The sequence below is a fragment of the Gossypium hirsutum genome, chromosome D07 (assembly GCF_007990345.1).
Source record: "Gossypium hirsutum isolate 1008001.06 chromosome D07, Gossypium_hirsutum_v2.1, whole genome shotgun sequence".
In the NCBI taxonomy this organism is placed as follows: Eukaryota; Viridiplantae; Streptophyta; class Magnoliopsida; order Malvales; family Malvaceae; genus Gossypium; species Gossypium hirsutum.
In genome coordinates this window covers 57,327,971-57,469,732 of record NC_053443.1, presented here as the reverse complement: position 1 = coordinate 57,469,732, position 141,762 = coordinate 57,327,971, and the positions used below count along the sequence as shown (strand labels likewise).

Genomic DNA, 141,762 nt, shown 5'->3' with positions numbered 1-141,762 from the left:
ATTAATCGTACTTTTTGGTCCATTTCTATTAAATATTTTTATGCGTTGGATTGAATAATGAGGTAGTAGTTTAAAAATTCGTATAGTAACAAACCTAACTCTCAAAATTTACGTATTTACTTATTTTTTTTTTAAAATTAACCTTCAATAATACAAATTTATCTCAATTTGATTTTAATATTTGAAAAAAATAAAGAAATATAAAATACATAAATATTTTTAAAGAACTATAATAAATTTAAATATATATATATAAATAAATAAATAAAAAGAAGATATTAAATATGATAGAAATATTGATGAATTTGCAATTTCAGGTAAGATATTAATTGTTGACATCTAATACATTTCGATTATTAATGATGCGTGTCGCTTTAGCATTATTACTGTCCAGCTTTGTCTCTTCGTTCGGCTGATTCAGGTAAACATGTGCCTGAGGGCATTTTTAACATTCCACCATTTCTTGTTTAGTACTATGAATTGATAAATGCGGACTCATATCCACATCCTACAATTCTGATTTCTGCAATAGGGTCTACAATTACACAAATATCCAACATGCATCTAACCCGATTCTCACTTGCCAGCGATGGAATCACAAATATACGTGATATGTTACGTGTACCTTACACTTATTTATAAAGTTTAGTTTTTAATAATTGAAATGAACTGGATTAATTTAATCTTTAATTTAATATATAAAGACCACATTTCTAGAGGCAAATATAGAAAGGGTTGAGGGGACGTCTTCTTAAATTTTGAAAATATTCATTTGTGTTTCAAATTTTTAAAATTTTTATTTTAATACTATAATTAATGTCTAAAAAGAAAAAATTTCTAAAGTTTTTTTAACTTGATCTCTTTTATATAGTTTATAAATTTTATATTAAAGTTAGCAACATTTTTAGTTTAATACAAAGTGTTATATTTGGTACGTTAATATAAAGTATAATCTAAATATTAATTTGGTAAGAAAATAACATTAACTAATTGCAATATCTAAATGAAAAGCAATATTTAGATATTAATTTGATAAAAAAATAAACTTTTTTGAAATGTTAATTTGATGGATGATCAAAATTAGCTTGAATTTGAAAACATATTGTTCAAAGTAATGTAAATATTTTGTGTTTCGCCCCTGCTATTCTCTTAGAGGGTGAGGGTCAGTTTCCCATTACTATTACGATTGAGAAGTTATTTTTGACAAACTTGGTTTGAAAAGAAGCGTCTTTTGTTGTGAACAAATATAATTTGATAATTTAAAATGTTTGGCATTAGTGTTGAAAATTGGGATGGAAAATTAAAATGCTCATTTCAAAAATGAGGTTGAAAATTAAAAAAAAATTAGATAATATTTAAATAATTTAATATAATTATATGTAAAATATACTTTTTAAAATGTTTTTTTAATAATTAATAAAATATTTTTAAATTTAATTATACATGAAATATTTTCAATTTTTAGATACATTTTAAATTATTTAATATTTCAGTAATTTAATATAATGATACTTATAATTAATATTTAAATTATTTAATATAATGATACAAAAAATAAAAATTAATCTAAAATTTAAAATACATTTTAAAAAATTAATACAAATAAAAGTATTTTGATAATTTGCATTCCAAAATGCAAAAATCAAAAGCTAAAGCACTTAAATCCCAACTTTTGCGTTAAGGTGGGAAAGTACTTTTTCACCACGCTTTTAACTTGTTTAAACAAGTTGTGGAGCAACATTCTAAGTGGCACTCGATAGAAGGCCCAACTTTGGAAACCAATTTGTTGCCTTGTGAAGATTAGATTGGATTAGATTGAATAATTACAACCCTTGGATTATGGAGAATCGTTCGGGATTAAATTAGAATTTACCTTGAAGACTAAATCTCCCTCACCACATTTTATTGGACTTTATTAGTATATTACTTTTGTTATTTTGTAGTTGCTGATTTTAAGGGGTTTTATTTTAACAAATCTTTAGTATATTAGCATGTCTCAAAACCTCTATATATTATGAGACTTGTATAGGTATTGCAAGAGAGCATTTTACTTGTTTGTTAAAGAACTTATTATGTGAGTACAATTGAAGTATAAACCAATCATGTTTACAATTTAAATTCTCAGGGAGAGAATCTATATGTGAGTGTTCTAGTCTTTAGGTATAAAGGCGAGGTCTCTATACTTGGGGAGTCATAAAGTGTTAGTCGCATGCTGTATTATGGATTAAAGATAGTTGAATTACTTATTAAGCTAGGTTCCACAAACGTAGGAAAATTGAACTGCGTAAACAAACCCTTGTGCTCTTTGTTATTTTGTTTACACAGTTTTTGTAGTGCCAACTGTAGTGGCCACTGCCATCAGACACTTCCACTTGTCTTAGGCAGTTCAAGCAATTAACAACTTTAAATCCCAACATAACCCCAAAAGCCAAGTGTTTGACATTACTTTTGGGGGGTTGAAAAACACTTTTCCAACCCAAACGCAATGCCAAATGAACCCTAAAAGTACCATTCAGGCCTTTGTACTAGTGTCACGGGATTAGATCTTTCGTCTCGTGATCGTGGGGCCTTAGGCGATCTATTCGTCAAACTTGCCTAAGTCAGCCTTAACACCAAAAGTCAGGATCCTTTTAGAATTCCTCCAAAGCACCAATTTGTATAACGGAAGCAATTTATGCCAAAGAAGCCACAAAAGAACAACAGAAAGCCACATAAAAGAACGCACGAGAGGTGTTTGAGTAAATGCTCTCAAAATTCTGTTACTCTTAAAAATTCAAATTACAATGGATGATTTACAAGTGAGGGGGAGGCTCTCTATTTATAATTGAGCTCCCCCAAAACCGGCAGTCTAGATTAAGTTGCATCGATGGACGGGATTAGCCTATCCCTTAAGTCATAAGATTTACAAGATACACCATATCAAATTAAATCTACAAGATATGATTCACATATTTACTAAAAATAGCCTATGTTGCTATATCTTTATTATCGGGCCAACTAGACTTCAATCTGATAGACTTCTCCAATAGTTTTTTGAATCGGACCAGTTCTTGTGGGCTAAATGATCCCTATCTAATTGATAGACCTCCATGGGGTGCATCTCGTGTCATGGTCATGGGTTTTGTACTTTGGCCTGTGACATTCTCCTCAACTCATTCTCGCAACGCCCTTGTTGCACTTTCAGGATGGCATTAATTAGATTCACCTTGGAACTCTTTCGTCCATTGGCTTCTTCCCGACTCATCTTACGACTGGGTTGTTCCTTTAGCTATTAGAATTTAACTTTTGCACTTTAAGCAATTTGGTCCTTTTCATCAAATTAAACATGTAATCGGTAAAATTTCTTATCTAAATTTTCATACGATATTTCGATCATAATGCAAACTATAAAATAATATTAAAATAATTTTTCTTTCGGCCTCAGATTTATAGTCCCAAAATCATTGTCCCGATTTCACTAAAAACGGGCTGTTACAACATTAGATCAATGAGCAAATTGGATGTGGCTGATGGAGGAATCATATACTAATATGTAACATGCCACTTATACCTCAGGCTAATGTGACAATATTTTAAAAAATCTTTAAAGAATATTTTTATAATTATTGAAAAACCATATCTAGGATGAATTTAAACAAATGATTGTAACAACGAAGTAGTTTAACATCACGAAGCTAGCAAAGTTGAGAAAAAAGATGCACATTCTTTGATTTATTGATGAAAAGACATTTCAATGGTGGCCTTGATTGTAGTCACTAGTGTTTGCTTGGTGTGCCTTATACATGGATTCACCTACTATATGCAAACTTTATCTTGGATGCCTCCAACGGTATTTCCCATTCTTCAAACCTGGATATGATTTATTTATTTTCCTTTTCTCCTTCTAGTAGATAAGCGTATAAGCTTCTCGTCTTGCAATTTTTTTTTGTATGAGTAATAAAAATTTTGAGATGCTTATTTTATGTTTTAAGTAAAATGTTTCAAATTTTATGTGATAAAAAAAACTATTTATGAATCATATAAAAGTAACAAATTTATCAAATATTTCAAAATAAAATTGTTATACCTTCGTATTTAACAAGAGAAACCCAATAACTTAGAATGTCCAATCCCACAAACTCTAATCCAAACAAACCCATGAATAACTCGCTTTACGCTTAAGATACTTACCATAGCATCGCCCAAATGCTATTCCCCTAAGACCTATATAATCCAAGGAAGATATATTGGGAAGAACCCTTACACACACCCATCAATCTATCACATCTAGTAGATCATTTTGGGTCAAGTCCAACAATACTCTAAGTTGACATTTTCCACCTTACAATGGCTCCTAGGACCGATAAAAGGGGAAACCTACGATTAACCTCTCATTCCCTTATAAATACCCCTAGGATAACGGGTAGGGTGAAGGAGAACATAACCTCACTCTACAAAAACTTCATCCCCTTAAAACCCATAAGTAACAACTCTCTACTCCCTTCATGGTGTGAACCACATTCACAAACCGTCGTCATCTCTATGTTATAACAGTTGGCTGCAGTTGATCAAGACAAGAAAGCCAGTTCCACCACTCCAGTTCAAACCAAACCCAACTTGAGGAACCAAGCTAAAATATTATAGTAAAAACCTACCATCCATCATATCTGTTGGAACAATTTCAAAATATTTATAATATTCTAATAATTATAATTGAAAAGTTATAAGTAATCAAACATTATAACACTTGGTTATTAATATAGAGTTGCCACTAGTCAAAAGTGATAAGTTAAGTCTCTTATTATAAAAGTTATGTTACTTGATTATTAACAAAGAATTATGATTATTGATGGTCACTAAACTAACTATAAATACGACAAAGGCAAGCACACCTATCAAACATTAGTATAGCTATGGTGAGTAAGGAATATCGTATCCATGAGGACTAAAAGTACTAGTAATTATCGTCTTCTTATTATCTAGTCGACAAATTAGGGTGATGTGTTTTAATCTAAAATTACTAAACTAATTTATCTAATAACGCAACAGAGAATGAAATAAGAAAATAATCGAAGATAACTATTGAGATAGACAATACCCAGGAAAGAATCCACTTAAACTTCACTTATTATTATGAATCTGAATTAAATGATTTATTCACTAATGTCTTGATCCGTAGAAATCCTTAAATTATGTTAATATTTATTTCGAGAGTAAGAACAACTAACTCTAGGTTGATTAATTGAAACCCCTTTCTAATTAAAACCCCTATTGTCGCATTAACTCGATCTATGGATTCTCCTATTAGATTTGACTCTAATCCAGTAGATTTATGATGTCCTATTTCTAGGATTGCATCCAACTCCACTCAATTATGCTAAATCTACTCTTAAATAGGGACTTTTGCTCCACTAAAATAAGCACATTAAACATGAATTAATAATCTAAAAATATTAAAACAAGAAATAAACATAATAATTGAGAACAAGAATTAAATATTTATCATGTAAATCAAAAATTAAATAATAAGATTCATCATAGGTTTAATCCTTCCTAAGTATCTAGGAAATTTAGTTCATAATCCTGAACAGAAATATCCTAAAGTTAGGATAACCACAAGACATAAAGAAACTCAATAAAACTTCAAAGAAATTAAACGGAGATCTTCGATCTTAAGGGAAATTCGTTTCTGAGTTGATTCCGATGGCGTTCTTTGAGTGTTTTCTTTAATCTCTCTGATTGCCCCTTAAGGTCTTCTTCTAATTGGTATTTATAGACTTTAGAATTCTCAGAAAGCCTAAAAATTGAGTTTTTTTCGCGTATTTAGGAAGTAGGGTACGAAATCGACATGGGCTGGTATATGGGCTTGTGTCTAGCCCGTGTCGATCTTGAAAACAGCTCTTTTTTGTCTGATTTTGGCTTGTTTTTCATTCCTTTCGCTCTCAAATGCTCTCCTAAGTATAGAAACATGAATTTAAAGGATTAGGAGCATCAAATTCACTAATTTGCATAATTAATCATCCAAAAATGCATTAAAAATAGGATTAAAATATGTTACTATTGAGTATGACTCCTATTTCAGTCAAATTTAAGAATTAATCTTTCAGTTAAACTCTGTTTATTTGTTTCAATCAAACTCTTAGTCTAGATTATTTTATTATTATTTGACTTATGCATTTAGCCTATAAATAGGTTCTTTTACAATCTTAGAAAATACACCCATTAGAGATTATAACTCATAACACATTTAGAGAATTTTGTTTTTACGTTTTGAGGGTTCTTTATTTTGGGGTTTTCAAGGTTTAGTTTTTATCTTCATCTTTTGTACTCTTCGTTCTTTTTCCATTATAGTAAAATTATCTTTGTCCGTTGTTTTTTATTCTCTTTGGAGGGATTTTGCCACGTTAAATTTGTGTGTTCAATTTCTTAGTTTATTTCACTATTTTTTTTACTTATTACTTAATCGGGTTGATCCCAACAAGTGATATCAGTGCTAGTTCAATTTTCATAGATTAGCCCGTTTAGAGATGGCAGCAACAATGTTTAAAATTGAGAAGTTCGATGGTGAGACAATTTTCAATCTGTGGCAGATTCTGATGATGACAATTCTAGTTCAAATTGACTTGAAAAAGGTTGTTACCGGGAAAAAGCCTGAGAATCTAAATCAAACAGAATGGGGAGAGCTTGTTGAAAAGGCATTGTCTACAATCTAGTTGTACCTCGCGAATATGGTATTGCAGGAGGTATTGATGGAGAAGACCTCATCTGCCTTGTGGAAAAAGGTTAGAAACTCTTTATGCGACTAAGTCTCTGGCTAACCATTTAGTGTTGAAACAACGTCTATTTACGTTTCACATGAACGAAGGTGAGCTTCTTAGAGATCACATCGATCAGTTCATTACTCTTTTAAATGATTTAAAGAATGTTGAGGTTCATATTGACGAAAGAGATTAGGCTAAGCTATTATTGTGCTCTTTACCCCTTCATACAAGTCTTTCAGGAAGACTCTGATTTATGGTAGAGATAAACTCTCGTTCGAAGATGTGAAGGGTCATTTGTTGAGTAGAGACAAACTCGGCAATGAGTTTTGTTTGGATAGCAAGGCAGATAGGCAAGCTTTCGTTTTTGTAGCATAAAAGAAACGAGACAAAATGTGTCGCTATTGTAAAAATTTAGGTCACGTCAAAGCATATTGTTATAAATTACGAAATAAAAGAGCTGCTGAAAGTACGAGGAAGATCTAGCTGGTACTAATTCAGTCAATAAAAGCGGTGATGATTTCTTGTTAGTGTCAACGAGCGATAACTCTAAGCTCATGCCCGAGTGGATCCTAGATTCGAGATGATTTTTCCACATGTGTCCCAATAGAGAATAGTTCTCCACATACAGTTCGGTTGAAGGTGGAGTTGTGCGCATGGGAAACGATTCATCTAGTAAGGTAATTGGTATTGGTTCTATTAAAATTAATATACACGATGAGATGATTAGGACACTCTCAGATGTCAGGTATGTACCTGATTTACGAAAGAATTTTATCTTCTTGAGTATTTTAGACTTGAAAGGATGCAGAATCAACATCGAGTTGAGCGACATTAAAGTATCTCGTGGAGCTCTCATTTTTTTAAAAGGTAAAAGAACCCGCAATTTTTATATTCTAGAACGTTCTACAGTGATCGATGAAATCGGACGTCTCTCGTCCGTTACGGAGTCGAAGTCAACTCGTTTGGAGCGGAGGCAACTTGGTCATAGAAAGGAAAAAGGTATGACCGTTTTGTTGAAGAGAGGTTCTCTTTTGGATGCAGGTTTTGAAAAGTTAGGGCACTGTGTTCGTGAAAGTCAGATTCGGGTTAGTTTTAATTTGGCAGTGTACAAGTCGAAGGCTAGAAGTCTTTCAGTTTCTAAACACAGATTCGACTCAATTAATTCCCTGCATAGTTTAAGATAGGCCCGTGGAGGGCTTTGGTAAAGATGGCATTGTGGAAATATGAGTCAAGGTGGAGATTTGTTGAGTATGACTCCTATTTCAGTCAAATTTGAGAAATAATCTTTCAGTTAAACTCTGTTTATATGTTTCAATCAAACTCTGATTAGTCTAGATTATTTTATTATTATTTGACCTATAAATTTAGCCTATAAATAAGATCTTTTAAACATTAGAAAATACACCCATTAGAGATTAGAACTCATAACAGATATAGAGAATTTTGTGTTTACGTTTTGAGGGTTCTTTGTTTTCGGGTTTTCGGGGTTTAGTTTTTATCTCCATCTTTTGTACTCTTCGTTCTTTTGCAATTATAGTAAAATTATCTTTTCCCGTAGTTTTTTATTCTTTTTGGAGGAGTTTTTTCACGTTAAATTTGTGTGGTCAATTTCCCAATTTATTCCACTATTTTCTTTTAACTTGTTGCTTAATCGGGTCGATCCCAACAGTTAGTTTTATAGTTTATCAATTATTCAAGTAGATACTATTGAATTATTATGTTTATTGTTAAAAGATGTGACTATTCATTTGGATAATTATGCCTCGACATGATGACTTCTACAAATAGGAGGTGAATTTCATTTGCAAGACATACCAATATGTACCAAAAAGTCAGAAATAAAAGTTTATCTATTCTCCTCGATCTTCCAATTTTTTAAAGTTTGTTCTATAAAGAATTGATGCAGAAGTCCTTTATAGAATTTGATACTCTTGTTATGCTTCACTCAATGCTAGTGGGCTATTTCCGTCAGTGTAAAATGTAGATAGTCATTTAGATAGTTATGCTTTATTGTATTCTCAAGGTTATTTGTTTGTACATCTTTTGCAAACAAAAATATAAGTTGTGGATAGAACCTTAAAGAAAGTGACATGGTTACATGCTTTAAAGCCTTCATTAATTTCTTATAAGCTTATTTTATCTCCATACACCAGTAATTTAAAGTTTTATTCTTACAATTTACAAGAAATTACAAGAAACTAAAGAAGACGTGTCGATTTACCACACATTCATATGACACTGTAAATATAGTATTATGAGAATGGCTATCAACAATGAGACAATATTAAAGACAGTGATCTAACTATTGATTTAGAAACCAAAACTGCAGCAAGAAGTGTGTTAAATTTGTGATTCACTATTATTGCATGAATTGAATTTTGTGAGTATGTTTTATTGAAGTTAGTTATATTATGCAAAATATAAGAAAGAATATGGATAGCCTGCATGGATGAAATGCATGCAAATGCACAATTGGGAAATGTTTTATTAATGGTTCAAAGTATTATGATCATTTGAAAGTCTTTCTAAATCGAAAAACAGTTACTTTAAAAAAACATTGGGTTGAAATGATTACAATCTGAAAAGTGATTTTTTTCACTATTAAAATAGTGAAATATCTTTATAATTTTATAAGATTATTTTATCATTTTGAGGAGTCAAAATGTATTTTTATCATTATTAATTTAAAATTTTATAAATTATAAAGAATCTAAATAAAAAAATTTTATTTTAAATAGTCCGGTGTTAGAAATACTAGCTCATATATATATATATTCCATTTCCAAAGTAGCATGAATCTTGAATTCAATTGGTGCTTGTATTTGAGACATGTCCCTTTTGTGCCTCTGCACTTTTATTAAGTATATATTTAAATATTTTAAATATACTATGAATTTGCTTAAATATATAATTAAGCAAAAACTGCAATTTCAAAGAAAAATGATATTAAAGTGGATGAGGTGGAGAAATCAAGTGGCACTAAAAGGTACATGGAATAGGATGAGAGGAAATGATCTAGTCCATTAAATGTTGTAGATTATTGTATAATGCAAGTGGCTGATAAAAATAATGGTGAGGTTTGTCTTTTGGGGTGATATTAATTTTGAAACACACTACTGCGTATAAACAAATTGCAGCTAAGGTGTTGCTTTCAAGATGGGACAATACATATGTAATACATATAAAATCAAGTTTTCCTTGGTTGGAAAACCAAACATCTCCACATATTTCTCTGCTTTTGCAGGTTTTGCAGTTAGTCAAAATATGGGGTTAAGTTCTTACCTATGGAATGCACTCCCTTTTATGGCAACGATTACAGTGGAATGCACAGATGTGGGTATATCAGTGATAAGTAAAGCAGCTTTGAGTAAAGGAATGAGCAACGTTGTTTCAGTTACTTATTTCAATGCTTTGGGTACTTTGATCCTTCTTCCATACTACATTTTTTTCAGGTATTGAATCTGCAGTTTAATATACTTTGATGTTTTTTTAAAGAGATTTTTTATGATTTTTGTGGTTTTTTTTCCCTGCAGAGATAAGCAAGCTCCTTTGACTTTCTCACTGCTTTGGAGATTCTTCCTCTTAGGCTTGATAGGGTTTAATTTCATATAACTATAATTATTTTTTAATTTCTTCAGGAATTTTGTTTCCTATTTTTGAGAAATAAATTTGTGACAGCTGACATATTTGTTCATTAATTTTCAGAAGCTCAGGACAGATTATATTTCTTACTGGAGTCAAATTCAGCTCCCCTACTCTCTCATCAGCTTTAGTAAACCTTATCCCCATTTTCACTTTCCTGCTTGCGGTCATATTTAGGTACTACGAACAATGTTCTAAGTTCATTTCTTCATTAAAATTCCAATATTTAGTAACTACATTACTCTGACTTGAATGTGAGACCAAACCCAGATTATTTTTCCCCCAAGATTTTCATATATACGAAGTTTTTACAGATCACATCCTCGTATCCATGTTGTACAGAATATGGGTATTTCAAGAAAAAAATGTATATGTGCTATGGTTTGACTTTATTAAGAATTTTATTTCATTTTTATGCTTGATAAGTGTTCGATGATGGTTTGGGATTTATTTATATAGGATGGAAAAGTTAGAAATGAGAAAATCAAGCAGTCAAGCTAAATTGTTGGGTGCCATTGTAGCTGTAACAGGAGCATTCGTAGTGACTCTCTATAAAGGTCCTCCAGTTTTAATGTCTTCATCTCCTTCAGATTTTCTTCATCACCCTTTTGATTCAAAGCAATTTAAGTGGATTATTGGAGGCCTTTCAGAGCAATCTAAGTGGATTATTGGAGGCTTTCTTCTTTTATTGGTTTGCCTTTCATCTGCAACATGGAATGTTCTTCAGGTAAGTTTTTCTATGTATTTTGAGGATAATACTCGCATAGTCATGTTGGAATATGAGTTAGATACTCGCGATGTATGCTTCGACTTGAAACTGAGTGTTTGATACAAGTATGTGTCCGAAAGTTATAGAAAAAACGTTCATTTTTTCTTGTATTTGGAGATAGTTATGTCTGTAAATGAAGAATCTGGATAACATATATTAACAAGGTTGTTTGTAACATGCTTGTGAATTGTGATCATGTATGTACATATATAATCAAGGTTGAGAAATTGACATGATTTTCATGTTTTTTCAGGCAGCCACTGTTAAGGAATATACAGATAAAATGACGATTGTCTTCTTCTTTACGTTCTTTATAGCTATCCAATCTTTGGTTTTCTCTGTAATTTTGGAAAGAAATCCAACTGCATGGAGATTGAAGTCTACTGAAGAAGTAGCTGCCATTTTATGCTCGGTAAAGCACAGACCATTAAAACCATCAATCATGTTTTTGCTGTTATTGACCCTTAAATGATGTTTATAAGTTTGCTAAATGATAAAACAGATTAGAAATATGACACGGACCCTCAGGAGAAATATTTAGAAAGATTGAATATTGTTTAGCGGCCGACTCCTTTGGGAGAAGTTTTAAAGTGTTGTCCTCCAGAAAGTTGATCAGGCCCCCAACAATGGTGGATATGGTTCACAGGTTGTGCTGGGGTTGTCTCCTGCCACTGCCTGGATTCACATAAGGGGAGTGTCTTGAGGAATCAGACTGCTTGTGGGCGCACGGCCACCCACTAAGGGGACGTAAGTGTTTCGCCCTTGGTTGTCCCCTTGGTGGGGTTTGAATCCCTAACCTATGGTATATAGTTCACCACTTAAAGAGATATGGTACTGCTTGAGTGTGCCCACGTATGGCCTGATTCCTCGAGGGACTTCCCTCTGTGAAACCGGTTGCTCATGGCAGGCTGGCTCTCGGAAAAAGTGGGAGACAAAACCCGCACACTACCCGGTGACAATACTGACCATTGTTGGAGATTTAATTATAATCGTATCAAATACATATCTTCTCCAACACTAACGTTCAAATTCAAGTAACATAGTTTCACAAAAGTTATTTAGAACCAACACTTTGTTTTGCAGGCAGTATTTGGAAGTTTGTACAGAATTTCAATTCATACATGGTGCTTAGAAAAGAAGGGACCTGTGTATGTTTCCATGTTCAAGCCCTTAGGGATTGCTGTTGCAGTCGCCCTCACTGTCATATTTCTTGGCGAGTCTCTTTTTCTTGGCAGGTATCTCATACTCTGCTTCAACTCCATCTATCTTAATTGAATTCGGGGGTGATATGTTGAAAAATGAGTTGTTTGAATGCAGTGTGATTGGATCAATTATCATTTTAGTGGGATTCTACACAGTGATATGGGGACAATCCAATGAAAAGAAGACGTTGAAAACTGAAGTTTGTGGCTTGGAATCATCCCACCAAAAGACCCCTCTTATTCACAATAGCTGAACTAATATCAGCAAAACAAATAATGCCTACATTTCACTCCTCTTCTCCCTTTTATGTTATGTAGGCAATAGTGTTGTTTCCAAGTCGGGGTCGGTGTCGCATGTAACTGTTTTATTTTTTAAGTTTTTGAAAGTTAGTATTTGTATATTCGTACCTAAATATATACGATATTATTGTAAATAAATGTCAATTAATATGTATTTTGAATTTGGATTAAGATAGAAATTATATTGTGATCAAGCCATTGAGGTAAATCTTCAAGAACATGTCCCTATAAGAAAAGCAACACAAACACATGAGTAATCTGTTTTTGTTTTAAATTAAAATTTCATATAAATTAATGAAAATTAATCTGTTTTTCTTAGGCTAAAAGATTAGTTTAAATGCAATTAGATTACTTACATACTTAGAACCACTAATCCCACACAGAAGTTAGTTTTAATTTTTTTTTTGGTATAATGACTTATTTGGTCCTCTAATTTTGTAAAAAAAAATGTCATTTTAGTTATTTATTTAAATTTTCGTCCTTTTTAACTCTTAAATTTATATTATTTGTCAAATTAACCCGAAATAAATGAAAAGGTTAACGTCTGTTAACGTGGCAAATGTGTGGATGCCACGTCAACAAAATTGAAAGATGTTAACTTTTTCATTTATTTTGAAATGATTTGACAAACAACACAAATTTAAAGAATAAAAGAGAGGAATTAAATGAAAGATTAAATTGATTTTTTTTTCTATGGCAAGCCTAATTTTTAAGTATTGTAAATTTTATTAAAGTACAATTAGATTATCGAAAGCACTTAGAACTCTTAAGCCTTCACGAAGTTTAATTACGCTGTTCTAATATATTATCTATAAGCTTAAAAAGGGTCCAAGTGAAAGCTTAGGGTAAAACCAGTATTAGATTACATCTTTGTTCTTAGATTTTTTATATGGAGTTTGTTGAATCAAACAGACAGAATATGGATGAATGGGTTGATTTAAAAACCGATGATTCATTCAGCAAAGCTACTTTTGAACAACACTTGAACCAATTCAAGTCAATTGTAAGGCAACATGGTGCTGAGTTTGAAGCCAAATTACAAGAATTGGAGTTGATTCCGAATCCAGATATTCGAAAGTTACTGAGTAAGAGTACGCTTCTGTTGAAGGTGATCGAAAACGAGTTTAAACAGGTCGAGATCGGAGATGATAGCGAACAAGTTTCGATCACAAGTTGGAAGATGGTGATGATGGCGAACAAGAACTACTAATTATTTTCCTAGATCAATCAAGTCTTTCAGATATAAGCGAGATGTGGCCTTATGATGAACAAGCAATGGTGCAGCCTCATTCCGAACAACTTCCACTGTTTCTTTTCCTAGATCCGACAGGTCCTTCAATGTGGTCGTACGCAGCCTCATTCCTAACCAGGTTCCTCGACTTTATCATCGATGCAGCATCGTTCTGAGCAGCCTTGCAGTGCCACCTTAATCCTAATAGCAACCCTCTCGGAGGAGTCTTAATATATGATCATATCATCTTAAGTTAACTTTTAGTTGCTCTGTTTATCCAATTTAGAAAGATTTTGGACTCTTTTAGTAATTGTTTATTATGGTATGGATTTTAGTTTTAGTTTTTCATTTTCTGAAACTTCACAAGTATGTGTTAGTTAAACATTTTCTAGTAATTGTTTATTATGGTATGCATTTTTTAGTAATTGTTTATTATGATATGTATTTATAACCGATATATATATATGTGGTTTAAGTTGGAGATTGTTGGAAAATATTGACATCACATATATAATAAGAGTAATTATATCTTATTATTTACTATCATAAGAGGTTAAAATAATTTTGGACTCTTTTAGTACTTGTTTATTATGGTATGGATTTTAGTTTTAATTTTTCATTTTATAAGTATGTGTTAGTTAAACATTTTCTACTAGGAAATTAATTGAATATTTGAAGGAATAACTAAAACTAAAATTAAAAATTAAAAAAAAAAATCTTTTGGATCTGATAGTAAAGTTTTGAACTCATAAGGTTATATAATGATATGTAATTATAAGGTAACTGGTATATATATATGTGGTCCAAGTTAGAAATTGTTGGAAAATATTGACATCACACGTATAATAAGAGTAATTATATCTTATTATTTACTATCATAAGAGGTTAGCCTAAATTTAAAATAATCTAATTTGATTAAGGTTTATTTGGTTTTAGTTATTAAATAAAATATGAGTCAAATATGTGTAATACTCTAGTACCTAATTTCTATTTGATGATGGGTTGATTAGAAGTTAGGGTTAATATATTAGAGTTATGGTCCCCAAATTACACATAACATAACTTTTTTAATATTTCATCTTTAGAAAAGAGAGTGTCACCTTCTTTAGATTACTTATGTGCTAATTTGGCCAATCAAAATCATAAGATTCGAAGATTTCAAGAAATCAATGAATTCAAGTACGCTTTCACATCTAATTTTGTTCTTGATTTATTCTTGATGATTTTACACGACAAATCTTGATTTATTAAACTTTATTTCAAATTTATTTTTAGGGTTTGTTACATTTAAATCCTAAAACGAGGAGTAGAGAGTAAAAAAAACATTGTTAGTTACAAGAGCTCCAGTCCTGTTAGTTGTTATTATTGCAAGTCTTGTAGCAAGAACTGATAATGCTACCAACTTTTCCAGCATCTGCAGCATCAAAACAAATGAAACCCCATTAAAAATGTTATATGGAGCAAACAATGGAATATTTCTTAGATAAAGATTTTATTGTGTTTATATGAACTAATATATATACCAGTGGGGTTGTAAGCTTTGATTATGGAGTTTGCACATCCAGTGGTATAATCGAAGGCAACAAGCGGGGAATGTTCCCATCCTATCATGCAGAGAGCCATGCAAGCTGCAAAGCGTGAAGTACTGGTTTCATTAAGTTCACACTCTACAATACATGAGTATAACCCTCCTTTTACACCACCATCAATATTTGATTCTTCAACCGCTCGCACTTGAGTTGCTAGCAAAGCCATCACCATCAACACCATGAAGCTTATCGCCACTATTTTCTCTGCAGCCATGACTAGAAAGCACATTACTGTTTCTTGTTTATTTTTGCGTGTGATGTTTCCTTATGTTTTCTTGTGTGAAGTGAAGGGTTGAATAAAATCTGTAATTATAGGGTTGAGCTGATAAAGCACTTGGTTTTTTTTATAGGAAAAGAGTGCTTTGAAAGGCAGGATAATCTAAATAAAGCAGTATTAAAAAAGACTATGTACTAGTATAACCTAAAAAAAGCAACGTTCGACATAATTTTCTTTTACATATTTTGTCTTAATAAAGCACTAAAATATCATTTATTTCTTAAAATGAATATAAAATATAGAAAGAAAAAGACCCTAATGCATTAATATTGGTATCTATCATTTTGATTCAAATTTAAAAATAAAAGATAATTTAATTCTTTATTAGGAAAATACAATAATGAGCAAAAATGAAGAGGAATATAATATTGTGTCCAATGTATCGATGGTGATAAATGCAATTACATTCAATGACAAAGTTCAAAATCTACAAGGACTAAAATTTTGATTTGGTACTTGTTTCAAGTTATGTTGTATTTGTTGCTTGAATAAGAGTGGGGATGAGAAAATATAACAATGTAGGAGAAAAAGAAAATCAACATAACATGTTTGTCAATGCAATAATATAGATTCATGGAATGATTTTATTCATCGGTTAACTCAATAGAAATCTTGATTTAAACTCAATCTATTATTATAATCATTCTCCCAAAACCTCACAATACAATCAATTAAATTCCAAAAAAAGGGCCTAAGAAAAATGTGCCGATAGTGAAATACTTATAAGAGAACACTCCAAAAGAATATAAAATATAAATACCATTATAATCTAAAAAAATTCAAATTAAACAATACTATCAACAAAATAAAATTACCAACATTAATTCGTATTATATATATATATATTCCAATCTTCCTATAATTTATTAGGAAGAATATGATTGCTTTATAAGGATATAAATTTTAATTCATATGCTCCTTTCGATATGTCTATTATATGAGTAGTTGAAGGTACTATTAGCTCTATATAAAAGAAATATATATTATTTCTTAAACAATTTAATAAATAAGAATAGTATTATATTATTTTCCGTAAATATGAAAATAGCTATTGTTTATTGTTTAGTGACTAAAATAATTAAGAAATAAATTGATAAAAAATTAATGAGTAAACATGTAAGCACGCAATCTAAAACAAAATGGCCAAAAAAATATAAATGCACTCAAATAACAAGGAACAAAATTAAGCTAAAACTTTTATTTTGATGTTGTTAACTATAAAAATAGGCAAAAGCATTTTTATGTTTTTAGATGAATAACTTGTGTAAAATTGTATTTACAATTTTTTCATGTTCTACCATTTTCTTAATATAAAAAATAGTAAATTTTCATTTTCCCTAAAATTGGGCCAAGTAGTTTCGAGGGTAATTTAGGGGCTTTAGCTCAAAACATGTTCAGAAGTTTGAAGCATGGTAAACCGAAAATGTCTTCATCTATGGCTTTTTGATAGTTAAACCAATTTTTGAATTAATGTAAAAAAGATCTTCAATTTTGAAAAAAGGATTGTTTTGTAAAAGGGGTTAACTTAAGAGTGGTTTTAAATTAAATGCACCAAGTTTTAAATCAACCTAATTCTTCCCCCTTTTCACCCTATTTCGAAGATTAAAAAAAGAAGAGCACTCCTCACCTATTTGTGCTGCCCATTGAAATCCCCATATACTTTTCACTTATTTTGATTTTCCAAGCTCTAATTCTTTTGATTTCTATCAAATTCCAAATACCAAATCCCTCCCAAATTCAAAGAGAAACACCAAAGACACTATTAATTTTGTTATCGTTCAAACTTGTGGGATTTCCTGATTTTCAACCAAACTTATGGGTTAATTTTGGTAAAGATTCAAAACCGGTGAAGCCTAAGACGATCAAGGCAAAAAGAAAGGAAAAACTAGTTTAGGCTTTCAGCAACTAGACGAAATTGCAAACAATGAATGTTTGGAATCGCTGATAATAGACGCGATTCATAGTGTTAATTGGGATATTAGGAGTAGCCTAAACCCCTACTCTAAGTTCCAAGTATAAGCATTCTTATACCCCTCGTTTAATTTGCAAAATATGCAATTGTGTGTTGTGGATTGAGAATTAATATGGGATAATGTGACATGTGATATATGTTTGTGATTGTAACGCCCCAAAATTTAAATAACTGACTTGTTAAATTCTGTCATATTTACATATCTGCTTCAGTGGTTAACGGCTTTGGTGGTGTGTAAGAGGTCATGGGTTTAAATTTTTCTTTTGGGAAAATTCAATTATTTTTGTTCCTATTCCTATATTGGTCTTTGTAACATAAATTTTATTTTCGTTAAATCTATAGAATGAGCTTGCTGGTTCAATGGTAATGCGTTAGCTTACCCTCAGGTCTTGTGTTCAAATTCATGTGTAAGCGAAAATCTGATATATTATCAGAATATAGAGCTAGTTTAAAAATTGGTTTTTATTTAAAAATTATATATTATTTTTATTTTATTTACTTTTCCCAAATCCCCCAAATCCCACTTTTTCATATTTTTCCCCAATTCATTATTTTATGTTTCTTCCAGTAAAAGAATTGCAAAATCTAATCCTCAATTTTTCTCCCTTTCTTTAATCTTTGTCCTCTAATCATTCAGTTTTGGATTGCTGCTTATTTGATTCTATTTTAGTTCTTCTTCCAGCTTGGTTGGCTTCAATCTTGGTAGGTAAGTATTCTTTTTTCTTTCTTTATTTTCTTGTTGAGGGTGTTCATTTGGTTTAGGGGTTTTGGAGTTGCAAAGTTGTGTTGTTAAATTTGTGTTGTATGTTAGCTAATTAATCCGATGGGTTTTAAGGGAAGATCGAGAGCAGTTGGGTGTTCCTCCAGTGACCTAAGTTTCGTGTAGTTGTTGTTCCTTTAACAGTAAGCATACGAATGTGTTTTTGGTAGTGATGAATGAGTTTGTTATGTTCGATTCTTGATTAATTTTGTGTCTCATTACTAGAATTGATCATGTTAAATATTGTATTTAGGTTCTGGGAGTCTCGTGTTTGCATTCACATCAAAATCGAACTAGGTGTGTAACAAAAAACCCAAAAATCAGCGAACAACGAAAGTTGAAAATTAGTACTGTCGACGCCAAATGGTCGTGTGCTAGGCCGTGTGGGCCACATGGACGTGTGTGAGACCGTGTGTTAGGCTGTGTGGGCCACATGGGCTGGCCATGTAGGCCGTGTGGGCCTAAAATTCTGAATTTTTCCTAGAGCCGTAAACATCATTTGGATCGATCGTAGGCCTTCCGTAGGGTTGGTATGTTATAGAATAAGCTGTAAAACACGAAATTCTAACCATCTGTTAGCATAAACTTAAATAAAAATACACATATTTGAAATGATATAAGATAGGTAAAATCTATAATATGTTGTGTACAAATTGAAAAATGTTATGTATGACCTGTTATCTGATAAGCATGACTTGAGTTGGATATTGAGCATGTATGACATATACATATCTGGCATTTGATATTTCTGTATGTACATTTGGGATGCGATTTGTGTATATGGAAGAAGTGTGGGCAGTGTAATAACTAGCCGTATTTGGTAGCTTAGCCACACATATATCTGTAAACGGTGATAAATTGTTTAATGATCTAGCAGCTAAACTGCAAATATTCTGAAAAGTATCATACCGGCATTAAGTGGTGTGCAAGGTTGGATGGGTATTTAATACCCTATATAGTGTATAGCAGATGGGGTAGGATTGTAAATTTGCATTTGATTATGTTTCTGTATGTGATATATGTTTTGTATCTGTTATGTTAAGAGTTATGTCTGAATTTAATTTGTGATATTGATTTAATAAGTTACACACTGAGTTTTGAAAACTCACTCTTTGTTTGTCTGTCACTTTCAGATAACCCTTAGACTTAGGCGGATCGGTGTGACAGGAGTTCGATTATAATATTTTGGTACATTTAATTTATTTAAATTTGGAATTAAGGTGTTTTGTAAATTTTGGGTTGTTTGGACACTTGAGACTATTTTGGTTTTGGACTTTAATATCGTTTTTCCGCTCAAAATTGATTAACAATTTTTATTGACGACGCTCAGTTTTCCTGCAATGCAATGGATTTTTAAACAACAAAAAGTGTTTCCAAAATTCGTCGTGCCAAATATTTCCACTGCGAACTTATACATTTTGGAAAATGTAAACAAACAATAGTTTCACAAATCAAATAAGAAAGAGATGCTTTCAAACAACCAGATTTTTATGTAATAAAAGCTAACAATGATGTCCTTACAAAAACATCAAATTATGGGTTTTCAATTGATTTACAGTGACATCTCCAGATTTTTCCATAACATCTAGGCCGAGTTTAGGGTGTTACAGTGATGACTATTGTGAATGTGTTAATTGTGGGTGTGTTATACAAGCCAATTGGCAGTGATAATGTTGTGCTTATAATGTGAATGTGCAGTGAAAGAGTGTAGAAAATGGTAAGTAAAAATGTGTGAATAATTGCGGATATTTTGGCCTTATAATCTTTGGGATCGTTAGATATAGTTGGCATGCTATAGAATTTGTGAGTACTCACCCCTTTGTGTTGTGTTTTTGGGGCGTTAAGGCCCGAGAATAATTTTAGAGAGATAAGGAAATGTGAGCTCAGCTCCATTCATCGGGATATGTTGGTGTGTTTGAGAGTGTTAGTTAAATGCTACGCTTTTGGGATATGTTCGACTCATCGAGTCAATGGTGTGTTCGAGATCCAAGTATCCAATGTGTGGTGATAGAACCCACTTTTATGTTTCATAACCTCAAGTGCCAATTCATCATTAAATGAAATATTATGATATGTGATGTATGCATAAACATGTGTTTAATAAGCTAGATGAGTTGGTAAATATTGCATGAATATTTTAGTATGTCATCATAGTAAATTGTGTATGTAATTGTGCTTTGGTCATTTCCATTTAACGTGTGAATTCATTTTTGTTTTTGTGGTTGTTTCAATCATTCACTGAGCTTGTTTAAGCTCATCTACTCTTTTTAAACATTTACAAATAGTTAGCGTTGTAGTGTGAGCAATGCAAAAATACCAAGGAAATGATCCAAGTTAGACATAATAATTGAGTAGGTGACTTTATAGTTATTATTTTGGACTGTGGGAATAAGGCAGTGTGGTAGATTTGTTGGTTGATTATTGCTATGATGGTTTACATGATTGCTTGATTTTATTACTCATAGAATTTATGAATGTTTGATATTAGTTCATTGGTTTGCTTAGCTTAAATTATTGATGACGCATTGAACTGCAAATATGGATGTGTTGTTGATGAATATTGAGGTTTTATAAACTTGTTGAAGTGGTATATGTCTGATTGAATTAAATGCCCTGTTTTGGTGTTGTTTTTATTGTTTTGTGCAGAGGTATCGATAATCGGGTATTTAATCTCGATACCTCCATATTATTTCATATGTGCAGGAAGTTAGTAGCTCATTTTGGTATTGATACCAATTCTTGAGTACCGATACTCGGGGTAAAAATATAGATACTTTTTGAATTGTATCGGTAAATTGCTAGGTTTTAAATTTTGCTAAGAAACAGAATACCAAGAAGGTACCGATTTCTAAATGGTATCAATACCCATTATGAGAAATATCGATACCAGCAAGTGAGTATCGTTACCTACGTGATTTATTTGGAAATTTTCATCAAGTGTTCTTTAAAAATGTTTCTAACTCGTTATAAGGTCGTTTAATCTATGTTTAGTAATTTTAACGTCATCTAGGATATTTTAGACTTAAACCTCCTGTAATTGTTTGATTATGATGATGTTCATATGCCAATAAGACACAGAGTAATGTGCGATGATGTGACGTTGGTGTTGCGTCCTGTTACTCGGGCTCGACGACCGAGTCGGGTATAAGGAATTACATTTTCTCGGATAACCTTAAACTTTTTTTTATTCAATTACTCAACAATTTTATTGTTCAAATTATTTAGCTTTAACTGAGTTAAGAAAATTGATTAAGAGAAAATTAAGAGATACAATTAATCCCAAAATATATGCCACTAGATATGAAACAAATATACTAAGAGCTTAAAATAAAAATATTTTTTATTCAAATTGATTGCTAGTTACAAAAGCAAAATAGTAATACTTAATATGCTTTTTTAACAATTTAAATCCTAAAATGGGTCGAGAGTAAATAAGATTATTAAATACAAGATCTCCGGGCCTACTAATTGTTATTCTTGCAAGTCTCGTAGCAAGAATCGACGATGTTATCTATCTTCCTTGCGTCTGCAATATAAAAACAATTGAAAATCCATTAAAATGTTATATTGGGAGATTTTATTGTATTTATACAAAATAATATATATATATACCAGTGGGGTTGTAGGTTTTGATTATGGAGTTTGCACAGCCAGTGGTACAATCGAAGATGGCAGGTGGGGGATTAAGTTTGCATGCTATTATGCAAAGAGCAGTGCAAATTATAATACGTGGAGGATTGATTTGAGGAAGGCATTTAAGTGCACACTCTTTAGCACAGGAACCTATCCCTTCGTCTTCACTACGCTCAACATCTAAATTTTCAATAGCTCGCACTTCATTTACTAGCATAGTCATCATCATCGACACCATCAAGCTTATCGCCATCATTTTCTTTGCACCCATGACTACAACACACAATATTGTCTCTGATTTATTTTTATGTGTGTTTTTTTGGTTATATATATTTTATTGTGCAAAGTGAAGGGTAGAATAAAATCCATATTTATAGGGTTGAGTTGATCAAGGGCTTTGTTCTTTATAGGAAAAGAGCGCTTTTGAAGGCAAGTTAATCTGGGAATATTATGATTTCTCTTGCATTTGTGTATACTATCTTTTAGAATCAATTTGATGGTGAAATTTTTTATCCCATTTCTTTTGCGAACAACAATATTGATTCACCAATAATCAACAAATTAAATTACTTACTTCTTACAGACATCAATCTTTCATGTCCTTTTCAAGCGGTCGTAGCTTAGTCATGTCATATTAATTTTAAGACAAATATAAATTATAGATAGTTGTATAACCCAAATGAAGTAGTATTCAACATAGTTTCTTTTTACATATTTTTTTTCTTAATAAAGCATTAAAATATAATTTATTTCTTAAATTGAATATAAAATATAAATACCAATATATCCTAAAAAAACTTTCAAATTAAACAATACTATCAACAAAATAAAATTACAGCTTTCGTACCAACATTAATTCATATTATTGATGGTCACTAAACTAACTATAATTACGACAAAGGCAAGTGCACCTATCGAACAATAGTATAGCTATGGCGAGTAGGGAATATCGTATCCACGAGGACTAAAAGTACTAATAATTATCGTTTTTTTATTATTTAGCCGATAAATTGAAGTGATTGTTTTTAATCTAAATTTACTAATCTAATTTAACTACGAACACAACAGAGAATGAAATGGGAAAAATAATCGAAGATAACCAATGATAAAGAAAATACCCAAGAAAGAATCCACCTAGACTTTACCTATTATTCTGAGTCTAAATTAAACAATTTATTCACTTGTGTCTTGATCCGTAGAAATCCCTAAATTATGTTAATATCTCTTTCGAGAGTAAGAACAACTGACCCTAGGTTGATTAATTGAAATCTCTTTCTAATTAAAACTCTATCGTCGCATTAACTTGATCTATGGATTCCCCTATTAGATTTGACTCTAATCCGATAGATTTGTGTCGTCCTATTTCTAGAATTGCATGCAAATCCACTCAATTATGTTAGATCTACTCTTAAACAGGGACTTTTGCTCCACTGAAATAAGCACATTAAACATGAATTAATATCATAAAAATATTAAAATACGAAATAAGCATACATAAATGAGAACAAGAATCAAGTATTTATCGCGTAAAATAGAAATTAAATAATAAGATTCATTATAGGTTTCATCCTCCCTAGGTATCTAAGGAATTTAGTTCATAATCCTGAATAGAAACATCTCAAAGTTAGGAAAATTTATGACATAAAGAAACTCAATAAAACTTCGAAGGAAATTAAATGGAGATCTTCGATCTTGAAGGAGATCCGCTTCTGAGTTGATTCCGATGGCATTCTTCGAGTGTTCTCTTCAATCTTCTTTGAGTATCCCCTTAGGTCTTCTTTTAATTGGTATTTATAGACTTTAGAATGCTCAGAAAGCCAAAAAAAATTTGGTTTTTCCACGTATTTGGGAAGCAGGGTGCGATATCGACACGGGCTAGCACATGGGCGTGTGGCCAACCCGAGTCGAAATGCCCAGGCCGTGTGGACCTGGAAACAGCTCTATTCGTTTGATTTTGGCTCGTTTTTCGCTCCTTTCGCTCCCAAATGCTCTCCTAAGTATAGAAACATGAATTTAAAGGATTAGAAGCATCAAATTCACCAATTTACATCATTAATCATCCAAAAACGCTTTAAGAATGGAATTAAAATATGTTACTTTTATAGTTTATCAATTATATTGTTATATATATTTCAATTTTTCCTATAATTTATTAGGAAGAATACGATTACACTAATATAGTATTTGAATCCTCGTATTTTTTAGGTTCACTCTTTATTCGAGAAGAAATTCAAAAAAATATTGTATAGACTTTGAATAGAAATGTAACATTAATTAATGGATCCGATTTAGAAAAAAAATGTATTAAGAAAAACTAAAATAATCAATTTATTTAGAATATAATAATTTCTATTAATATTAAGTAATAAATATTGGTAAGGCATTATTTGCTATACATAATGTATTATTAGGAAGAAATCCACATTCTTTTCATTCTAAGTAAAGCATTAATATACGTACCTATCATATTAATTCGAATATATAAATTTAAAAGATAATTTCTTATTGTATTAGGAAAAAAATATAATAATGAACAAAACAAGAAGAATATTATATTTGTGTAAAATATAATGAGCAAAACAAGAAGATTATTATATTTGTGTAAAATATAACCCCATGTCAAAAGTTTCGATGGTGATCAATGCAATTACATTGAATGAAGTAGTTAAAAATGTGTATGGGTTGGAGTGGCCAAATGTAACGCCCCAAATCCAACATAGACGTTATGACCAAATTTGGAGGTGTTATCGCATTTCATTTGAATATCCCAAAATCATTTTGAGACTTGTAAAATAAATTGTATTGGCTTTTGATGATTAAAATTTCAGTTTACTTGGGAAAATACTTATAAAACCCCTTAGACTTGCAGCGGAAGCCCTTAATTAAATATAATTTCGGAAAACGCGATTTGATTTTGAAAATTCAACATTATGCAGATAGAATTAATATAATCTAAAAATATTAAAACAAAAAATAAAATCCATAATTTATAAAAAAAATAGTCTCAAAAGTTCGAAAATAGTGCACCAAATAAAATGGATTCATATAAACAAAGTTAAAAGAAATGCAACAACAATATATATAATCGAGCTCCCGCCGCACCGATCCGTCCTATGTCTATAGATTACCTGAGAGCAGACAAACAGAAAGTGAACTTATGAGCTTAGTGTGTAACTTGTTTCAAACAATAAATCAACCATACATGGTTCATTAGATAATGTAGCAATTACACGCTCAAATACCATTCAAATATATTTTATAAACAGATATAAAGACAGATTCAGATCCTACCCCCATCCGCTACAGACCATCTCTAACCATCCCTACACACCAATTAAGGTATTAAATACCCATCCAGCCCCACACGCCACTAAGTGATCGCAGGTCACTTTTCAGAAAAATTGCAGTCTAGCTGCCAGAACAATATGCGGTAACCCGCCAGAAATAGATATATACGTGGCTAAGCCACCAAATATGTCACATCCCAAAAATTGGGTTAGTGAAACCAAGAGTGGTCATGTCCTGATTTTGAGTTAAGATTTTGAAAATTATGTAAAGGGAATTAATTTAGCTCAGTGGTTAAATGTATTGCTTGTGTGTGTGAGGTTTTGGGTTGGAATCCTTCCCTTGTAATTTTTTAAATTTTGACTCAATCCCTACTTTTGGTCATTTGGCTTAAATTTAATTTTCGTGCAATTAATGATAGAATAAATTTGTTGGTTTAGTGATAAGGTGTTAGCTTACCTTCTAGTCTTGTGTTTGAGTCCCCATGTGTGCATAGTGAAATTATTTTTTTTATTTTAAACTCTAAAGGTAAAATATGATAGGTTAATTAATCATATTTAGCGAGGGTGATGGGTAGTTTTTGAAATTTTTTATTTTTAAAAATTTCCCAAAAATACTCCTAAAATCTCTCCACTCTCTCCCACTCTCCTTAGTTCTACCGTTCCATTGTTTTTCCCCCAAAAACTTACTACTTTCAGTTTTTCCCATTTTTGCTCCTATAAGTTTTTGTTATTTTACTGTTGTTAACAATCATTATTCCATCGTTTTGGCTGCCTTTTTTTCCAATTTGTCTTGGCAAGGATCAGTTTCATCACTTGTTTTTAAACAATCCTGATGATGAGTGGTAAGGAATTTGTGTAAGGATTCGTACTTTGTGGAGTTTTCACGATTGTGGAGTGAATTTGCTATTTTCTTTGTGTAACGTGACTTTGTTTTCTTTGAAACCTTTGGTTTAGGTGATGTTTCTATAACTAATAGTCTTCCGGTGAACTAAGGGTTATTAAGGTTGCTGCTACCGTCTGGGTAAGTAGTTGAATGCCTGAAGGGATGATTTTTGGTTTGTTAAGGCCTAAGGTTAGGGGGTTGTGCCAAATTAGTAGATTGGGTTTAGTGTTTTGTTCCTAAATTATTCATTCTAAATGTCATTTTTAGGTTTTGAATCTTTGCCGGGGTGTTATATTGAAAAACGACCAGGTGTGTATCGAAAAACTCAAAAAACAGCGAACAATGGAAAGCCAAAAACTGTACTGTCGACGCTACATAATTTGGGTCAATTGGGTCATGTGGGCCACACAAGTGTGTGTAAGGTCGTATGGGTCATACGGGCTAGCCAATATTGCTTAATTAAGGCTTGGAAACAAGATATCTGTTAATATGCTTCTGTGTTGATGTGTTTAAGGTATGTGAAATATATTTATATGATCTAATACTGATAGTTATGTTGGTATGTCCTGATTTGCTATATTTGTATATATGTGTATGATTTACGATTATGTTAATTTGTATTTCTGAATAGACTTTATGACCATGTATTTGACATTGTGGTTTTCTAGTTAAGGTGATTTGTAATTCTAATATATCTATTTGCAAAGCATGAAATCACATGCTTATTGGTTTATGTTAAGAATATGAATGCATGTTCGACATGCTTATCATTGTTTCAGTTTATGCATGCCATGTCACATTGCATGGGGTTGGGATATTATGGTACGGAGGAAGTTCTGACAGTTTAATGATTTGCTTTATTTGGTGGTTTATCCATATTTCTGTCTACTAGCTTGTCTGCATTTATGGTGGCTCAACCACACATATGTTGTTCTGGTAGCTTAGTTGCAATATAGTGGCTTGTCTACGTATATCCAATTTGGCAGTTTTAACTACAGTCTCTGGTGGCATGGACCACGACAAGTTCTGAGTAACTCTATTTGGTGTGCAGCAGAATTGGGTAGGATGTTTTCTGAATAAAAACTTGCATAAGCACGCATTCCTAGTTTTGCTCAAATGATCGTTATGTAATTATCTGCGATTCTGTGAATTGTTGGTTGTGTAATTTGAGTTCTTGATTGAGTTTGTTACACACTGAGTTTTATAGCTCACCCTCTTGTTTGATTTTTGACTTTTTAGGTAAACTTCTGACTTAGGACTGGTTGGCGTACGAAAGCTCCAATTATTTTCTCAATTAATTAAAATATGGTGGTTTTCTAAGTTAATAATCTGTTTTGAGCTTTGTTTTTGGTTTTTGTTTTGTTTGCTTGTTTTTTGGAATTTTAACACCATAGCTGTTAAACCACACGGGTTAACAATTTAAAATTCGGTGCTTAAATTTAAAACACTGAAAATCTTTCGCTGCAAAATTAATAACCCCATAGATGTTTTTCTAAAAATAAACAAATAGTTTTTAACATATGTTGTCTTAAAGTTGGAAAAGATTTGCCAAAACTGTTACTTTTAAAACACGATTTTGAAATCAAATTCAGGGTTTGAAATAAGTGATTCCGAACTTAAGTATTTCTAAATGTTTGTGAGGGTCTTTCCAAATTTTATGTTTCGAAACGCACTTAGAGTTTGATTAAAACAAAAATTTTTAAACAAGTTGATGTAATTCCTCAAAATCTAGTCATAGCATTTAGGCCAAGTTTGGGGTGTTACAAGATAAGGCAGATAGATTAAATTGCCAAAACTTCTTTCGTAATCATAATTCCTCCCCAATGCACATGCAAAATTAAATAGATATCAAATGTGTATGGCATACATGCTATACACATCATATTTAGATCATATTGGCATTAACACATCATACTATTCATATAACAAACATCTCATGCGTTCATAAGTCATGTTTAACAGAGACAGAGCATCAGAAATCATGATATATAGACATATTTATACCATACAGACCCTAAGAAAGGACTAAATTTGTTGCGCACGACAAATATGGCCTAAGGGTAAATTTTCAGAAATTGGGCCCATACACTCATGTGGCCCACACAACCTTAGACACGGCCTACACATGCTTGTGTGGCCCACATGCCCCAAACAACCAAGACCATGTGATCTACATGGTCTGGCACAAGGCCTAGCACACTACCTGACACACGACCATGTGATGCCGACAGTGGGCTTTTCGACTTTCTATTGTTCTTTTTTTACAGATTCTAGTCATACACTTGGATAATTTCTTATACAAATTCAACCACGAGATTTCCAGAACTAAAAATAATATTTTAAACAACAAATTTGGAAAAAATTTACTAATTCGTCAAAAATGCTAACATACACATTACCAAACCTGTAACACCCCTTACCCGTATTCCTTACCGGAACAGAGTATGAGGTATTACTAGATTTTTAAAAAAAAATTCGACAGCATTCCTACTTATTTTTGCTTAAACCTCCTGCAAATTTACAACACATTCCAATATACCAACAAATTTCATTTGTATAAACACACATACAGTTTAACTATTAATAAACACTACATTTAAAAGGGAACCATAACATATATTTACATGATGATCCCACATTACATAAGTCGTCTATACATGCCATAAAATTTCAGAACACTAGCAGTAAAATACCCCAAATGTGAAGGATAGTGTAGATGATTGTCTGACTTCGTTCCAATTTCCAAGTTGTTGGAAGTCACTATAATCAAGAGAAAAATAAAATCGAGTAAGCATATAGCTTAGTAAGTAAACACATGATAAATAAGTAATTACTCCCATAACTACACCAAAATATAAACTTATTCATGAATAACTTTATTGTTTAGGCAATTTCCAGCAAGCTGTTTTTCTGCGTCATAGTCGCTAATTTATTTTTATCTGGAGCTACAGGGATCCAAATTGAGTTCCGTAAATTTTCTCTGAAACTAGACTCATATAAAATTTCACCATAAAAATTTCAGAATTTTTGACCCAGCCAATTAGTACAGTTTATTCATTAAACCTTCCCCTGTTTCACTGCCCAACGGTTCTGACCCTTCCTCACTAAAATTCACTTAACTCTCTGTACAAAATTTGAAAAATGGTTTTTCTTGTTTCTAATAAAAATAGACTCAATAAGGATTCCAGGGATATAAATTTCATGCCATAATTATTTTTGTACAATTTTTGGTAATTTTCCAAAGTTAGAACAGGGGATCTCGAAATCAATCCAGCCCTGTTTCAGTAAAATTCAGATATCTCCAAAAATACAACTCTTTTGCTTATTCTATTTCTTTCATATGAGAATAGATACATTCAACTTCAATTTCATATATTATTCAGCTTCCCATTCATTTTCCACCATTTATGGTGATTTTTTTCAAAGTTACCCAATTGCTGTTGTTCAACACAGTTTATAATTAAATCGTTCCTTTTGCGTTTTTGATATTTTCTCCCATCTCATACATGGGTCGATTTAGTATTCAACTCAATATTTACCCCATAAAATTTTCCACCATATGGCAATATTCACCTTCCACACTTTTTCGTTGAACACTCGGAATGTTAACCGTTATCGGTGGATCCCGCACTTAGCACCACCACTGAATCGGGGAATCAGCACTTAGCAACCCCTCGGGGGAATCAGCACATAGCAACCCCCTTTTTCATTTCAAAGATACGGTGAATATCGCACTTAGCATCACCAATGAATCGGGGAATCAGCACTTAGCAACCCCTCGGGGGAATCAGCACATAGCAACCCCCTTTTCATTTCAAAGATAAGGCAGATATCGCACTTAGCACCACCAATGAAATCGGGGAATCAGCACTTAGCAACCCCTCGGGGGAATCAGCACATAGCAACCCCCTTTCACATTTCAAAGATATGGTGGATCACGCACATAGCACCACCAATGAATCGGGGAATCAGCACACAGCAACCCCTTTTATATACAACATACTCCGGCTTATTCCGAGTGTTCAACCCATAAACCATATATTGCAACCCTTTATCACCTTTCCCGATTTAACAACATTTTTAGGATATTGCCAAACATTTATTTTAATTCAAAATAAATCTCAACATATATCAAACAATATCAAAATAATACATTAAGTCACGTGTTTACTTACCTCGGTGCAAAATATCGTAATTTTGCACTTTACTCCACTATCTTTTCTTTTCCCCGTTTGATATACTCTTCACGTCTTTCTTGATTATGGAGCTTGAAAGCTTAAAAACCCTAAATATGGCTTCCCCCTTGCTGATTTCGTTCACCATGAAGAAGATGAGCATATTTTGCCATCTTTTTCCCATTTAATTCTATTTAATAACTAAATGACTAAAATGCCCCCATTTAAAAAAAATCTATTTCACCCATTTCTTATGTCTATTTTTGTCCATCAACTAACTAATGGTCTAATTACCACATAAAGACCTCCAATTTAAAATTTCATAACAATTAGACACCTCTAAGATGTAGAACTCAACTTTTGCACCATTTACAATTTAGTCATTTTGACTAAATTGAGTGCCCAAACGTCGAAATTTTCGAACGAAATTTTTACGAAAATTTTCCGTGAAATTGTAGACCATAAAAATATAATAATAACCATATTTTCCCTTGTCGGATTTGTGGTCCCGAAACCACTATTCCGACTAGGCCCAGAATCGGGCTGTTACAAAACCAAAAATTAACCTTTTGAGTGCTCGATCACTTACCTATATGAAGACAACAGTCCTCCGAAACTACTAACTTAATGGAAATACGTCATGCGAACCACAACCCTTACTTATTATATTTAGCAAATCAATTAGAATGTGGATTATCGTATCATTAAACTCACCCACCTTGCATGCGAAAATGATATTAATCGAATAAAATACAGAAGATACAGACAATAGTACTTACACCGCGAAGCACTACTCTCCCCTGCTCAAGACCACAATACCATAATGTCGATGGCAATACAAAAGCCATAAATCAATTTAACAAAACCAAAGAGAATCAAGGAAAATGCATGATCTCCTAAGAAATTATGATAAAGAAACAAGAAGAGAAAAAATGGAAAAGTAACAGGGAATAGAAACAATGACTGAACGAAATTTCTTGGCAGTTTCTAAGAGTCAAAAATCAAAAGAAACATATGGAAAAAGTAGGAATATGGGACGACAAGCAAGGGAGGTTGTTGAGATAATTTCTTTTCTTTTTTTAACCAAGATAAATATTATTAAATCCAACCAACTCCTAAATATTCTATCCAAGTACTAACAATTTAAACTCATTCAGCAAATCAATACTAGGGTGGCCCACGATAAAAAATAAAAATAAAAAATAAAAGTAAATTTCACTTTAGACATAAAGGGACTCGAACTTGAGACCTCACACACACAAGCACAACTCTTGTAACAGCCCGACTTTGGGCCTAGTTGGAACAGTGGTTTCGGGACCACAAATCCGACGAGGGAAAATATGGTTATTATTATATTTTTATGGTCTACAATTCTACGAAAAAATTTCTTAAAAATTTCGTTTGAAAATTTTGACGTTTGGGCACTCAATTTAGTCAAAGGACTAAATTGTAAAAAGTGCAAAAGTTGAGTTCTATATGTTAGAAGTGTCTAATTGATATGAAATTATAAGTTGGGGGTCCTTATATGGTAAATAAACCATTAGTAATTGATGGAAAAAAATAGACATAAGAACTAGGTGAAATAGATTTTTTTTAAATGGGGGCATTTTAGTCATTTGGTAATAAAAAGAATAAAATAGGAAAAAGATGAAGAAAATCATCATCTTCTCCATAAGTTGCTGCCGAATTTTATGGGACACCATAACTAAGGTTTCTTTTCTTTCTCAAGCTCATAGTAAGTGCATCCTAGCCCCGTTTTTAATGTTCTTCGCATTTTTGGAATCCTCGTAACTCGGTTTAGCATATTCTAGCAATAATTCGTGTTAGGGCTCATATTTGGAAAAATACCCATAGGTGAAATGTGTCTATTTTGCTGTTTTATGGTAGAATATGAAGTTAGAAATTATGTTAAACAATTTTTGTTAAACGATTTTAAGCGAAAACGGGTAAATAGACATAATCGGTAAAAATACTTAATGTTCATAAATGTGTGTTAGAGTGGGAATTGGATGTTGCTATAGAAGATAAAAATGTTCAGCATGTCATAAAACATAAGAATGAGAGATGAAATATAATTTCCGAGCTTAGAGACAAAAATGTAAATATGTAAAAGTTTGGGGGTAAAATTGTAAATTTTCAAAAAGTTGGGTGGATGATTATTTTAATAAATGTGAACATTAAACGAGTTAAATTTGCTATTATAGATCAAGAGAGACGGGAAGATTATCTCAAACGAGGAAAAGAAAAGATAGTGGAATGAATTGCAAAATTACGATATTTTGCACCGAGGTAAGTAAACACGTGACTTAATGTATTATTTTGGTATTATTTGATATATGTTGAGATTTATTTGAATATAAAATAAATGTTTGGCAAGATTCCAAAAATGTTGTTAAATTGGGAAAGGTGGTAAGGGGTTGCAAAACACGGTTTTTGGTTGAACACTCGGAATAGGTCGGAGCATATTGCATATAAAGGGGTTCTGTGTGCTGATTCCCCTATTCATTGGTGGTTGTTAAGTGCTGATTCCACCGTATTTTAAATGTGAAAGGGGGTTGCTAAGTGCTGATTCCCCCGAGGGGTTGCTAAGTGCTGATTCCCCTACCTATTGGTGGTTGCTAAGTGCTGATTCCAACGTATTTTAAATGTGAAAGGGGGTTGCTAAGTGCTGATTCCCCCGAGGGGTTGCTAAGTGCTGATTCTCTGACCCATTTAGTGGTTGCTAAGTGCTGATTCCACCGCATCTGAAATGTGAAGGGGGTTGCTAAGTGCTGATTCCCCCAAGGGGTTGCTGTGTGCTGATTCCCCGATTCATTGGTGGTTGTTTACTGCGGAACCCACCGATAACGGTTAACATTCCTAGTGTTCAACGAGTAAATTGGGAAGGTGAATATTCATATATGTGGTGGACAAGTTTATGGGAGGAATATTGGGTTTGATACTTAATCAACCCATGTATAAGATGGGAGGAAAATCAAAAATACAAAAAGAGACGATTTGAATGCAAAACTGTTTTGAACGGCAGGAGTTGGGCAACTTTGAAAAATCACCATAAATGGTGGAAAATGAGTTAGAGTTTGAATAACAAATGAAATTGAATTTAAATGAGTCTATTTTCATATGAAAGAAATAGAGCAAGCAAAAGAGTTGAATATTTCGAGATATTTGAATTTTACTGAGACAGGGCTGGATTGATTTCGAAATCTCCTGTTCCAACTTTAGAAAATCACAAAAAATTATAAAAAAATAATTATGCCTTGAAATTTATATTTCTGGATTTCTTATTGAGTCTATTTTTAATAGAAACAAACAATAACATTGTTTGAAATTTTTACAAAGAGTTATGTGAATTCTAGTAAAGGGAGGTCAGGACTGTCGGGCAGTGAAATAGGGGAAAATTTAAAAATAAAATGTGCTAATTGGCCTGACCAAAAATTCTAAAAATTTTATGGTGGAAAGGTATATTAATCTAGTTTTGGGTAAATTTTACAGAATTCAATTTGGAGCCCTGTAGCTCCAGATAAAAATAAATTAGTGACCATGATGCAGAAAAATAGTTTGCTGGAAATGGAACAAACAATAGATTTAATTGTGATTAAAAATTGTTTTATGGTGGAATTATGTGAGAAATTTATTTATTCGTCATATGTTTACTTACTAAGCTATATGCTTACTCGTTTTCATTTTCCCCTTGATTATAGTGATATCCATCAACCCGGAACTTGGACGGAGTCAGACAATCATCCACACTATCATCATCGTTTGGGTATTTTGCTACTAGTATTTCGGAAATATGGCATGTATAGACGACTTTATGTAATATGGCGAAACTATGTAAATATATATATTATGGTTCGGTTTAAATTGTGGTGTTAGTAATGGTTAAATTGTGTATGATTATACAACTGATCTTGGTTGGAAATATTGAAATGTGTTTGAAAATTTGCAGGAGGTTTAAGTAAAAATAAGCAGAAATGCAGTCGAAATTTTTTTTAAAAATTTAGTAATGCCTCATACTCTGTTCCGGTAAGGAATACGGGTAAGGGATGTTACATTTTAGTGGTATCAGAGCTACGGTTTAGTCGGTTCTCGGACCAATAAAATATGTGTGAAAGTCAGTCTATACATGCCATAAATATATTGTGATAGTGTGATGATTTCTGACAATTTAAAATTTTGTTTTATATAGTAAATGGATCCTGACCGAGGTATGGCAGATGATGTTGAAAGTAACGCACCGGCTCCCACACAAAGGACCACGCATGAAGAGAGTAGACATGAAACACATGGACAGGATGAGGCTCGGGAAGCCTTCCTTCGGATGATGAGTGATTGGTATACAGAATATGTCCGTGCAAATCCGAATGTTCCACCTACTCCACCCCCTCCTATTCCTCAACCGGTCCCCGTAGCTCCACGAAGTGCTGAAGTGGTGAGATCAAGTAAACCACCCGTGGATAGAATCCGAAAGCATGGAGCTGAAGATTGCAGGGCTAATGTTGATGATGATCTGGAAAAAGCTGAGTTTTGGCTTGAAAATACTATCCGGGTATTTGATGAATTATCTTGTACTCCTGATGAATGTTTGAAATATGCTGTGTCTTTATTGAAGGATTCGGCATACCGTTGGTGGAAAACATTAATATCGGTGATTCCAAAAGAAAGAGTTACTTGGGACTTCTTCCAGGAAGAATTCAGAAAGAAATATGTAAGCAAGCAGTTTATTGATCAAAAACGTAAAGAGTTTCTCGGATTGAAACAGGGCCGAATGTCAGTAGCAGAATATGAACGGGAGTTTGTCCGGCTTAGTAAATATGCCCAGGAATGTGTACCTACAGAGGCTATTATGTGTAAAAGATTTGAAAAGGGGCTAAACGAAGATATCAGATTGCATGTTGGGGTTTTAGAGTTAAAAGAATTTGTCAATGGGCAGGACATGTCAATCCCAACCGAAGAGGTTTAAAGGGATGGATTCACGACCAACTGGTTCAGTTGGGTATTCACGCAAAGACCGAGGGAGGTCATATTCCGGAGCTAAAACTCGAGCTACCTCAGTGGCAAGTGTGGGCAATGTAGGAAATACCAGACTTGAATGTCAACAGTGTGGCAGGCGACATACTGGTGAGTGTTGGGGATTTAAACGAGCTTGTTTCAGGTGTGGTTCTCAAAAGTATTTTGTAAAAGATTGCCCTCAGAAAATAGAGGAAGAAAATTTACAAAGAGCTGGATTGGGTGATATTGTCAGTAGAGGCAGACCATTGAGAAATGTGGGGAGAAAATTTAGTAATGCCTCATACTCTGCCTCTACTGACAATATCACCCGATCCAGCTCTTTGTAAATTTTCTTCCTCTATTCTCTCAGGGCAATCTTTTACAAAATGCTCTTGAGAACCACACCTGAAACAAGCTCGTTTAAATCCCCAACACTCACCAGTATGTCGCCTGCCACACTGTTGACATTCAGGTCTGGTATTTCCTACATTGCCCACACTTGCCACTGAGGTAGCTCGAGTTTTAGCTCCGGAATATGACCTCCCTCGGTCTTTGCGTGAATACCCAACTGAACCAGTTGGTCGTGAATCCATCCCTTTAAACCTCTTCGGTTGGGATTGACATGTCCTGCCCATTGACCTCTTTCTTACATCTCGAGTTTCCATCTCCGCCCTTCTCTTTTCTCTACTCAGCTCTTCAGCCTTGCAGGCCCGATCAACTAATACCATAAATTCTTTTAACTCTAAAACCCCAACATGCAATCTGATATCTTCATTTAGCCCCTCTTCAAATCTTTTACGCATAATAGCCTCTGTAGGTACACATTCCTGGGCATATTTACTAAGCCGGACAAACTCCCGTTCATATTCTGCTACTGATATTCGGCCCTATTTCAATTCGAGAAACTCTTTACGTTTTTTATCAATAAACCGCTGGCTTACATATTTCTTTCTGAATTCTTCCTGGAAGAAGTCCCAAGTAACTCTTTCTTTTGGAACCACCGATATTAATGTTTTCCACCAACGGTATGCCGAATCCTTCAATAAAGACACAGCACATTTCAAACATTCCTCAGGAGTACAAGATAATTCATCAAATACCCGGATAGTATTTTCAAGCCAAAACTCAGCTTTTTCCAGATCATCATCAACATTAGCCCTAAAATCTTCAGCTCCATGCTTTCGGATTCTATCCACGGGTGGTTTACTTGATCTCACCACTTCAGCACTTCGTGGAGCTACGGGGACCGGTTGAGGAATAGGAGGGGGTGGAAGAGGTGGAACATTCGGATTTGCACAGACATATTCTGTATACCAATCACTTATCATCCGAAGGAAGGCTTCCCGAGCCTCATCCTGTCCATGTGTTTCATGTCTACTCTCTTCATGCGCGGTCCTTTGTGTGGGAGCCGGTGCGTTACTTTCAACATCATCTGCTATACCTCGGTCAGGATCCATTTACTATATAAAACAAAATTTTAAATTGTTAGAAATCATCACACTATCACAATATATTTATGGCATGTATAGACTGACTTTCACAAATATTTTATTTGTCCGAGAACCGACTAAACCGTAGCTCTGATACCACTAAAATGTAACACCCCTTACCCGTATTCCTTACCGGAACAGAGTATGAGGCATTACTAAATTTTTTAAAAAAATTTCGACAGCATTTCTGCTTATTTTTACTTAAACCTCCTGCAAATTTTCAAACACATTTCAATATTTCCAACCAAGATCAGTTGTATAATCATACACAATTTAACCATTACTAACACCACAATTTAAACCGAACCATAATATATATATTTACATAGTTTCGTCATATTACATAAAGTCGTCTATACATGCCATATTTCCGGAATACTAGTAGCAAAATACCCAAACAATGATGATAGTGTGGATGATTGTCTGACCCCGTCCAAGTTCCGGGTTGATGGATATCACTATAATCAAGGGGAAAATGAAAACGAGTAAGCATATAGCTTAGTAAGTAAACATATGATGATTAAATAAATTTCTCACATAATTCCACCATAAAACAATTTTTAATCACAATTAAATCTATTGTTTGTTCCATTTCCAGCAAACTGTTTTTCTGCGTCATGGTCACTAATTTATTTTTATCTGGAGCTACAGGGCTCCAAATTGAATTCCATAAAATTTCCCCGAAACTAGATTCATATACCTTTCCACCATAAAATTTTTAGAATTTTTGGTTGGGTAAATTAGTACAGTTTATTCTTTAAATTTTCCCCTATTTCACTGCCCGATAGTCCTGACCTCCCCTTACTAGAATTCACATAACTCTCTTTAAAACTTTCAAACAATGTTCACGTTTGTTTCTATTAAAAATAGACTCAATAAGGAATCCAAAAATATAAATTTCAAGGCATAATTATTTTTTTACAATTTTTGGTGATTTTCCAAATTTGGAACAGGGGATTTCGAAATCAATCCATCCCTGTCTCAGTAAAATTCAAATATCTCAAAATATTCAACTCTTTTGCTTGCTCTATTTCTTTCATATGAAAATAGACTCATTTAACTTCAATTTAATTTGTTATTCAACCTCTAACTCATTTTCCACCATTTATGGTGATTTTTCAAAGTTGCCCAACTGCTGCCATTCAAAACAGTTTTGCATTCAAATTGTCTCTTTTTGTATTTTTGATTTTCCTCCCATCTTATACATGGGTTGATTAAGTATCAAACCCAATATTCCTCCCATAAACTTGTCCACCACATATATGAATATTCACCTTCCCAATTTACTTGTTGAACACTAGGAATGTTAACCGTTATCGGTGGGTTCCGCAATTAACAACCACCAATGAATCGGGGAATCAGCACACAGCAACCCCTTGGGGGAATCAGTACTTAGCAACCCCCTTCACATTTCAGATGCGGTGGAATCAGCACTTAGCAACCACAAAATGGGTCGGGGAATCAGCACTTAGCAACCCCCTTTCACATTTAAAATACGGTGGAATCAGCACTTAGCAACCACCAATAGGTAGGGGAATCAGCACTTAGCAACCCCTTGGGGGAATCAACACTTAGCAACCCCCTTTCACATTTAAAATACATTGGAATCAGCACTTAGCAACCACCAATGAATAGGGGAATCAGCACACAGCAACCCCTTTATATGCAATATGCTCCGGCCTATTCCGAGTGTTCAACCAAAAACCGTGTTTTGCAACCCCTTACCACCTTTCCCAATTTAACAACATTTTTGGAATCTTGCCAAACATTTATTTATATTCAAATAAATCTCAACATATATCAAATAATACCAAAATAATACATTAAGTCACGTGTTTACTTACCTCGGTGCAAAATATCGTAATTTTGCAATTCATTCCACTATCTTTTCTTTTCCTCGTTTGAGATCATCTTCCTGTCTCTCTTGATCTATAATAGCAAATTTAACTCGTGTAATGTTAACATTTATTAAAATAATCCTCCACCCAACTTTTTGAAAATTTACAATTTTGCCCCCAAACTTTTACATATTTACATTTCATCCCTAAGCTTGGAAATTATATTTCATCTCTCATTCTTATGTTTTCTGACATGATGAACATTTTTCTCTTCTATAGCAACATCCAATTCCCACTCTAACACATATTTATGAACATTAAGTATTTTTACCGATTATATCTATTTACCCGTTTTCGCTTAAAATCGCTTAACAAAAATTGTTTAACATAATTTCTAGCTTCATATTCTACCATAAAACAGCAAAATAGACACATTTCACCTATGGGTATTTTTCCAAATATGAGCCCTAACACGAATTATTGCTAGAATAAGCTAAACAGAGTTACGAGGATTCAAAAAATGCGAAGAACATTAAAAACGGGGCTAGGATGCACTTACTATGAGCTTGAGAAAGCAAATAAACCTTAGCTATGGTGTCCCTTAAAATTCAGCAGCAACTTATGGAGAAGATGATGATTTTCTTCATCTTTTTCCTATTTTATTCTTTTTATTACCAAATGACTAAAATGCCCCCATTTAAAAAAATTCTATTTCACTCATTTCTTATGTCTATTTTTGTCCATCAATTACTAATGGTCTATTTACCACATAAGGACCCCCAACTTATAATTTCATTTCAATTAGACACTTCTAACATATAGAACTCAACTTTTGCACTTTTTACAATTTAGTCCTTTTGACTAAATTGAGTGCCCAAACGTCAAAATTTTCGAACGAAATTTTTACGAAATTTTTCCGTAGAATTGTCGACCATAAAAATATAATAATAACCATATTTTCCCTCGTCAGATTTGTGGTCCCGAAACCACTGTTCCGACTAGGCCCAAAGTCGGGCTGTTACAATTCTCCCCCCTTAGGGATTTTCGTCCCTGAAAATCTTACCAGAAAAGAGGTTCGGGTACTGTTTCCTCATAACTTCCTCCGGTTCCCACGTAGCCTCTTCCATTCCATGTTTTTGCCACAACACTTTCACTAAGGTTACACTTTTATTCCTTAACTGTTTGACCTCTCGAGCCAGAATCTTTATCGATTCCTCCTCATAAGTCATATCTGGTCGAACTTCAATCTCTGTAGGAGAAACTATATGTGAAGGATCCGAACGATAACATCGCAACATCGATACATGAAATACATTATGTATCCTTTCCAACTCTGCCGGTAAAGGTAACCGATAAGCTACAGGTTCAATTCTTTCAATAACTTCATACGGTCCAATAAATCGTGGACTCAATTTGCCTTTACGACCAAATCTCAGAATCTTCTTCCATGGAGATACCTTCAAGAACACTTTATCACCTACTTGAAACTCAATTTCTTTCCTCTTTAAATCCGCATACGACTTTTGCCGATCTGAAGCAGCCATTAAGCAGTCACGGATTATTTTCACTTTTTCTTCAGTTTCTTTCACCAAGTCAACTCCATGAATCCGGTTCTCACTGAGCTCAGTCCAATATAAAGGAGTTCTACATTTACGCCCATATAATGCTTCATACGGTGCCATTCATATACTTGACTGATAGCTATTGTTATAAGCAAATTCAATCAATGGTAGATATTTCTCCCAACTGCCTTCCAATTCTAAAATACAACACTGGAGCATGTCTTCAAAAACTTGAATCACTCTTTCTGATTGCCCGTCAGTTTGCGGATGAAACGCAGTACTGAAATTCAATTTCGTACCCAAGGCTTCCTGCAACTTTATCCAAAACCTCGAAGTAAATCTCGGATCTCTATCCGATATAATAGATTTAGGCACCCCGTGTAATCTCACTATTTCAGCAACATATAATTCTGCCAACCTGTCAAGTGAGTAATCAATGCGTATCAAAATAAAATGGGCTGACTTTGTCAATCTATCAACAATTACCCAAATAGCATCTTTCTTCTTTGGAGTTAAAGGCATTCCAGTCACAAAATCCATCGTAATACTGTCCCACTTCCACTCTGGAATCGTTACCGGCTGAAGTAAACCCGATGGTACTTGATGCTCAGCCTTCACTTGTTGACAGATTAAACACTTTGATACAAATTCCGAGATATCCTTTTTCATGCTCGGCCACCAATACAACTTCTTCAAATCATTATACATTTTCACACTACCTGGATGGACTGATAAATCACCACTGTGTGCCACACATAAAATGGTCTGAATTAGCTCATCATTTCCTGGTACACATATTCTGTCCCGAAACATTAGGCAATCATCTGAACCAATTTGAAAATCTGAATCAACGTCTGCTTCACACTGAGCTCTTCTGGCTTGCAATTTATTGTCATTCTTTTGAGCTTCCCGAATCTGCTGAAGAAATTACGGTCTAACTCTCAATTCAGTCAAAATTGAACCATCATCAGATAAAGTTAATCTCGTACTCATAGCTCTTAAAGCAAATAAAGACTTTCTGCTTAATGCATCAACAACCACATTAGCTTTCCCGGGGTGATAATCAATCACTAGCTCATAGTCTTTAATTAACTCGAGCCATCTTCGTTATCGTAAATTCAAATCTTTTCGGCTCATTAAATACTTCAAACTCTTATGATCAGTGAAAATTCGGCACTTTTCACCATACAAATAATGACGCCAAATTTTTAAAGCAAAAACAATGGCAGCCAATTCTAAATCATGAGTCGGATAATTCTTCTCATGTGGTTTTAGTTGTCTTGAAGCATAAGCTATTACTTTGCCCTCTTGCATTAACACACACCCAAGACCATTCAACGATGCATCACTGTAAATTACAAACTCCTTCCTGACTCAGGTTGTACCAACACTGGTGCCTCAGTCAATAAAGCCTTCAATTTCTCGAAACTTTGTTGACATTTATCAGTCCATTCGAACATGACATTCTTCGGTAGTAACTTAGTCATAGGAGAAGCAATCATCGAGAATCCCTTGATAAAGCGTCTGTAATACCCAGCTAAGCCCATAAAGCTTCTGACCTCGGTCACATTCTTTGGTGGCTCCCAATCAACAATTGCTGAAATTTTGCTTGGATCAACCCGAATACCTTCACTTGAAACTATATGTCCCAAGAATCCAACCTCACGAAGCCAAAACTCACTTTTGCTGAATTTAGCATACAATTTCTTTTCTCTCAGAATCTGTAACACAGTTCTCAGATGCTCTGCATGCTCGGATTCATCCCGAGAATAAATTAAAATATCATCTATGAACACCACCACGAACTTGTCTAAGTACAGCTGAAAAATTCGGTTCATCAAGTCCATAAAAATAGCTGGAGCATTATTCAACCCAAAAGGCATTACCAGAAATTCATAGTGTCCATACCTCGTTCTAAAGGCGGTTTTCGGCACATCAGACTCTTTAACTCTCAACTGATAGTAACCAGACCTCAGATCGATCTTGAAGATCACTGTTGCCCCTTTTAATTGATCAAACAAATCATCAATTCTCGGCAAAGGATACTTGTTCTTTATGGTCACCTTATTGAGCTGACGATAGTCAATACAAAGTCTCATAGAGCCGTCCTTCTTTTTCACAAATAACACAGGAGCACCCCAAGGAGAAAAACTCGGTCTCACAAATTCTTTATCTGTCAACTCTTGCAACTGAGCTTTTAATTCTTTCAATTCAGTCGGAGCCATCCGATACGGTGTAATAGAAATCGGTGTAGTACCAGGTAACAAGTCAATAGCAAATTCAACTTCTCTAATCGGGGGTAACCCAGGCAATTCCTCTGAAAATACGTCTGAATATTCACAGACTACCGGCACTAATTCCAGCTTCGACCCGGTTATATCAGTATTCAATACATAAGCAAGATAAGCTTCACATCCCTTTCTCAAGTATTTCTGGGCAGACATATGTGAAATCACCATAGGCAAATTATTCGGCTCCTCTGTTTCAACCCGGAGGATTTCACCTTTTTCACATTTTAATTTAAGGATTTTCTGTCTACAATTTACCTTGGCATCATGCAATATTAACCAATTCATCCCCAAAATAACATCAAACTCCTCAAATGGTAACAGCATCAAATTAGCCGGGAAACAGTGACCTTGAATCATCAAGGGACAATTCTTGCAAACCTTATCGACTAATACACATTTGCCTAAAGGATTTGATACTTTAACTACAAATTCAGTGTTTTCAACAGGCAATTTCTTACTAGATACCAAATTCACGCATACATATGAATGAGTAGAGCCAGGGTCAATCAAAGCAATAACATCAATATCATGAAGAGAAAATGTACCAGTAATCACGTCGGGAGATGACGCATCCTCTCGAGTGCGTATGGCATAAGTCCTGGCAGGCGCTTTAGTTTCTGAGCTTTCAGCTGCATCTTTTACCACACTTTTACCACTGGCTTTGCTCCCCACATTTCTCAGTGGTCTGCCTCTACTGACAATATCACCCGATCCAGCTCTTTGTATATTTTCTTCCTCTATTATCTCAGAGCAATCTTTTACAAAATGCTCTTGAGAACCACACTTGAAACAATCTCGTTTAAATCCCCAACACTCACCAGTATGTCACCTGCCATACTGTTGACATTCAGGTCTGGTATTTCCTACATTGCCCACACTTGCCACTGAGGTAGCTCGAGTTTTAGCTCCGGAATATGACCTCCCTCGGTCTTTGCGTGAATACCCAACTGAACTAGTTGGTCGTGAATCCATCCCTTTAAACCTCTTCGGTTGGGATTGACATGTCCTGCCCATTGACCTCTGTCTTATATCTCGAGTTTCCATCTCCGCCCTTCTCTTTTCTCTACTCAGCTCTTCAGCCTTGCCGGCCCGATCAACTAATACCACAAATTCTTTAACTCTAAAACCCCAACATGCAATCTGATATCTTCATTTAGCCCCTCTTCAAATCTTTTACACATAATAGCCTCTGTAGGTACACATTCCTGGGCATATTTACTAAGCCGGACAAACTCCCGTTCATATTCTGCTACTGATATTCGGCCCTATTTCAATCCGAGAAACTCTTTACGTTTTTTATCAATAAACCGCTGGCTTACATATTTCTTTCTGAATTCTTCCTGGAAGAAGTCCCAAGTAACTCTTTCTTTTGGAACCACCGATATTAATGTTTTCCACCAACGGTATGCCGAATCCTTCAATAAAGACACAGCACATTTCAAACATTCCTCAGGAGTACAAGATAATTCATCAAATACCCGGATAGTATTTTCAAGCCAAAACTCAGCTTTTTCCGGATCATCATCAACATTAGCCCTAAAATCTTCAGCTCCATGCTTTCGGATTCTATCCACGGGTGGTTTACTTGATCTCACCACTTCAGCACTTCGTGGAGCTACGGGGACCGGTTGAGGAATAGGAGGGGGTAGAAGAGGTGGAACATTCGGATTTGCACGGACATATTCTATATACCAATCACTCATCATCCGAAGGAAGGCTTCCCGAGCCTCATCCTGTCCATGTGTTTCATGTCTACTCTCTTCATGCGCGGTCCTTTGTGTGGGAGCCGGTGCGTTACTTTCAACATCATCTGCTATACCTCGGTCAGGATCCATTTACTATATAAAACAAAATTTTAAATTGTCAGAAATCATCACACTATCACAATATATTTATGGCATGTATAGACTGACTTTCACACATATTTTATTGGTCCGAGAACCGACTAAACCGTAGCTCTGATACCACTAAAATGTAACATCCCTTACCCGTATTCCTTACCGGAACAGAGTATGAGGCATTACTAAATTTTTTTAAAAAAATTCGACAGCATTTCTGCTTATTTTTACTTAAACCTCCTGCAAATTTTCAAACACATTTCAATATTTCCAACCAAGATCAGTTGTATAATCATACACAATTTAACCATTACTAACACCACAATTTAAACCGAACCATAATATATATATTTACATATTTTCGCCATATTACATAAAGTCGTCTATACATGCCATATTTTCGGAATACTAGTAGCAAAATACCCAAATGATGATGATAGTGTGGATGATTGTCTGACCCCGTCCAAGTTCCGGGTTGATGGATATCACTATAATCAAGGGGAAAATGAAAACGAGTAAGCATATAGCTTAGTAAGTAAACATATGACGAATAGTACAGTTTATTCTTTAAATTTTCCCCTATTTCACTGCCCGACAGTCCTGACCTCCCCTTACTAGAATTCACATAAATCTCTGTACAAATTTCAAACAATGTTCTTGTTTGTTTCTATTAAAAATAAACTAAATAAGGAATCCAGGAATATAAATTTCAAGGCATAATTATTTTTTTACAATTTTTGGTGATTTTCCAAAGTTGGAACAGGGGATTTCGAAATCAATCCATCCCTGTCTCAGTAAAATTCAAATATCTCGAAATATTCAACTCTTTTGCTTGCTCTATTTCTTTCATATGAAAATAGACTCATTTAACTTCAATTTCATTTATTATTCAACCTCTAACTCATTTTCCACCATTTATGGTGATTTTTCAAAGTTGCCCAACTGCTGCCATTCAAAACAGTTTTGCATTCAAATTGTCTCTTTTTGTATTTTTTATTTTCCTCCCATCTTATACATGGGTTGATTAAGTATCAAACCCAATATTCCTCCCATAAACTTGTCCACCACATATATGAATATTCACCTTCCCAATTTACTCGTTGATCACTCGGAATGTTAACCGTTATCGGTGGGTTCCGCAGTTAACAACCACCAATGAATCGGGGAATCAGCACACTGCAACCCCTTGGGGTAATCAGCACTTAGCAACCCCCTTCACATTTCAGATGCGGTGGAATCAGCACTTAGCAACCACAAAATAGGTCGGGGAATCAGCGCTTAGCAACCACTCGGGGGAATCAGCACTTAGCAACCCCCTTTCACATTTAAAATACGGTAGAATCAGCACTTAGCAACCACCAATAGGTAGGGGAATCAGCACTTAGCAACCCCTCGGGGGAATCAGCACTTAGCAACCCCCTTTCACATTTAAAATACGGTGGAATCAGCACTTAACAACCACCAATGAATAGGGGAATCAGCACACAGCAACCCCTTTATATGCAATATGCTCCGGCCTATTCCGAGTGTTCAACCAAAAACCGTGTTTTGCAACCCCTTACCACCTTTCCCAATTTAACAACATTTTTGGAATCTTGCCAAAAATTTATTTTATATTCAAATAAATCTCAACATATATCAAATAATACCAAAATAATACATTAAGTCACGTGTTTACTTACCTCGGTGCAAAATATCGTAATTTTGCAATTCATTCCACTATCTTTTCTTTTCCTCGTTTGAGATAATCTTCCTGTCTCTCTTGATCTGTAATAGCAAATTTAACTCGTTTAATGTTCACATTTATTAAAATAATCCTCCACCCAACTTTTTGAAAATTTACAATTTTGCCCCCAAACGTTTACATATTTACATTTTCGTCCCTAAGCTCGGAAATTATATTTCATCTCTCATTCTTATGTTTTATGACATGCTGAACATTTTTCTCTTCTATAGCAACATCCAATTTTCACTCTAACACACATTTATGAACATTAAGTATTTTTACCGATTATGTCTATTTACCCGTTTTCGCTTAAAATCGCTTAACAAAAATTGTTTAACATAATTTCTAGCTTCATATTCTACCATAAAACAGCAAAATAGACACATTTCACCTATGGGTATTTTTCCAAATATGAGCCCTAACACGAATTATTGCTAGAATAAGCTAAACCGAGTTACTAGGATTCCAAAAATGCGAAGAACATTAAAAACGGGGCTAGGATGCACTTACTATGAGCTTGAGAAAGCAAAGAAACCTTAGCTATGGTGTCCCTTAAAATTTGGCAGCAACTTATGGAGAAGATGATGATTTTCTTCATCTTTTTCCTATTTTATTCTTTTTATTACCAAATGACTAAAATGCCCCCATTTAAAAAAAATCTATTTCACCCATTTCTTATGTCTATTTTTGTCCATCAATTACTAATGGTCTAACCCACTGAACTAGATTAAATTACTTGACCAACTCAAACAATTCATAAACTTAAAACTTTGGGGTATTACAACTCTCTCCCTAAAAGAAATTTTGACATCGAAATTTACCTGATTCAAACAGATATGGGTATTACTGTCGAATCGAGTCCTCAGGTTCCCAAGTAGCTTCCACTGTACCATGATTCCACCATAGAACCTTAACCAACAGAATGGTTTTTCTCTTCAAGACCTTAACCTCTCAATCCAGAATCTGAATCAGCTCCTCCTCGAAAGTCAAATCCAGTCTTACCTCAATTTCCTCAACAAATACAACATGATTTGGATCAGATCAATACCACCTCAACATAGAGACATAGAACACGTCATGAATACGATCTAACTCCAAAGGTAACTCTAACTGATAGGTGACTGACTCAACTCATTTCAGAATTTGATAAGGCCCAATGAACTTAGGGCTCAACTTACCCTTACGTCCTAACCGAATGACCTTCTTCCACGAAGATACCTTAAAGAAAACCCGATCTCCCACAACAAACTCAATATCTCTCTTTTTCAAATTTGTCTAAGATTTTTATCTATCAGAAGTTGCCTTAAGACGATCCCGAATCAGTCAAAACTTATCATTAATATCATAAACCAAATCAACACCCAAAATTCATCTCTCATCCAACTCAGTCCAACACAAAAGGGTGTGTCATTTACAACCATATAGAGCCTCGAAATGTGCCATCTGAATACTGGATTGAAAGCTGTTATTATATACGAACTTAACCAGTGGCAGAAACTCCTCCTAACTACTATAGAAGTCGATAACACAACTCTGCACTCTCTCAGATTGCCTGTCAGTCTGAGGATGAAATGCAATATTGAAGTCAAACCGAGTACCCAAAGCCTCATACAATTTCTTCCAAAATTGAGACCTAAATCGAGGGTCTTTATTAAAGATAATCGAGATCAGAACCCCATAAAGTCTAACAACCTCGAAAATGTACAATTTAGCTAATTTTTGTAGAAAATAATCAATCCTAACCGGAAGAAAATGAGTAGACTTGGTCAAACAATCCACGATGACCCAAACAAAATCCTTCTTAGTGGGTGTCAAGGGCAACCCACTAACGAAGTCCATAGTCACACGCTCCCATTTCCAAAGATGAATCTTAACGGGTTGAAGCAAACTCGAAGGCAGTTGGTGCTTAGCCTTAACTTGTTGGCACGTCAAACAAGGAGAAACAAAATCAATTACCTCTCATTTCAAACCAAGCCACCAGTATAACTCTTGGAGATCCTAACACATCTTATTTCCACTGAGATGCATAACATAAGAGCTACTATACACTTCCCGTAATATGGATTGCCTCAACTTGAAATCATTAAGAATACAAACCCGACCTCTAAAACCCAGAACACCCTCACTATTCATCACAAAATCAGACATCCTACCCTCCTCAATCTGTTGAAACCGAAGAATCAGATAATCATCCACTATCTGCTTATCCCGAATCTGATCAATCCAAGTTGGTTTGACTTGCAATTCGACTAAGAGACTACCTTCATCAAATAGACTTAGGCATGCAAATATCTACCTCAAATCAGACATCGATCAACAAATAAGAGCATCGACCACAACATTGGCCTTACCAGGATGATACTCAATGGTGCAGTCATAGTATTTAAGCAACTCAATCCATCTACGTTGCCTACTATCGAACTCTTTCTGAGTAAAAAGATACTTGAGGCTATTGTGATTAGTGTGGATGATACACCTCTCACCATACAGATAACGCCTCTAGATTTTTAAAGCAAAGACTACCGTAGCCAACTCAAGATCGTGTGTATGATAGTTGCATTCATGTGACTTAAGTTGTCGGGATACGTAAGCCACTACCTTACCTCTCTGCATCAAAACACAACCCAACCCGATGTGAGAAGCATCACTGTACACAACAAACTTTTTACCCAATTTAGGCTGTATCAAAATAGGCGCCTGAGTCAAAACAGATTTAAGCTTTTCAAATCTCGATTGTTGCTCATCAGTCCACACAAATGACACATTCTTACGTAACAATTTGGTCAAGAGAATTGCGATAAGCGAGAACCCCTTAACAAATCTCTGATAAACCGAGAAAACTTCATATTTCAAAAACATTCCTAGGTTGTTTCCACTCAAGAACAGGCTAAATATTTTTAGAGTCTATAATGATACCCTCAATAGAAGTCACATGTCCTAGAAAAAAGACCTCCATTAACCAAAACTCACACTTACTCAACTTAACGTAGAGCTTTTTCTCCTAGAGTATTTGCAGAACCACTCTAAGATGCTCATCATGATCCACCTTAGATTTAGACTATACCAGAACATCATTGCTGAAAACCATGACCAACTGATCCAAATACGACTGGAAAACCTGATTCATGAGATCCACGCACAACTGGAGCATTCATCAAACCAAATGGCACGTCAAGGAACTCGTAGTGCCCATAACGAGTCCTGAAGGCGGTCTTATACACATCAACCTCTTTAACCTTTAACTGATGATACCCAGAACAAATATTAATCTTCAAGAATACAGATGCCCCACGAAACTGATCGAAGAAGTCTTCAATCCTCGGAAGTGGGTACTTATTCTTTACCGTCAATTTATTCAACTGGCGGTAATCCATACACATCCTCATAGTTCCATTTTTTTCACGAAAAGAACTAGTGCTCCCCACGAAAACACACTCGAATGTCAGAGTTACTCTCTTTATAGCACAATCTAAACTGACTTGATACTCTACAAGCCAGTCCATACCCAGTATCAGATTAAACTCTCTGAATAGTAACTCTATCAGATTAGCCGAAAACACAACACCTTATATCTCCAGTGAACACCTCCTATAAATTTCATTAACTCGCACTGACTGACCCAGTAGACTAATTACAAAAATCTCACTAGAAGTACTCTCAACAGGAATTCCTAGATTAATAGAAATAATACTAACTATGTATGAGTGACATGAACCAATGTTAATAATGCAAAATGCCAAACATAAAAAATATAAAACGTATTGACTATCACATCAGCGACGTCTTTATCCTCGCAAAGCCTTATTGCATAAACCAAAGTAAATTATTTTGCCTCAGTCTGATTAATACATCTGCCTAGTGTTTTCTATCATCTACCCATACCATTATCACCTCTGGCCTGACCACAGCCTCTAGGTGACTACTGAACCACCCTTTGAAGCTGAACCAAACCAAAAGTTGAAGCTTGTATTTAATCGACCTGAAGCAGACAATCCCTAATGCAGTGCTCCATAGACCCGCATCCCAGACAAGCTCTCAACCTCCTCCAACACTTGCCAGAATAGAGCCTACCACAGTCCCCAAAAAATTGAATCCTTGCAAAAGTATTCGGTGCCTTAATCAACAGAGGCTCGTCAACCTCGGCCTGTTTCTTAAGCCGCTAAATAGAGCTAGAAGAACATGTGTCCCTCTTAGACTTATTCTGGCCTCTTTCCTTATACCTCTTTTTGTACTTTAGGCGCTTAATCTCTTCCGTAATCTTTGCCTTTTCTACCAGATTTTCGAAGACTCGCTCCTGCTGTGGAGCTACCAAAACCTTTATGTCATATCTCAATCTGTTCTCATAATAGACACTCTTCTCATAATCATTCTCAATCATGCTTCGAGCATACCTGCTCAATCTCAAGAATTCAGCCTTATAGTCGACCATAGATCTATCCCCCTAAGTTATCTCAATAAACTCGAGCCTATGATCTTTAATATATCTCGCCCCCACATATTTATTCTAGAAGGCGTTGCGAAAAAAGGTCCAAGTCACATGTTCTAGTTGGGTGTCTTACTCAACAATTTGCCACTATTGATATGCTTCATCGCGAAGTAAAGAAACTGTACCCTTTAATTTCTGCTCGGGGGTGTAGTCTAGATCATTCATGATCCTCTCAATGGCCTCCAACCAGTATTTGGCCACATTCAAGGTGACCCCAGCGACGCCCCTAAATAATTCGACCCCATTTGACTGGATTCGCTCAGTTATTGACCCACGGCTACGAGATCCAGTATGGGCCCTAACTACCCTCTCTAACATTTTTAACATAGCTTGGGACAATGCGTCGTCCCCAACAGTCTGAGCCCGAGACTCAGTCTCAATAGTAGGCGTCCCTACAGTCTCGCTCGTATTTAAAATAAGCATATTGCCCATCGAAGATAGCTCAGCTCAAGCCCCTCTTCGGCGCCCACTGCACCCACGGGTACCTCGTCTATTATTTTCATACGTACTCATTATGCTTATATTATCTACAATTTCAAAATTTTTTGAATCAGTTGAAGTTTGTTATTAGAAGTCTTATGTCTAAAATTTTGCCAAAACTTTTGCAGAGTTATTATAGTATTTAGCTAAAGTAGAGTAATTATATCATTACAGTGTCTTTCTAAACTACAGAGTATAGCTAAACAAGAAATACTTACAGGATCGACGATGGAGACTCAGAATTTTCATACACTCGTTTCTCAGAATTAATCAGAAATACAATTTGTTCAAAACACTTTCATAAAAATTTGAACCCAAAAATCACAGTCCAAGTTTTGAACCTAGGATCTGATACCACCAAATGTAACACCCCAAACTCGGCGTAGATGTTATGAACAGATCTGGAGATGTTATCACATTTCATTTGAAAAACTCGAAACCATTTTGAGACTTGTAAAATAAATAGTGCTGGCTTTTGATGATTAAAATTCCAGTTTATTTGGGAAAATACTTCCTCTTAATTATTTCATTAAGTTTAGAGGATAAATACTAATAAAACCCCTTAGACTTGCAGTGAAAGTCCTTAATTAAATAAAATTTTGGAAAACACGATTTGGTTTTGAAAATTCAACATTATGTAGATAGAATTAATATAATCTAAAAACGTTAAAACAGTTTAAAACGGAAAATAAAATCTAGAATTAAAAAAAACAGTCTCAAAAGTCTGAAAATAGTCCACCGAATAAAACAGATTAATATGAACAAAGTTAAAAGAAAGGCAACAACAATGTATATAACCGAGCTTTCGTCACACCAATTCGTCCTATGTCTTTAGATTACCTAATAGCAGACAAATAGAATGTGAGCTTACAAGCTCAGTGTGTAACTTAATTCAAACAATAAATCAGCCATACATGGTTCATCAAATAATGTAGCAATTACACACTCAGATACCATTCAGATATATTTCATAAACAGATATAGAGACAAATGCAAAACAGATACAGATCAGATCCTACCCCTATCCGCTACACACCATCTCCGACCATCCCTACACACCAACTAGAGTTCTAAATACCCATCAAACCCCACACATCGCTAAGTGATCGTATGTCACTTTTCAAAAAATTTGCAGCCTAGCTGCCAGGACAATACGTGGTAACCCGCCAGAAACAAATATATGTGACTGAGCCACCAGATAATGCAGATAGATTAAATTGCCAAAACTTTCTTCGTAATCATAATCCCACCCCAATGCACATGCATAATTAAAAGAATATCAAATATGTGTATGACATACATGATATACACATCAGATTCAGATAATATTAGCATTAACACATCATACTATTCATATAACATACATCTCATGCATTCATAAGTCACATTTTACAGAGACAGCGCATTATAAATCATGATTTATAGACATATTTATAACATACGGACCTTATGGAAAGGCTAAATTTGTTGCGCATGACAAATAATGTCCTAGGGTAAAATTTCAAAAATTGGGCCGACACACTTGTGTGGCCCACACGGCCCAAACAACCAAGACCGTGTGGTCCACACAGCCATATGACACCGACAGTAGGATTTTTTATAACACCCCAAAATAGAGCCTAAGAGTTTTAGAGGTATTTTAGGGATTTTAACCTTAGAGTGTTTGGAATTTTACGACATGATTTATCAGTAATGTTTTTTACTATGGTTTTTAGAAAATTAAATCAATTTCTGAAAATGAGTTTTAAATACCTTTAGTTTTGAAAATATAATTGGTTTGTAAAAAAGTCAAAACTTAGATTTTTTTAAGAGGTAATTAGACCAGATTTTAAAATCCAACCTAAAAATCCCACTTATAGCTCTATTTTCACGTCAGTCTTGTCCATCTTTATGCTTTAGCCATCCCTTGCTCCCAAAGCTTATCTGTTCCAGTTTTTGTTCTTCAAACCCTAATTCAATTGATTTCTATCATTCTCAAAGCATTAAATCTTCATAAACCTTCAAGAAAACAACTTAAAATTCCATAGATTTCATCATCTTCTTTGCATGTGGGTTTTTCGAGTTTTCGACAAAAGTCTGCTTTTTTTTTCCAACTAAGGTAACCATTCATCTTTCTATTAGTTTTTAATGTTATCTAGTATTTTATAAAAATACTTTATTAAGCATCAAAACATGCATTTAAAGGATTAGGAGCATAAAATTCACAATTAACAATGAATAATCACCCAAAAATGCATTAAGAATGAGATTAAAACATGTTACTTTTAGCACTTATCACACTTAGGTTCAAATATTATGTGTATTTTTTTTAGATTTTACATAAAACATAAATGCTAAGCTTGGTAGGAGTCTTTGTGACAGCCCAAAATTGACCCTAGTTGGGAAGTGGTTTCGGGACCGCTAAACCGAGTCACAATAATAATTAGATGTTATATCCTATGTTTATTTCATGTGAAAGTGCATGTGTGAAAATTTCATGCTTTGATTTTGCCAATTGTGAGTGAAATTTTGAAATGTGACTCATGTGAAAATTTTTGCAAATGCTATAGGCTAATTTGTAGTGGCCAAATAACTTATAGTATGAAATAGGTGGATTTGCATGTCAAATTTCCCACCTTAAAACAAGGTGGCCGGCCATGATGGGCATGATGAGCAATTGTGCAATTTTTTTTATGGAAATTATGGCATAAGTATGGCACAAATAAAATATGTTAATTTGTGTCATAAAATGTTGGGATAAAACAAATAAAATAAGGGGCATGGGCATAAAATAATGAAAAGGAGTATGGTGAATACAAAAAAAAATGTGTGTGTAGTTGTTTGTCCCCCCCCATTGCCGTGAGCTAAAGAAAAGAAAGGAGAGAATTTTGTTCATCCTTTTCTCATCTTCATACTTGCCGAAACTAGAAAGAAAAACAAAGAAAAAAATTTCTCATCCTTTGGTTCATCCTTGGCCAATAATTTTAAGGAGGAAGGAAGAAGAAAGGTGAAGAGGTTCGGCCATGCATGTAGCTAGGCTAAGGTATGTTTGATGATGTTCCATGAGATGCATGCATGTTTTAGTTGTTAGCTTGAGTTCTACCTAGCCCATGGTCTAAATCTTGCTATGTGATGGAAATGACACTTGACCATGGATGCATCATTCTTGGTTGATGTTTGATGTGGTGGTGATGAGACATGAGGATGAGTTAAGATTCGACCTAGGTAGAGGTTGTGTTAATGCCATTGCATGCTAAATATGAAGCTTGTTAATGATGCATGTGATGATGACTTAATGATTCTTGAACCTCCTTTTTAGCATTTTTGAATGAACACATATGTGCATTGGTTGCTAAATGGAGAAGAATCGGCTAGCAAGTTGTGTGCTAAGGCCGAATGTAACTTTTACATGTTAATGAGCAATGCATGTGTTAAATCGATGGGAAGGGAGAGGATGCTTTACTAGTGTGTATATGTGTGTATTAAGTGTTGAAATCGACCCCAAAAATAGACATGCATATTCGGCCAAGGGGGAAAAATTAGCTAATATGTTGTGTTGATGCATGATTTCACATGTATGTGACTTTAATGTCTAATGTATAAATATGGGCTAAGTGCTTCGTGTTCATCTTTTTGATGCCTAAATGATGAAATCAATTTATTTGTTTAATTAAGCTCAAGAGCAAAGGGGAAATAAATTCGATAAAGGGAAGGAAAAAGTGGTCGAATAGTTAGCGGGATCGTTCGACAACACCCGAGGTAAGTTCTTGAGTAAGAGAGCTTAAATTATGATGTGATTAAATCATGTTTTAAGCAAATTAAAATCATGCTCTATGTGTGGCTATTGAGCCGAATGTGCAAGGATGGTATGTGCCTTGTGTTTGAGTTTTGCTAATGAAAAAGAAATACGAATGTGCCATGAATTATTGTTAGATGTGCATGATTAATTGAATGCTGTCCGGGCTAAGTCCCGAAGGCTTTGTGCTAAGTGACTATATCCGGACTAAGATCCGAAGGCATTTGTGCGCGTTATTAATTCCGGGTTAAGTCCCGAAGGCCTTTGTGCGAGATACTAATTCCGGGTTAAGTCCCGAAGGCATTCGTGCGAGTTTTAAAATCCGGGTTAAGTCCCGAAGGCATTGTATGAGTTACTATAACCGGGCTATGTCCCGAAGGCACTTGAACGAGGAGCTATATCCGGTTAAATTCCGAAGGTACGTGATTTGGAAATGAATGAGCTTGCTGTAAAATTCCAGCTAATACTCGAAAAACATCCCAATATTGGGATATGTTACGTATGTGTTGAATTTAATCGAGCCCTTACAAATAAATATTCGCTCAGTTGATGAACGAGCTACCAGCCTTCGGCTAAGTTGGTCTTTTGTGTATGTACATAAGGGTTAACGTTGTGAAGTAAGTTTGATATCGGAAAATTGTGTATTATGAAATATTCCGTTTAGCTAAATGTGTGCTATTCTTTCGTTATGCTGGAATTCCTTGCTCAAAACTTACTAAGCATAAATTGCTTACTTCGTTCCATTGCTCCTCTGTTTTATAGATTTTTGGTTCTCCAGCTATCGGACTCGGGATCTTGAAGTCGAAGTCGCCCACACTATCAAAGGCTCTTTTGGGTACTCTTTTGGTTGAATTTTGATATGGCATGTATAGGACGACCCATTGTTGTTTTTCGAGTACTTTATGTGATGTATAAGTTTTGGATAGCCATGCGAAAATGGCTTATATGTGTTTGAGTATAATGTTATAATCATTTGGTGTGGATATGCTTGACAAGGATTGGCCACGGGGATGGTTAATCACTTTCATAAATTGTGCTATTTATGCAAAAAAGGCTAGTTGAATCATGGAAACCATGAAATAGGTAAAGCCCACCTTAAAGGCAGATGCTGACAGCAGCAGTGACGTAGATTTGGAAAATCACTAAAAATAGTAGGAATGGAATTAAATAGTGAATAAATTATGTAAACAAACCTTGAAGAATCTACTTTCATAGGAAAGTAACGAAACAATCATATGGACAGTATGTTAAGAGATATTCAGGTTCTCGTGAGACAGGGCCAGAACGGGTTCTGGATTCCTTGTTCCAACTTTGGAAATTGATTATAAATTAACCAGAGATAATTAGGAGTCATACCATATATGTATAGATTCCTCTCTGAGTCTAGTTTCTATAGAAATAAACGGCATCAGTATTGGAGCCCTGTACAAGGAGATATCCAAGTCGTAATGCACAAAGGTCAGGGTAGTCGATTCCTGTAACATGGGAGACTTTAACTAATAAACTGTACTAATTGGCCTGACCAAAAATTCTAGAAAAAAATATGTAGATGGGAATATGAGTCTAGTTTCAGGGAAAAATCACGAAACAGATTTTCGAGTTGTGAAGCTCAAGATATGATTTTTAAAGCGACTAGTACACAGATTGGGCAGTGTCTGAAAAGATTTTAAAGTTTGTTAACACCTCGTGTTCGACTCCGGTGTCGGACTCGGGTTCGGGGTGTTACAGTATTATTTATTCATTGTGTTTTAATATATGAGTTAGTAATAAACTAATTTCAATTGGAAATTTTTAGCCACTCACATGACTCGTTTTAGGAAAAAAAGAAGGAAAATTTATTTTCTTATTTTGAAAATGTCTTATTTTTTACAAGGGTTTTTCCTTATTTTTCTAGTTTCAAGTTCAAATTTGTATTAATTAATATTTATTCTATATTTAACTATTGTAATACGTAAGTAATAAATAAACCTTTTACTCATGTGAGTACACTAGTAACCGAATGAGGTATTATGGGTAAAAGTATCATGGAGGTCTCTATACTAAGAGTCAGATTGCATTTTTTCCCTCTCCTTAAAAAAGGACAAATTGGTCCATGTGCATTAGTTCAAAGAGCATATTGGTCCTTTCTATTAAAATTTCATCCATTTGAACTATTAAAAATTGTAGCTAATGAGATAACCATACAATGATCGTAGCATGATACGTGTACATGTTGATGTACAGAGACCAATTTTTAATAACAAAAATTAATTAAATTTTTAATTAAATATCTAATTTACTCTATGATTTAATATATAATGACTAATTTACCCATTTTAATAGAAAGAGTAAGTGAATTGTTTTTTCAATATTTTCTAAACCGAGAGCCCGTGGGTATGCCTCTCTTAGAAATGTTCAAAGGTTAAAAAAAAGGGGGGCGGGGGACGCGTTCCATTGACTTCATCATATGCCAATGAAAGTCAACCACCTTGTCTCTTTATTGAGCTAAAAAATCAATGGAGAAACCCTTCATTTACTTTCAGTCTTTCTCTTCCATGGTCGAAACATGGGAAAGCTAAGCCATGATTTACACATCCAGCACTTTAGTCATCCCCATCTGCTAGAGCTAACAAATATTCAAGCCCTTAACCTCAACCCATGTTCAGCCTGCAAGCTCCAATCCTCTGGATGGATGTACACTTGCAGACCCTGCAACTTCACCCTCCACACTTCATGCAGTCAACTGCCTCATTTGATCACTCATCCAGCCCATCCCGGCCACTCCCTCAGCCTCCTTCCGGCACCAGCTTACCCTGTTGGGTATTTCAACTGTGATGCTTGTGGTCAACGGGGCCATGGATTCAACTACCATTGTAACCAGTGTGACTTTGATATCCACTCCGTATGTGCTTCTAAGCCATTGTCTATCCACTGCCATTCCCATCCTTGCCAGCTTCAACTCTTCTTTTACCCTCCTTATCAAACCAAAGGTTTCTCTTGTGATGTCTGCCACCAGATCGGGTCGAATCATTGGCTTTATCGGTGTAGTATTTGTGAATTTGATGTTCATATGAGTTGTGTTAACACTGCTGCAAGTATATATAAAGGCACAACCAGACAAGGAAATGTTCAGTTTCAAGCATGGGATTCGTTTGCAGGGTCAGCTCAAAGCAATTTGCAGTACAGAAATGGAGGTGCACCAATGAACTGTCAATACCAAAACAATGGAGCAGCGGCGGGGAATGGTTTGATGGGAGTTGCGGTTCAAGGGTTTGTAGAAGGAGCAGCTCAACAAGTCGGTCAGAATTTGGTGCAGAGTTTGATGGGTGGTGGTGGTGATTCCAACAATGGTGGTGATAATAACTCTTCTTCTTCTTCTTCTTCTGCATCAATGGTTGATGTTGGGTCTTCTCTTTTGAGTGGCGTGTTTGGGAATTCTTGATCATGGTCTGAAACTTGGATGACCATCGAGAATTCACAAGACAGGAAGAAAATAATAACATTCAGAAGTTTCTTTTCTGTTATTTTCTTTTTAATGCATAATATTCCTTTAAGGCCATGTATTGAAGGGTTGAAAATCTTTTGTTTGATGTGAAAGACAAGTTTCTTTTTTCTGCAACTGCCGATGGTTTTGCGACTTGCTTGCCATGGCCATCAACTCAACTTCAACTTATTTATTTTTATATAAATAAAGAATAATTATGACAGATAAAATACAATAACATAATCTAATTTTTTAACAAAAAGTTGAATGAGTTTTGTTTAAAACTTGATTTTTTTATATTAAATATATGCTTGGTTGTTAATTACTGAAATTATCAATCAACTCATCATTTTAGTTGAATTTGCTTTATGAGATGATGGCACCTACACCCACCTCCATATACCTACAATTTGCTTAAATTTTGAATAGTTAAGCCCATTTCGTTAAATTTTGCTAATAGTTTTATACATCTTATCAATGTTATCCAATTGTACTTTTTAAATTTTTAAAATTTCAATATTACCGTTTTAATTGTCCTTTTCTGTAATACATATATTACATATGTAATAATATATGTCACATCAAATTTTAAAATAGTAAAACTTAATAAATTCAATGGCAATTATTTTGTCATGATTGAAATTAAAATATAGGGACTAAAAATAATCAAATTTTAAGTATAAAAATTAAATACATAACTTATGTATAATACAGAATAACAATTTTTTTTAATGAAACACAATTTTTATAATTAGAAAAAAAAAACTGGATAAGTTCAAAGGGCAAATAACCAAAAAAGGCCGTTTTTTTTTCAAAATTTACCGAAATGGGCCGGTTTTTTAATTATTTACCGGAATGGGCCATTTTCCGCGAAATCGCGTCCACGTCAGCGAGATGTCAGGGTATGCGCAGGAAATCGCGTCCACGTCAGCGCGATTTGCTGACATGGAAGGAAATCGCTCCCTCTAGGACGCGATTTGCTGACGTGGCATGAACAGTGTGTTTTTAGCTTGGAAAACTTTGAAAGGCCATAACTTTTGGCTCGGTTGTCCGATTGAGACGAATTTTTTTTATTTCGAATAAATTTTCGAGACCTACGCGCTGGCAAACCGAAAAAGGTGGTTTGCCGAAGTTTTCATCAAAAAATATCCTTTTTTGCCCCTAAATTTTGATTTTTTCGGTTTAAAATTGAATTTTGAAACATTCAAATCGTTATTTTCCTCATTTATTTGAAGTAAACACCGGATATTTTTTTACAGAATTGTCTTATATCATCCTGTTATAGGTATAAGTCAGCTCATTCCACTTTTGAGAAGTTCCCTAAAATTTTCCATTTTATTCAATTTAGTCCCTAAAACCTAAATAGTCATATTTTCAAATCTAAGCTTCGTTTTTCAATTCAAATTCAATTTCATCCTTCCATAACATTCAAATATTCTTAAATACAAAAATTTCGTGCTAATTTTGAAATAATTACACTTTAGTCCCTATACTCGTAACTAACAAATTATACTTTACAAATTAGTCCCTATTCATCTCTAAGAAGTTTTCCAGCACGTATATCTCGAAAATTTATTCAAAATCAAAAAAAAATTCGTCTCAATCGGACAACCGAGCCAAAAGTTATGGCCTTTCAAAGTTTTCTAAGCTAAAAACACACTGTTCATGCCACGTCAGCAAATCGCGTCCTAGAGGGAGCGATTTCCTTCCATGTCAGCAAATCGCGCTGACGTGGAAGCGATTTCGCGGAAAATGGCCCATTCCGGTAAATAATTAAAAAACCGGCCCATTTCGGTAAATTTTGAAAAAAACGGTCTTTTTTGGTTATTTGCCCAAGTTCAAAAGTCTTCCTCTATATCTATTGCTATAAATAAGGAAAAAAAAAAGTCTTCCTTTAACTACGGTAGTAGTTGCTGGGTGAATTATTATTGTAGTTCGTTTCTTTTGCCACGGTTTAATAATTTAATTATTTTTTTAGAAAATTTAAAATATATTAAAATTTTTATCATATGCATATCCACGAATTTAAAACATATGAGTATATTTATAAATAACATACAATAAATGATAAGGGTCTCTCTTACCTTAATCAGTAGTCGAGAATTCAATTCTCATTCACCCATCAATATGTAAAATTTCGCACATCATCAAATTTTAAAGACATAAAATTATTATTATACACCGATCAATATGCAACCTACTCTCAAACTCTAGTTTTTTTTTAAACATAAGTAATTAAAATAAAGAAAATCAAATAACATGAAAATTTAAAAATTTTCATAATTTTTATTACTGAAGATTCATTTCAATATAATATTTTATAGAAAACAATTTAAAATGAAAAAAGAAAAGAAAAAAATCCACTGTCTAGAAACTAAACAATTTTTAAAAAAAAAATTGGCTGCACAAAAATAATATACATATTAACTTCTGGAAAAAAAAATGATTAAAAATTATAAAAGAAGAAAAAATGTTTATTTATAATTTAAAAAATTAATCGCGTAATTCAATTAAAGCTATATTAAGTTGGAGAAGATAGTAACTATAGATGAATATATGATAATACTTTGTTATCTTTAAATTTTAATGACGTGACATTATTTTATTGTGCCTAAAAAATATGCCTTTCAAGATAATCTTAATATAAGTTATTCCCATTTTAAAAATATATATTCTTAATTATTTATTTTATACATAAATAATATTTAACTTAATGTTCGTAATGATCATTTTTTCTTTTAGTTCTAATTCACCTCATTGTCATGTTGCAATTGAATGCAAACACATCTTTCATCACTAATTTTAATCTCACAATTACAATATCTAATCTCATTGCCACAATAATTAATTTCACTACCATTACTATTTTTAATATCATCGAAGTTAATTTTATCGTCTATCCAAACCAAGACCAAGGCCTCCTTTGGATGGGCGGTGATTTTAGTACAGTGGAATCTTTTACCTCACAGCAACAGTAACTAATCTCACCACCACCACTGTTTTTAACCTTACCTAGAGTAAACACATCGTCCATCCAAACTTAAGGTTAGTTTAGCAATACTTTTAGTAAAAGAAAATAAAATAAAAAATTTGGTTTAAGCTTTAAGTGTTTAACATTGCTGTCAAAAAGTTCTTTTGAGAAATAAAATGCCCATATTAGGCATGTTATTATCAAGTAACAAATATGAATTTAAATAATGTTCAAATTAGTTAATATTATTATATTTTAATAAGAATATAAAAAATTTTATTATAACTTGGTAATATTTTAATATATGAAATATAAATTTTAAATATTTTTAAGTAGTAAATATTAATTATTTATAAAATTTAATTAGAATATATAAAATATATTTTAAATATTTAAATATAACCATTAAATATTTATAATTAAATATTAACACATTTGTATTATTTTAAAAAAAATACTTTTTATTTTTAATTAATTATTTTAACACATTTATAATTAAATATCAAGAAAATAAAAAGAAGGCAAAGTACTATGTTATTGGAGGGTTGAAAAAATAATTAAGCACCAAAAATTTTTTTAGAAGAGGAAAAGCTAAAAATTTTAGTTTCTCATTTTCAGAAGTGTTTTTCAAAAGTGTTTCTGAATAGCTAAAAATTTCGGCCACAATTTTTCTTTTCAAAGTAATTTTGAAGCTAAAAGTATTTTTTTGACAATAATAAAAAAAACTCTAAAAATTAACAAATTATAATTTTTTACAACATTTTTCAACAATACTTTTTCCTAAAAATATTTTTTTGAAAACCACTTTTCAACTAAACAATAATAAAGACAACAATTCTATTACTATCTCCCGCGATAACGCCCAAACCCACCATTCCAGCTTGAGCATCGATTGAGGCGTCCACATTAAGCTTTATAATGAACAAAAGATGAGGAATATTTTGGTGGTTAAAAAATTAGTTATTAATATATATATATACAAAAGATACGAATAGTTTACTTTATATAGAGAGTTTTCTAAGCAAATTTATTTTTTATTTTAATTAAAAATAATAGATTAAAAGTTACTTTGGTGATTAAAAAATTTGTGGTAATTAAAAAAAAAAAGAAGTAGAGGCTAGAGTAGAATGAGGAGGAAGAGAGGTGGAGGAGAGAGTTGTACATCTCTATTGACCCCAAAATCAGGGATTCAAAAAAGTATTTAAGGTGGCACTCATAAACCACGTGTCATCTCTTGATTGGTAGGCTTTCGTTTAGGTTAGGTGATGGTTAGGTCTAATACGTGACCCGATTTGATAAGGTTGTAGGGTATGTTAATGAGGAGGGACAATAATCTTGCTGAGGTGGTCGAGCTGGCATAACTTGAGCCCTAGCGAGGTATGGTGCTAGATGAAACGGTCCTCCTAACAAGTTGGTCTCTTTGGCAAGGCAGCAAGTGAAGTATGTGTAACAATTGTCCCCTAGTAAAAAAGACGGTTATAAAATGACTTCCCATGAAATCAATGAACTTAGTAAGGTGGTCACTATTTTGATGTAGTATGGGATGTCATAATGTTGAGGAAATTTTTGAATTTTGAATTTTGAATTTGTAACTATTGTTTCAATGACGTGGTGTGATTCATGGAGACTTGTGTTAAACGTTACCTAAGCTATGCCTGTTATAAGCATCATGGCACATTATTGGTCATTTGTCATAAAGAGGTTGGTTGTTGTTGCAAGATTGGGGGAAATATGCATTGAGCGTGCATGACATGCCTATTGGTGATTTAGTGGGAGAAACTCGTGTATCCTCCATAAATAGAGATTTTATCTATTGGAGCATGTTTAAGACCAATCATGATATGATTGTAATAACACACTTATTTACTTTGTTTTTATTAATAAATGTATGTCTATTATTATATTCAACTTTTATTTCTATGTATTAAATAAATTGATTAATTATAGAGTCTCTAGAATAAAATGACTATTCTTAAATTGTTCTTAGTTGAGTATTATTGTGGGCCGGCCGAGATAACAATAATACATTGGGACTGTGTGGTTGATTAACGACAAGATGTTGTCATGGGTATAAGGCATCGAGCCAACGTATAAGTCCATATTAGTATAACAATGTCTGAACTGATTCATCATAAAAATACTTCTTGGATTATTAGATTTGAGGTTAACATAATTCCCAACCTCGGGAATTTTAAATTCCGTTGCACCTATTGTTCTCCGGCGACTCAATAGTGGTATAGGCTCCTTAATGAACAAGATAAGAGCTCACTATCTTTCTTCTACAAAACAAAAACAAGCCTCATGTTAAATACACGTTTGAAGGCTTGCAAAATTATAATTAATTTGAATCTCTAATTTCAAAAAAAAAAACCTTCAAATGTGCCTTCAATAATGAATAATTATAATGATATACCAAATGCTTGTTGAATTGCATTTGACCTTTCTAACTGAATATAGGGATGTTGGGTTGTTGGTTGTTTTAGAGACACTGTTAACTTGTTTTTATATACTGCTTTCATATACAAAATCAAAATGCCAATTTGGTTTCAAAAATAAAAGGCTGCAGTGCAGAGGATTGAATGGTTAATGTGTTAGAGACTAGAAAAAAAGGCTGGCCCTTGTCCAATTCGTACCAAAAGTTTGGTCCAAACATGTACACTGACTAGAGTAATGCCTTTTCCCAATGGAGAGAAAAAGGCCCAACAAAAAGCATAATCAAAATCAAAACCCCCTCATCGTCTTCCGAATTCGGATAGCACAAAAAAATGGCAACTTTCTCGCCATTTTCACTTCCTTTACATTTAATCCCCAATACCCATTTCAACACTCACAAAAGCCTCTCCTTTTGTCCAAAGTCTACCCATTTACAGACCAAAGTTTGCACCTTTTCTTCCAAAAACTTAGCCTTATTCTTCAAAAAGAGAAAAACCGTTTGTGGGACTTGGAAACTGAATTCTGCTGAAGAAGAAGCAGCAGCTCTTCCTGTCTCTCCTACATCCACTCTCAGAATGTACTTCCAGGTATGGGTTTTTTACTTTTCAACACTGTTTATGGTAGCTTCATGTTTTTTTGGTCTCGTAAAAGGAAAACTGAATGTAAACTATTTAATCCCCTCTTTTGATGTACTGGAATTTTGTTGGTTGAGTGATATAAGTTTTATGTTCTAAGTTCTATTTGTTACTTAAAATTATGTTGAAGTTCAATTTTGTTACTGGTTTCTGAACAAGTAATGAAGAATGGTTGTTATATTTGTTAAATGTTGCTTTTGAACTTAAGTAATAACATAGCTTCTTTAGTACTTGTTCTTTAATATTTATCTATGGATGAATATATTTGTCATTGAATTCTGGAAAATGTATAGTTTTTCATAGACCTTAAAGAACCTTTACTAGGACTGCATCTTTCTATTACTTATTGTGTGGAATCTGATTTCTTGAAATTAAGAAAAAATTGGTTTCATTTTACTAGTTTTGCTTGAAACTTTATCTACGGTTACATGAATATTTGTCTGCAAATTTATTCCCTTTGAACTGTTGATTCATAGGTCACTGAACATTTCACATAATTGCTTTGTATTATCCCTGACCAAAAACAAAACAGGAAGAGCTAATTATACATCTGTTTAGCTGCACAACTATATTTCAGTCGATATTCTTAATGTTAGGTTCTTTGATATTGTTTGAGTAAGTTATTATCGAATCTGACAGGATGATTTTCCGAATCCTTTATAGAGTTTGGGCAATTCGGGTGGAACCTTTTCAAGGCCATTTGTGGTTAATTCAAGTTCTTCAACCGCTTCTTTAAATACCCATCAAGGAATCTGGGAAGACCCAGATGATGGAAGTGGAAGTGAACATGATGATGATGAAGAAGAAGTGGAAGAGAATGATGGGTCTGATTTTCAACAAGGAAATCCTGTTGGAGTTGTTGATAACCATACAGTGAATCAGTATGAGGAAGATCTTGTCAAAGGTTTGTGTTTTTGATTGGAGAGGAACTTACTTCTGTAAATACTTATGTTTCCTGTTAGATTTTAGATGGGAATTTAGATTGTTTTCATAATTAATTTGATATTACGAGCTACTGGTTAGTAACTTATTAGATTAGATGATAGTTTTCAGGTAATGTGTTTTCTAGCTACACATGAGGGAAAGTATGCATTATCGGTATTAGGGTATGATCCTCTAAGGACCCTTTAAATGCATGGAAATTGAACATACCGTACTCATCTCCAATACTTACACCCAAGTCCGAGTTACACAGGCATTATATTGTCCTTGTGTAAGATGAATAAGAGGGTTCTTGTCTGGTAAAATCATAAGGGAAACTTTTTCTTTCTATCCTCCGTGTTGGATAGGGAAATGTATAGTGCTTTCGTCTTTCACGAATCTGAAAACAACTGCAAAATGGTATATTTCTTATGATCAATTTGAATTTTTCCCTTTGTATGTGAAGGTATAATATTTGTTTTAATTAATAATCTGCATATAAAACCAGTTGGTGTCTAGTTGGTTGATGTCTTATGTTGCAACTTGACTCTTAGGTCTTCAAACTAATATAATTGACCATAAGCCGATTTCTGCATTATTTTCCAGTAAAGTGTGGAGTTATACCTTTAATTCATTTGCACTAGTTGTCTTCTTCATTGCATTTGTCAGATATCCTTGTTATATAACTATTTTTTATGTACTTTTCATACATATTATCTTTAGCAAAGTGAACTACATAAGGATCTTCAATAATTTGCAGAGGTTGAGCAGCTTTTGGGACCCGAAGAAAAAGCAATTCTGCAGCAGAATGCCTCTCCTAACTTGAGAAAGATCTCTACTGTAATTTCTATTACTTTCCATCTTGTTCCGTTATGTAATAATTTTAATTTCATATATTTGTTTCTTATGGGCTGATTATTTAGCTTTTTTTGACCCGGATATCCAGGACAAATGGAAGCCACTTCAAACTCTTGCGCTATCATTGCAGATACATTCTATGGATAAGCTACTTGAAGATGGGCTAAACATCGATGAGGTGGATAAGGTAAATCTTATTCATATCTAAATTTTTGGTTTGCCAGTTTGGAGAATACAAAATCTAATTTTGATATGATCAGACAGGATGGTCACACTGCTCTTCATAAGGCAATTATTGGTAAAAGGGAGGCTGTAATCAGTCATCTCTTACGAAAAGGTGCAAATCCACATGTCAAAGATAAGGTGAGGTGACATTTTCCTATCATAAACTTGTTACTGCTTGTTCCATTCTTACACATAATTAACTTGAATTCATCTGTTTATCCTGATATCAGGATGGTGCTACCCCACTTCATTACGCCGTTCACGTTGGTGCTTTGCAAACTGTCAAATTATTGCTGAAGTACGATGTAGATGTCAATGTTGCTGATCAAGTGAGTTGCTCTTAAACTTTCTTGACCCGTATTTTATCTTGCTTGTAGCTTTGCTTCTTAGTTCTTTTGTAACCCCTTCTTACAGGATGGATGGACCCCATTGCATGTTGCTGTTCAAAGTAGAAATAGAGATATAGCTAAAATTTTGTTGATCAATGGTGCAGATAAGACCCGAAAAAACAAGGTAACCAATATAGTAAAAATGAAAACTCATCTATTTTCTCTTCCATGTCCATTGTTGAATATTTGTTTGAGGAAGCAGGAAGATCCTATGTTTCTTAGTTCTTTGTTCTTTAAAGTACTTGTCCCCGGCGCATATTTTTAGGAAAAACTTAGAAATACTTCTTCTTTTTGTTCATTTTTCTTGAAGCAATCGTGTTTGACACTTATATTTAATGTAGATCGAGACATTAGTATGGGGATACCCTCCAAATATGTCAAATAACATGAAAGAAACCAGAGTAACATAGCATTAGATAAATTTGATGTTCTATTGTTGATGTATTTTAGGATGGGAAAACTGCCTTGGATTTAAGCTTGTGTTATGGGAAGGACTTCAAGTCGTATGACCTTGCTAAGTTAATGAAGATACTGCCAGTTGATAGGTGTCTTTGACGAGCTGCATGCATGCCTGGACTTTGAGATAGAACTTAAAGTCGGAAATGATTATTCTACAATGTCTAGAAGACAGATCGGTAGGCTAATTCATCTTAACTATCTTATCTCCACTTAGTTCACAATTCCGGACATTGTACATAACTCTATGTATACATGCAATGGTTCTACATGGAGAGTAGGAATGTTTGTGGACTTGACATTCCTTGTAAGCGGGCACAGCGCATGTAAGCATGCCGTAATGTTTTCTGTCAATGGCGATCATATTGCGGATTGATAGCTATTGCAATCGGTTCCATCACTGACAGTTGAAGGTAGAATGACAATTCTTCTCATTTCAGCCTAGCTGAAGTAGTTTTGTTTCTTTTTATATTTTTATATATAGAAAAATACATGTGTATGATGAAATATTTGAACTTTGAGATGTCATTGCATTTATAAATTTAATTTTACCATTTTAACTAAATTCACATTTGATTTTTGTTTTAATTTTTTTATAAATTTGTTACATAAATTATTTTTTATTCACCTTATCTAGGTTTATTTAAAAGTTTAACTTTGTTCTAATTATAAGATAATGGAAAAGAAATTTATTTGCTAATCTTGTGATCAATAATAAGCTTTTAGTTTTAAATATTGTATTAACAGCAGTAATGGGTTAAGTAACAGATAAAATTGTAGTCTTAAAAAAAAAGTTAAACATGAAATAAAAAGTTAATATAAAAATTTAACGAATATTATATATAATTATATCAAAATATAAAATAACTTAAAGTATTTTGAATGGGAGGGTAATTAAAGCTTTTGACAAGCAACTTTAGATTGCATTACCTCTATCTCTTACTTCTAATATTGTATAAAAAAATATTTAAAAATAAATTTTGAAAAATAAGAACTTAAGGATTAAATTTCAAATTTATAAAAAGTAGAGAAATTTATGACATATATTAACGTAGCAGAATAATGGGCTCATCCAACTCATACCAAAAGGTTGGTCCAAGCAGGCTCAGTAAAGTAATACCCTTTTTCCACCAACAGAAAACAAAATCAAAACCCCCCTCTTCTTCAGAATTCGGATAATATAATACAATCGACTAACAGTTCTTAGTTCTCTCATCCAAAAGCACAAATTTTGAAGACCAAATGGCAACAATTTCAGCATTTTCAACTCCTTTGCATTTAATCTCCAAAACCCATTTTAAATCTCCCAAAAACCTCTCCTTTTATCCAAATTCTATCCATTTTCAGACCAAAGTTTCCACCTTTTCTTCCAACAACTTAACCTTATCCTTCAAAAACAGCAAAACTCTTTACGGTACTTGGAAACTCAAGTCTGCAGAAGAAGAAGAAACAGCTGTTGTTGAACAAGAACGAGAAGAAACAACTGTAGCCGAACAAGAGTCTGTTTCTGTTCCTGTTTCTCCTTCAGACACTCTCAGAATGTACTTCCAGGTATGTTCCTTTTTTTCAATTATTATAATGTTTATGTTATTTTGGTCTGGCAAAAGGAAAATTGAACCATTGTTCAGAGCTGGCTTCTTTTATTAGTGAACTATCAAAGTCCCTCTTTTGATGCAATGAAATATTGTTTTGGTTGAGTGATGATAAAAGTTTGGGATCTAACTTCTATTTTGCTACTTAATTATGTAAAAGTTCAAATTGCTTTGTTAGTTTTTTAATAAGTAATGGTAAATTGTTATGTTTTCCAAATGGATGATGCTGGGTCTTGAACTTCTTTCTGAGTTTATATTTGTTACTTAATTCTGGAAATATGTATAATGTTTTATAGCACTTAAAAGAATCTCCACTGCTAATTCACATTGCACCCGAACTTGAGTTCGAAATTTAGAGACAACATTGTCGGGAAAGGCAGCCACGAACCCTGAAAGGACTAGTCTCTAGGGGTGCATCTTTGTGTTACGTATTCCACAGAGTTTGAATTCTTGAAATCAAGCAAAGAATCGGTTCTATTTGACTAGTATTGCTTGAAATTGTATATATGGTTAATATGTATATTTGTCTGTGAATTTCTTCCCTTGAAACTATTCATTAATAGGTCACTGATAATTGATCTTGTTTGTTTTGAAGGCAGATGGAATGTTGAATGAAGCTGAAATTCCGAAGGTGACCAAGGCATTAGAGGTATCAAAATGATCATTTTGATAGGCAGCTTGTTAGATTTATCTTCAGATTGAATGGAGGGGGGAAATCTAACTTCTTATTTGTGTTTCACTCAATCCCTTAGTTAAATTCTTGTTCTATATACGGAGCCCCAAGCTTATATAGTGTTTCCCCCAATCCCTTAGAGAATGGCTTATTGCAGAGAGAAATATTTTACATAATCTTTTTGTATTATCCCTCACTAAGAACAAAACTGGAAAAATCTAATTATATGTCTGTTTAATGGCACAACTAGGTTTCCGTCGATATTCTTTATGGCAAGTTGTTTAATTTTGTTTGAGCATAAACTATGATCTAAATTGACAGGATGATTTATTTGTTCCTTGTAGGGAGCAGAAGGCGTTTCCGATTTGAAGGTTCAAGTCCTTGAGGGTATTGGTACTGTTGAGGTGAGTATTTTTTACTTGCTGCTTGATATATATCGTATTTATGATTTCAGATCACTTCCCATAACCACCTTCTTTGAAACTTGAATTTGTGATAGAATATTAGGCTTTTTTTCTACCTTGCTGGTTCTTGATGAAACTCTTCATGTATTCATTATGAGACCCATGGTTCATTCTTTTACGATCCCATGGTTCATTCATTGAGTTTTCTATACGTTCATTCTGCCTTCACGTATGGACAAGGGATTGCAATACTTACAACAAAGCAATGACCCTTCTATTATCTTTCTCAGTTAACGAAACAGACTACGGTTCAAGCTACCGGAGTAGCATCCAATTTGGTGGAGCTCATACAAGGCGCAGGATTCAAGTTACAAACATTGAATTTGAGTTTTGATGATGAAGAAGACATTCTTGTCTAGATCTTGTATTTTGATTTCGTGAAACTTCAATGGAGAACAACTTGCATCTTTGAAGTCCTCTGCTCCTTTCTTCTGATTCTGCTATCCAAGAATGACAGTTAATAACATGAAAAGATCATATGTTCTTGATAGAGAATATTAGTTCAAAATGATAATGTAAGCCTTTGCTTTAACATCTTTAAGTTGAAATATGCACAGATGTTTGTGGTTTGGCAAAGGGTAAGTTGACCTCATGCTATAACAAAGTTGAGTTCAATTCGTAATTCAAAGCTCGATATTCGGTATGAGATCGGAGATTATTAATTTAAGAAGAAAAGAGGAAGAGAAGAAAAGAAACTGTTGCTGGCTGCTACCAATTTAGGTTGTTGTCGTTTGATAAAACAGAGAGAAAAGAAGTGTAATTCTGAATAAAATGCCTTGGGCATTCTTCTTTCTTACAGAAGTACTTGTACACTGAAAACATATATGAAATAAGGAAATCTCTATGATTCTAATTGACGGGCTAAGTCATACATTCACAATCCCTAATATTATGCTAATCATCTCAGCATATCTTAACACTCAATCCAAGGTTTCCTAGGAGATTTAGTGAGAATGTTAGCTAAATGATCATTAGAATTGACAAAACTAGCCGTAATACACTTTGACTCAATTTTTCATTGGACAAAGTGATATAGTCCATCTCTACGTGTTTTGTCCTTTCATAAAACATCGGATTTGTAATAATAGGTAACGTTGCTTGATTATCACATATTAGCTTCATTGGGCTGTCAACTTTACATTTTAACTCCTGAAGAAGTTGTTTCGACCAGATAAGTTCACAAGTGACTAAAGCCATAGCTCGATACTCTACTTCCGCACTTGACCTTGCAACCACATCTCGCTTTTTGCTTTTCCATGATGTTAAATTTACTCCAATAAAGACACAATATCCTGAAGTGAACCTCCTATCTGAAGGAGATCCTGCTCAGTCAGCATCTAAATATCCAACTAGCTGTGTATATCCCTTATTTTCGTACAGCATACCTTGTCCAAGAGAAGCTTGACATATCGAAGGATGTGCATTACAACATTCCAATGGCTATCACATGGAGCTTGAAGAAATTGGCTAACCACACTCACTGAAAAAGAAGTATTCGGACGTGTGATAGTAAGGTAATTCAATTTTCCAACCAACCTTCGATATTGCCTAGGATCTTTTAGTGGCTCCCCTTGTCCTGGAATAAGCTTGAAATTAGGATCCATTTGTGTGTCAACAGGTTTACAATCCAACATTCTTGTTTCTTCTAATATATCCAACACATACTTCCTTCGAGAGATCACAATGCCTGTATTTGATTTTGCCACTTCAATACCCATAAAATAGTTCAACTTTCTCCAAATCTTTAGTTCGAAAATTTTCGAAAAGATGTTGCTTGAGTTGCATTATTCCTTCCTGATCATCACCTGTGATAGCAATATCATCCACATAAGCAACCAGATAGATGCACTTACCATGAGTGTTATGACGATAGAAGATAGAGTGATCAGATTCACTCCTTTTCATCCCAAATTGTTGAATGACAACACTGAACCGTCCAAACCAAGCTTTCGGGAACTGCTTTAAACCATACAAAGATTTCCTTAATCAACAAACTAATCTAGACTCCCCCTAAGCAACGAATCTAGGCGGTTGCTCCATATAAATTTCCTCATTTAAATCCCCATGAGGAAAAGCATTTTTAATGTCGAGTTGATGAATACTCCAATGACTCATTGCAGCAAGGGAGATCAAGAGGTGAACGGAAGTGATTTTAGCAACTGGCGAGAAAGTTTCCCCATAATCGAGACTAGGAATCTGTGAAAACCATTCAGCAACCAAACGTGCCTTTAACCAGTCTATCTTCCCATCCAAACCAACTTTAATTGTGTATACCCATCGACATCCAACAACAGTCTTTCCCGGTGGTAAGGGAACAAGATCCCACGTATTATTAGCATCAAGAACATTCATTTCTTCCACCATAGCTTGTTGTCATCCATGATCAGTCTTTCCTGCACTAATTGTATTAGGTATAGGATTTAAATAGCGGTCCGTTACCAAAATAGCGGCCGTTATATAGCGGTAGCGGCACCGTCCGAAACCGCTATTGCCGAAACCCGCTATACCTGCAATACACAATAAGTAGTGTAAAATTCACGACCGCGATACCCGCAATGACCGCAATAGCATCCGTTATGTCCGCAACCGCGATAAACGCAATGCGACCGAAAACGCGACCGCGACCGCAATTTAAATCCCTTACACATTGGATAAATATAAGGTGAAGGCATAATAATATGGTGCTAGACGGTGAAAACTCAAAGGTGTAAATAGGATGACGATTTCAAGATGACCGAATACCCTTTCTAAGAGCAAAATGTGGAGTGTGTTCTTCCTTTTGAGGCTAAACCGGAGGTGGAGAAGATGCTAGTGTAGGAGATGAGTCACTTGGACAGCTACCTGACTTGAATTTGTAGAAGGAAGATTAGGAGCATGTGAAGTGACGCAACGAGAATAAACTTGAAGAGGTTTAGTGGAAGGTGTATTATTAATAGGGAAGAAAGGAGCTGGGAGGGCTTCAACAATTTCATTTTAGGATACAGATGTAGAGGAGAAATATGGAGGTTACATCAACAGAAATACAATGTTTATGAGCAATAGGTTCATAACATTTGTAACCTTTTTAAGGTCGAGAGTTGATCTGCCCCGTTTATATACGTGTCAAATTAAGCTTTTTAAACACTTAAAGACCTTATTCTCGAATAATTTGTAGCATCTTTTATTGTTTTTTTTCCATTTTATAGATTTCATGTTTGATTCTAGTTTTTATCGCATTTTAATGTTTTTCTGAATAAATGACAAGTATATGCCATTAGTAGCTTAATAATTGAGTTGAGCTTGTTTCAAGCACTTAGTTGATGCAAGAATGAGAAGATGAGCCTAAACTAAGGTTGTGACACCAACGTTTTTTTGGATCAACTAAGGAGTTGGAGTTCACCGAATGGCATGATCAAGAGGACTGCCTGCAAGGTCACAACACCAACACTCGTGGTCACAACATTAGGTCAATGATGTCGCAACACCAGCCACAACCCTAAAGATGCAGAAGTCAAAGCCTGCCTGAGGACAATGCCGCGACACTGAAGACCAATGTTGTAACATAGAAGCACTCAATGAGTTAAATGCATAGTCTGTCGAGGATGTCACAACACCAAGGTGTTGATGTCGTGACAACGACCCAGACGAGACACAATTTCTGAAGGATATTTTGCAGTCCAACAAGCTCGAAGTCAGATTTTAAGTGAGGGAAATGCAAAAATAACTTACAGGGGAGACACAGTCATGTCGTACATGAACTACACTAAGGTTTCTATAGCACATGGTCATGTGGTGGGCCGCGTAGTCCACATGCCCGTATGGCAGACCATGTGGCCCTAATCCTAGACACGGTTTACCCTTGTTCGCTTGTAAAAAAACACACACCTTTCGCCGGGAGTCCAGTCGACGTTCCTCACACCCGATTTGATCTGATTCACCTAAATCAGGTCCTTTAAAAATATTTACATAAGAATTAATGGTTGGTTTCAATATTTGACAAGATTGTCGAAAGATTTGTCAAGAACCGAAAAAGATTGTTTAGATCGAACAAAAGATTTATGTTGGATAATAATATTACGAAAATTCGAGATTTAAACATCGAAAACGAGATGTACTTACCAATTCTTGGTGAGAATAGATATGCTATCAACGATAACTTCAAACCCGATAGAAAGGACAATTGAATGGAGGATTATTTAATTCGGAAAAATAAAATAATTATCAATAAATAGGATGAAAATATGATGTAAAGAAAAGGGAAAGAAAATAAATAGAGAATGAAGAGCAAATTCTATTATGATTTAAAAAGAAAAGTAAGGTGAAATTTTAATTCTATTGGAATTTTGGTAAGGGGCAAGTTGTAAAATTCTATTTTGGGAAGGGGCGTCACTTACAATTTCCCCAAAGCTGGACGAATTTCAGAAGAAAATAAAAGAAAAAGGTGTGATTTGAAGTTTGAACTTAAGAATACAAGAAAGGAAGGTTAACTCTTAAACATTTGGGCTAACTTGAGTAAACAATGGAGAACAAGCATATTTAACTAAGAGAGTAATGAGACTTGAACTTAGGACTTTTAAGAGAGGAGAGCAGCACTTAACCATCAAGCTTATTCAATTTTTTTTTTGTTTATCCAATACAATTAACCTCCTATATTCTGGGGCGTGACAGTTTTACTTTAGATAATTAATGTAAAGTAACATTATTCAAAATAATAATTAATTGACATAATTAACTCTAACATTAACTAAGTGATAATTAAGATGTTTAGAATTTTATTTTACATTAATAAAATTAGCACAACTTTTTTTATGTCAAAGTTTTTTTAACTAATAATTATTCTTGTAATTATATTTAACTTTTTTCTTATAAATTTTAAGCTTAGATTTCTTGTAACGATCCAATAGTCGAGGGTGTCGGAAAACGTATTTTTGGGACTCTGTTTTCGTAAACCGGACGCGTAAATATTTTTATTGAATATTTACAAAGTTAGTTGGGTAGCTAATTAATTTTTGGAATAGTAAATTTTGTGAAATTAGGAGTTATTAAGGTATAGGGACCAAATCACGTAAGGGTTAAAAGTTGAATTATAGATTGAAAGAAATAGAAGGGACTAAAGTAGCAAATTTACCATTATTAAAATAATGGGAGGTGGCCGGTTATGGTTGAATGAATTTGCATGTGTATATGTTATATATTAAAGTAACTTTAATAATAATAATAATAATAAAGATAATAAAATGAAAACATAATAAAGAAATAGAAAGAAAGATGAAACAATTGCATGCAAATTAAAGAAAAGAAAAGAAAGAAAGAAAGAAAGTGGCTGACGGCACCAAGCGCTCTAAATTTTCAAATTCCAATTGTTAGTTTTTTTTTATAATTTTTATATTTTTGGAATTTTGGTACTTAGGGCTATTCGACTCATATTGTAATTTTTAGTATTGTTCAAGATTTTAATGTTGACATTATTAAATAGTTTAAGTATTAGGGATTAAATAGATAAGTTAGAAATAGAAAAGGACTAAATTGTGGAATTAATTGTTGATTTTGAACAATAGAGACTAAATTATGAAAAATTCAAAATTAAGGGGTCGAATTGGAAAAGAGGAAGCTAAATGTGGTCTAGAGTGAAATTAGTATAAAAATATGAAGTTAATTGTGAAGGTTAAAATTAGTCTCGATTTAGGGACTAAATTGAAGAATAAGCAAAATATAGTGTGAAAATTGAAATTTAATGTGAAGTTGAAATGTGTAATATTAATATGATTTAATTGTTTTGTTCCGTAGATAACGTCGTACCGGAATCCTTGAGTAAAAAGGGGAAGGATAAAATCGACGTCGAATAGCTCGAAAATCACGGTTTGTGTTTCTATAATCCGAATTAAATAGTAGATTATTGCATATATAATTGTTTGCATATGGTAAGCATTTGAGGTGAGTATTTTGGCACTTGGGAATTGAATTAAATTCATAATTGAAATGAAATGAATTGATTTTGTATATTATAAAATATATTGATTATGAATATATGTGTATTGAGAAAAATGTGATTATTATCAAATTGAATATATGTTTATATGTGATGATATATATATTCATGAAATTGGATATTGGTCGTATTTGAAAAGTGAAATGAAACACTATTAACTGTATCGGGCTGAGTCAGATATAGATGGCATGCCATAGGATAGAAAGAGTTTAAGGATTACTTCGACCTCGAGTCGATGAGGCAGTGGGTGTCAATTTGCTTCAGTTTAACCGATGAGACACTGGGTGTCAATTTATATAGCGCTGGGCGCAGTTATTACTTCGGATTTATCCGATGAGGCACTGGGTGCCAAATTGGTGTGTTGATTGAATCCGTGTATCCATCCGAGTCTGTGTCGTGTTAATAGAGGAAAGTAAAATAATAATTTATGTGATTGATATTGAAATGGCAAAGATGAGAAATGAATATTAGATGAGAAAATATTGAAAAGGCAAATATGAGAAATGATTATGAGACGAGAAATGAAATATGAATTGATGAATTGAGATTTGAAACTTGAATGAATTCAAATATTTATCAAAGATGTGAATCATGCCATTTCATGAGATGATGTATTCAAATGTTAAATGAAATGCCATTGATATATACTTATATATTTGAACATGTGAAAATCTTAGTAGATGTGAATAAGGAATGAGAAAAAATTATACTATTTAATTGAAACACATGAACATAGCTTACTTGTTGCATTTTACATTTTAAATACTTATATCAAGTTTATGTTATTTGGATTATAGAAATACCATTGAGTTTTACTCAGCGTGCGGTTTTGTTTTTTGTGTGCAGGCTAGGTACTGTTCGAATTTTGCCGACTTAGCATCAAATCACAAATCCTGAGCTCAAGTGTGGTGATATTTCAATTTGTAATGGCATGTACCTAAGGAGTCTTTTATTGATATCGTTTATAAGATGTTGTTAACTTAGTTGCTAGTGAAATGATGGTTAAATGTGTATATGGTTGTGGTTGAGGTTATGTTGGTATGCTAGCCTAGTTTATATTTTGGTATGTGATAGTTTAAAGTTTGGTAGCTTAGCATAATGATTGGTATGTGCTTAGCTTCATATTTGGTAACTTTAGAAGTTTGAAAGTTAGTTCAAATATGGTAAGTGTGATATGAATGAAAATCTTGAATGTTGATGTGTTGTTTTATAAAATGTGGTACCAATGAGGGTACATTGGTTAGGCATATTAGGTGATGAATTTGGTGTATTTTGGGCATGGTTAATCGTGTTTTGAATAGGTTAAACGATTGGCAATTGAGTTGCTTAGTGTCCAAGTCAATTGGAAATGATAAACTTGAGTTTTAAGGTACTTTTGGTTGCACGCGGCCTAGCCACATGAGCGTGTGTCACACACGGGCAACACACATGGGCGTGAGACCCAATCCAGAGAGTTACACGGGCGTGTGTCTCAGCCGCGTGAGGCACACGGCCTGGCCACACGGGTGTGTGACCCCTGAAATCAAATTTTTTGTAATTATTTCCTCTTCCAGAATTGTTTCAAATTAGTCCCTGTCTATTTTTAAACTACTAGGGTCCCGTAGACTCGTAATAGGGGCTATAAGAGTAACTTTTACCCTGAATTGGGGTGGATTAGCAAACCTAAATTAAGTGCATTCCACTAACATCATCGAAGATAAATTAAAAATATAATCGTAGACAAAGTATAGACCAATACTCTGATGCTAAAAATTGGAATAGTCTTGTATGTATCCAAATTCTAACATTCAAGAAAGGATAAATAGTGATAAGAGTGTAGACAGTGGAAGACTAAGTTTAGCAATGTATAAATATAGATAAGAGTATAGACAGTGGAAGACCAAGTTTAGAAATGCATAGCATAATTTATTATTCGAATGTATAAGAATTTATAATGAAACCCATGAACCTTGAATTCTAAAACTTAAATCCCAAACCCAAAACCCAAAATATGGAAACCCAAACCTTAAACTTAAACTAATATCCATGAACCCTAAATTGAAAATATCAAACCCTAGACTCAAAATTATGAAACCTAAACCCTAAAATTAAACTCACGCCTTCAAACCCTAAACGCTAAACATTTATATTTTGACACTAAACCTTAAATCCTAAAATCACAAACCCTAAACTTGAAATAGAAATGTTTTAAACCTAAACTTGAATATGTAACCTTGAATTTTAAACCTAAAATACTAAACCTTAAACTCTAAATATAAAATCTTAAAAATTAAACCCTAAATCTAAAATCTCAAACCTTAAACCCCGAACATTAAACCCGAACCCTAAACTCGAACCCATAACACTAAAGCCTTTCAACCACGAACATGAACCTTAAACCCCACACTCGTAACTCACAACCTCGAACATTTAAATTTTAAACTTGAACCTTAAATTCCAAACTCTTTAACCCTAAACCTAAACCTTGAACCCCAAAACTAGAAATCAAAACTTAAACATTAAATCCCAAACCCTAAACCCTATGGTTCAAGGTTTAAGTTCAAGATTTGAGATTTTGAGTTTGAGGTCTAGGGTAAAATAATCACAAAAATTATATGTTAATGACATGGAAAAAATACAGAAAAATTGCTATTTTTAAAAAAAATGGTTGCACAAAAATAAAAAAAATATTAACTTATGGAAAAAAATAGAATGATTAAAATTTGCAAAAGAAAGATGTTTGTTTATAATTTAAAAAATTAATTATTTTAAGTAATTTAATTAAAGTTAAATTAAGTTGGAGAAGATATTAGATATAGATAAGTGAATAATAATACTTTGTTATCTTTAAAATTTTATGACGTGACACTATTTTATTGGTGCCTAAAAACTATGCTTTTTAGGATCACCTTAATATAATTTATTCCCATAAACTATAAATATTTCTAAATGTATAATTATCACAACTTCTATTTTACTTTAACTTTTTTTATTTTAAAATGTGAATTTAGTAATATAATAAAAAAATTTAATATTCTCGTTAGTTCAAAAAAATTTCAAACTCATGCTTTTATATAAATTATAGATAAAATAAATACTAACTTAAAAAAATATAAAATTTTAATAATATTATTAGTAATTTATAAATAAAACCTAACATATAAATTAAAAAAAACAAATCCGTAAATAAAACTTACTTAAATAATAGATATTATGAATAAATATAAAATTTATTTAACTAGCCTTATAAATACTAAAATTTAAAACCTAATATTACAAAGAAATTATTTGGTAAACTGTCAGTGGAGTTTTTAAACTTTACAAATAGGGTCAAGAGATTGACAAGTGTCCTATAGATATAGTAAATTATTTATTTAAAAAAAAGACAAATGTCAATTTTTTAAGACTCATTGAGGAAGAATAAAAGTACACTACCAGAATACCAAATATTCACCTATATTATAAATTATAAATAAAAATATAACTTGCACAAAAACATTATTAATAACAAATTTAAATAAATCATAACAATATAATTAAGAAATAAATATAAAAATTATACATGAACTTAGATGTAATATGTAATGTCGTACATGAACTTTGATTTTGTGCAATTTTATATATGAAATTTTAATTTGATTAAATGTTCACAAATTACTAAAAATATTATTGAATTAACACCATTTTACGTTGATATATTGTATACACAAACAATTATATTAATTCAAAATGAAAATAAATGTATATGTTTAACTTTTTTTAAATGTGTACAACTGAATCAAATCCAAAGTTTTATGTATACAAATGAATCACTATTCAAGTTTGATGTGCACAATTACACCAAATCAAAGTTCATATATTAAACTTTACATTAGAGCAAAGTTCATGTATAAATTTGATATTTATCTCTATAATTAAAAAACACCTTTATAAATAATATTATAAATAACAAATTGAAAATGAAATAAAATGTTGAATGAAAGTTAGGTTTTTTTAAGGGTAAACTACACTCGAGGTCATTAAATTATAAGTTTATATTTTGGTCACTCAATTTTAAAAAATTACACTGATTGTCAGGTTGGCTTGGATCTAAATGTTTTTCTACTCATTAATGAATATTGATTAATTGTATCGGTCGTTAAATCAATTTGAAGCTCGTTAGCTAAACTTTTACAAAAAAAATAACAACCCAATGATTTTTATAAAGGGTGGGGGAAGGTTTTGGCCACCTGATTATTAAGAAAATAAAATTAAACTAAAAATTAATAGCAAAGATTTTACAATATATCAATTTGTATAGTTTATATAATTAAAAAAATCTATTAATATCATTTTTGAATGATAAAATAATTTTTATTTTATATTAATTATAATGGTAAAAATGTTGAAATTATAATTTAAAAATTTATCATAATATTTAAACATTTAAATAAAGAATATATTTAAATTATTTTCAACAAATAAAATGAAAATATTATTTTACACTATTATAATAAATAAAAATTACTCAAATAATTCAAAATCCATTTGCTTTTGGATCTACCATCTTTCAATTAGCTACTTGCGTTAACATATCTAACACAGCAAACAAGAAGGAAGTACATTGAATTTGCAATTATAGATTGTTTTTCTTTAATTAGAGATTCATAAGGAAGGGTTTGACTATTTGCAGAATTTCATATAAAATTAATGATTCTTTTATCTTTTTATTTAAAATATTATTTTAACCTTACTTTTTTTTTTCTAATTTAAAATTAAAATTTATTAATTTTATTGACATAATATACACGTGAATGATATATTAACATTTAATAATTTTTTTTTAAAAAATACATAATTTTTATGTTTTTTATTTTTTTAAAATTATTTTTAAAATATTAAAATTTTAAAAATTGATTAAATGCTAATGTATCATTTACATCACAATTCAATATATTTATTAACAAAATTAAGTTTTCATTTGTTTTAGAATAATTTTAAAAAATAATTTTAAAAAATAAAAAACTAAAATATTTTACTCAAATCTGCCAAATGCACTGTCTTCCTTGGTATAGAAAGGTAGTGAGAAGAAAGTGAAGATAGATAGTTGGCAGCAGGAGCAGAACAGCAAAGTAGTAGCTGGCAGCTACTTACCTAGGAATTAACGATGAAGCTGGCCTCTTCTCAATTTAAGAGCCTCTGCCTCCTGCACACATACTGTAGGATTTCTTTGAAATATCACATCAACCTCTTCATTTGTAATTTAATGCTAAGGCTATGTTTTTAATTCTTTGATTCAAGGAAAATTATCATTATTATTCATTAATAATGGATAAATTTTTGTTTTCATCATTTGATAAAAAGTTATAATTTAACTAATAAATTAATTTTATTTTTACTTAAATTATTAAATTTTTAAAAAAAATTCCGTCAGTAAATTTCAAACAATAATTTAATGATTGATATAGTCGATCAGTACTTATCGATAAGTACAAGAATATACTTTAAATCCGAGTCAATTTGATAATTAGTATTGAAAATTAAAAAAAAAAATTATTTAAATTTTAATTCGTAAAATGTTTAAAATTAAACTATAAAAAAAAGGTAAATTCGATTAATACAAATAGTGCGAAAAGAGAAAGATGTAATTTAACATATATTGAACTATTTTAATTTTTATATTTAGATTTAGATATGTGTTTAATAAAATTGTAAAGATAAAGGAGGGCGCCATCTATGCAGGTTTATTAGAATAAGTGGCAAAAAAAAAAAAAGAGGAAAAAAGTGGTAGATTCGAACCTCAAATGTGGCACGTGACATGTACAAATGATGTTTCTAGTACTCATTTGTCTTATTATTTGTAAGATTGAAGTGGGGCAAAGCATGGTCATTATGAAGACCATTCCCCACTGTTTGAGATAATATTTATCATTGTAGAAAATAGAAAAAGTATGGATCTAAACATCAATCATAATCGTAATTTTCAGTGATGTCATATCTAATACTTTAATATTATATTTTTCATCTTAAAAAAATTAAATTTAAATAAAAATTTTAAAATTCAAAATAAAATTATTGAGAAAAAAATTGAACCCAATGCAGATAGTTTCAATGGCAGGAGAGCCCACACCAAGACACTGTTTTTAGTGGTAATTAAAATTTTCAGTCAATCATTCACAACATTATATACAAGGTTAATGTCGGTGGTAAAAATTTTATAGATATTTTTATGGGTTTTTTATTGAAATAATACAAAAAATTTTAAAAATATCAAAATAGTATAAATTTTTTATTTACGAAAATGGTAAAAAAAACATGACAGCCTGGTGGAGGGCCTGTGGTAGAGGCGGCACCACTGCACCATTATAATCACCCCCAATTCACTTCAGCTGAAGGAGAAAAAAGAAATGAAGAAGAAGAAGAAGAAGAGGGTTGTGCTGGAAAATAAAAGAAAAAGAGAGAAAGAGAAAAGAGAAAGGAGAAAGAAAGAGAAGAAAAAAATATAAAAAAATAAGGTATTTTTTAAAAAAATATTGTTATTATGTTTTTTCGTATATTTTTTATTGTTTTTTTGTTATTAGTTTAGTTATTATTGTTAGTTATTAGGATTAATAAAAACACTAATTATTATTTTAGTTAGTTTACTATTGTTAGTTTTTAGGGTTTAGTTATTAATAATTATTGTTACTTAGTATTATTGTTAGTAAAAAATTAATATTATTAGTATGGTTAGTTATTAGGATTAGTAAAAACTGTAATTATTATTTTAGTTAGTATGATTGTTAGTTTTTACATTATATTATTATTAGTTATTATTTTTAGTAAAACCCTAATTATTATTGTTAGTTAGTATTATTTTTAGTAAAAAACTATTATTATTGTGTTAGTTATTAGGATTAGTGATTAAATGTTGTTCATGTACAAAATGATAACTGAAATAGTATGAGCTTATGAATGAAAAAATTGCATATTGAAACATTAATTTTTTTATTTAAGTAATTTATTTACTGTTCAAAAATGTTTTTTAAAATTTTGTTTATTTTTTTACAGATTGAATATTGAAGATGGATGATAAGTTTTTTGTATGCGTTTATTTCGATGGAATCATCTTGACAACAACTGTTGGATGTATATTTGAATGCCGGCAACAAATAGCAATGAGATTTAATAGAAATGTCTCGTTGGATGATATAAAGGGAAGGATTAATGCAAAAATTGTTAGACATTGTGGGAGAAGAATATCAAAAATTTTCTACAAGTTTCCAGTTTCGACAAATCCGATCAAATGCACCGAAATGGAACTTGTAGACGACGAAGACGTAGAGACAATGATCGCTCTTTACTGTAGGAATAGGAGTGACAAAAATGCACCGATTCACTTATTTGCTGAGTTAGCCGGTGTGGAGCAAAATGAAGATGTCAATGCATATGGTGAAGAACACGGAGCTCAAGAACCGTGCATGGTGGCTCCAATATCGTACGTTGATAATTAATCAACTATAGGTGAGATCGGTATCGATCTTAATATTACACTCGATATTGATGTGGTTGGTGATGATGGATATTATAGTGGCGATCATTATGATCAAGAGGTTGATAGTGACAGTGATCCCGATATGGATGATGTACCTGATGATATTGACGATGAAGATGTGAATAACGATGGAAATATTAATGCGTCTTCGGTAGGGAACCAGATGCGACGTATTTTGATACACAATAATCCTGGGCCACACATGTTGCTCATAAACCCTAATGCAGTGCATGTAGCTGAGTTCCTGGAGTACCCTGAAATAGTTTTAGCTCACCGACTGGCCATAAATTCTGATAATGAGGAGTTATTCGTAGGCCAGAGATTTAAAAGTAAAGAAGAGTGCGTATTTAATATTAAACGGTATAGCATGAACATATCAATAGATTATAAAGTCGCAGTGTCTAAACCAATAATATATATTAGAGAGTGTTAGAAGACAGCGGAAGGCTGCAATTGACGGGTACAAGCTGTATTCATTCAAAATTCGCAGATGTTGGAGATACGAAAATTTGTTGGGCCTCATACATGTACATCAACACGTATGACAGAAGATCATCGAAAACTTTATTCAAAAATTATTTGTACGTGTATCATGCCAATGGTGAAGGATATGATGGCCATTAAAGTTTCGGTACTAATTACCGAAATGCAAGCACGATTCCAGTATCGAGTATCGTATCGAAAGGCGTGGATAGCTAAACAGATGGCAATGGAGCAATTGTATAGGGATTATGATTCGTCGTATAACGAGCTACAATAATGGATAGCTGCTATGCGGGAGTACATACCGAAAACTGTGATTGAGTTACAGACAAGACCTTATTACGGTCCGGACGACCAATTACAGTCGGGAAAAAGAATTTTCTATCGGATGTTCTGGACGTTTGATCCATGTGTGCGAGCCTTTCCCTACTGCAAGCCATTTGTGCTGGTGGATGGGACCTGGCTATATGGAAAATATACACAGATCCTACTTCTTGCGATTGCTCAAGACGACAATAGAAACGTGCTCCCGATAGCATTTGTCATCTTAGATAAAGAGAACTTGAAATCTTAAAAATTCTTCATTACCAATATGCGGAGGTGTGTTATTAGCAACGATAATATTTACATCATCTCCGATAGAGGGAAAGGTTTAATTGCGGCAATTAAGTGTTCCGATGTGCCATAGAGATCTGTTTATTGCATCCGTCACTTTGCGGCTAACTTTCATTGAGATTATAAGAATACAGACTGGAAAAGACAAGTAGTGGCAATGGGTAAATGATAGCATTATCTTCTCAATATAAGTTGTAATGTTTTATGTTATCGAGTTATTGGATATTTTCTTAATACTTATACAGTGTACGAGTTAAAGCCACATATTTTCCACCAAAGAATGATTTGACTTGAGAGTGACGTGGAGGGTCAAACAAACACATATTTCCGACAGTGTTTGGGTACAATGGAGCCGTGGCAATGGGCTCAAAGTTTTGACGAGGGCTTTCGTTATGGTCAAATGACCACAAACTTAGTGGAGGGGGTCAACGATGTATTGTTGAAAACACGACATCTTCCGATTGCATCTGTCTTCTCGGCTACATTCTATAGGTTGGCTACCTTGATGCCAAGAATGAGTCAGCAACAAGTCGACCAGATGGAGGCAGGACACATGTTTGTCAAAGATGTCAGGGATGTAATGGTTGCAAACCATCGAATGGCAAAATCGATGAATGTAGAAATATATTCACGACGTCTGAAAACATTTCGAGTTACTGAGACAATCGATCGTCGACCCGGTATACCACCTAGGTCCTATAGAGTTGATCTCTGGAACAGACAATGCGACTGCAGGAGGTTCGAAACACTTCATTATCTATGTGCACATGTCATGGCAACGTGTGCTAAAGTGAACCTTAATGTTGAACAATTTGTCGATGATATGTACACGCTCAAGCGTACATTGTGTGTCTAGAAAAATGAGTTCCCCGTCCTGCCTGACTTGTCTACGTGGGAGGTGCCTCCTACGATTTTCGAGATTATCCTAGACAGAGGGGTATGCAGGAATCCAAGAGGTCGTCCGCAAGCATCCAGAATCCATAATGAAATGGACATTATGGAGAAATCTGACGGTAAGCGTTGTGGATTGTGCAGGTTAATTGGTCATAATCGGAATAAATGCCCGCAGGAAAACTATCATGTTGGACAATCGTCACGATCGGGTCGGAATTGAGCTTATGTTGTAAATTTGTTATGTGTAATGTTGTAATGTTTTATGTTATTGAAACACCCCTTAACTTATATTCAGCTTATGCTTATGCTTATACTTAAATTCAGCTTTAATATAATGCAAAAAAGTATAATTATTTATATGGTTTCCAAATTAAGTTGTAAAAAGTATAATTATTTATATGGTTTCCAAATTAAGTTGTAAAAAGTATAATTCATTTGAAATAATTCCGATTATATCCAAAATGGAGCTATTTAACCTTAAATTCAGCTTTAATATAATGCAAAAAAGGAAGAAAAGTTCCGTTCTAATCATACCTAAAATTAGAATAATTAAATTTATACAAAAAGTACAAACTTTGTAATGTACAAAAAAGAAAATCTTCCCCTAAAATTGATGGTTCGATGGTGTGGTCCTAAGGGTATACGTATGTGGAAGCCGACGTTCACGTTGTGGGTGATTGTGACGACCAATATCATCATTAGGCGCAGGTGAATGTGTGCTAAACATGAAATAAAAATCATGTGGCTCGAACAGCATCGATGAACTTGAACCGGAAGGAGTGCCATGATGTTGTGGATACAGGCCGAGAGTACTGTACTGCGATGGATACGATCCAAAGATATCAAACTCATCATGGTATTTGTCCCTTGACAAGCTCGAAAAATATTGCTCGGGATCTGGCTTGGGCTCCGGCTCGGGATCAGGATCTGCCGCTGGCTCCGCCTCCATATCACCCACTGGCTTGTATGCCCCAAGTCGTTGCATGTGCGGGGGGACTACAGTCAACTGCCCTCCAAGTATATATGGTTTTACCAAACTAAAGTACCATTGTAAATACTCTACTGATGGTTGCAAATCGGAAGCCATAACCATCTAAGGTATTCGAGCCATTCGATTATTTCACAGCGCAACAAATCTTCGATGCTTAACCTCTGAATTCAACTGCAGTTTTCCTCTTTTGTTGATGTCGTGAACCACCCCCACATTGCATGGCGGATCCGGGATATATTGTACGTAACCAAGCTGTCGTAGCACTCGATTCCCATGGTACCACTCGACTACATTGAAATTTATAACTGGTGCATTAGTGCACCACATATGAGAATGAACGTACGCAGACGAGAGTATATTAGCTGTAATTTCCGGTTTACGATATGACATCCATATAAACTGCATGATTAATAACATGGTTATAATTTAGCACGGTTTGAGTAAGATATAGAAAGTAACATGTCACGAATACTAGAATAGCTTACCCCTTCCCTGGCATGCTGTTCGATCATCAGACAGTATATCGGGACAGTGTACGACCTCCCGATACCCAGATAAATACTCCATCTACAAAAACAAATATAGTAGGGTTGGTAACATCAGTCAATATAGTATCCTGGCAATTAATGACAAGTTATATTTTATCACCTATTAACTAGTGGATATATATGGTTGGTGAGTAACTGATGCCAAGAATGACATCTGATAAAGTGCCCAGGACTGCAACAATGTAAGGCATCTGCCCATGTCTACGATGGCAGGCTTTGTTGTCTGACAAAGCTCCCGATACAACACTGCCAGAACTGCGAAGCCCCAGCTATACGAGTGAACATTACTCAAATCAGCTAATAGAGGTAAGTACATGATATGAACATTGTTGTTGTTTGAATCGGGCATCAGTACTCCCCCTATAATATGCATGATGTACGCTCGAGCAGCGCACATCAACTCTCTTTCAGTGGCATTAGCTGATAAGTGTCCAAATTTTCCTTTCAGCCATTTAAATTTCAAGCCTGAAAAATTTGACTCATCATCGTTGGGCGAGTCTCCCAGTAGGCTATAACACAGTGCAGCCGGCTCAGCAAATGCACTTACTCCCGTTATGGGACTCCCGTCGATTAGGAGCCCAAGCTGCAGTGCAACATCCTCTAAAGTCACTGTGCACTCCCCACACGGAAAATTAAAAATGTGAGTCTCCGGGCGCCACCGCTTCACTAGTGCAGATATTAAATCGTATCGCAAGTCGAACGTCCGGATCAATGCTGTTGACCCGAATCCAGCTTGCTCCAAGTAGGGCATTAATCGTTCATCTGGGGGATATCCTATACCATTCACCCGGCCCCTTAATATGCGGTATGAGCCCTGATAGTGTTAAATTACAGAAAATAAATATTAGGATAACATGATTTATTTCTGTATTATGTATATCCTTTTTTAATAGAACTCGTGATTAACAAATAATAATATATTATCATATTATTAGTCGCATCAGATATGTGAGGATCGCCGTTAATCAATCGAGCCATTGCGATACTTGCAACTTCAAAACAAATATAGTAAAAACCCCTTATTTTGACCATTTATTCGTATTTTTCATTTTTTCCCGGATTTTATTACTTTCAAAAAATATATTATTTTCGTATTTTATTATTTTATATTATTTTAGTACATTATGTTTGAAATGTATTAATTTAGTGTGTATTTTAAATAAATTTAGTAAAAAAACCCTTATTTTGGCCCTTTTTGTATTTTTCTTTTTTCTTGAATTTTATTACTTTTAAAAAATATATTATTTTCGTATTTTATTATTTTATATTATTTTAGTACATTATGTTTGAAATTTATTAATTTAGTGTGTTTTTTATATAAATTTAGTAAAAAAACCCTTATTTTGGCCCTTTTTGTATTTTTCTTTTTTCTCGAATTTTATTACTTTTAAAAAATATATTATTTTCGTATTTTATTATTTTATATTATCTTACTACATTATGTTTGAAATGTATTAATTTAGTGTGTGTTTTTTAAATTTAGTAAAAAACCCTTATTTTGGCCCTTTGTTCGTATTTTTCTTATTTTCGAATTTTATTTCTTTCAGTAAATATACTATTTTTGTTTTTTATTTATTTTCGTATTTTATTTTTTCAGTATTTTATTTTTAATGCTATTTTTTGTAAAAAAACTCATTATAACATGCTAAATAAATTTCATAAAAAATATATCTAATCAACATAGAATGTACATAACATGAGTTTTTTACATGCTAAATAAATTTCATAAAAAATATATGCTAAATAAAATAATAAAACATATCATGTACATAACATTGGTTTTTACACAAATAATACAAAAAATTAAAATAACACCAAAAAAAAATTACCTTCCCCTTTTTTTTTCCTTTTTTTTTTCTTTCCTTCCCTCCATCTTCTTCTTCTCCTTCTCTTTCTCTTTTTCCTGCGCCTCTTTCTCCTTCTTTTTCTTCTTCTCCTTTCCTTTCCTTTATTCTCCTTTCCTTTTCTTTATTTTTCTTTCTTCTCATTTCCTTTTCTTTCTTTTTTCTTTCTTCTCTTTCTTTCTTCTCCTTCAGCCGAATGTGGGGAGACCATTATAAGGGGCTGGTGTTGCCTCTGGCACTGGCACCTCTGGTGCCGCCTGTGGCAAGCCCTCTACTAGGGTCTATCACTTAACCCTTCAGCTTTTTTTTTTAACTGTTATGTTTTTTTGTACCATTTTGGTAAATAAAAAAAGTGATATTATTTTGGTATTTTTTTTAATTTTTGGTATTATTTCAATAAAAAAAACCCTATTTTTGTATTAAGAGTTAAATTTATTTAAAATAAATTAATTAATTTTTGTACATTAAATTAAAAAGTAATTTGTTAATTTAATTAAAATTTTCATTCGTTTTTACTATTAAAATCTGAAAAGGCTGGTAGAATTATAACCAGACAGTTATACAGGGTATGGCACGTGTATTTCATATTTACATACATTAACCATTTGAACAATAGAAATGGATGAAATTTTGAAACAAAATGACCAATTTGCTCTTTAATATAACGTACAAAAATTAATTTACTCATTTTTTAAGTAGAGAAAGCAAAATACATGTCTACCTTTAATATAAGGGTATTCATAGTACTTTTATCCACAGTTGATTTTTTTTTTGATAAAACCGTGATCTCCATTAAAAAACCAAAGAAAAAGAACCAACAATAAACAGTTAAAAAAACCAAAAGACATCTGAAACAACAAAAATAAAATGGAAACCCGGTAGAAAAACAGAAAGCTCTAGACTACCATCAAAACTTCTCAGGTGACTGAAGCATGGCCGCCAATAAAACCATCAGGCCAGTCCAATCGTCCCTAAGCAAATCATTCAGTCGTTTGGGGAATATTTCTTATCTCCTCTGCAGCCACCATCTCTCTCACCACCAATAGAGTGTCTTCCATCCAAAAGGTATTTTCTGATCTACTGTGCCCCTCCCTAGCGATGAAATGTGCCACTCGATTAGCTTCCCTTCTAACATGTTTAAATTTAATCTGATGGAAAGACCTTCCAATGGCTTTGATATCTGCTATAATTGAGTCCAGATCAGCTCTACTATTTCCATCCTAATTGATTTTCTCGATTGTCGTCTGAGAGTCCCCCTCAACCTCCATTTTTACAAACCCCATTTCTTTAGCCAAAATGAGCCATTGGTAATAGGCTGTAGCTCCTGCCAAAAACGCATATAAGATATTGGTATGAAGGGTAACTCCACTACCCATTACTTCCCCTTTTTTTATTTCTAATGATAAATCCAGAGCATGACTTTTTTGTTTGGATTTTGTAGGCTGCATCAAAGTTTAATATCACCCACGATGCTTGTGAGGGTTTCCATCGGTCTATGTCCACCTCCCTTACAACAGGTAATTTCTCCTTTAACACCTCAATTTCAGCAAGCGTACTTATAATTTTTGTCGTAGTCTCTTGCCTTATTACTAATTTACCTTCCATAACTTGTCTATTACGTGCCCAACAGATTGCCCAAACCGCTATGACAACCTTTTCCAATAACCTCTCTGCTCTGCCATAGACCAGGTGAATAGTTCAATCCCAAAAAGTCTCTAAATTCATATTATTAGACTAAAAAATACCTATTGCTTCCTAGATGTTTTTGACTTGGTTACAATCTGCAATCACGTGTAGAAACGTCTCTGATTCAGCATTACAACGAGGACAACTTGTAGTATTTCTAACCCTCTTGTTAAAGAGCGACTGGCCTGTTGGAATGAAATCTCGTAATGCTCTCCACATCGTTAGCTTAATCTTAGAAGGTATAGAAAGAGACCATATTTTTTATAAATCATTTGTATGTTATCTGGGATTTCAGTATTATCATTTCGGGTCATAAGCTCTTTGTAGCCACTACGAACTGTATATTGACCTGTTTTCTCCCCACGCTACACCTAACAGTCTGTACATTCATTTTTAGATAAGGGAATACATTTGATCGCCTCCGCATCTTCAACAGAAAAAATACTAGTAATTATCTCTTGTTTCCACATTTATTTTTCTTTGTTGATTAACTGATCCACTGTTTAGACCAAATTATTAATGGGACGTGTATTGACCTTGTTTCTAGCCCTTTACGGCAGCCAACGATCATTCCAGATCGAGATACTCTCCTGTACCTACTCTCCAGCCCATTCGTTGCTCTAACAATCCCGGTACTGTATATATACTTTTCCAAGTATACGAAGCGTAAGTCCCAAGTCTTGCTTCCCAAAAACTTGACCGATGGTAGTATTTTGCTTTATAAATTCTAGCTAACAACGAATCCGGATTAGTAACTAACCGCCATCCTTGTTTAGCTAACAAATCAATGTTAAATTTCCCCATATCGCGGAAGTTTAAGCCATCATTCTCTTTAGCCTGGCATAAATCGGTCCAACAACCCCAGTGCAACCCGCGCCGATTACTTCCTTTACCCCACCAAAATCGATTCAAGATTTTTTCCATGTAAGCACATAATGACTTTGGAAGAAGAAAACAAAACATGGAATAAATCAGTATAGCCTGTAACACAGCTTTGATGAAAACTTTTTTACCCCCTTGAGAAAGCATCCGGCTCCTCCATCCGTTAACTCTTATTCTCAAACTACCGCAGAGCCTTTGAAAAGCCTCTTTCTTCTTTCTCCTCACCATAGTAGGTAGACCCAAATACTTCTCTACACTCGTAACTGCCCTAACACCCATATAATTTGTCAAAAGATCTTTAATCTCTTCAGAACAGTTGGAACTAAAGAAAATTTGAGACTTATCCAAATTAATCTTCTAACCTGACGCCTTCTCGTAGTCATCTAGAAATCCTTTCATTAACAGACAACCATCCTCATTTGCTTCTCCAAAGATAATGCTATCATTCGCGAAAAATAAATAGGTTACCCTCGGGCCTCCCCTGCAAACTCGAGCTTCCTGCATTAGCCCATCCCTCTTTGCTAGTTTAAAGATTGTTGAGAATCCCTCAGTATAAATGAGAAATAAATAGGGACTCAACAGATCCCCTTCTCTAAGACCTCATTCTAGTTGGAAAGGCTCACTCAATCTTTCATTGATCGTAACCGTATAATAGACCGAAGAGATACAGTTGTTTATCAACTCCACCCATCTTTCATCGAACCCCATACTCCTCATCATACTTGTGATAAAACCCCACTCAACTTTGTCATACGCTTTACTCATATCTAACTTTAAAGTAAAAAAGTCATTATTCCTTTTCCTTCTATTTTTGAAAGTGTGTAGAATTTCATAGGCCGCAAGGATATTATGGGTAATAAGCCAACCAGGAACAAACGCTCATTGGGCTTCGTCAATACAAACATCCAACACCCTCTTTGTAACACCCCCACGCTCGAAACCGTCACCGGAGTCAAGCTTGAGGTGTTACTAAACTTATCTTACCTTTTAAACAACTCTAAACCACTTATTTTAATTTTTGGAATAAACTATTTTTCTGCTTCATGGTTGCTTAAAAATTCATTTCTCGAGTTTCAAAACTCAAAATTAAGATCCGTAAATTTTTCCTGAAACTAGACTCATATATCTATCTACTAATTTTTTTCTAGAATTTTTGACTTAGCCAATTAGTACAGTTTATTAGTTAAAGTTTCCCCTGTTTCAAAACTCAACTACACTGACCTCTTCTTACTACGATCCATGTTTCTTCCTGTAAAAAAATTCATATGATTAAGCCGTTTGTTTCTCTCAAAACTAGATTCAACAAGGATTCTAACCATATAAATTACACCTTCTAATTAGTTTTGTACAATTTATGGTGAATTTCCAAATTTGAAACAGGGGATCCAGAAATCGCTCTGACCCTGTTTCACTAAAACTCAGATATCTCATAAAATATAATACCTTTACCTGTTTTGCTTATTCCATAAGAAAATATACATAATAAGCTTTAATTTCATATATTATTCATCTTCAAACTATGTTTCTGCAATTTTTAGTGATTTTTTAAAGTTACGTCATTTCTGTTACTTGAATATGTTTTTAGGTTACTTTAACATTTTTCATAATTTTCATGTGATAATCATCAATCAATCATACATATTAATAAATATGTATATCATCGGCTATTTTATTAGCTAATCACTAGCAAGTATTTACACATCATTCATTGTTCATATTATACCAAAAGTAGCAAGTTTCTATACATGCCATACCCAAAACAAAACGTCTAGTTATACCGAGTTATTTCTTTGATAGTGTGATCGGCCTCCGACGTTTCCTTCGATCCCCGAGTGACTAGATAAGTACTATAAGAAGAAGAAAATAAAGAGATTAAGCACTAGGCTTAGTAAGCTTACAAGCAAATAAATCACAACATTCAACATAATGGATAATTATGCATAATATCATCTAACATCATAAATTTCTTTACTTCTCAATTTGTATCTTCTTCTTTATTCCCTTACCTTCTTTCTTACCTGACCTCTCCTTTTTCATAAGTATAATCTACTTTTCCTTTGCTGTTAATTCACTGTAATTTAACTCGTATCCTGACCCGTTGAACCACTCGGAATACTAAGGATACTAGGGTCGTTCCTGTCTATCAATATCCTGCCAATGCCATGTCTTTGACATGGACTTACATGAATTATTCCTGTCTCCAATGTCATATATAATATGGACTTACATGGCTCAATCCTGTCTCCAAAGCCATATTTCTAATATGGACTTACATGGCTCATTTCTGTTCTGTCCTGTCAACTCTAATATCCTAACATTCCTAGGGTTCAACCGGGGCTTTCTAACACTTTTCCTCTGTCACTCCACCTTAAATTCGACTTTACATATTTTCATAACATAAGTATATAAATGCTGGAAATTGACAATAATAATGTAAAATAAAAGAATATTGCATTTATTTACTGTAACTTACCTTGATACAAAATGTGACTAAACTTTACAATTTAGTCCTTTACTTTTTCTTTTCCCCGATTTACTCCCGAATTTCGTTCTTCTTGATCTATAATAGCAAATTTAACTTATTTAATATTCACATTTATTAAAACAGTCCTTGACCCAAACTTTTGCAAAATTATATTTTTACCCCTAAACTTTCACATATTTGCACTTTTGCCCCAAGGCTCGTAAATTAAACTTCATCCTATTTTCTTATGTTTTATGACATGCTGATCATTTTTCCCTTCTATGGCAATATCAAAATCACACTCTAACATATACTTATGACTATTGATATTTTTTTCCAATTTAAGCCCTTTTACTCGTTTTCACTTAAAACCGAGTAGCATAAGTTGTTTAACATAATTTAAAACCTCATATTCTATCATAAAACACCAAAATACACAAATTTCAGCCATGGGTATTTTTCCAAATATGAACCCTAGGCTGAATTATTGCTAGAATAAGCTTAATCAAGTTACCGGGACTCCAAAAACGTAAAGATCATTAAAAACGGGGCTTGGAATCACTTACTATGAAGCTTGAAAGTTGAAGAAACCCCAGCTATGGAGGAGAGCAAAAATCGGCAGAAACTAATTGAGAAGATGACCATTTTTGTGTTATTTTTCCCTATTTAATTCATTTAATATCCAAGTGACCAAATTACCCCTCCTTACTAAACTTTCAAAAATTCCTTCCATGTCCTAATTTTTGTCCATGAACTTAAAATTGGTCAAATTGTTATTTAAACCCTCCTAATTAATATTCCAAAGTAATTTCATACTAAAAACTTCTAGAATGCAAGTTTTGCAAATTATTCAATTTAGTCCCTAACCTCAACTTAAGCACTTTATGCATGGAATTTCATCACGAAATTTTCACACAATCATGCAATCATACCATGAACCTTAAAATAATAATAAAATAAATTTTTCTACCTCGGATTTTTGGTTTCGCAACCACTATTCCGTTTAGGCCCTATTTTGGGATGTTACACTCTTAAATCTATTAGCGATAACTTTAGCTATAATCTTGTAAAGCACCGTACATAGGCTTATAGGCCGAAAAGCTATCATAAAATCTGGCGTTGAAACCTTAGGAGTTAAAACAATAGTTATGAAATTTACCTCGTTCAACTGTAACTCTCTGTTAAGCACTTCAGAATGTTGTAACATCCTCATTTCATCCGTTATCGTTTTCTAAACCCCTTCAAAAATTTTCTGATCCCCCTGCTTCCCTCACTAGAAAACAATCCTTTAAAGTAACTAGTAGCAATACGTATAAAATCCTCATCCTTATCCTTTATTGACCTGTCTTTTTCCTTCAGCCCAGCAATCATGTTTTTACGATGCCTGTTTGAAGTAAAATTATGGAAGAAGCTAGTATTCCGATCCCTATACCTTAACCAATTCGTTCTAGCTCTTTGCTCCTAATAGAGCTCTTCCTTATCAATCTCTAAATTCAGCTCTAGTTTAGTATTAATCATAGCTTCGATTATGTCATCTGATGGATCTTCCTCAGTCAACTTATTCAGACGCCCTGTTAACTCCTTCATAATCGCACCCTCTCCTTCTTCAACTGGCTTACCCACATTCGTAGACCCTCAGCCTACCATTGTTAACCTTTCAGGCACTGACACATTTTTGTTAGATTCCCACAGAAATTTGACTTGCTCATGACAAGAGTCTTCTAATAGCCAAGTAGTTTCATAATAAAATAGGCACCCTGAATTAGAAAAATTACCTGGATTTGTCGAGAAATCTGTATCTAGAAGTAAAGGGCAATGATCAGAAATGGTGTTGTCAATGTGAATGAACTTGTAAGATGGAAACTTCTTAGATCAAGCCAGATTCGCCACTCCCCTATCAAGCTGCTCTTTAATATTATTTGCCTCAAAATTCCCTCATTCCCAAGTGTACCAACGACCACTGTACCTCATATCTATCAGCTCACATACTTCCAAAGTTGACCTGAAAACCTCCATCTGCCTCGCTTCCCTCAAGCAACCTCCTTATTTTTCGTAGCTAAATAAAATCTCATTAAAGTTCCCGATAACTACCCAAGGCAATTCATTATTCATCCCTAGCCATTTCAACATATCCTAAGATTCAGTCCTTCTTCGACAATCTGGTATATCGTAGAACCCCGTTAATCTCTATTTTGTGGTCCCATCACTATTATCAACAAATTGCATCAATGTGATTCTATGAAAAGCTCGTAATAATAACATTCACCGAACTACACTAACTCAAAGAAAGACCCCCTCGTAACCCTTGGGCCGAAATATCAACCCCATTCGCAAAACCATATTTCCTTCTTATTCTTTCCATTCTCGACCTCGCCACTTTAGTCTCCATAAAGAAGAAAACTTGAGGATGATATTTTTTCAGCACATGCTAAATTCTCCGAACAGATCGTGGGTTCCCCATCCACGAACGTTCTAACTTAACATTTTCATAATGCTCGGCTGACCTGCCTAGCAGGTTTAGCCATTTAATTGGTTTGGTCATCATCTTCCCCTAATCTGGTCCTCCACATCAATTCCTCATTGGGAGAGGCATATGGAGCATTATTGGGCCTAGGCCTCTTTTTTCCATCTCCTACAATAATGGGCCGATCTTCTTTAGAAGGTCCAATCTCTATCGACTCCATCTTACTATCCTCCTCAATCATAATCTGTTTTCATTTCTCATACAAATTTAGCCCCAAATTTGCTCAATTATTCCTCATTAGGTTTAATTCAGCCAGATTTTTTCTCCTTTACCACCCTCATTTCTAGAAGTTCCTGATTCCCTCCCCAAAATTCTGTAGGTTCCCTTAACCAAAAATTACTTCCCGTCATTGCCCTCCGTGGAGGAGCTTTGAGTGAGATATCTCATTCAAGGGGAAGCTCTTTCCTTCCTGCCACCATTCTTTTAGGGCAGCAAGTTTCACTATGTCCAAGCTTGCCACACAAAAAGTAGAACATTGTCAGCCCTTCATATTTGAAGATGGTGAAAACCTCTTTTTTGCCACTATAAGTTTCTTTTTTCCGCTTCAAAGATTCTCGGATATCGGTTTTAACTCTGATCCTCATGTAGTTTCTTAATCCCGCCGCAATAGCTTTGACATCATAATCCATGAAAGCTCCAATGAAATCACCAAATTGTTTAGCTATTGCTTCCGTAAACATCCCAAGTGGCAAATTGTGAATTTAAACCCAAAATTCTGTATATAACAAATCCATTTCCAGGGGATCTTCATCTTGCTTTAAGTGATGAAAGACAAGTAAATGATTGTTAAAGGTCTAGGGAGCACCCTTCACCACCCTGTCGAAATCTATTTCACAGTAAAATTAGAAGACGAACCTTTTCTCCCCCACATCCGTAATGGAGATTCCCCCTAAAGGGTGCCACAGACTAGCCATCATAGTCCTCATAGACTGAAAGTTGATTGTAGTTGCTATTAGAAAGCAACCTACCAAACACAGATCTGAAAAAAGTTTTCCCGCCGCCTCATCTTGTTCAAACTCCCAAACTTCTATCTCCCTATTGTCTCCTTCCTCCGTTAACCGAAGATCTACTAATGCCTCTTCCATGAAAAATAAACAGTCAAACACTCAAATGCCACTAAAAACGAACATACAACAAATGCTACACAAGGAGCATATAGTTGAACATCCACAGTTAATTTTTGAACTTTCATCAGATATGTAATGTGATACATATACAAAGAAAATATGGAACTTGGTACCTATATTGTTTTGCTATATATTAGTGTGCCAAAAGTTTAAAATAATTATAGGTTGACTTAAGTTTCTTCCTAATTTCGTTTATTGCTTAAAAATGAAGATATCATATTCAAAATTCAAAATTAATCATATAACAAGATGTACCAATGACGCTAAAACTTTGGAGTACGTGTATCAACTCGAACATTTACTTTTAAAAATTACCACATTGCACCTTGAAAAAAGTTGAAAGCCTTAAATATAAAATATTTGGCAATAACTTAAGATCCACACAAAAGGCAAGTTCTGAGAAAAGGGCCCTAAACCAGGAAGATTTGATAGATTATTGTCGCATTACCAAACAAGTGCCATTCATTATTTCTTTGTTCCCAGCCTCTCACCAAATATAAAGCATCGGATGCCATCTTCAGTACCTTATACCACTCCATTTTTTTTATTTTTCATTTTGACCCTTGCGGTTTGGTAATACTAATTTGGTTAAAATATGGTTCGAGTCCCTGTGGTTTTTTCATAAATTTGAATTTACTTTTAAGAATTTAGTTATTGTATATTTTTAAATTTAAAAATACAAACGTAATTGTTAATATTATTTAGATTCATGTATATTACTACCAAGTAATATTTTTTAATTTCAAAATATACAAAAATTTAAACAAAATTTTAAAATAAAAGGACTAAATTTCTAAAACCAAATATTTTAATGCACTAATAGTTTTATTAATAAAATAATCCTCCCAAAAAAAATTCACACATCACGATACCGATTACCGTCAAGTTCCAGAACCACTGGATTTGGATGAAAGAGGAATATGCTATTAATAGATTACTGTTTATTTTTTATTTCTACTTTTCTTTTTTCGAGGAATTGGATGAACGAAATCTATTCATGTATATTAAGCACTTGACTAATGACGAAAATATGTTTATTTTATAATGTAAATTATATTATTTTAAAAATATTTTTATCATTTTATATCTTTTATAAAAAAATATACACAAATTAAAATTTAAACTTGAAAACATTTAAGGCTTTAAATATTTAAATATTACTATTTTAACTAAAACTTAAAATTATTAATTATGTAAACTTTTTATTACATGATTTGTTCACTGGATGTGTTATAATCTAATGGAATTATTACATTTTAATATAAAAATAGGAAAACTATATAAATAAAACAAATATGATTTTTTTTTCTTCAGTCAAAATAAATAATAAATATATGATAAATTAGATAAAAATTATTTCATATATGTAATAATGAAAAATAAAATAGTCGGTCCCGATTATATGAAAACTCTGGAAAATGTGGTTAAATGGAAATGAGAGTATAAGGGAAACACATGCTATATTGTATGCAAAAGAATGCATCCACGTTCATCCTCAATCAATATAAATGGTAGTACAATGATTAAAATAACTCACTTTTCCCTTTTGAAGCTTTTCAGCTCATGAAAGTGACCTCATTCACTCATTTCCTAACATTTTTTTTCATTTTTATATTTCTCCTCTCCATTTTTTCTAATAAAAAACATTACAAGGAACTACTTACATCCAAGATTCTTTAGAGGCGTTTCGAATAGCTGGATACCATCAATATTACTAACAGACATTTTAGTTAGACTATCAGCCACTTTATTATAATTTATAGAAAAATAATGAATCGACCAATGCACCATTTTAGCCAATAACATTTTTTATTCTTTTAACCAATGCGGAATTCGACACTTCTGTAGTACTGCCCTGTAAAGCTTGTACCGCTTCTTGATTGTTTGATAAAATAATCAATTTGTCAAGTCCTCTATCAAGTGCAATGTTAGAGTTGGGTGACCCGAATCTCATTTGATCTAGTCTGAAAAGTTTGAGGTGCAACTCACTTGTTAAAAGAATAAAATAGAGAGGCAAAATAGGAGATCTGTGGGGGCGAAGTACGGACCATGCCACACAAGTTGAATTTGTATAGGACTATACATCTTCTATTAGACATTAATTATAACAGGGTTGTTTAACCCTTAAAACGTGTGTCGTCAAAAATCTTGTATATTGTGGTTTTTCAACATTAGTGAATTTCTCCTCATCTGCCGAGGTTTTTTTCGAAAAGGGTTTTTCACGTAAAAACCTGTGTGTTCTTATTTTTCTTTCTTATTGCTTTGCAATCATTCCTACTGTCATTATTGACATATATTATATCATGCAATCTCTAAACCATCTTGAATATCCCACAAATTTGCATATATAAAACAAATTCTCACAAACAATCTCCAAACATTTTTTTCATTTTTATATTCCTCCTCGAGGATTGGGTTTTCCTTCTGAATAGTGGGTGGCTCTACAAGGGTAGCTTTACATGGCCTACCCCTACCACGTCTACCTTGAGTGTTCGTTATATTCTCAAAAATTTAAGATCTAAAGTATATATACAGTTTTCGCATAAAAGTTCAAGCATTTGCTAAAGTATATCTGCAGTCTAAAGATTTCAGTTCATCTAAAGTCTCAAAAGAAACAATAACTATAGTAGGACCGGCATCAAAGTTTCAGATTTAATTTCCTTCAGAAAATTAATTTTTCAAAAACTTATGGCATGATTTTCCCAAAATACCCATTTTCAATGTATGCATGTAGACTCATTCAAATTTGCACAGTCCGAGTTTTGTAAACTTGACTCTGATACCACCAAATGTGACCTCTTCAACCTGGCTTAAACGTTAGACCCATTCAGGATATTACACCGGCCACTGAAATGACCTAGTATGATCAAAGTTTTACAAAACATTCATATTTAAATCAAAGTTTTACAAAACATTCATAGTTAATTTTTAATTCATAAGTATGCAAAAAAGTGATATTTTATTAGTTTTAATAAAATCTATATTTCATGCATAATTAATTAAAATCCATATTTCAACTTTTAAGAAAAATAAATTATATGTCACGCATGTTATATAAAATCAAAACCTAAGTCCCATACCACAGTTTAGATTAAGTGATGCAGTTCCTAAAATAATAGAAATTTCAAATAATAAATTCAAAATACTTCTTAAAAAAAACCAGGCCGAGTCTTCCGTATGCCGAGTCTGCGTCCTAACCTGGTGGGTTATCTACAAAGATAGAAATAAAAAGAGGGAGTGAGCAAATTTCGGGGTGGTCCACCCCTGGTAACAGTATTACTCACTTTAATTGATTGCTCTCTATCAGCAGCAGATCTCTCCGGACAGTCTCGTAAAAAATGATCTAACGATCTGCATCTGAAACATGCCCCATTTTTCAATTGGCATTCACCATAGTGCTTTCGGTTACAATGCTTGCAATTAGGTCCCGTATTTCTCACGCTACCCATACTAGCAACGGATGTCATTCAGGGCATCAGTTTTAATGATTGAACATCTCTTTCTCTGATTGATATACCCGCAGAAGCAGTGGAATGGGGATGGAAGTCTTTAGATTTCTTTGATCCAGACTGATGCGATTTACACTCGAATCTCTTTCTAGAATCTCTTGCTTCAAAATCAGCTTTTCGTTTCTCTTTGGCAAGTTCTTCGGCTTTACAAGCCCTATCAACCAGGACAACGAACTCTTTTAGCTCAAGAATTCCAACTAACAATTGAATATCTTCATTCGGCCCATCATCGAACCTTTTACACATGATAGCTTCAGTAAAAATGCATTCACGAGCATATTTGCTGAGTCGTACGAATTCTCTTTCATATTCAGTTACCGTCATACGGCCCTGTTTCAGATCAAGAAATTCTTTTCTTTTCTGGTCGATGAACCGTTAACTAATATATTTCTTTCAAAATTCAGTCTGAAAAAATTCTCATATAACTCTTTCTCGCTGAACAACAGATATTAGAGTATTCCACCATTGGTATGCTGCATCTCTCAACAATGAAATAACACATTTTAAGCATTCTTTCGGTGTATAGGCTAATTCATCGAAAACTCTGATCGTATTTTCAAGCCAAAATTCGACCCTCTCAGCATCATCACTAGCTGAAGCTCTGAATTCTTTTGCCCCGTATTTCTGTATCTTATCAACAGGAGGTCTATTCAATCGTAAATGATTCGTACCTCATATATTTTTAGGGTTTGATTGCGGAACCGGAAGGGGTGGAGGTTGTTGAGCAACCGGGTTTGCTCGAACAAATTCAGAAAACCATTCAGATATCATTTGGAAGAAAGCTTGTTTCGCTTCTCTTTGACCGCCCGTAGCAGGGCTCGATTTGGAAGGCGTTGTTCCTTGAGTAGAAACTGGAGCGTTACTTTCTACATCGTCAGTTATTGCTCGATTTGGATCCATTTACCATATAAAACATAATTCAGAAGCTGTCAGGAGATATCACACTATCACAGTTTAAATATGGCATGTATAGCTCGACTCGTATGCACTACGGTAGTCCTAAAATCGACTAAACTGTAACTCTGTTACCAATTAAATGTAACACCCTTATCCCATAACCGTCACTGAAACAGGTAAGAGGTATTATAGGACCTTTAATTCAGTTCGGAACAGTAAAACATTGAACATTTGTTAAATACAATCTCAAACATACCAAATTCAATGTCAATTTCATATATCAATTTCATTTCCAAACATATGTTCATATCTCATTTCAATACATTATAAAACATACCAAAACCTTGTTAAACCATATCAAAATCTTACCAAATTCACAAGTAAACACATACCAAAATGACCATTTTGGTTGGTCACATATATGCCTCAAAATATCCCTTTGTAATTCAATCACATATCACCATTCATACCAACATATCCCTAATCATACCTCATTTATGCCAAAATACCATTTATCAAATTTATCGTAAAATGAGTATAACACATAATGCTTCCATACTAAACCAAACATTACCAACTCAAGCCATATCACATAGCTTGATCAAACCCCAAAATTCATACCACATTCACCAACATAAGTGACCATATCATTCAATCCATAAATTAGCTTATACATGCCACATTTATATTATTTACATAAGATCTAAAAGTACCAAATATCGTCAAGATAGTGTGATATCAAATCTCCGAACTCGTCTGAAATCGAGCTAGCTTCCGAAATCTATAGGACATAAGAAAATAAACAAAGTAAGCATTAAGCTTAGTAAGCCCGTATAATATAGAATTAAACTTACCAATTTAACATTAAGCATTAAAGCAATGAAAACCAACTCATTTGTCCACAAAGCCTATTCACATCACTATTCACAAGTTAGTCATTTCACATCCATATATTCATCCATTCATAAAGATGAAACCAAACATATAACATTCTTTTAACATCCAAATTCATTCCTCAATTCATATAAATCATATATCATAAAATCAATCCAAGTCATATAGCTAAATGTATCATATCATCCCTATAATTCATAAATTCATATAACAAATAATCCATGTAAATCATGTATTTCATGTAGCTTATAAACCATGTAAATCATGTATTTCATATAACTTATAAACCATGTAAATCATGTATTTTATGTAACTTATAAACCATGTAAATCATATAACTTTTATATTATATAATCTTTACAACACATATTGGTATAATACCCATTGAACCTACGGAAATATCGAGGGATACTCGGGTGATACACACTAAGTGTATAGATCGAAAATCCATCAATTCGTCATCATTTACGCTCTTTCGAGCCACGATGGGTATGCTCCTCTTGAGCCGGTAAACGATAAGCTCTATCGAGCTGAACGGTAAGCTCCGTAGAGCTAAAATGGTAAGCTCATACGAGCTGTGTTGAGTCCGGAACAAATGCTGGAGCTCGACCAAACGATAATCCTAGTGACAGGTCACTCGTATCCGATAATTTTCTAAAGTTCGAACGGGGCTCGGTATAATCCAACTTCATCATTTAAGCATTCAGTAATCAATAACTCAATTTCTCAAATCATATATATACATATTCAATTTAACTAAATACATACATTTAAATACTCAAATTGCATATTCAATGCATATTATCATACCAAATCCATGTAACGTATATAGCATTTGTAACATTTCATTTTCATTCGTATGAACAATAATATACCGATAATTTAAATTTCAAGTGGATTATTCATTCAACTTATATAAATTCATTTTTTTGGACAATTACAAATATTTAAAAATTCGATTCTAGTTATACGAACTTATCTCGTATTTGCTCGGATACTTTTGTCTACCTGTCTAACTTTTGTTTCCCCCGATCAAGTTCCGGTATTTGTTTATCTTGATCTATATAAATTCAAATTTAACCCATTTATTCACAAAATCATTCAATTCAATCCATATACATATATTTTGGCCTTTTTACAAAATAGCCCTCATATTTCCACATTTTGACACTTTAGTCCCTAATTCACAAATACAAAAAAAATACAAAATTTCTTTATGCATATACTTAGCTGAATACTATATAACTTCTAATCAGCCCATATTTTCATTTATTTCACATTTCTAACCACAATATTTCTATCTTTTTTTTAATTAAATCCCTAATGCTCATTTTTGTCAAAATTTACTTTATAAAACTTGTATATATTTCAATATCCATCAATAATCTAGCATAATACTTTAAAATATACTCGTATTCAACAATGGAAAATTTCAAAATCATCAAAATTTTCATAAATTAAGGTACAGGCTAGCTAGATTGAGCTACAACGAGCTCAAAACGTAGAAATCATTAAAAATGGATAAAAAACCATACCTTAATTGAGAATTATAGCTTGGCTGAACGAACCCTAAAGAAATGGCTATTCTTTCTCTTTAATGTCGGTTATAGATGATGAATGAAAACATAATTTGGCTTTTTCTTTTAATTAATTATAACTTATTAACTATTTTACATATTTAACCTTTATAAAACCATATAGAAATCATGTAAAATATGGACATAAATGTCCACTATCATTAACAAAGGTATATTATCCACTTAAGGACTTTCACCATTAATTCTATAGCCATTTGAGTCATTTATATACTAGAACTCATATTTTATTTTTATTTTTATTTTATTTTCGCGTTACGCGATTTAGTCCCTTTTACCGAATTAACCATTTAATCAGTAAAATTTCTTTACAAAATTTTTACACGATAATTCTATCATACTATAAAACTCATTAAAATAGTAAAATAAATATTTTGACTCGGTTAAGTGGTTCCAAAACCAGTGTTCCGATCAGACTCAGAAACGGGCTTTTACAGTCACTTGTTGTAGGTGCACAACATATTTACAAATTAAACAAATTGCCACTTGGTTTATGGACAAGCCACCACTTGTTTGCAGATTATTAAACTGTCATTATTCCTTTGTACAAATCATCCTGCCCTATGCAATGCAATATGACATACTTTATAACATAATAACGCAAACATCCATTGGCATGTTTAACACTTATTTCGTTCAACACTAGCAATAGACATGTTCATCATGTATTAATGGGGCGATAACAGTATGAACACTCACAATTTATCAATAACACATTGACAGTAAACATGATTAATATCACATGTTTATTCATAGCACTATAACGATTCAGTTAAGCAATATCAATAAACACATTATAACCGTAGCAATTTGGGCATATAAATTGTAGATTTCCTTATAAACACTATTTCAATGATCAATTAAGTGGACGGAAACTTCTAGGAACAATTCAAGGATCAAACAAGGACTAAACTAAACATAACATAAATTTTTGGGCAAAATTGTAATAGATTGTGGTCGTGTGGATATTGCAAAATTAAGCTACAAGGGAGGCACAGTCGTGTGGCAAGCCATGTGGTTTATAAACTACACTAAGGTTTCCAGGGTACATAGTCATGTAATAGATTGTGTGTGTAATGATCTAAAAAGTGTAGGCATTAGAAAGTGAATTATCGGGTTTTTGTTTTGGTAAAACGAACTTGTAAAATAATTATTAAAAATATTTATAGAATTAGTTATATGACCAATTGGATTTTAGTTAAGTGAATTTAGTTGAATTAAAGTTAATTGAGTATTAGGACTAAATGGAATTAAGTGTGAAAGTTAATTATAGAATAGAGAAAAGTGAAAGGACTAAAATAATAATTAAACCATAAAAAGTGATAAGTGTGAGGTAATTATAAATACATGTATAATAAATATATGTATACATTTATAATTAATATATGTACATACTTATTAATTAAGTAAAAGATAATTATATATTATATTATTATTAATTAAATAAAAGAAAGAAATGAAAACAAATAGAGACAGAGAAGTTAGAAACGAAATAGGGAAAGAAGCAGAAGGCCATTCGAAAGTGGGAAAAAGAAAGGAGAAAAGAAAAATAAAAGGAAAAACTAGGGTTTAACGTTTTAAAGCTTTAAAAGGTAAGTCAATTAAGTCCTTTTTACTTAATTTTGATGTTTTAGAAGTTTTAGAACAAAGTTTTGATGAAATTAAGTTGAGGTTTTGGAAGTTTATAGGTTTTTAAGTATAGTTCATGTTGAACAAATGTTTGAATTAGGGGTTTAATTGATAGAATTATTGATTAGAATTGATTAAAGGATTAAATTGTAAATTAAGCTATAAGTTTTGTGTTGTAGGGATTAAATTGAAAGAAGTTTTAAATTGGGGTTTTATTATGAACATTAGATAGTTAAGTAGAATATGGAAGAAAATTGAATAGAAATAAAGTATGAATTGAATTAGAAAAGTGAATGAGCTAATTAGGCTTAAATTGGAATTAAGGTATAAATTGAATAGAAATTCAATTATTATTATTATTATTATTATTTTCGTAGCTAGCAAAGAACCCGAGGCATCGGCACAAAAAGGAAAGGGGAAAGTTATCGAGGAGTAATTATGAAATCTGGGTTAGTATTACCATAATTCGAATTTAATTATTAATTGTTAAAATTTAAATTAATATACATGATAAGCAAATTGAGGTAAGTATCACGATTGAATTGAATGATAAATACGTGTTGGTAATGAATTTATTAATAGCAATTGTTGAATTTTGAATAATATGTTTAGTAAATAAAAATAAGGTGAATATCGATATTGAATTCAATGATATTGAATTGTATTTGAATTGAATGGAAATTACTAGTGATATGATTTGAATTAAAAAATTTAATGTGGTATTGAAATGCATATTGGATTGAAAAATTTATTTGAACTGTGAACATAAGAAATTGTGAATTAAATGAAATTAAAATGAAGTATGAATATGTATGAGCATTTGATGGTATATTGATTGGAAAGTGGAAAATGTATTGAATTGAATTGTGATTAAATTGGAATGATTTGAATTGAAAGTATGAGAAAGTGATTGAATTGAAATGTGATTCGGAAACCTTATTAAGTAATTGGGATAAGTCGGATATAGTTGGCATGCCATAGGATTTGGAAGAGTACGGGATTTATCGGTTTTGTCGATCAGGCACTTTATGCGTCGTATATCAGGCACTTTATGTGTCGTATTTCAGGCACCTCGTGTGTCGTTTCAGGCACTTATGTGTCGTATACTGATCAGGTACCATGTACCGTTTTAGGCACAATGTGCCGTACTAGTGTGTTTGGTTGGATCCGTGTATCCGCCAAGGTCCGAGTCTTGTTAATAGGGGTAAATAATTGAAATGAGAAAATTTGAATAAGTGTGATTGATTGAGCTATGGAAAGAAATGAGAAAGTGAAATTGTGAATTGATATGTGAATTGGAAATCGAGATATGAGATTTGAATACATGAACCCAAAGTTCATGATTTGATTAAGAGTAAATTTTTGTTACATGATATTAATGAGTACAAATTGCAATAGAATTGATATTGAATATAGTGATAAATTAAATGAATTTTATATGAATTGAAATGAACTATTGGAATGAGATGTGGAAAATCCAATGAAATTGAGATAGTGAAATATTGCGTATTGATAGATAGAAAAATATTGCCTATTGATATTAATGATCAAGTTGATTTAAAGTATGAGATAATTAATGAATAATTGTAGGCATAAATTGAATGTATATAATTTATCGATTAATGTTATAAATTTGAATTATGGTAATACCATTGAGTATACCCATACTCAGCGTACGGTTGTTTCTATACGCAGGTTAGTAGAAAGCAGTGTCCGGTCTAGCATCCAGAGCAATCCCGACCTCAAAGAAATTTTAGTGATGTACCTTTGTTTTGATAATGTGGCATGTACCTAGGTGATGTATAGGTTAAGTATAAGAGTCTTGTGGTTATGGTTGTAGAATGATGTTTAAATTGGTTATAAGTTATCTGATATGTCCGGTAATGCTCCGTAACCCTATTTAGGCAACGATTTAGGGTTAGGGGGTGTTACAGTGTGGTCCACTCGTGTGGCAGACCGTGTGGCCTTATTCCTAGACACGATTTTCTCCGATTCAATTGTAAATGACCACACTCGAATTAACAATTGAAAATACACTCGATCTCGGTCATTCAACGAAAAATACGCTCGAATTAACAGTTGAATCAAGATTTGTGAAGATTTTCAAGAATTTGGCAAGCAACCATAAAAGATTGATTAATCAGACGAAACACTATTGTTAAATAGCAATAATCTAGAAATATGAAATCCAATTATTGATATGAAGACACTTACCGATTTTTACCCATTTTCATAATTAATTGTTTTCATATTATTAATGTAAAAAACCCTAAATTGATCTCTCACAAAAATCAAAATAATTTAATCATTGTTAATTTTAAAAGTGCATAATTAAGAATATTTAATCATGATAAATAATGTGTTTCATAAATTGTACATAATTTTTTATTGATATAATAATAAATTAAACTTTTAATATTTATAGATTCTATCAAATTGATTCTAATTCTAAAAAATATATAATTAGCTTATATATATAAAGAAGATGTTCAAACTTTGAAGATTAATTTTAGTTCTTTTAATGATGTTATTAATTGTCTCTAAGTGCTCACTTTCTAAATTGACAGAGATTAAATTATTTCAAATTTTTTTTTGAGAAATTAATTTACTTAATATCAAAATTTTAAAAAATTCTTAACATCTTTTTTATTCTTATATTTATAAGTGTCTATATTCATTTTACGACATATAAACCTAATTATATTCGAACTAAGATAATATTCCGATAAAACTTTTTAAAAAATTTTAAAAAATCTTAATGTAAATACATGGATATCATATTATATAATCTTAAACATTATCAGGCAAGCTTATGACCCAAAGCCTCGAATGGTCGGATTTTGTGTGTCGGTTAATTAAATATGGACATGAAATAGCTTTCTTTTATTAGATAAACCACCACTTTAGCAGACACAGTCCTTGGGCAGAGGGCTAACTTTTAAATTAACAAGGGTGGTTGGATTGAATTGAATAAAAATAAAAACTTCAATGTTTTTTTAAATAAAATTTGATTTTTATTTTCTTTATCTAAGGCGTCAGTGATCTGGTGAAGCTGGCAAGCAGCATTTATTGGACCAAGTAAATAGCAGCTGCAATCTCTATTTAAACCACAACCCAGTGTCTGACCAATGCACCAAAGGTTAGTGTGAGCTCTCACCAATGGCTTTCAAAGCTCTGCTGCTGTTACTATTGGCCACTTTTCTGCTTGTTTCAACAACAGTATGACTCTACTTCCTTTCTCATCTTTTGACTTAACCACAAAGAGTTTTTAGTTCTTGATGTTTATCCAACTCTCTTTTTTTCCTTTTTTTTGTAGGTTGCTTCCAATGAAGTGGGAGTGAAGACTGAGGTGATTTTTCAAACATTTATTTTACTGTTTTGTCTTGTCTAGGTTGTAACAATCTTAAACTTGGTTCTTTTGAAACAATCTGATTCATGTTTTTTCTTTTTGGATAATGTATTTCTTGTATTTTTTCATACTGAATGCTATTAGCCATTGTGGTGCATAAGACCATAGTCTGTAAATGGAACTTTGCTAAATTTGTTGCATATCACTGTTCAGATTAAATATGCTGCTCCTGTTCCAGTGAAGGCACCTATCCCTGCTCCACCCGTTAAGCCTCCCACCACTCCGGTGCCGCCGTACAAGGCTCCAACTCCAGCACCCCCAACTAAGGGCCCCACTCCATATAAACCCCCTACCAAGGCCCCCACTCCACCATATAAACCACCAACCAAGGCTCCTACTCCACCATATAAACCCCCAGCTCCTGCACCACCAACCAAGGCTCCTACTCCACCATATAAGCCCCCAGCTCCTGCACCACCAACCAAGGCTCCAACTCCACCATTTAAGCCCCCAGCACCAGCACCACCAACCAAGGCTCCTACTCCCCCATATAAACCCCCTACTCCCGCACCGGCACCTCCAGTCAAGGCCCCTACTCCCCCATATATGCCCCCAACACCCCCAACCAAAGCACCAACTCCAGCACCAGCACCGCCAACTAAAGCACCAACTCCCCCATATAAGCCCCCAGTTCCTACACCTCCAGTTAAGCCACCAACAACTCCAGCACCGCCTTACAAGCCACCAAGTCCACCATTGCCACCTGTTAGGACAAAAAAGGGTAAAGAAAACATCATTTTTTCATTTACCAAAACTCAAGGAACTTATCTGTTATCTTTCTGACAACATGTTGGACAACTTTGTTGGCAGATTGCATCCCATTATGTGGACAAAGGTGCAAATTACACTCAAGGACTAACCTATGCTTGAGAGCTTGCATGACATGCTGTGACAGATGCAAATGTGTCCCACCAGGGACATATGGCAACAGGGAAATGTGTGGCAAATGTTATACTGATATGAGAACCCACCGCAACAAGCACAAATGTCCTTGAAAAGCCCAACCAAAGCCCCCAAAAAACGACACTTCTTGAGTATGTGTTTTTCATATTTGTAATAGCAAAAAAGCTTGCAGTAATAAGTTCTGTAAGAAGAGAGGAAATGGATGGATTTCTTGTAGTGTCTTCGTTTGTAATCCTAGAAGCTATGAACTTGTCAAATAGTTTTAATTAACATATAATTGAAGATAAATAAGTAGTATATAGTAAGTTCCCTTTTGTTCTCGTTAATGAAAAATTATGTTCCTAAGCAGAATGTAAGCCTAATATATGTTTATATTTTAACATTGAGAAATAAATAATAAATCTGAGTAGCATAAATATGACTGTTTTAATTCTAGGCACATCATCCTTGGAAGATATTTCTTAGGCTCTTAGCATCAAATAATCCATCGAACCCTCAACAAATAGAGCCTTGGATGACTTAAAATGAAAATTATTTGGGTGTCCTTAGAATGAAGGATGAGTTGAGGTTTGGGATTGGGCTATTAGACCTTGTATTTTGTGTAAATTGTGGGTTTAGTACATTTAATTTAGTTTGACCAATATGCGAAAATATATTTTAACACTTCAAATTTTAAAAATAATGTAACTTAATAGTTATCATCTAGTTAGAACTAAAATTTTTAAGGTCTAATAGCAGAATTTGACCTTCGGGATTTGATGAAATGCTTGGTAAGTGCTTGGTATTGCATTGGAGATTCTAACAAGATTCATGCCCTATTTCAAAAACAAGGAGGGGCAACTTAGTTTGCGTCAATAGGTGGAATGTGAGGTTGAGGGTATTAGTATCTGAGGGGACGAATTTGTAAATGAGAAATTAGATGGCATCCTTTGGAATGTTGAGTGGAGTATCCTCTTCCACTGTAGTATAGGGTTGGCAAACGGTGCTATAGGCTCGGATCATAAGAATTAAAACGGAGAAAGACCTTCCAATTTCAATCTAGCAATGAACGTGAGAATATCATAAATGAAGGAAGAAAGAATTTGGGAGAGGACTTGGGACATGGATGGATCATGAAGAAATTGGAAGGAAATCGAGAATATTGAGAGGAAAGAAAAGGGGAGATTGAAAAACTCAAAAAAATCTCTTGGCACCAAAGATTGAGAGTTAATTGGCTCTGCATGGGATCGTATAATTATAATTTATATTATTAAACATGAGAAATTATGATGTAATTACATTTTATTAGTCAAACACGTGTAAAGACTAAAAATTTGTTATAATTACAAGAGAGTATAATTATAACCCAAATAATTATACATTTATTCAATTACTATGTAATGCCCAAACACATCCTTAAAACATTATAGGAAATCACAAACCATTCACTTTGTCTTCACTAATAAACATTAACTCTTTTTAACTTTAACCTTATTTGAAATTTTTTCCCAATGAGCAAGAATTAAATTGATACAATTTTATTAATATCGAGATTTAGTTGGATTAAAGTTTGCGGGAGATCCGCTAATTATTAGGACTATATCCAATTAGTCCTACTATTATTAAATAGATCAATTTAATTCTTATATTATTTAAAAAAAATCAAATAAGCTTAAATTATAACAAAATCAACATATCTTGAAATTATTTTTTCAATTGTAATTTAATTTCAAATAAAAGATTTCATTTGCAAAATCATATAAGTTTTAAAAATGTTAACTCTCTTAAATAATAAATGATATTTTTTAAATAGTAAAAGTTAACTCTATCTTTATTATACCTCACCTGATAGAACATATGACATCTTGAGAAAAGATACGAGAGTCTCACGTGGATGTCTTGCTTAGAATCCCATCAACTTTATTTGATTCTTTTAATAATACACATATTAAATTAAACTAGACTCGATTGATATTTGGTTTAGTTTTGTAATTAAAATAATAAGTTATATTTTTTAAAATATATTTTGATGTATTTAAAAACTAATTATCCAATAAAAAAACTATTTTAGTATTTTTCTTGTACAAATGAGAAAAGAAAAATAAACAATAAAAAAAAACCAAATAACTGACTTTTAAGATGTAATAGTTTTCTTGTTGGTTTTCTTGCAAGAGTTTATAGAGAGGTGAGACCAAGTAATTTTGGGTTACAACAGAGAAACCAAAGTAACGAAAAAGATGGATATAGATGGGATCTTGGGTAACCGAGATTCGAAGCTAGGCAAATCAAGCATACCCAGGAGACGACAATGGGTTAAAAGAAGAGAAACATGGCTGGTTATACTTGGTGTCATCCTCCATGCCGTTTACATGTTAAGCATCTTCGACATTTACTTCAAGACCCCCATTGTTCATGGCATGGATCTTGTCTCCCCTCGCTTCTCTCCTCCTGCTAAACGCCTTGTTCTTCTTGTTGGTAAACCCACCTTTCTTCTCTTTTTAGGGTTCAACCCCCCTTGATTTTGTTGAATAGGATTGATAGTGAGAAATGGCTTGTTGAGTTTGATGCAAATCTGGCAATTCAGCTAAATCGAAACAAAGAACCTTTTGGGTATGTTTGTTATTTTAGCTTTGTACTAAAAGGCTAAGTTTTTTATGTGAAAAATGGAGAACTCAATGATGGGCTGTTCATGATTATTGTGATGCATCTACAGTTTAATGTTTGAAACATTTCATTTTCCTGAAATGATTACTCATTTTTAATGTTTAGTGTAATTACTAATTGCTACGTTTTGGTAAAACCATATCATTGCAGCGGATGGTTTACGTGCTGATAAATTTTTCGAGCCAGATTTGGAAGGGAATTTCAGAGCACCCTTTTTAAGAAATGTGATTAAGAATCAAGGTCGATGGGGAGTATCTCATGCTCGGCCTCCAACGGAGTCAAGGCCTGGACATGTTGCTATAATTGCTGGTTTCTATGAGGACCCTAGTGCAGTTACAAAAGGTTAATGTTTTAAGCATTATTACATCACCTTGCTGGAATGACCAACAAATTTTCCCTTTGTTAAGCTTTTCCATTTTGATTGCAGGATGGAAAGCTAATCCAGTTGAATTTGATTCAGTTTTTAACCGGAGCCGGCATACAATTTCTTATGGTAGTCCAGATATTGTTCCAATATTTTGTGGTGCTTTGCCGCACAGCACTTGGGCTACATATCCCCACGAGTTTGAAGACTTCGCTACTGGTCTGCTTAAAATTTTGTGGAAGGCAAAATTCTCTTATAAATTATGAAATCGTTCTAAAAGAAAAGAAAGAAGCTTAAAATGAAAAAAACAAAAAACAAAAAGAGGGATCTCATCAAACTGTTCTTTTTTGAACTATTAATTGAAAATACCTCTGCTAGTAATTTTGGATACTGCTTCTTTGCTTCCAATCATACCTTGTTTATTTCTATTCCAATTAGATTACATTGATATGAACATGCTTTATATGTTGACACCTTTCAAGGTTTACAACTAAATTGTATCAGCATTCTATATATTTGGCTTTCTTGAAATCCTTGTATTATGATGCTTACTAATGATTATATTTCATCTTTATGATTTTCACTCTTGTTCGATGCTTATTTCAATTGATGTAAATGCAGATGCATCCTTTTTGGATGAATGGTCTTTTGATCAATTTCAGAGCCTGCTGAATAGGTCCAATGAAGACCCAAAGTTGAAAAGGTTACTTGAACAAGATAATCTTGTTGTATTTCTGCATCTACTTGGTTGTGATTCAAATGGTCATGCACATCGTCCCTTTTCATCTATTTATCTCAACAATGTAAAGGTTGTTGATCATATTGCCGAACGTGTTTATAATCTTCTTGAGAATTACTACAAGGACAATCGGACATCATATATCTTCACAGCTGATCATGGAATGAGTGACAAAGGTTGGGGAACTCTTTTATATACTTCACCTTATTTACTTTTGTTATCTTGCTCTAGGTTGTAAGACTGAAAATCTTTTGATAAGACCCCTATGCTCGAGATCTCCTTGGAAGTAAGGTAGTAAGGTGTGTCTACCACTAGGCCATGCCTTGTCCATTGTAACATGTAACTTTTTACAAGACCAAAAATAGTTTTCTACTTAAATCTTTCTTCCTCTAGTTCTATTTGTTTTCTTTGATCGTGTCTAATTACAGATTCTGACATGATTAGCTTTTGATTTCTAGGAAGTCATGGGGATGGGCATCCTTCAAACACTGATACCCCTCTAGTTGTCTGGGGAGCAGGAGTACAACATCCCAGGCCAGTCACTGCAAAAGATCACTCGGATCATGTTCTTCGTTTTATTGATCAACATTTGCATGACACGCCAACACCTAAAGAATGGGACCTCGATGGCATCGAAAGAGTTGATGTCAATCAAGCTGATATTGCACCGCTCATGGTCGTTTAATGTTGATAAAAAAAAAATCCTGTTTAAAGTATTTCTTTGAAACATGTTTAACCCCCAACTGAACTGATGCTCCTTACTTTTTTTGGCAGTCAACTCTTCTTGGTTTGCCTTGTCCAGTCAATTCAGTCGGGAATTTACCTCTTGGTTATGTTGACATGAAAGAGGTGAGTCTGAATATTTTTCATTAGAATGTTTATTTTGAGATCTGTTATGAACTTAGGATGGGTTATTTTATACTCTGATGGAGATCAACTAATTAGGTATTTCGGTCCGGCAAAACAAGTTTTCATTGCAATAAATGCATAGAAAACTGATGAAAAATATTCACTATTTAATGTTCAGGAAGAAGAAGTAGAAGCTGTGCTAGCTAACACAAAACAGATTCTGAACCAGTTTCTGCGCAAATCACGTATCCTTTTCATAAACTAGTTTTAGTTCAATGCAGCATGGTACTTAATTTGTTTTCCATAATTCCTTGAAAAGATTTTATATTACAAAATAAGATCATTGTCTATCTTTAAGTTTTGTTCCTCATGAAGTTTGAACTTAGATTTGTTGACCAGAATGTTGTGTTTCATGTTTTCACTCAGAAATACCCTTTGTAACTTTTTTAAACATTTACCTGATTTTGGCCAACCGAAATCTTATTACTTCTTATCTACATGTTTTTTATTCAATTATTGGATATTCTGTTTGATTCTGTGTTAAAATGTGGAAGGTGTTACTGGATTATGGATTGGCATTCTGTAACTCTTTTCCTTGACAAACTTAGAAATAAAGCAATCACATTCACTGTTTTTCAAGCCTTTCAAGCCACTTGCGTCTTACTCCTCTATGTTGAATCAAATTGAGGAATTGCTAAGTGCTAGAGACTATAAAGCTGCCATGCAGCTATCAGAAAATCTAAGAAGCTTGGCACTGAAAGGACTTCATTATTTTCAAACTTATGATTTGCTGATGCTGATGGCCATGATTACTCTTGGATATATCAGTTGGATGGTCTTTCTTGTTCTTCATGTTCTGCAAGCTTATACTTTATTGCCAGGAGATATATTTAGAAAGGAGGAAGCCGTTCGCCAGAAATCTAATACAGGAAAAGTAATGTCTATGTAAGCTTAATCTCTTTTAAACTTACTTTTAACGACAGAGGAAAAAAAAGAGAAAACAAATGGAAATGTTTTTCATAAGTTTTATGAAGCTTGAAGCCAAAATGCCTTGTGGTAAATTAGTTTCTCAAAAAATTACCTTATATTTCAAAGCTGACAAGAACTACTTGGTTCTATTAATTGTGCTCCTAGTTTCTTTGCAGACACCAACTTTTTTTTCAATTATGCTTAGTTTACAATATTTATATCATGTTTGTTTGCTTTCCTTGCTCATTTTTGTATTATTTTTCATCAAATGAGCATTTTCTGGATAGGGAATAAATTATTTGTTTCTTCCGGTTAGATGCTACATTCTCACATATATCATCCTATATGGCAGGCTCAGCTATGTGGCTGTCTGTTTATGGCAGTAGTCAGTGTTCTGCTATTTCTGGAGCGCTCCCCTCCACTTTACCATGCATACTTTGCCATGACGATATTTCTCTGGACACAAATACTAAATGAATATAAGTTTATAAAAGCACTTTGGAGATACTTACGTGGGAGAGAATCCGACTATGTCATTAAACTTCTGGCCCTTGGCGTGGTCTCAGTGATCATTCTTGAGCTCCTGGTATGCTGGTACAACATTCTGTTGTTTTTGTGATTATTTAAGTGATATTTTAATGTTCTAAACCGTGTTTTATTATACCTTGTACAGGTGCATAGCTTCACTGAGAGAAAACTCTACACTTGGTGCTTCCTCATAGTCGGAGCCATAGCTTCTATATATCTTTACAAATCAATTCCCTGGAGATCTGGAATTCCAGTTTTTGTTTGTCTCACTTGTTGGTTCTTGTCTCTATTTACTTTAATGCCTGCTGAAATTCCTGATAATAATAAGTTGGTGTGAGTTGCCTTCCTTGTTCCTCCTTTATCGTGATTTTTCCTTTTATTTAAAGATAGGTGAAATGGTTCGACAATAGAAATACAAACACATTCTAACCTCTATCATTCCCAAAAGTTAAGGTTTCTTAAAATTATTGTTTGTTGATAAAGTTTAATTCCTTAGACTGATGGAAAATTATAGTATCAGTTCCCTTTACATAATTCTATCATCTATAATGTTTTAATTGGTTATACTTGTGCCTCATGAACGTGTGCAGAAATGCAAGTGGAGTGATGGTTATTGTAATAGGATTAACTGGAAAGTGGCTTGACCTAAAAGCTGGTGTGAATAGATTCTGGTTTGGCATTTGTAATCATGAAAAGAGACAACCCAGGTTTCCTATGCTCTTTCAATTACAGGTAGGCAACATATCTCTCTACCTTTTGCTGGAATGATAAGCTCGTGTATATTGTTAACACAATTGAAAGTAACTGCTTTCTTACTGCTTGAAATCAGGCTCTTTTGGTTGGATTATCATCGGTAATGGTGTTTTTATCTACTTCTCACAGAACAGTGAAGCAAGAACTACACACAATACACCAGTTGATGAACTGGTTCATTGCTGGTATGCTTTTATAGTCTTCTGTTTTCGCTATTTTTTCAGGCTCTTCAGTGAAGCTGTCTTAAGGCATTGAACCTTTATGATGTACAAAAGAAACTATGTTTCTTAACCTGAATTGGAGACTTTTAAAACCATCTTCTTCACATTCTGATGCTAATTTTATGTTTCTTAATTTCTGTTTGAAATACATCAAAATGCTACCTCATTCTTGGTCAAATGTTGTTACCACGTCAAACTTGTGCATATGATGTATATGGGCATTTGATTAAATGGCTGTAGCTACTGAAAACAATTGATTTTTGTTAAATTCCCAAAATGAAAAACCTTGGCTTTTGTAATATATATAATCTTCATGTGTTACTTGGGACTCAAGTGTGAATGTCAGATATAGGTATGTGCGACACCGGTATGTTCAATTTTTTCTTTCATGTTTTTCTTTTTTTTTTTGTGTGTGTGTGTATTGGGAGGGTCGTATCCTTGTACCTCATGTCCGGATATGCATCAAACATGGGTGTTGGACATACATGAGTACTCCAACATTAAAGAGTCGGAGTAACATACACCCACATATACGTCTATTGTGGGCTTCACTCCTCTTCCATAGATCTTGTGCTTGCCAATGGCTGCTCGTTATATAATATTGCAAGTTGAAACTGCTGACTCTAAGTCATAACGACACAAATTACATTGAATCATGCATTAGTAAAAGCTTACATTATCTTCCATCAATTGTGTCCCTAAAATATTTGTTTTTTTTTTCAGGTTTCTCGATGATTCTCCCATTGTTTTCAGAAAATGGCCTCTTGTCCAGGCTCAATTCTATATTTCTTGGTTTTGCGCCACCGTTCCTTCTATTATCTATTGGGTAGATCTCATCTTAAACTTATGTCATCATAATGCTCAATTGAGGCATGTTATGATTTATTGCCCTTTGTTTTCAAACCCGTGCAGATATGAAGCTGTCTTCTATGGTGCGCTTGGTCTTGTGCTAATTGCATGGATACTATTTGAAAACTCGCTTCTCTACGTGCATAAGGTGAACAAATCTTCTGCTTCTGGAAAGAACTTGGGGGAACATGCCTTCCTTGAAAATGATACTCGATATTTGCAGCTGTCGGATATGAGAATACCTTTAACCTTTGTAAGTCATCTTTCTCTATCTGTTTTATTGTTATTTCTTTTAAGGAGCAGATTGCTATAGGCAGTTTATGTTACTCATACTTGGGTGTGAGTGTTGACTATGATATGTGTTCGACATGGGTATGGTCAAGTTTTTTATAGTTATTATATATATATATAGGGTCTTAGAGGTTGTCCCTGTACCCATATATCAGACACAAGTCATAAACATGGGTACTTAAAGAAAAATAAAGAGTCAGAGCAACATAGATTTGCTTAGTTTAAAGGATTTTACAGTTTGTAATTTACATAGTGCTGATGAACTGTCTTTGGTAGATGGTCTTATTTAACGTGGCCTTCTTTGGGACGGGAAATTTCGCAAGTATAGCTAGTTTCGAGATTTCATCAGTCTACAGGTTCATCACTGTTTTTAGTGTAAGTAACGGTTAAACTACCTATATATCTTTTACTGTTTCTTCTTGTAAGCCAAACTGAATTACTTCCAATTGCAGCCCTTTCTGATGGCAGGACTCCTCATCTTCAAGTTATTCATACCATTCCTGCTTGTTATGTAAGTTTTTCGATTTTAAAAGAAATGTTAGAATGATCAATGATGCTTCAACAAAACTGGCTTGACCATCGGTTTTTAGCCATGATGCTATGTGACTTTTGCATCTATGGGCTATTAATACATTCAATCACATTTTTATGAAGTTTCATTAACTATTGCACCTTAGCTTGAGAAACTTCATCGTGGTTTCAAAACTCCCTGAAACACCGAATGAGTGAATCGCCTTTAATCTGCTATAAAGATGATCATCGGTTAAGGTGACATATTTAGTCTCGGTTTCCCATTTTAAGTTAAGCTTATATAACAATGTCACTAGTAAAGAATGCAAGTTCGTATCGATATATGCTGGAATATAGTAGTTAACTATAAACATGGTTCTGTTTGTTCTTTGAGACACACAGATGTGCATTCAGTGCAATAACCAAACTACTCGAAGTTCCAAGGATAGGATGCTACTTCCTCGTTATTCTTTGTTCAGACGTGATGACGGTCCACTTCTTCTTTCTGGTATCAAACTTTTTCAGAAATAAAGTTCGGCGCAGCCGATCCTATTGATTGATATTTTAGCCATTTTTGAACCTTGCTTTGCTTGAAAGTAAGGAAATTATGTGAAATCACCTGTGGTTATAGTTATTTCCTGAGGGCCTCACTGGTTTGGTAATCGGGTTTTTAACAGGTGAAGAACACGGGGAGCTGGATGGAAATTGGTAATAGCATTAGCCATTTCGGAATCATGAGTGCCCAAGTTGTGTTTGTGCTGCTACTTTTTGCTCTCACAAATATATACACGAAAGACATCGAAATCAGATCAGGGAGTCGAGATTCCCGAAAAGTAATGTGATTCACGAGAAACCAGAACTCATTAGCATTATAATTAGGTAGCCAAATTTATTTGCAAGGTAAAAGCATTTAGTTTCTCAGATTCTATGGCTTTCGAGGCCTTTGGTTCATCAGCCATGGATGAAAATTTTGTTTCTTCCATTTCACAATATGCTTGCTGTTAGCTTTGAGAAAACAAGATTCATGGGATTTTCCAAGTTCTTCCCATTCATTGGTATTGAATCTTTTTTTTTTTTTTTTTGAAATTGAAGTTTGCTTGTGATAGTGAAGCCGTTTACCTTGAGACTTTTTCCTTTGTTTTCGGCGGCTGCCAATTTGAGTTTATTGATATTTTTAAATTTATTTTGAGAGAGTTAAAATTTTAGTTTTTTAAGAGGGTACATTTCATATAGATGCAAGTATATTTCAATTACATACATATAATATAAAATTATTAATTAAGATATAGGTTGGAATATATTAATATAAGTCGGAATTGATGGACAGGGTTTAGTATTGACTGGTGCCCATAGAGTGTAAACTACCATGACCAACTTTTATCAGGTTGACTTCTATGTGAAAGGATTTAGGTAGGTAACAGCATTATGGGGTTGGTTTCTTCTATTTAAAAATTTCATCTATTTTTGTTGTTAAAAATTAGTCTTTATGTGTCAGGTGGTATTTAATTAGTCATGTAAGTTTTTAATGGTACAAATTGATGAAGTTTTTAACGACAAAATATAATTTGATATTGAGCATAAAATTAAAGACTTTCGAACCAATATCCGTTTAGTATGTTAGAACAGGTAATAGTGGAACCAGTAAAAAGTACATTAATTATAATTATAAATTATGAAATTTGAATTTGTATCATTAAACAGGAAAGTGCTCATATGGGGAAACGTGAAAAAAATATTAAAAAGATTTAGTTGAGTTGTATTTTGTTGGATAAAAATAGATGCCAATTTTGTATTCTAAACTGGAACTGGAAGACCATAGAGCACATTTTGTGCATATAGGAAAAAGTGTTGGGATCAAAACTATGACCCTCAAAAGAAATTAGAATGGCATTTCGTAGCATTTTCATTGATGGGGACATTGCCATTTTCCCCGACTTAACATCCAGAAAGCTGCTCAACTTTGACCACCAAAACCCCCAAAAGGACAAGACCCATAGACTTTAGTTAATATAATATGATTATTTTATTTACTCACTCAAATAAAGGTCTCGCTTCCCATTATACAAACCAAGGATCAAGTCAATGGCAAGCCAGATGAACCAATTGTTAGTAAATTTTCATTCCTTTTTTTCCCTCGTGTTTTTGATGGATTGTTTAACTTTATTTTGTGTTCTGAAACTACAGATTCTGCAGTGGATTAGAGGTTGCTAATTTCGTGGTCAGCTCTGGGTTGCTCAAACTTTCATGGGCTAAAATCTTAGACTGTTATGGTGGATTCAATCCAGATGAGCTCCAAAATTTGGGGTTATCAATAAAATGGAAAGCTCATCAACAAGCTAATATTAACATCCTTGTTTTCACCACGTCTCCTATTTGTACCAAATCTCATCTTCAAGATTCAAAACAACTGGTTTCTTCTACAGCTTTTAAGGAGAGTTTTCCAGTCTTTGAATTCCTCTGCAACAATGGCAACTCTTTCTCTATTCATAAAGCTGCAATTGCTCTCTTTGCTGATCACTTTCATGAGCTCTTGCAATTGAAAGCTGAGGTTAGTGTCTTTCTAATTCCTTAATTCTTGCTCTATATAGTCCTTTTTAAATTGGTTATATTTTTCTAAATTTTCCGCTTAAAGGCCATATCTCCGTATCCATGTGCTTCAAGAAAATTCTAAGAGTCAATCTAGCTAGTATGTTATAAGTTGCAAAAATATTATGGAAATGTTAGATTGCATTTTCTCTCTTTTTACTCAAACATGGGTAAATTAATTCCTATACTTAGATAAAAAAACAGACCAGTCATTTTTGTTAAATACTTCATCCATTTACTGTTAAAAACTGACATTGCTGCTGGACCAAATTTTAACAGTAAAAATAGATGAAAATTTTAATAGAATTACTATTTACGGTTTGATCTAATGTATATGGACTAATTCGCTCATTTTTTAATAGAGGGACCAAAATGCAATCTGACCCCTAATACGAGGTTCTTTATGGTACTTTTACTGGTTATAAGTTCAATTTTATAAGTCTTGCATTTGACAACCTGACCATAGATATGGTATGGTTGACTGTGAATATTAATCTGTTGTAGAGGAACTACATGATCATAAATCAAAGTTTTGCCATCTATTTTAGGCTTTAATTATTTCCAAGTTACTACCTCTAATTGATGCAGTGTGGAAGGAATTCCAATAGCTTAATTGTAACCGGACATTCTTTAGGAGGATCAGTTGCTTCACTCTTCACCTTATGGCTGCTTGAAAGCCTCGATATATCGTTGGCTAAACGACCCCTTTGTCTCACGTTCGGCTCACCGCTAGTCGGTGATAAAGGGTTTCAACAAGCCATTTCACAACGTCCTGCATGGAATTCTTGTTTCCTCCATGTTGCTGCAACAAGCAAAGATTCCATTCCAAGACTTTTCATTGCTCCCCATGATCTTAACTCCATGGATTTAGATTCAAAATCTGATGATTATAAGCCTTTTGGTACCTTTCTTTTATGTTGTGAAGATGGATGTACTTGGTCTGAGAACCCTGAAGCTGTCTCTGAGCTACTAATGGCAGTAGAAACGGAAGATGCTGGTAATGAAGAATGGACAGTTAATGTTTACAGCAGGATTATTGAACAACTCGAGTCGATGATAGTCCGGAAAGGTATCTCACAGGTTAATGAACCAATTCTGAATTCACTTCGAGCTGGAACAACTTTGCAAACAGAAGCAATTAGAATCAGAAATGAACAGGTAGATTCAAACTTGTTTCGATCTTCATGCATATCTTTATATATTACGTATACGCCAGTCCGAGTAACATACTGTCTATGATCTGAACTTGCATTGAATTCGAGTAGCTGTTGATCAAGAAACTGGAGGAATTGGAAGAGATATGTATGTTCAACAAGGGAAAAGCATTTGACCCTGCAAAGAAATTAAATGTCATAAAAATAAAAATGGCTGAACTAGAATGGTATAAGAAGGTTGCTAAGGCTAATGAAACAGGTTACTATGATTGTTACAAGAAGCAACTCAGTCGGCGGGATCGCGATGTCATCAAGCACAAGAAGTTCCTCACAAACTACTGGAAGGAAGTCGTTGCACAAAACGAGAGGAAACCTCAGAAACAACTGGTTTACCTCCGATCACGGTGGTTGTATGCTGGTACGACCTATCGGAGAATGGTCGAGCCACTAGACATAGCTGACTACTACAGAGATGATGGAAGCAACTATGTGAGTAATGGCAGATCACATCATTATATCAAGTTAGAGCAATGGCTTGAAGAAGACGAGAAACAAAGCAGATTTCAGATCGATACCAAGAAACAAAATTTGGACGTTATTCTAACAGATGATTCTTGCTTTTGGGCTCATGTCGAAGAAGCCCGGCTATGGTGCAAATCATTGAAGACAGCTGATGTTGGTATGATCTCAGAGAGGGTGTGTTTGAGGCAGAAACTGATGGAATTTGAGGTTTATGTTATGGAACAAATCAAGAAATATGCAGTTTCTTCTGAAATTTTCTTGAAAGGTAGCAGTTTTATGCAATGGTGGAAAGAGTATGAGATGCTTATTGAGCCTCACCATAATTCACCATTGACAGATTTCATTAGGAACTGTAAATTTCAGCAGTATGCTAGTGGGTGTTTGGTACTCAATTAACTTATACCAGTAAAGATGATAATAACTTCGCAAATACCACAATGCATTGCAGTGAATAATCCAAAATGTAATTGCTCTTTTCACTTTGATTTTAGTAAATTTCTGATTTCGGAGTGAAGTATAGTACATTTACCTAATTTTGCATCATGCAGATGATCTTCTATATAACATTTCATTTATTTGTCAAAATTTTTAATGTTCTAAAGAAGTGGTTATTATAAGCTTGTAAAAACGTATGATACACCTATAGCACTTTTAACCTTTACATCATATCTGAAACTTTTAAATTTTCAAATTAATAAAACTTAGACTGTAATTTAATAAAATTTATAAATTTAATTTTATTCATTATTTATTATTTTTATTTAATTAAATACGATTAATAAATATTTTAATTTTAATTCACTTAAGATTAAAATTAATTTTACTAAAATTTAAGAAAAAAACTATTATAAATAATTAATTTAATAAATAATGTATTTCATACTTTATGGCTATTACTATGAAAGCGGTTATATAATGTAAAAATAAAATATAATAACTTTGGTTCTAGAATAAATATTGTTGTTATAACAAAATGTTATTATAGAGGGTTACTATTATTGAGAGAGTTGATTGTATTTACTTTTATGCATTTTTACTATTTTTACCTTCTTTTTTTTAGCATTGGATGATTTTAAAATGAGTTTATGACTTTTATTGAGGTTAATTCGAGCTTGAAAAGCATGATCAAACACAAATGGAGGCGAAACGAGCAAGCAAATATGAAAGAAATGCAAAGTACCCAATGAAAGACATACACATTGTGTGACACCCCACACCCAGCCCCGTCGTCAAATCCAAATGTGTGACATCACATTATATTGTCAAAGCAACTCAATCTGACTCAATCACGAATGACAAGCAACATGACATTCAATTAAATAATTTATCAGTGTATACACACAAATTAATTCAATGCATGAACATTAATCCCATGCTATGTATTCAGAAGATGTATGGAGGTTATAATGTGGTTGGGATTCGAGTCCAACTTTTTTTATCAAATTTCAACATAGTGTCTCGAGCCAGTAATCTTCATGTCTCGAGACGGAGGGTTTAGTGTACTTAGTGAGTGTGCAAGACACCATCCAAAGGTATGAGAGCTCGAGGCTAGTTGCCATGTTGCTAAACGGAAGTTCAATGTCACAACATCGTGAATAGAGCGCCAAAATTCCAAAACTGCCTTTGGTGTCGTGACATACCCCTGAATCTAAACTTGAGCCAAGCAAACTGCATTCAATGTCGCGACACAGGTACTAGATGTCATGACACTGGCCCTACAAGGGAAGAAATTACTAGCTGAGGGCGTTTTGGTTTGCACAATGGAAATTAACGTAAAAACATCAATTGATCTAGGTCTAAGGACGACGACCAACCCTAACACTATAAATAGACTTATAAGACACTTGAGAAAGGACCGCTTTTGTAACTTAGAATTTTTTTTTTAGTTTAGTTTTCAGTTTCTAGTTCTTTTTAGACTTACTATTTATTTCCAGTTATTTTCATTCGTGTTAATCAGAAGAGCTGATTTGTAGATTCAACACAAACTCTATAGAATCTGCACTTCAAATATTCAATACAATCATAATTTCTTCTTAAACTTTTCTTCTTAATTCGTTCATAATGCTTATTTATTTTATCAACTTTACATTGTTTATGAAATCCATGAGGAACTAATCCTCTTATAGGGGATTAGCGAGTGGAAGTGTGATTAATTAAGTTCTATGTAGGGTTTTCTTAGCGGATCAACTATTTGGGATAGGAAAAACTTAAACACTAGGCCTGACAACCTTAAGAAGTCATTTAGGTGGAAATTAACCCAAAATTGATATTGCTTATCTGTGAACCCCTTATCCCCATCTAGTTTGGACTGTGAGGTCAAGAGATAAGTAGTTCTTCCCGACTTGTTACCTTAGTAGGAGATCAAGAGATTCTTCTAGGGTAATGACTAGTTGATTGAGTAGAGACCTAAAATAGGAATTAATTATTACCACCGAAGCGAACTAATCACCCATGCTTAGATTTGGTTGAATTACATCTTAGTTTTCTGTGTTCACTTTATTTTGCATGATTATTTATTTTAGTATAAAATCCAAAACTATTTTCCACTTTATGTTTTATCGTAATATAATTTATCTAAAGTAATAATTATTTTTATTTATGTTTAGATTAATATTAATTTAGTACTCACCTCTCTTGGATACGATCCTCGGAGTACTTACCAATTTTGTTGTAAAGTATATTACAACCTGACCTGTATACTTGTGCACACTGCCTCAATTTCATATATTTAATTGTAGTATTTACACTCCGGACGTTAGTACGCCCGGAGGCGGTCAGAGACCATAGGGTCTATGTCTTGAGATAAAACCTTTCAAGTCTCGAGACTAATCTCGAGAGAAACCTCTCTTGTTTTCTTATTTTAGCTTCGATGTTTGGTTCTTTCGAGACAAAAATTATCTCCAGACCTGGAATAGGACAAAACTATTTTAGCTTCGATGTGCCCTTGTCTTGAGACAAAGGCCACTCTGTCATGAGACCTAAGTGGAATTGTCTTGAGATCTGCTTCGTAAGTTTCAAGACCTTAAGCACCAAATGGTAAATTTTGTTCTAATGGTTTCGAGAGATGTTCATACTGTCTCGAGACTAAATGGTAAAATGATCCTAAATGCACATTTTTAAGCATCTAAGCCATACCAAATTGTACCTAAAAAATACCTAAATGTTACACCAATGCAAAATCATCAATCCAACATATAGAAACACATCTAATCACTAACAAATCCTTACATCCATTTCATCAATGTATAATCAAATTAATTATGCAATCGAATACTTATAAACATGCATAATTATCTTTAAATCGAAAGATGAAACTCACCATTCAAAACATTGTAGGTCATGATACCAAAAGTACTAAAACATTAATGTAAGCAACATGCTCAAACCAACCTAAGTACATGCCATTTAACCAAAACATATATATACATACAAAATAGGCACAAGATGATTTTCGAGTAAAGCTGCTGAGTTGGATGCTTTATGACTTCTAATCTACTATCACTCTCGTCCAAGACCTATGCACGGAAACAAACAAAACCGTATGAACAAAACTGTATGCTAAGTAATGCATATTTAGTGGTGCTAACATAATTCAAATTCAAATATAAACATAATAGAATCAAATAAACATACTAAATAACAAGATTAAATATGATAATCAATAACTATCTCAATATTATCATCATTAATACGTATACACCAGAGAATCATTAGACCCTTAAAAGATTCATAACCATTTAACATTCGATCATGTTTATATCAACTTTTTACTTGTTTTCAAATCACATAGTTTCGATGCATCCTCAGGGTATTTGCATATATTATACCATATCAATGTCATATATCATATAAAGATCATTATCACATTTCAATAATATAAGCATTCAACATATAATTTTTACATTTTAATCCCTATTAACAAAATCGGGCTTAAGGACAGATACTCAGATCAATCCACTATCACACCAATATACGCACTGAAGTGCTGGTCGGGCATAAATGCACCGATCCCACCAATCACATCAGAATACACTCTGTCAAAACCAGTTTTTATTTTAAAAAACAAAAAATTATTAGTCGATGAAAATTGGAGTCACCACCAATCTTTTATTGAGGTGTGATTGGATCACCTAAAAAATGACTTTGATCTACGAGTTTTAGAAAAAAAACAGGTTCGGGAGTCAGTTACGTACGAGGAAGGATTAGCACCCTTGCAATGCCCAAAAATTGGTACCAAGTTGATTAATTAGTGTCTTAATGTTGAGAGTTGAAAAATACAATCCTTAGTTAAATTAAGTTATTCATCAAAACTTTCTCATTTCGAAGAAAAAACGTCACACCCAATGCGTTAGGGCACGATATTTTATTTCTTAAAAAATGAGTTTGTCCAAAAGACTCGTGTAATAAATTTTAAAAGAATATTCGATTGTTTAAAATTTATGAAGAAATCGCAGCCCAATACATTAGGGCACAATTTCTCAAAATCCTAAACATTGAATATTCCTTTATTAATTTTTAGAAAAAAAGGTTTTTATCTTAAGAAATTAACACGTCACATCTAATGCATTAGGACACAACATATCGAATTCCCGACAATAAGTTTTTGTTTGATTAAAAACATTCCCGATAATTAGATTCGACGAAGAAAATTGAAATCCAATACGTTAGGGTTCAATCTTTTCGAAAATTCTAAATACGAGTATTGCCTTTATTTTCGAAGTTTTCTATTTTTTATGAACTCGAGTAAAAAAAGAAAATCGATATAATGTTTCATTAAATCTATGCATAAATGCTGCTTTAACAAATAACAATAATGAATACAACAATGGTATAAAATATTATGAACAATAAACAAACGAAATAAATATAAATAAAAAAATTAACGACATGCAAAATATCAAATAAATGAGCAAAATAAAAAAATATTCTTTTAAAATAAAAATGAAAACACAAATAAATAACGAGTGAAGGAAATAAACAAAATTTTAAAAAAATATAAAGAATATAAGGTGTGTATATAATATATATATTAAAATTATAAAGAATAAAAGACATACATATGGATTTATATATATACGAATATGGATTATAAAATTTGTAAAATATATATGTATATACAATATATAAAAAAATCTATGTAAAACTAGGAATATTTAAAATATAAAGAATATATGTATAGATATACATTAAGGTACTTATGAAAAAAAAATAGATATATGTATATATATAAGTTATAAAATAGATGTGTACATGTATATATATATATAGATTATGAAAATAATAATTATATATAGGTTATAAAAATAATAAGTGCATTGTTTAAATTAATTAATTCCTAAAAAACAACAAATAAAGACCAATTTGAACTGGAAATGGGAATCGGGGGCAAATCCGCGAATAAATGAATATTAAAGGACCATGTTGAACACGTCAATAATGTAAAGGGGCTGGAAAAGAAATTCTCCCTTCTTCTCTAAACGACGTCGTTCAAACAGGATCAAATTGAAATAAAAAATGAAGTAACGGGGCTAATTTAAAAAATAAAATAAAACTCAATTGAAAGAACATTAAAAGGCAGAGGGGCTAAAAGTGCAATTTACCCCTCCGCATAAAAACACGCGGATCCTAGGCCGAGTTGGGTTGATTTCGGGTCGGCCTCCCCAAAACGACGCCGTTTTGGCGCCTGGGGAGGCCTAATGAAACAACGCCGTTTCAATAGGCTATTTAAGCCAAAATCAGTTCAAAAAAATTTTACTTTTTCACTTCTTTAAAAAAAACCAAGAAAACCTCTCAAAAAAAACTCTCCCCCCCAGTTCGTCCGGTCAGGGCCCTAGGCATCGGTCGATCGTCGGCCACTGCGCCGGCTGTTGGCCTCCAGCGACTGCGCCGCTGTCTGCGGTGGCCAAAAAGGGAGAAAAACTCCTATTCGATCCTCTCAACCTTCCTAAACCCAAATCTGGGTTCAAAGTCTCCAAAAAATCAACAAAAAATGCAAAAAAATTGAGAAATCTTTTAGTTTTCGGCCACCGATCCTCGGGGGTGGCTCTCTCGACCGTCTCAACGTCGTTTCAGAATCAAAAGAAAGGTTATTTCTTTCTTTCCCTTTATTTATTCGTATGTAAAAATAATAATAATAATAAGAGTAAATTAAAAATAAATAAAAACTGTAGATGTTAACCTTTGGATCGATTGTATTGCTCTCAGTATTGAGTTCTTTGTTTTTGGTTGTGAAAATAATCGATTTTTTTATTGATTTCGAATCCGTCCTTTTTACAATATTTTTGAGATTGCTTTTATAGCAATCATGAAACAAGAAAAAGAAAAAGAAGAAATCTTCTCTGGTATCTGCTTGATTCGTGATTTGAAGATTTTCTTGCCATATATTGCTTTGTTTCTTTCCTTGCTGTGCAGGTATGAACAGGGATGCGGCTCATGCGGGGGCTTGGCTACGGTGCGAGCGTTTGCCCTAGAAATCTTAAGGGTTTCTGAAATTGTTTTGGGCCACTGTTAATTTTGGGCCTCTGTAGTTTGGGTTTGGGCCTATTTTGTTGTAATTGGATTGTTTTATTTGGGTCCCTTTGTTATTTAGACCCTGGGCAAAATCGGGTATTACAGCTACCCCTCTTTGCTTGTTGTCGAGTAACGAGAACGGAGCAAAGACTTTAAAAATGCCCAATTTTTCCCGGTCGTGCTAGACCTTGGTACTCTTCTTCTTCAAATAGTCTCATTTCTTCCTACTACATCTTCAGAGGTATAGGATTTGATGCTCCAGTCCACTCCATTATAACTTCAAGGAGATTGGATTGGTTTTCTACTCTACTGCAATTTCAGGGAGATAAGATTTGATATGATCTGCTCTACTGCAACTTCAGAGAGATAAGATTCATCATTCTAATCCACTCCACTACAACTTTAGGGAGATAGGATTTGCTTATTCAGTCTGGCCCACTGCAATTTCAGGGGGATAAGACTTGCTTTCTTGAGTCTGCTCCACTGCAACTTCAGGGAGATAAGACTAGATGCGATCTGATCTCTGCAAATTCAGAGAGATAAGATTTATCACTTTAATCTGCTCTATTGCAACTTCAGGGAGATATGATTATTGGCTTTAATCTGCTCCACTGTAACTTCAGGGGGATAAGATTTGATATGATCTGCTTTACTACAACTTTAGAGAGATAAGATCCATCGTTCTAATCCACTCCACTACAACTTTAGGGAGATAGGATTTGCTTATTCAGTCTGCCCCACTGTAATTTCAGGGGGATAAGACTTGCTTTCTTGAGTCTGCTCCATTGCAACTTCAGGGAGATAAGACTAGATGCGATCTGCTCTCTGCAACTTCAGAGAGATAAGATCTATCACTTTAATCCGCTCCACTGCAACTTCAGGGAGATAGGATTATTGGTTTTAATTTGCTCCACTGCAACTTCAGGGAGATAAGATTCGCCATCTTCAGTCTGCCTCACTGCAACTTCAGGAGGATAAGACTTGCTTACTCAGTCTGCTCCACTGCGACTTTAGGAAGATAAGACTAGATGCGATATGCTCTCTGCAACTTCAGAGAGATAAGATCTATCATTTTAATCTGCTCCACTGTAACTTTAGGGAGATAGGATTATTGGCTTTAATCTGCTCCACTACAACTTCAGGGAGATAAGATTCGCCATCTTCAATCTGCCCCACTTCAGCTAGTCCAAGCCTTAACTCTAGGGAGATAAGATTCGCTGTCGTGGCTTCAATCTGCTCCGCTACAACGCAAGGGAAATAAGATTCGTCATTGCAGCTTCAATCTTTTCCATTGTAATGTCAAGGGATAAAACTGATGTCTTCGATCTGCTTCACTGCCAGTATAGGAAGGCAAGATCTGCTATTTTCAACCTACTCCACTGCTGCTCAGGGAGACAAGGCTGGAGTTTCACCGGTTTGTTCTCTGGGGAACATGACCTGTATAATTCAATTCATGAACCTAATTATGCCTAGTGATTAGGATGTCATGATCAGAATGAATCAAATGCTCCTAACTAGACGTGTATGAATGACATTTGCAGAATGTCATTTTTTCGAGAATGATCCCTCAAGTTATCGTTACTCAAAGTTTATTAAGGTTTTATCACTGACGTGCTACAACGCTTTTTTGCTCGGCTGGCATCTCCAAAGTAACACTTAATCAAATTGCCCCTACTGTAATTACAGGACGTGAAACTCTTTGGTCTTTTACACCATTCCCAAGGTGTCATACTAGATTCTTATGCACAAATGAAGAATTTTCTTTTCAAAAGGAACTTCTTCCTATCACTTGGCGATCATTTCTTGTTTGTTCACCAACAAGATATCTTGTTATCTCGTTCAACAAAATTCGAAAGAACGGTCTTAATTTAGACTTTTTCCTTCTTAGCCATTTCAACTTTTAAACTTGGTGTGTTCTAAACAATAGTCCTGTCTCAGGTTACTGTATTATTTAGAAACTTCCAGAGTAATATGCAAGACTTTGCAGGTTTTTATCATCCATCTTGCTCAAAATTAGAGCTCCTTTAGAAAAGACTTCTCTACAACATAAGGTTATTCCCAGTTTATCATCCATTTCCCTCCAAAATATTTTTTGTAGAGGGAGGATCTTCAACATTAGGTCACCCTCGTGGAATTCTCTGGGATGAACCTTTTGTTATAGGCTCGCATCATTCATTTCTGGTACATCAGACCATGATGAATAGCTTTTATCCTTTTTCCTTCTATCAAGTTCAACTGATCACATCACGATTGGATCTGTTCTGCTTCTTCCAACTTACTCAGCCAAGACTGGAGAAAAAGAATTTCAACCGTGATAAACTAAAGAGAGAGGTATTGCCCCGGTAGAGTTTTCTTTACACCATTCATGATATTAATCTTGAACATACTGCAAATTTCTGATATCATGCTGTTGTTCAGATCGTAATGACAGTGCTTAACCTAGGCATATCCTGGTATGACCATACGAAGACATTTTTGAATTCTTGAAGTAACTCAGCAACGTCTTGCTTTGTTTCTTTAGTTATGCATGTTCCCTCAAAGTCACAATCTCCATTGTCTCCTCATGAGGTAAATTTGTTTCTCTTCTTGCTCTACCATCCTCAACAAGTCAGGAGATAAGCTATAATCTATGTCATTTTCAAAGTCATGAAATCCCTCTAAACACATGCCTCGCTCAAAAGGAAATTCTGAGCCTGTAGCAGCGTCATTCATGTCATTGATATATGGGGACCCATAGTAGGTACCAAAGAATTTATGAATAATTATTTGTACAATATGATTATGAATTAAATAATGATGTGGAAGAAAATCCAAAAGAATGAAAGAATAATTATTCGAAAAGAATGAAAGAATATTGGCTCAAAAATGAATGCAAAGATGTATTTCATTAGAATAATGACGTTCAGACATGAGCATATTTCACAAAGGAATTTCTATCATTTTTAGGCTAAAAACAACAAATATGTTTTGAACATTACTCAAAATAAGCTCTAAAAACTACAGGGATTTCTTCCGCAGTCCAGTTATTTAGAACACTCCCAAGTTTATAAGGGGGAATATCTAACAAGGTCCATTTTCATTAGTGTCTTCATATATGTCATTGATGTGAACACTTCCCAAAACCTTTTCATATATTGCATTCACCCCATTATCAATCATGATTTGGTAGCGGCCTTCCTGTATTAGATGAGTCATCCAACTTGACAATACCCATGTTGATGAATTTTTCAACTAGCTTTTTAAAGGTAATGTAATTCTCTATTGAGTGCCCCGTAATTCCCGCATGGTAATCACATTGTGCGTTCGCATCATACCACTTGGGATACGGAGGTTGTAGAGGTTTTAAGTAGGAAGGGGCAACAATGTGCGCATCGAACAAGCGTTGATATAGCTCTTTATAGGACATCAGAATTGGTGTGAACTGAATCTTCTCAGTACCTGGTTTCACTCCAGATTCTTGTCTCAATGAACCTTGTTGACTAGCAACCCCTTTACCTGGATGACTTACAGTAACTGATCTTGAGTAACCTATGTTATTCATCTCATTTTCTTTTCTCTTTGAGACTGACTTTTTGTTACTCTCTCCACCATCTATTCTTCCACTTCTGATGACATTTTTAATCATTTCGCCATTCATGATTATATCTGAGAAATTCTTTGAAGCACTTCCCAACATATGCGTGATGAACGGAGCTTTCAGTGTGTTGATGAAAATCATCGTCATTTCTTTCTCTAGGAGTGGCGGCTGAACTTGGACTGCAACCTCTCTCCACCTCTGTGCATGCTGTCTAAAGTTTTCATTCGATTTCTTTTCCAAATTTTGCAAAGTGATTCTATCAGGAGTCATTTCTGATATATGACTATACTGCCTCATAAAAGCCTGTGCCAAATCCCTCCAATAACTAATTTTGGTTCAGCTCAATTGATTATACCATTTAGATACTGCCCTAGTGAGGCTATCCTGAAGACAATGTATTAATAGCTGATCATTGTTAATATACCCAGTCATCCTCCTACAGAACATGGTGATATGGGCTTCAGGGCAACTGGTCCCATTATATTTATCAAATTTAGGCATTTTAAACTTGTGAGGGAGTACTAAGTCTGGAACCAAGCTCAGATCTTTAGCGTCAATTCCATGGTGACTATCGGCGCTTTCCAGGGCTTTGAATTTTTCCTCCAACCATTTACACCTATCCTCCCATTGTTTTGATAGTTACACATTTGCCTTCTCTTTTTCAGCCATTTCGTTGAAATCGGGGATAACAGGATAAATAGGGTTATCTCCAGGGTTAGAGCCTGATCCAGCCTGAAAGTGTATTGGCATTGAGGCATTTGCTTGAAACTGTTGAGGCCGAATTGTGACTGAGGATTTGCGCAGGTACACCTCAGCTTAAGTCTGAACATGCGAAGGAGTAAAACCTGGAGGATATAGAGGACTATCATTGTCTCCTTCTTCATCATTAACCATAGGGCCCTTCCCTTTATTTACACCACTAGTCAGTAATTGCGTCAATTTAACCATCATATCCTTTTGAGACTCCAGCATCCTTTCTGTCATATCTTGTTGAATTTTTTCCAACTGCTCATTCATTTGCATCTATAGTTGTTCTTGCATTTCTTCTTGCATTTGCTCCAGTTTCTCTAATCTTTGATCCATTTCTTTAGTTTTGCGACGAGTACCGTAAGGGTGTTTAGTTGGTTGGTTTTCCAGATTAGCTGAAATAAATTTACTGAATTAGACTCTTTCAATGGATTTTAATGCATATAATGTCATGTAATGCAGATGCATGAAATGAATGCCTAAAGAGACATTGATTCTGATTCAATTACATTTAGAAAACTTTACTAGAAGGTAAATTTCTTTACATAAAATAGATGCATGTACGGCCTCGCCCTTATATTCCAAGAGACAATATCGATCTTTTCCTTCATCCGTATGTTTAAGATAAATCTCGCAAATCACCAATAGATGCCACTGCTAGCTTTCTTTTTCTTGATCCTGGTCACGATCCATGATTTTCCTATCCTCGTAATGCTCATCAGCTTCTTTAAGAGAATTGGAACATCGAAAACTCTTAGACAATCATCTTAAATCCTCGGGCCACGAAGTGAAGTCACGAACTCTTCCATCACCCTTCTTGTGTTTCTCAGAATATATTCAGGCAACCGTATTATTTTACACTTTATCAAGAAATCCGTATTCAATGACAAGCTTTCTAAGTTAGTAATCAAACTTGAATCAACATCTCTTTTCTAAGATGCAAATGCAATGCAATCATAATAAAAACAAAACAAAACAAAACCGGTTAGTACAAAACAGAAGAAAACAAGGAAACCAAAAGTACCTAGTCGGGTGACCACTAGGGGTTTGGAGGGTCTCTACCTGGGATGGATTCCTAAGGTCTTCTACATGCGGTTTGGCTCTAAAGTCAAGGCACCCAAACCAGCAGATTCCTCGATCTTCACCCATTATAGGCTCATACAGACCGAGTTCGGTTCAAGGGAATACATTTCCCTATGGCTGCATGGAGATGAAAATCTCACGAAGACATAGGTACGGATGCATCCCGAAAGTGATCCACTATCCTGCACGGAGGTGAAAACCTCACGAAGGAGTAACTTCTCACTCCCACTTAAAAGGGTAAGACTAAACAATCTTTATGCAATATGATTCCAAGATATAAAACTTGATTTACAGTAATCATACAAACAAGTGCAAAGAGAGGATCGTAGTTTTTTTTCAAATCAAATTTCAATTTTTGACAATAAGACAAAAAAAGCAATTTTGTGGCTTGACTCACTAAATGTCCCCAGTGGAGTCGCCAAGCTGTCAAAACTATTTTTTATTTTGAAAAACAAAATATTAGTAGTCGATGAAAATTGGAGTCACCACCAATATTCTATTGAGGTGTGATTGGATTACCTAAAAAACGACTTTGATCTACGAGTTTTAGAAAAAAATAGGTTCGGGAGTCAGTTACGTACGAGGAAGGATTAGCACCCCCGCAATGCCCAAAAATTGGTACCAAGTTGATTAATTAGTGTCTTAATGTCGAGAGTTGAAAAATACGATCCTTTGTTAAATTAAGTTATTCATCAAAACTTTCTCATTTTGGAGAAAAAACGTCACACCCAATGCGTTAGGGCACAATATTTTATTTCTTCAAAAATGAGTTTGTCCAAAAGACTCGTGTAATAAATTTTAAAAGAATATTCGATTGTTTAAAATTTATGAAGAAATCGCAGCCCAATACATTAGGGCACAATTTTTCAAAATCTTAAACATTAAATATTCCTTTATTAATTTTTAGAAAAAAAGGTTTTTATCTTAAGAAATTAACACGTCACATCCAATGCATTAGGACACAACATATCGAATTCCCGACAATAAGTTTTTGTTTGATTAAAAACATTCCCGATAATTAGATTCGATGAATAAAATTGGAACCCAATACGTTGGGGCTCAATCTTTTCGAAAATTCTAAATACGAGTATTGCCTTTATTTTCGAAGTTTTCTATTTTTTATGAACTCGAGTAAAAAAAGAAAATCGATATAATGTTTCATTAAATCTATGCATAAATGTTGCTTTAACAAATAACAATAATGAATACAACAATGGTATAAAATATTATGAACAATAAACAAACGAAATTAATATAAAAAAAATTAACGACATGCAAAATATCAAATAAATGAGCAAAATAAAAAAAACATTCTTTTAAAATAAAAATGAAAACACAAATAAATAACGAGTGAAGGAAATAAACAAAATTTAAAAAAAATATAAAGAATATAAGGTGTGTATATAATATATATATTGAAATTATAAAGAATAAAAGACATACATATGGATTTATATATATACGAATATGGATTATAAAATTTGTAAAATATATATGTATATACAATATATAAAAAAATCTATGTAAAACTAGGAATATTTAAAATATAAAGAATATATGTATAGATATACATTAAGGTACTTGTGAAAAAAAAATAGATATATGTATATATATATAAGTTATAAAATAGATGTGTACATGTATATATATATAGATTATGAAAATAATAATTATATATAGGTTATAAAAATAAAAATAATAAGTGCATTGTTTAAATTAATTAATTCCTAAAAAACAACAAATAAAGACTAATTTGAACTGGAAATGGGAATCGGGGGCAAATCCGCGAATAAATGAATATTAAAGGACCATGTTGAACACGCCAATAATGTAAAGGGGCTGGAAAAGAAATTCTCCCTTCTTCTCTAAACGGCGTCGTTCAAACAGGATCAAATTGAAATAAAAAATGAAGTAACGGGGCTAATTTAAAAAATAAAATAAAACTCAATTGAAAGAACATTAAAAGGCGGAGGGGCTAAAAGCGCAATTTATCCCTCCGCATAAAAACACGCGGATCCTAGGCCGGGTTGGGTCGATTTCGGGTCGGCCTCCCCAAAACGACGCCGTTTTGGCGCCTGGTGAGGCCTAATGAAACGACGCCGTTTCAATAGGCTATTTAAGCAAAAATCAGTTCAAAAAAATCATTTTTCACTTCTTTAAAAAAAACCAAGAAAACCTCTCAGAAAAAAACTCTCCCCCCAGCTCGTCTGGCCAGGGCCCCAGGCATCGGTCGATCGTCGGCCACAGCGACGGCGCCGCCGTCTGCGGTGGCCGAAAAAGGAGAAAAACTCCTATTCGATCCTCTCAACCTTCCTAAACCCAAATCCGGGTTCAAAGTCTCCAAAAAATCAACAAAAAATGCAAAGAAATCGAAAAACCTTTCGGTTTCCGGCCACCGATCCTTGGGGGTGGCTCCCTCGACCGTCTCAGCGTTGTTTCAGAATCAAAAGAAAGGTTATTTCTTTCTTTCCCTTTATTTATTCGTATGTAAATAATAATAATAATAAGAGTAAATAAAAAATAAATAAAAACTGTAGATGTTAACCTTTGGATCGATTGTATTGCTCTCAGTATTGAGTTCTCTATTTTTGGTTGTGAAAATAATTGGTTTTTTTATTGATTTCGAATCCGCCCTTTTTACAATATTTTTGAGATTGCTTTTATAGCAATCATGAAACAAGAAAAAGAAAAAGAAATCTTTTCTGGTTTCTGCTTGATTCGTGATTTAAAGATTTTAGATCGATTGTATTGCTCTTAGTGTTGAGTTCTCTATTTTTGGTTGTGAAAATAATCGGTTTTTTATTGACTTCGAATTCGTCCTTTTTACAATATTTTTGAGATATCTTTTATAGCAATCATGAAACAAGAAAAAGAAAAAGAAATCTTCTCTGGTATCTGCTTGATTCGTGATTTCAAGATTTTCTTACCATATACTGCTTTGTTTCTTTCCTTGTTGTGCAAGTACGAACGGGGATGCGGCTCATGCGGGGGCTTGGTTGCGGGGCGAGCGTTTTCCCTAGAAACCCTAGGGGTTTTTGAAATTGTTTTGGGCCACTGTTAATTTTGGGCCTCTGTAGTTTGGGTTTGGGCCTATTTTGTTGTAATTGGACTGTCTTATTTGGGCCCTTTTGTTATTTAGTCCCGGGGCAAAAGCGAGTATTACACACTCGTACCTTCAGAGAATTTGAGCTGGTGTTATGTTCTCAACCCCAACTGAATTAGAGAACTATCACAATATATATACACACATAGCGCTGAATCTCCCACCTATCAAAACGGATCTTATGGCATGTCAACTATACCCGCAACTTTATTCAATAGCGTTAATAGGGAAATTTTCATTATTAATAATTATATATTATTAAGCAATCATATACATATTCAATCAATATACCAATGATCACATATAACATAATAACGTGTCTACATACCTTTCAAATACATCTACATCAACAGTTTACTATCCTCGTCCACTTAACGAGTTAAACACACACAATTATTTAATGAACTCGAAATATGAGAGTACAAATCAGAAGTGATTATTCGTCAACGGATTTTGATTTCCTTTTGTCCTGTAAAGGTCTTACATCGTATTTAGCTACAAAAATTAAATCCGAATATAAAAAATTCATCAATCATGCAATTCAAACATAGATCATAACAACATAGACATGAATGTATTTTATTCATTTTTGTCCCTATAAGCCCTAATATCCGAAATGCTTGTAATTCTTTGTTCTCTTTATCAAATCGAAAATCGATTTTATATTTCTTCACTTGGTACCTCTAACTTCCAATCCTTGACATTATTTTCTAACAGCTTTCAATTTATTCAATTTGGTTACTAATGTTCAACAATGATTTCAAAGTCTTTATGCTTAAATTCAAGCTTATTCCTACAACACCCATTACCTTACTAATATTATAACTCAATTTCATATGAAGTTCTTTTGTTCTTTTACTAATCTATCATGAATTCCAGCAATAAAACTTAACTAAATATTAGTAATTCTTTAAAAAAATACTTGGGTCTTGAGTAACAACTACTTAAATCTAATAATTCACCGTGAATTGAAAAAGAAACTTACCAATCTAACCTTGGAAGCTTACAACATTGGTGAAAATGTTTTAGGAGAAAGTTTTCTTTTATTTCCTTAAGAGAACTAGTAGAGATGAGATGAGATTAACGAAGCTAACTATTGTGTCTCTCGTCCACTAACTTACAATTATAACTTTTATTTAATTAAAAAATTTAATAATTAAAGATCAATGGTTAATATTCATTCATGAAAACAATTAGTGGAATCTAACGGTTCACTTAAATGTTGGCCACCGCCACTAAATTAATTTTGGTTTAGTTGGTTTTAAAGTCAAGCCAAATTGCTACATAAGTCCTTCTTATTTATTACCTAACTTGCTATCCTCTTTTTTTTTTTCAAAAAAAAATTGTTATCCTTTTTAATTTAGTCCATATACTAGAATTAACGATTTTTTTTATTTAACTACTCAATCGGGGTCTAATACCAAACTTGTAACGCCCTCTACCAACCCAATTCATCGAGTTCGGGTTTGGGTGTTACCACACAAAACTCACATATTAACAATGACAATTTACAATTACCTATTTCTTAAACATGTATTGTGGCATTTTAATCAAAAACTTATTACAATAAAACAGGGGATGTGTTTAAAATAAATTTAATTACAACAAACTCGAGTTATATCATTACAAAATGAAAATTTATTTATCACAGACTAGAAGGGCGTATTCCTAGACTATGCCACAACTCCACTAATATGCATAATAGCCCACTTCGCCACCATCTTGGCGAACTCCTGACGTTACCCCTTCAGGCGAAGTCTTTTCTCAATTACCTGAAAAGAAATAACAAATTTTGTAAGTACAAGAGTACTTAGTGAGCTCATGAACCATACCTTGATGGATGCTTTGCAATCTTGTAGGAATTTCTATGAGTCAACTACTACTCTGCATCATTTACTTCGACTGATACCATACGGTCTTATCACTCTTGTATATGTCAATTATCATACCCTTATTATACTTAATCTTTCATATCTAATTAATTGGACAATCCTTCCACTCATTTCATAAATCTCTTGTCCCATAATACTTTTTTAACAAAATATACCCTTAGAAAACACTTCCAACAATCTATGCCTTAACCCATATTCTTATTTCAAGCAGTTATTCACTGACATTTATCACGGGCGGATATTCATATATGCTTGGCGAATACTTATGTAGAATATAATACTATCGATTTATACTCAGTCATATCTTGATTTAGTACCACACATATCCTTACTTATAAATCATTGCATAGACCACTTTGACGAATTTCATGACGTGATATATCAAAATCCCATAATTCAAGATAACATTATCTTTGATTCAAAATAATTTTAGAAGAAGATAAAATACCACACTTTCTATAATTACATATCATAATAATGAATATCCTTCTGGACGTACAGATACACATCTCTTTTTCATGAAAAACCTTTAAGACTTAGTCCCTCATAACCCAGAACATATCAATATTTCACCTTAGCTTTACTTATGACAAAACTAAAAGAATTTACTCATACCTTACAATAGAGATAGACATTCAGATTCAGATTTTACCTGACATCCCTGACAATTTACACCATATAGGCCTAACAGAACATGCCACATAGGCAATCATATAGAGTACATCACCAAGGCGTTCCATTCAGAATTCGCCACAAAGGCATTTCTTTCAGAGTTCGCCACAAAGGCTATTCTTAGTTATCGTGTTTACGATATGGATTTGCCTAAACTCACAATACGTGAGGTTTGCCCATCATCGTCTTGGGACGTGCAAAGAACCTCATTGGGTAATCACCATTCCTTAGTTCTTTTTCAGAGAGTGCCATGGCCATAGACTTCCCTTCAGAGTTTCATATTAGAATTCATGTTTTCTGTCATGACGAATTTCTTCAGATACCACCACGGTGACTAGACACGGACTCACTTTACAGACTCTTCATGGATTGACACACTCTAAGCCTAACATTTTAATGCACTAACATACACCCAACAAAACATACATATCATTGTATACATTCTAGACATATATATATACAACCATACTTTAACGTTTCAGTATTCATACACCAATTATCACATACATGAAATTATCAGATTCACTACCCATATACACACACACTATACTTTTCATAGTTTCAAATTCATAGTTCAATCAATTTCCTATAGGTATCTCTTGATATGAACAATATACATGCAGGAGTCAGCATAAAACTAATTTGATTCTCACTAATGGTAGTGCAAAACTACAAATTCGGATATCAATCTCGAACAAGTTACAATCACTACTTTCCAAACATAAGAACATCATTAAGACTCATTCGTATACAATTTATCGTCAATTCAAGCACTGGCAACTCCCATGCAAAGCTTTATACTTACATCTTACTGTTCATGCACTTCTT

General features: G+C 33.6%; 8 protein-coding genes and 1 long non-coding RNA gene across 10 annotated transcripts; 8 read left to right on the top strand and 1 right to left on the bottom strand.

The window, feature by feature from the left end:
* The first annotated feature begins 9,849 nt into the window (after window positions 1–9,849).
* LOC107958582 (WAT1-related protein At5g40240) lies at window positions 9,850–12,807 on the top strand. Its single transcript, XM_016894395.2, has 7 exons — window positions 9,850–10,192; window positions 10,274–10,336; window positions 10,446–10,559; window positions 10,842–11,109; window positions 11,405–11,563; window positions 12,235–12,386; window positions 12,469–12,807. The coding sequence occupies exons 1-7, from the start codon at window positions 9,897–9,899 to the stop codon at window positions 12,605–12,607; spliced, it is 1,191 nt and encodes a 396-aa protein (XP_016749884.2). The 5' UTR covers window positions 9,850–9,896; the 3' UTR covers window positions 12,608–12,807.
* Window positions 12,808–21,843: 9,036 nt separating this feature from the next.
* Window positions 21,844–22,410, bottom strand: LOC107961330 (uncharacterized). The gene is made up of 2 exons (XM_016897491.2): window positions 22,095–22,410; window positions 21,844–22,008 (listed from the first exon to the last, which is right to left on the bottom strand). The coding sequence occupies exons 1-2, from the start codon at window positions 22,384–22,386 to the stop codon at window positions 21,947–21,949; spliced, it is 354 nt and encodes a 117-aa protein (XP_016752980.1). The 5' UTR covers window positions 22,387–22,410; the 3' UTR covers window positions 21,844–21,946.
* A 34,959-nt stretch (window positions 22,411–57,369) lies between these two features.
* On the top strand, window positions 57,370–58,514 carry LOC107958583 (uncharacterized). The gene has a single exon (XM_016894396.2). It carries the CDS (start codon window positions 57,484–57,486, stop codon window positions 58,357–58,359), a length of 876 nt encoding a protein of 291 aa, XP_016749885.1. The 5' UTR covers window positions 57,370–57,483; the 3' UTR covers window positions 58,360–58,514.
* Window positions 58,515–64,065: 5,551 nt separating this feature from the next.
* Window positions 64,066–67,854, top strand: LOC107958584 (ankyrin repeat domain-containing protein EMB506, chloroplastic). Of its 2 annotated transcripts, XR_001700668.2 has the most exons (9): window positions 64,075–64,392; window positions 65,104–65,344; window positions 66,122–66,201; window positions 66,308–66,406; window positions 66,484–66,582; window positions 66,675–66,773; window positions 66,859–66,957; window positions 67,284–67,468; window positions 67,571–67,854. XR_001700668.2 is itself a non-coding variant. In XM_016894397.2 (8 exons), exons 1-8 carry the CDS (start codon window positions 64,138–64,140, stop codon window positions 67,386–67,388), a joined length of 1,077 nt encoding a protein of 358 aa, XP_016749886.1. In that variant the 5' UTR covers window positions 64,066–64,137; the 3' UTR covers window positions 67,389–67,854. The 2 variants fall into 2 exon arrangements, 1 of the variants encoding a protein (XP_016749886.1); XM_016894397.2 differs by having other exon boundaries at window positions 64,066–64,392; window positions 67,284–67,854.
* Window positions 67,855–67,886: 32 nt separating this feature from the next.
* Window positions 67,887–70,550, top strand: LOC107958585 (uncharacterized). The gene is made up of 4 exons (XM_016894398.2): window positions 67,887–68,840; window positions 69,477–69,530; window positions 69,899–69,958; window positions 70,249–70,550. Exons 1-4 carry the CDS (start codon window positions 68,532–68,534, stop codon window positions 70,375–70,377), a joined length of 552 nt encoding a protein of 183 aa, XP_016749887.1. The 5' UTR covers window positions 67,887–68,531; the 3' UTR covers window positions 70,378–70,550.
* Window positions 70,551–89,702: 19,152 nt separating this feature from the next.
* On the top strand, window positions 89,703–92,282 carry LOC121219589 (uncharacterized). Its single transcript, XR_005916456.1, has 4 exons — window positions 89,703–89,918; window positions 90,295–90,370; window positions 90,484–90,542; window positions 90,651–92,282. It is a non-coding gene; the product is annotated as an uncharacterized lncRNA (long non-coding RNA).
* Window positions 92,283–109,038: 16,756 nt separating this feature from the next.
* Window positions 109,039–110,669, top strand: LOC107958586 (gibberellin-regulated protein 14-like). The gene is made up of 4 exons (XM_016894399.2): window positions 109,039–109,279; window positions 109,377–109,409; window positions 109,623–110,190; window positions 110,280–110,669. Exons 1-4 carry the CDS (start codon window positions 109,220–109,222, stop codon window positions 110,462–110,464), a joined length of 846 nt encoding a protein of 281 aa, XP_016749888.1. The 5' UTR covers window positions 109,039–109,219; the 3' UTR covers window positions 110,465–110,669.
* Window positions 110,670–112,490: 1,821 nt separating this feature from the next.
* Window positions 112,491–120,193, top strand: LOC107958588 (GPI ethanolamine phosphate transferase 1). The gene is made up of 18 exons (XM_016894401.2): window positions 112,491–112,826; window positions 113,166–113,357; window positions 113,443–113,598; window positions 114,001–114,294; window positions 114,577–114,794; window positions 114,893–114,967; window positions 115,146–115,212; window positions 115,576–115,901; window positions 116,289–116,522; window positions 116,610–116,797; window positions 117,055–117,196; window positions 117,294–117,402; window positions 118,162–118,264; window positions 118,351–118,540; window positions 118,855–118,953; window positions 119,031–119,089; window positions 119,491–119,596; window positions 119,766–120,193. Exons 1-18 carry the CDS (start codon window positions 112,589–112,591, stop codon window positions 119,928–119,930), a joined length of 2,961 nt encoding a protein of 986 aa, XP_016749890.2. The 5' UTR covers window positions 112,491–112,588; the 3' UTR covers window positions 119,931–120,193.
* A 129-nt stretch (window positions 120,194–120,322) lies between these two features.
* Window positions 120,323–123,829, top strand: LOC107958587 (senescence-associated carboxylesterase 101). The gene is made up of 4 exons (XM_016894400.2): window positions 120,323–121,193; window positions 121,273–121,636; window positions 122,263–122,832; window positions 122,940–123,829. Exons 1-4 carry the CDS (start codon window positions 121,171–121,173, stop codon window positions 123,744–123,746), a joined length of 1,764 nt encoding a protein of 587 aa, XP_016749889.2. The 5' UTR covers window positions 120,323–121,170; the 3' UTR covers window positions 123,747–123,829.
* The last annotated feature ends 17,933 nt before the right edge of the window (window positions 123,830–141,762 follow it).

Excerpts from the sequence above, each read along its gene's own strand:
- LOC107958582 (XM_016894395.2), top strand. The coding sequence starts at position 9,897 with ATGGGACAATACATATGTAATACATATAAAATCAAGTTTTCCTTGGTT. Across the intron at positions 10,193-10,273 it reads CCATACTACATTTTTTTCAG|AGATAAGCAAGCTCCTTTGA; the intron begins GTATTGAATCTG and ends TTTTCCCTGCAG. Across the intron at positions 10,337-10,445 it reads TTCCTCTTAGGCTTGATAGG|AAGCTCAGGACAGATTATAT; the intron begins GTTTAATTTCAT and ends ATTAATTTTCAG.
- LOC107961330 (XM_016897491.2), bottom strand. The coding sequence starts at position 22,386 with ATGGGTGCAAAGAAAATGATGGCGATAAGCTTGATGGTGTCGATGATG. Across the intron at positions 22,009-22,094 it reads CAAAACCTACAACCCCACTG|ACGCAAGGAAGATAGATAAC; the intron begins GTATATATATAT and ends TTTATATTGCAG.
- LOC107958583 (XM_016894396.2), top strand. The coding sequence starts at position 57,484 with ATGGGAAAGCTAAGCCATGATTTACACATCCAGCACTTTAGTCATCCC.
- LOC107958584 (XM_016894397.2), top strand. The coding sequence starts at position 64,138 with ATGGCAACTTTCTCGCCATTTTCACTTCCTTTACATTTAATCCCCAAT. Across the intron at positions 66,202-66,307 it reads ACTTGAGAAAGATCTCTACT|GACAAATGGAAGCCACTTCA; the intron begins GTAATTTCTATT and ends CCGGATATCCAG. Across the intron at positions 66,958-67,283 it reads ATAAGACCCGAAAAAACAAG|GATGGGAAAACTGCCTTGGA; the intron begins GTAACCAATATA and ends GATGTATTTTAG.
- LOC107958585 (XM_016894398.2), top strand. The coding sequence starts at position 68,532 with ATGGCAACAATTTCAGCATTTTCAACTCCTTTGCATTTAATCTCCAAA. Across the intron at positions 68,841-69,476 it reads CTCTCAGAATGTACTTCCAG|GCAGATGGAATGTTGAATGA; the intron begins GTATGTTCCTTT and ends TTTGTTTTGAAG. Across the intron at positions 69,531-69,898 it reads AGGTGACCAAGGCATTAGAG|GGAGCAGAAGGCGTTTCCGA; the intron begins GTATCAAAATGA and ends TGTTCCTTGTAG.
- LOC107958586 (XM_016894399.2), top strand. The coding sequence starts at position 109,220 with ATGGCTTTCAAAGCTCTGCTGCTGTTACTATTGGCCACTTTTCTGCTT. Across the intron at positions 109,280-109,376 it reads TTCTGCTTGTTTCAACAACA|GTTGCTTCCAATGAAGTGGG; the intron begins GTATGACTCTAC and ends TTTTTTTTGTAG. Across the intron at positions 110,191-110,279 it reads ACCTGTTAGGACAAAAAAGG|ATTGCATCCCATTATGTGGA; the intron begins GTAAAGAAAACA and ends CTTTGTTGGCAG.
- LOC107958588 (XM_016894401.2), top strand. The coding sequence starts at position 112,589 with ATGGATATAGATGGGATCTTGGGTAACCGAGATTCGAAGCTAGGCAAA. Across the intron at positions 112,827-113,165 it reads ACGCCTTGTTCTTCTTGTTG|CGGATGGTTTACGTGCTGAT; the intron begins GTAAACCCACCT and ends ATATCATTGCAG. Across the intron at positions 116,523-116,609 it reads TGATCATTCTTGAGCTCCTG|GTGCATAGCTTCACTGAGAG; the intron begins GTATGCTGGTAC and ends TACCTTGTACAG.
- LOC107958587 (XM_016894400.2), top strand. The coding sequence starts at position 121,171 with ATGGCAAGCCAGATGAACCAATT. Across the intron at positions 121,637-122,262 it reads TCTTGCAATTGAAAGCTGAG|TGTGGAAGGAATTCCAATAG; the intron begins GTTAGTGTCTTT and ends TAATTGATGCAG. Across the intron at positions 122,833-122,939 it reads TTAGAATCAGAAATGAACAG|CTGTTGATCAAGAAACTGGA; the intron begins GTAGATTCAAAC and ends GAATTCGAGTAG.